This window comes from Salvelinus alpinus, chromosome 24, assembly GCF_045679555.1.
Source record: "Salvelinus alpinus chromosome 24, SLU_Salpinus.1, whole genome shotgun sequence".
NCBI classification, from domain to species: Eukaryota; Metazoa; Chordata; class Actinopteri; order Salmoniformes; family Salmonidae; genus Salvelinus; species Salvelinus alpinus.
The window spans coordinates 1249532-1393710 of record NC_092109.1 but is presented as its reverse complement, the minus strand read 5'-3'; the positions used below and the strand labels follow the sequence as shown (position 1 = coordinate 1393710).

The 144179-nt window shown below is 44.3% G+C and overlaps 3 protein-coding genes and 1 non-coding gene across 9 annotated transcripts; 2 read left to right on the top strand and 2 right to left on the bottom strand.

The window, feature by feature from the left end:
• The first annotated feature begins 5717 nt into the window (after window positions 1-5717).
• On the top strand, window positions 5718-11925 carry LOC139551988 (coiled-coil-helix-coiled-coil-helix domain-containing protein 10, mitochondrial-like). The gene is made up of 4 exons (XM_071363322.1): window positions 5718-6320; window positions 7592-7811; window positions 10115-10259; window positions 11429-11925. Exons 1-4 carry the CDS (start codon window positions 6271-6273, stop codon window positions 11446-11448), a joined length of 435 nt encoding a protein of 144 aa, XP_071219423.1. The 5' UTR covers window positions 5718-6270; the 3' UTR covers window positions 11449-11925.
• A 19308-nt stretch (window positions 11926-31233) lies between these two features.
• On the top strand, window positions 31234-35132 carry LOC139551708 (protein SET-like). The gene is made up of 8 exons (XM_071362980.1): window positions 31234-31582; window positions 32514-32571; window positions 32667-32809; window positions 33004-33107; window positions 33195-33308; window positions 33456-33626; window positions 34034-34159; window positions 34340-35132. Exons 1-8 carry the CDS (start codon window positions 31513-31515, stop codon window positions 34358-34360), a joined length of 807 nt encoding a protein of 268 aa, XP_071219081.1. The 5' UTR covers window positions 31234-31512; the 3' UTR covers window positions 34361-35132.
• Window positions 35133-40962: 5830 nt separating this feature from the next.
• LOC139551707 (spectrin alpha chain, non-erythrocytic 1-like) lies at window positions 40963-111988 on the bottom strand. 6 transcript variants are annotated; one of them, XM_071362978.1, is made up of 49 exons: window positions 111886-111988; window positions 83246-83485; window positions 82788-82913; window positions 81968-82108; window positions 81356-81636; window positions 80914-81213; window positions 80551-80686; window positions 80318-80419; window positions 80060-80197; window positions 79837-79947; window positions 79669-79746; window positions 79359-79514; window positions 78905-79109; window positions 77587-77768; window positions 76164-76530; window positions 69879-70189; window positions 69476-69610; window positions 69052-69200; window positions 68540-68596; window positions 68139-68337; window positions 59366-59470; window positions 59143-59175; window positions 58994-59029; window positions 58055-58102; window positions 57027-57118; window positions 56624-56768; window positions 56070-56351; window positions 55704-55901; window positions 54892-55142; window positions 54476-54638; window positions 53606-53620; window positions 50348-50479; window positions 49949-50086; window positions 49388-49492; window positions 48792-49000; window positions 48406-48648; window positions 47944-48175; window positions 47608-47767; window positions 47378-47454; window positions 47035-47244; window positions 46660-46956; window positions 46321-46433; window positions 45606-45623; window positions 43490-43544; window positions 43201-43397; window positions 42996-43049; window positions 42665-42811; window positions 41590-41737; window positions 40963-41343 (listed from the first exon to the last, which is right to left on the bottom strand). In XM_071362978.1, exons 2-49 carry the CDS (start codon window positions 83480-83482, stop codon window positions 41218-41220), a joined length of 7440 nt encoding a protein of 2479 aa, XP_071219079.1. In that variant the 5' UTR covers window positions 83483-83485; window positions 111886-111988; the 3' UTR covers window positions 40963-41217. The 6 variants fall into 6 exon arrangements, with proteins under 6 accessions (XP_071219079.1, XP_071219075.1, XP_071219076.1 ...); XM_071362974.1 differs by lacking the exon at window positions 111886-111988 and adding an exon at window positions 98404-98628; XM_071362975.1 differs by lacking the exons at window positions 53606-53620; window positions 111886-111988 and adding an exon at window positions 98404-98629.
• Window positions 77121-77244, bottom strand: LOC139552923 (small nucleolar RNA SNORA84). The gene has a single exon (XR_011670581.1). It is a non-coding gene; the product is annotated as a small nucleolar RNA SNORA84 (small nucleolar RNA).
• Window positions 111989-144179: the final 32191 nt, after the last annotated feature.

Sequence of the window (144179 nt, the reverse complement as noted above, 5' to 3'; positions counted from 1 at the left end):
AAAATATAACCCGGCGCAAACCAGCCAGAACAGTGCCAACCTGACAATATGTCACGTTCCTGACCTGTTTTCTTTTGTCTTGTATTTATTTAGTTGGTCAGGGCGTGAGTTGGGTGGGTTTGTCTATGTGTGATTTTCTATGTTGGGATGTTTGTGTTCGGCTGGGTATGATTCTCAATCAGAGGCAGCTGTCAATCGTTGTCCCTGATTGAGAATCATACTTAGGCAGCCTGGGTTTCACGTGTGTTTTGTGGGTGTTTGTTCCTGTGTCAGTGTTTGTGCCACACAGGACTGTTTCGGTTTTGTCATGTTTGTTGGTTGTTTTGTATTTTGAAGTGTTTTGTTGACTTTCATTAAATAATTAACACTAACCACTCTGCGTTTTGGTCCTCTCCTTCTGTCAGCGAGGACAGCTGTTACAGAAACACCCACCACCAAAGGATCAAGCGGAGTGGTAAAGGGCAGCGACAGCAGCAACAGAGGACACAGGACTCGTGGACTTGAGAGAAGATCCTGGACGGCAAAGGACCCTGGGTTCAGCCAGGAGAATATCGCCGTCCCAAGGCGGAGTTGGAGGCAACCGGAGAGAGGAACCGGCGGTATGAAGGTACGCGGCTAGCACGGAAGCCCGAGAGTCAGACCCAAAAATTTCTTGGGGGGGGGCACACGCGGAGTGTGGCAAAGCCGGGTAGGAGACCTGAGCCAACTCCCCGTGCTTACCGTGGAGTGAGAGGGCGTCGTACTTGTCAGACACAGTGTTATGCGGTAAAGCGCACGGTGTCTCCAGTACGCGTGCTTAGTCCAGTGCGGGCTATTCCACCTTGCCGCACTGGCCGGGCTAGGTTGGGCATCGAGCCGGGTGTCATGAAGCCGGCCCAACGCATCTGGCCTCCAGTGCATCTCCTCGGGCCGGCGTACATGGCACCAGCCTTACAAATGGTGTCCCCGGTTTGCCAGCATAGCCCAGTGCGGGCTATTCCACCTCGCCGCACTGGCAGGGCTACGGGGGCCATTCAACCAGGTAAGGTTGGGTGGGCTCGGTGCTCAAGAGCACGTGTCCTCCTTCGACCAGCCAGGGCCGCCGTCCAGCCAGGACCAGCCAGGGCCGCCGTCCAGCCAGGATCCGCCAGGGCCGCCGGCCAGCCAGGATCCGCCAGGGCCGCCGGCCAGCCAGGATCCGCCAGGGCCGCCGGCCAGCCAGGATCCGCCAGGGCCGCCGGCCAGCCAGGATCCGCCAGGGCCGCCGGCCAGCCAGGATCCGCCAGGGCCGCCGGCCAGCCAGGATCCGCCGGCCGCCGGCCAGCCAGGATCCGCCAGCCAGGATCCGCCAGAGCCAGCCAGCCAGGATCCGTCCCTCAGTCCGGTGCTGCCCCTCAGTCCGGTGCTGCCCCTCAGTCCGGTGCTGCCCCTCAGTCCGGTGCTGCCCCTCAGTCCGGTGTCCCTGATTGAGAATCATACTTAGGCAGCCTGGGTTTCACGTGTGTTTTGTGGGTGTTTGTTCCTGTGTCAGTGTTTGTGCCACACAGGACTGTTTCGGTTTTGTCACGTTTGTTGGTTGTTTTGTATTTTGAAGTGTTTTGTTGACTTTCATTAAATAATTAACACTAACCACTCTGCGTTACACAATAAACAATTACACACACAGACATGGGGGGAACAGAGGGTTAATTACATGACAAGTAATGAGGGCAATGTAAACCAGTTGTGTGGGGAAACAAGACAAAACAAATGGAAAACGAAAGGTGGATCGGCGATGGCTAGAAGACCGGTGACGTCGACCGCCGACCGAACAAGGAGAGGAACCGACTTCGGCGGAAGTCGTGACATTACTCTACATGTAATTTTGAGTCAAATATAACCTATTTTTAAAACCTCTTATGAAGTTGATATTTTAGCATAATGTGGGAATTTGATATTTTGACTGATATTATGACTGTCTGTTTGTTTCATATCTGCAAAGTAGTTAAAACGCGGTCAGTTCCAATTTGAATGTGCAGTTGAAGTCAGAAGTTTACATACACTTAGGTTGGAGTCATTAAAACTTGTTTTTCAACCACTCCACAAAATTCTTGTTAACAAACTATAGTTTTGGCAAGTCGGTTTTGGCAAGTCGGTTAGGACATCTACTTTGTGCATGACTCAAGTAATTTTTCCAACAATTGTTTACAGACAGATTATTTCACTTATACCTCACTGTATCACAATTCCAGTGGTTCAGAAGTTTACATACACTAAGTTGACTGTGCCTTTAAACAGCTTGGACAATTCCAGAAAATTATGTCATGGCATTAGAAGTCTCTGATAGGCTAATTGACATCATTTGAGTCAATTGGAGGTGTACCTGTGGAACTCTGGTTCATCCTTGGGAGCAATTTCCAAACGCCTGAAGGTACCATGTTCATCTGTACAAACTATAGTACACAAGTATAAACACCATGGGCAAGGATGGGCAAGCAATGGAACAGGGATTTTTCAAAATAAAAGGCACTTCCGGGTTGGATTTCCTCAGGTTTTCGCCTGCAAAATCAGTTCTGTTATACTCACAGACAATATTTTGACTGTTTTGGAAACTTTAGAGTGTTTTCTATCCTAATCTGTCAATTATATGCATATTCTAGCATCTGGGCCTGAGAAATAGTCCGTTTACCTTGGGAACGTTATTTTTCCAAACATAAAAATAGTGCCCCCTAGCTGAAAGAGGTTAAAAAAGGTATAATCTTTGTAAATTATATCATAAATAGGACTGGTGTAGTTGTCACACATGCAGCTAACAAAAATATATGGAAATATCTGCTCTCCCAAAGTTACAATCAACTAATTGCAGTATTACCGCAAAAATGGAAGAGGCAAGTGGAGGTGGGGGAAAGTAAGGAACTTGTCTGGCGGGCCCTGCATTAAAGACCAAAATTGGTTAAAGAAAATTGTGATAAATAAAAAAGTATACCAGTTTAATTTAAGGACCAAAACATTGACAGCCGTGCCATTTGGGGAGTTTCTCCCATTCTTCTCTGCAGATCCTCTCAAGCTCTGTCAGGTTGGATGGGGTGCGTCGCTGCACAGCTATTTTCAGGTCTCTCCAGAGGTGTTTGATAGGTTTCAAGTCCGGGCTCTGGCTGGGCCCCTCAAGGACATTCAGAGATTTGTTCTGAAACCACTCATGCGTTGTCTTGGCTGTGTGCTTAGGGTCGTTGTACTGTTGGAAGGTGAACCTTCGCCCCCAGTCTGAGGTCCGGAGCGCTCTGGAGCAGGTTTTCATCAAGGATCTCTCTGTTTTGTCATACCCATGGTATGCGGTCTCATATACCACGGCTGTCAGACAATCAGCATTCAGGGCTGGAACCACCCAGTTTCTATATGAATACACTACTGTTCAAAAGTTTGGGGTCACTTAGAAATGTCCTTGTTTTTGAAAGGAAAGCTAAAATTTTTGTCCATTAAAATAACATCAAATTGATCAGAAATACAGTGCAGATATTGTTAATGTTGTAAATGACTATTGTAGCTGGAATCGTCTGATTTTTAATGGAATATCTACATAGGGGTACAGAGGCCCGTTATCAGCAACCATCACTCCTGTGTTCCAATGGCACATTGTGTTAGCTAATCAAGTTTATCATTTTAAAAGGCTAATTGATCATTAGAAACCCCTTTTGCAATTATGTTAGCACAGCTGAAAATTGTTGTTCTGATTAAACACAACACTTTTTAAACTATAAGAAATACTACAGTATTTCATTTGCATATACCTCCCCTCCCCCATATCACCATTTGTGCCACCATTAAGTGAGAAACCTACAGGTAACAGCCAAAATATAGGAAAGACCGATATAACTGGCAGCTTCAATAACTTCTTAGGGCTCCTTTTTTCTCAATTTCCACCTGAATGACGTTCCCAAAGTAAACTGCCTGTTGCTCATGCCAGGATATGCATATAATTGGTACCATTGGAAAGAAAACACTTTGAAGTTTGTAGAAATGTTAAAATAATGTAGGAGACTATAACACAATAGATATGGTAGGAGAAAATAAAAATAAAAACCAACCAGAATTTTGTTTTTGAGGCCGTGCTCTTACAATGGAAAGTATAGGTGCATTCGGAAGTCTAGCTCCCAGGATGCAATTCCTATGGCTTCCGCAGGGTGTCAGCAGTCTATGTTCAAGGTCAGGCTTGTAACTTCCAAAACAAATAAGAAATATGAGTTTTAGTACAAGGACACAGTCTTGGAAATTCGTGTTTGGGCGTGTGATGAAGACAAGACGCACCTGCTAAAATCGGTTTCCTATTGAACATATGTCTTTCTGTAAGAAATATTATAGTTTAATTACATTTTAGGGTATCTGAGGAGTAAATAGAAATGTATTTTGACATGTTGAAACAAAGTTTAGCGGTAGATTTTGGGATTCCTTTCTCTGCATGTTGAACGAGTGGATTACTCAAATCGATGGTGCCAACTAAATTGACTTTTTGGGATATAAAGAAGGATTTTATCTAACAAAACGACACTACATGTTATAGCTGGGACCCTTTGGATGACAAATCAGAGGAAGATTTTCAAAAAGTAAGTGAATATTTAATCGCTATTTGTGAATTTATGAAACCTGTGCCGGTGGAAAAATATTGTGATGTGGGGCGCCGTCCTCAAACAATCGCATGGCATGGTTTCGCTGTAATGGCAACTGTAAATCGGACAGTGCAGTTAGATTAACAAGAATTTAAGCTTTCAACCGATATAAGACACTTGTATGTACCTAAATGTTTAATATCCATAATTTGTATGATTATTTCATTAAATAGTACCCGCAAAACACCAGTCTCAACGTCAACAGGAAAGAGGCAACACCGAGATGCTGGCCTTCTAGGCAGAGTTCCTCTGTCCAGTGTTCTTTTGCCCATCTTAATCTTTAATTTTTGGGGGGCCAGTCTGAAATATGGAACTTTGCAACTCTGCCTAGAAGGCTAGCATCCCAGAGTCGCCTCTTCACTGTTGACGTTGAGACTGGTGTTTTGCGGCAACTATTTAATGAAGCTGCCAGTTATGGTGGTCTTTCCTTTATTTTGGCAGTTACCTGTAGGTTTCTCACTTAATGGTGGCACAAATTTTGATATGGGGGAGGGGAGGTATATGCAAATGAAATACTGTAGTATTTATTATAGTTAAAAAAGTGTTGTGTTTTTGCGGACATTACTGTAGTATTTACTTCAGTGTTTTTTTTTGATAATAAGGTACTATTTACTCTGGTATTCTACATTAAACTACACAATTATATAGTAAGTACTACACATGATCGAGGGATACTATACATTATACATTATACAAAATGTTACAATATAATTCTATGGGTTTCTATAAACAAGACAAGTTCTCCAGTACTTTTGTAAACGTTTTAGTCAGTAGTTCTGAATGTAAAAAACATATTTAGTAGTCGCAAAGTTGGGGAACATGTCAGGACATATTAAAGTTGTGCAGTTGAAGTATTCTTGCCACCACGTGCTGATTGTTGACTCGACTGCCTCTGCATGATGATGATATTCCTTTCAATTAAGGTTTTACAGAACTCACAGATTTGTTTAATTGTTTAGTTAATTAGTTGTCTATATAAAAATAAATGATAATTAACAACTGATGGGAGTTATTATATAACAGAAAAACTTTGAAATGTAATCTTCATTCTAATCATAGTTCGATAAATTGCTGAGGGTTGACTTATTTTCTGACGGACTTTCACCGCCATCAAGTGGCCAAAGGCAATACATCAGCGAGTGACCGACAGATATTGGTAGAACATTGTCATATTTTTCTACAATTTATCTGTTGAAATGTTACATGTAGCAAGATACTTTGTTTGTTACGGAATACAATTTTGACCATTGGCAGTCCAACAGATATTTGGGGACACTGGAACGTCACTGAAAGATTGTCATGCTTGCCATCGTATTAGTCAGAGAAATGTCTAGTAAAACATTTTCATAATCTGTTTACCGTTTATCTGTTTACCGTTCTGATGTCAGTTTTAGAATGAACAAACTACATATTTTGTTTGTTATGTGATAAAAAAAAAACGTACTGAACTTCAGTAAATAGGTAATCGCCTCTACGCATGAGTGAGAATTTACAGGTATGTTTGCGCATGCGCAATCCACACAAGGTCATTGGCACGTGTGCGTGCTGTCATACGATCTATTTGCGTTACAAGAGGCTTCAGAAGAGGATAAGACTATCCTGGCTGAAACAGTTTGAAGTTGTAAAGAACATATTATCTGCATAAAAAATGGCTAGAGGAAGTCGCAGTGCCAGTCGTTCTTCGGCACCACCAACTAGGTAATGTGTTTTGAACGATTATGCAACTAGGTCAGATGCCGGTTTATTAAAATGTTAACAGCCTCGTTTGCATAGCAGTTAACTGGTTATAGTGCTAATATGCATAATTGTAATTGAATGACACACAGCTGTTTTAGAAACACAGCCCTAAAACTACTGCCATATGACTGACACTTTTCCTAATAGTTGTCTGCATCACAAAGGTTCTTAGATAAATTTGTGGGTCATTTTTCAGTTCTTGACCCCAAGGGCAGTGGGTAGAAGGTCAGCATTTGCTAGAAAAGTTTGCATAAACCAAAGAACAAATTATGCCATCAATTTTAAATAATTGCTGTTTCTTATTGTCAGTCTTACTGTTTTCCTGCACATATTCTTTCTTGGTGATAATAATCTATGTGGAGGTATAAGATTTAGAGATCAGCTGTTTACTAACCAATGGAGGCCAAGTCTTTGAATGCATGCATCCTCTGAAGATGGAGAGGGACAACTCATGGCTTGATCAGAGGAAGGTGGTGGTCAGGGAGATGGTTGATGAAGAGTCTGGTGATGATCATGTAGATCAGTGGTTCCCAGGTTTTAAAATTACTCTTGAAAGTTGTCATAGTAGAATGCACAAGGTGCAATTTTTAAATTGGGTAGTGCGTCATCAGTTATTTTTGCCATGTTAGTCATTGCATATCTTAGAGCTATTTATAACTTGTCTGAAATTTCCAGATCAACTAGCCCATGTCAGCTAAACATTTTAGAAATTTTTTTTTGCCCATAAATATTGTTGTAATTTGTCACTCATATCATATGACACACATTAGACATTGCAAAATGTATAGAATTGCAAGAAAATTTGCTTTGAAACTGCAACCTTTTCTTAGCACCCTATGACAAAATGTGTAGAATTGCAGGAAATAAGCTTTAAACCTGCAATACATTTCTCCACCAACAAAAGGGGTGTGAACAGTTTGTGTCATGAACAGTGCTTTTCCCATAGAAATAGACATGGTATGCGCGCGCAGGGGGGGGCGCAGGATGTTCCCCAATGCTGAAGGGGGGCCCCGGGTGAAAAAGTTTGGGAACCCCTGATGTAGATAATGTAATGTATCAGGTAATGCAAGGCTGTCTGATTCAACAAAATAACAATTGTAATCCGTGCAAGTGATGTCAGAGCAAAATTATGTTACATCAGTCTGACCCCCCCCCCCCCTCCCCCTTGGGTATGTTGATGTTCCATTTTAGAGGCCATGTTCTCTTCATTGTGTGCTCTTTTATATTTCCAGCTCATCCCCGGCCCATCATGCCCCGGCCGCTCCACCCCCGTCAGCCCTCGCCGCTCCTGCCGCGCCCCAAGGGCCCGGCCTCATGGCCCAGATGGCCACCACCGCAGCAGGGGTTGCAGTGGGCTCGGCCATGGGCCACGTCATGGGCAGTGCCCTCACAGGCGCCTTCAGTGGTGGCAGCAGCGCTGAATCAGCCACACCCGCCGCCAGCACATACCAGGTGAGCAGGGCAGGGGGCCCAGTGAGAGCCTGTGAATGGAAATAGGCCATTTTCCAATACTTCTAAATGGCTTCCTCTTCTTCAGGAACATTGACAGGTGATAGGGATTGATAGATTTTCACCATAGGTTATTCCATTCACCAGAACAGTGGATAAGGAGGTGATTTATGTTGGGCCGTTGTACTGGCAAAGCCTACCTGAACTCCTACCTAAATTCGATTCACCTGACAATGAGTGTCTTGTCTGAAAAGAACAACAGCCAAAGAAAGATAGGTTGTTCTGACAGTACTAAATTGGTGTGGATTGTTGGACAGCAGAGGATGTCTCTGACTTTGGCAGCACTGGAGAGATAAGCTACTGCCCTAAGGGGTTTGACTTCTCAGCTTTCAAATTTACATTTTAGGAAACAGAATTGGACCTAACGACATTGTTTGACACTCAGTATTGTGCCATTGAAAAACAGGGAACTCTCTCTGTTATGTGCCCAAAACACAGAGGCAGGTATTTGGGGTATTTACAGATGTGACGTCGCAGTTTGATATATCACAGTTTGATTTCTTGATAGCTTTTCTGAAAATGGAACTAGACCTGTCCTAGAAAGCCCAAACTCCTCCCTTCAGCTAAGTGAGGTCATGCAAGCGACCCATTCACTCACTAAGAAGTGTCACATTATACTCCTTGATGTCAGACATTGACTCTACACGATGACTGAGGCAATTTAATCTAGCGCTGACAGTATTACAACAGCTAGAAAGAGTTTTGGATGAAGCAAACTATTAAAGGATTGTCTGGCCCATGGGATGTCTGAAAAGTGGCATTACTCCATCAAGATTAGTTCTGGCATTTATACAATTATTGTTGATGAATTTGATCACTTAGTATTATATCATGTAAGCCTGCCATTGAGGTTTTGAAAGCAGAACATCATGTAGCCTAGCCACAGCAATGGAATGCCCTAGATGCAGTAAACAAGGAACATAAAAGATAGCTTGTTCTATGAAATCTCTTGAAATCTTTTGAACTAATTCAAAAGGTGCATTATGCAGAAATGTATCGATAATTTAAATTTGCCTTGAATTTCCATGAAAGTATGCAGCACGGTACTTGGAATGGCCAAACCAGACATTCGTCAGTAAACAAGCAACATTATGCAACTTTGAAATCTTCTATCAAGTAATTGCACTCCTTTACTACCTTATGTGTGATGCCAGGATATCAACCTCTCCCTCAACGTGATCAAGACAAAGGAGATGATTGTGGACTACAGAAAAAGGAGGGCTGAGAACGCCCCCATTCTCATCAACGGGGTTGTAGTGGAGCAGGTTGAGAGCTTCAAGTTCCTTGGTGTCCACATCACCAACAAACTATCATGGTCCAAACACAACAAGACAGTCGAAGAGGGCACGACAATGCCTATTCCTCCTCAGGAGACTGAAAAGATTTGGCATGGGTCCTCAGATCCTCAAAAAATTCTACAGCTGCACCATCGAGAGCATCCTGACTGGTTGCATCACCGCCTGGTATGGCAACTGCTCGGCCTCCGTGACACAAGGCACTACAGAGGGTAGTGCGTACGACCCAGTACATCACTGGGGCCAAGCTTCCGGCCATCCAGGACCTCTATACCAGGCGGTGTCAGAGAAAGGCCCAAAAAGGACTCCAGCCACCCTAGTCATAGACTGTTCTCTCTGCTACCGCACGGCAAGCGGTACCGGAGCTCCAAGTCTAGGTCCAAAAGATTTCTAAACAGCTTCTAACCCCAAGCCATAAGACTCCTGAACAGTTAATGAAATGGCTACCTGGACTATTTGCATTGTCCCCACCCCCATTTTTACGCTGCTGCTACTCTCCGTTTATTAGCCATGCATAGTCACTTTACTTCTACCTAGATGTACATATTACCTCAATTACCTCGACTAACTGGTGCCCCCGCACATTGACTCTGTACCGGTACCCCCTGTATATAGCCTCGCTATTATTATTTTATTGTTATTTTTCTTCATTTTTATTTCTTTATATATTTTTTTTTACTTCAGTTTATTTTAGTAAATACTTTAACGCTTTTTTTCTTAACTGCATTGTTGGTTAAGGGCTTGTAAGTGAACACTTCATTGTAAGGTCTACACCTGTTGTGTTTGGCGCATATGACATAAAATTTGATTTGTTATGTCAAAGATATAAAGGACAGGTGGGAATGTTTCATAATGTATCTGAGCTAGCATGGAGATAATGACTGTCACACTGAAGTCAAATCAGATGTCTACAGTATATTTGACAAGTGTGTGTGTCTGTGCCATTTACAGGAGGCCGCCGCTCGACCTGTCTCCTCCCAGCCTCGCCCATGCATGTTTGAGGTGCGACAGTTCCTGAACTGCGCCACCACTGAGGCAGACCTCAGCTTGTGCGAGGGCTTCAATGAGGCGCTCAAACAGTGCAAAGGCTCACACGGTAAGGTACTCATTAATGATTGGTAGTTATGAACACCCAATTGTATCAGTGTGTTAAGTTAGTGATGTAGAATAAAATAGACCATAGCTGTGTTCGAATACTCGTACTATTTGTGACGTGAATTGAGTATATAGTATGCTTATTGGTCATAGTATGGATATAGTTAGTATGCCAAAAGTTCCCGGATGTCGTACTAAATTCGCCAAAATATGATGTATACACGCAGAGGACACAATTTCTGTACTTTAGGGCCCAAAATGCTTTCGTAAATTCGCTCTGGCTATCTACTCCGATTTAAGAGCACTCTCGTCTGAGTGTACCAGAGCGCAGAATAATGAATTTACGAGCGCTCAACACCCATTGAATATGGCCGGTATCAGTAAATGTCGTCAAAAAAGCATAATTAAATTGTTGCCAGCAGCTCTGGATAACATAAACAGCCTAACCAGCTCTGCTAGGTTAAGTAAAATGGTCAGAGTGGTCTCATTTGTGTCTGGAAGTAGCTAGCAAGCTAGCCAACGTTAGCTTGGGTGCTTGACTGCCGTTGTAAGGTCAGAACGCTCAAATCAAACGCTCTGAATTTACGAGCACACTCTGGCACTCCAGATTGCATTTAAGAACACACCAGATGTCTTAAAATGTCTAACCAGTCATTTGTTATGCTAGCAAGAGGTTGCATAGCAACAGAATCAACTTCCGGAAGACAGGCAAAGAGCTAGTGCGCTCAACTGAAAGCATACTGTTCCTTTACAGTATACTAAAATGAACTAATAGTATGTAGTGTATATACTCATTAAGTATACAGTATGTTAGTATGGGTATTCAAACAGAGCTCATGAATGTGTACAAAATTTCTGCTCAAGGGAGTGATCTAGAGTTCTGTGGTATACCCAGAAGATATTTACATTTTTGTTTTATTTTTATTATGCTATTGGGAATGCCATTTGGATATGTATCAGATCTAGAAGATCAGGCTAGGCTTGGCTATGCATATTTCAACACACCACACAATACATGGATGTGCATGCTTTGTTCAGTTTAATGCTTTGTTTTCTCGTTTGTGTATATTCTTTAGTATTTATCCTTTTCCGAGCCCTGACTGTTTTTAGAATATGATTTACAGATAGTTATTTTATGAATCAATTGACCTTGTCTTGTTTATCCTGCAGGTGTTACATCACTGGTTTGATCAAGGATGTTAGGAGTCAAAACAAGACACCGTTTTCAGATAAACACATCGTAGAGTAGACAGATGTGCCACTCGGTCATGAAATAAACTCTATTCAACTCTCCACTGTAACAAGAAAGAAATTATGTATGTTCACTGTTAATGTCACGAAATGTATGATTTTTTATTTTTTTTGGTAATGTATATGAGATTGTGAAATTAAGAGCTGCTATTTACTTTCTGCTGGATTCCTCTGTTCAGCATTTTTATTGTCTGTCACGTTTAACAACCTAAAGGATGGTTAAATAGTTTGCTTGTCCATCCTCAAAATGACCCTTGGAATGAAGTGCTTCAGACGAGAGAAATTAAACATGTAGGTATCCAAGTGAGAATCTTGATAGAAGAGAAATGCGTAATGAATCTTGTGTGCTCTGCTTTACTCTTTCGTATACGAAAAATATATTCACTATATTGTCAATTAAACTCTTAATGATCTGACCCTTTTTTTTTTTCATTTCTGCCTAAAATGGACCTGAAGCAAGGATATGCATATTCTTGATACCATTTGAATGGAAACACTTTGAAGTTTGTGGAAATGTAAAATGAATGTAGGAGAATATAACACATTAGATCTGGTAGAAGATAATATAAACAAATGTGGTTTTTTTTTCATCTTTGAAATGCAAGAGAAAGGCCATAATACAATATTGCAGTTTAGGTGACATTTGGATTTTGACCACTAGATGGCAGCAGTGTGTGTATAAAGTTTCAGATTTATCCAGTGGAGCATTACAATACTGCACAGTGTTTTGTATGAAGTCTGTCAAAATGTGCCGAATTGGTCAATTGATACATTTTCAAGGACATAACTATAGAAAACATACAAAAATGATATGGTAAAACATTTCAGTTTACACACTCCCAGGAATGTCATACATGATGGAACATTAGCTTATACACTAACTTTCGCACTTATAGATGGCCGGGCGGGTTGGGTGTGGAGCCAGAGACCGCAGGGGTTCAAACTGTAGAACTACATTTGAAAATAAAAATAGATTTTATCAAACAAGACTATGCTACATTTTATCTCTGTAGTCATTTACAACAATGTCTACACTGTATTTCTGATCAATTTTTGAACAGTAGTGTGATTTTTTTAAATGACAATTCATAGGACCAACATTGTCCACAACAATGTTTTTATATTTTTTTATCATATGCCATGGGATGCTATCTAATATGATAATGGCCAATCCTCAAATAGTTTTAGTTCTTGAGACACCCCTACCGGAGGTATCTCTAAGGTCATCCATATATGAAATGGATGGTTGTATAAAACCAAGTGGTTAAGTTAATAGATATTGTGACCCCCCCCTTAACTCAAACAGTATATATCATCTATGAATATTTGTGTTTAACAGACAACTTACCGAGTCAAATGTTCTCTCATTCAGTGCAGTATGGTCATGTCTGATAGAAATACATACAGTAACATGTTTCTTGATGATGTGGCTCTTGCAATTTGCTATATGGAAAACAGAATGCCTGGCTGGAGGGAGGATGTCCACATACTCATGTAACCCAAAATTGCACTGTCTGATATTACTAAAATGTGGAATACATGTAGTCAGTTGTCTGCTTTACATACACAAACAAACAGCATTAGGATATCTTGATGCATCTTGGAAATATAGACCTGTAAACACACAGATACAATAGGCAGAAATATCTTCACTTTTTGGTAGCTGTTACATAACATTGATCTCATTCAGTGCTGTATGGTCCTGCCTGACAAAAATGCATACAGTTACAAGTTTTTTTTTTATGTTGTGGGCATTGTAATCGGCTCTAAGGCAACTGGGCTCAGACACTGAAAACTGTAATTTTTTCCAGTCAAAGGTTTCTCTGTGGATTTTATATGTTCAGCCTCTACCGTTGCAATTACTTTACCCCCCCTCCTCCCTAGATTTGACTCCAAATCCAATATGGCTGCCACAGTACAATTAAATGGTGGTTTAATAAACTGTATTATGTACACACTTTAAGTGAAATACATTTTTCAGATGTGTGTACTGCACTTACGACCTGTACTCAAGGCTATTTTTGTGTACTTCAACTATGTGAGGAATCCAATGTGCTCACCATATACACTAGAACAGTTTTGTCTGGATATATAAAAAGGCAGCAGACTAATTGGATTGGCAACACCAAGAATTCCAATTCACCCTCTCTCTAGCTCTACAACTTGCCCCCACTGTGGTATAACTTTAAAGATTGGGCTCTTCAGTCACCTCCTTATCAAAGTAAGCTTTGATTCATTGCTAGTCCAATACATCTGCCTGAATCCAATAACCTTCTGCTGGATCACTGTATTTGTGATGCATATTGGGATGTTCCGGTGCACTCTTATCCTATTTGAGTTGAGCTGGCACATTGCTTCTTCCAGACAATCATGTCCACCATCCTGGCTGTCTGCTCCGAAGTTGCCTTATACACTAGATACACAAAAGTATGTGGACACCCCTTCAAATTAGTGGATTCGGCTATTTCAGCCACACCCGTTGCTGACAGGTGTATAACATACACAAGCCTAAGATCACCATGCACAAGCGTCAGCTGGGGTTGTGTAAAGCTCGTCCGTCATTTGACTCTGGAGCCGTGGAAACGCTTTCTCTGGTGAGATGAATCACGCTTCACCATCTGGCAGTCTAACGAACAAAGCTGGGTTTGGCGGATGCCAGGAGAACGGTATCTACCCCAATGTATAGTGCCAACTGTAAAGTTTGGTGGAGGAAGAATAATGTTCTGAGGCTGAACTTGACTGGCCTGCACAGAGCCCTGACCTCAACCCCATCGAACACCTTTGGGATTAATTGGAACGCCGACTGCAAGCCAGGCCTAATTGCCCAACATTTAGAGTGAGTGCCCGACCTCACTAATGCTTTTGTTGCTGAATGGAAGCAAGTCCCGACAGCAATGTTCCAATATCTAGTGGAAAGCCTTCCCAGAAGAGTGGAAGCTGTTATAGCAGCAAAGGGGGGACCAATTCCATATTAATGCCCATGATTTTGAAATGTGATGTTCGACAAGCAGGTGTCCACATACTTTTCGTCATGTAGTGTATGTTGACTTGGTAACATTATGGTGTATGGGGAGGATGCAACCACACATGACAAGCTGGAGTGACTCATGCATTGGTCTGGGAAATTGTGCTAATACATCCCTATAAGGACATATGCCATTTTGGCAAACAAAAGGCACCTTAGGATGGTAAAACTTGCTGTATGTGATCGTTTATGGTGGCTGGGGATTGACTGTTAGATAGTGGTCTCTGTGCACCATGCTTGATCAGCTCTAACTCCTCTGCAACCCTTTTACTGTCCATCAAAGCCCAAGGATGTGTGTGTCCCTCTATGTCCCTCACAACCAATGCTTCTTAGTCATAGTCTATGACCTAGCTACACTAACTAACCTGAAGTCACCCTCACAGGTTCTGTCACTCTCTACAACTCCTGCATGCGTGCCCCAGTCCATTATCAATGCCAACCACCCAGAGTTAATATTGGCCAAATGATCATCCTACCCGACTTCGAAAGGAATATAAAGAAATATGTAGGACGTGACCTGCAGGACTTTTTGCCACATTCAACGTACAAAACATAGCAACAGTCATCAAAATTGTTCAAAGGTTTTAAAAACAATCATAATGAATGCAACAGTTGAACAATGGATGAAGATGCTCTAAACTTTTAGAATTTTTATAATCCATCAGATACTGACTTATAGCACCTAAAAACATTTTACTGGCATGTACAAAATAAGTTCAAGGATTTTGGTGGGAATTCAGGTATTACATACATTTTTTTCCTAGAATACACTCATATATAAATGTTCTTATTTGATCAGGTATTTTTTAAATGTTTTGTTCAAATAAAGAAAATTATATATGACCTATTTGCATAAATAGGCTGGCTGTATTTGTATACACAGTTGAAGTCGGAAGTTTACATACACTTAGGTTGGAGGCATTAAAACTCGTTTTTCAACCACTCCACAAATTTCTTGTTAACAAACTATAATTTTGGCAAGTCAGTTAAGAAATTTACTTTAGAAGCTTCTGATAGGCTAATTTACAAAATTTGAGTCAATTGGAGGTGTACCTGTGGATGTATTTCAAGGCTTACCTTCAAACTCAGTTCCTCTTTGCTTGACATCAGAAAAAAAATTGTAGACCTCCACAACTCTGGTTCATCCTTGGGAGCAATTTCCAAACGCCTGAAGGTACCACGTTCATCTGAACAAACAATAGTACGCAAGTATAAACACCATGGGACCATGTAGCCGTCATACCGCTCAGGAAGGAGATGCGTTCTGTCTCCTAGAGATGAACGTACTTTGGTGCGAAAGTGCAAATCAATCCCAGAACAACAGCAAAGGACCTTGTGAAGATGCTGGAGGAAACAGGTACAAAAGTATCTATATCCACAGTAAAACAAGTCCTATATCGACATAACCTGAAAGGCCGCTCAGCAAGGAAGAAGCCACTGCTCCAAAACTGGCAGTTATATTTCCTGTTAAGGCACGGGCTGATATTAAGGTTTTACTGCTAACCTACAAAGCATTACATGGGCTTTCTCCTACCTATCTTTCCGATATGGGCTGTGCAAAGTGGGTGTGAGTATATCCTGCCTGTTTGGCCCTGTCCGGGGGTATCGTCGGATGGGGCCACAGTGTCTCCCGACCCCTCCTGTCTCAGCCTCCAGTATTTATGCTGCAGTAGTTTATGTGTCGGGGTGCTAGGGTCAGTCTGTTATATCTGGAGTATTTCTCCTGTCTTATCCGGTGTCCTGTGTGAATTTAAGTATGCTCTCTCTAATTCTCTCTCTTTCTCTCTTTTTCTCTCTTTCTTTCTCTCCTCTCTTTCTTTCTTTCTTTCTCTCCTCTCTTTCTTTCTTTCTTTCTCTCTCTCGGAGGACCTGAGCCCTAGGACCATGCCTCAGGACTACCTGGCCTGATGACTCCTTGCTGTCCCCAGTCCACCTGGCTGTGCTGCTGCTCCAGTTTCAACTGTTCTGCTTACGGCTATGGAACCCTGACCTGTTCACTGAACGTGCTACCTGTCCCAGACCTGCTGTTTTCAACTCTCTAGAGACAACAGGAGCGGTAGAGATTCTCTGAATGATCGGCTATGAAAATCCAACTGACATTTACTCTTGAGGTGCTGACCTGTTGCATCCTCGACAACCACTGTGATTATTATTATTTGCTGACCCTGCTGGTCATCTATGAACATTTGAACATCTTGGCCATGTTCTGTTATAATCTCCACCCGGCACAGCCAGATGAGGACTGGCCACCCCTCATAGCCTGGTTCCTCTCTAGGTTTCTTCCTAGGTTTTGGCCTTTCTAGGGAGTTTTTCCTAGCCACCGTGCTTCTACACCTGCATTGCTTGCTGTTTGGGGTTTTAGGCTGGGTTTCTGTACAGCACTTTGTGTCATCAGCTGATGTAAGAAGGGTTTTATAAATGAAATTTGATTGATAGTCACGTGATTTACATAAAATATGACCAGTCCCTGCTCACTTATTGACGTATGCCTAATTAGTGCGGTCAGATGCCGCCCGCCAACTCTAAGTCGAAGTCACGGTGATGCCAGGCGGGTAGCTAGCTAGCTAACTGTGTAGCCAGATTCGTTCTTAAGTTGTTCTTAAGTTGTGTAGTCAATAGCTGCAATAATGAGTGAAGGGAAGGATACAAAAAAACAGAAAATGTATAATTTCCACAAGAAATGGGAGGATTATTTTTTCGTGTCAAACTCAAAATGTGTGTGCCTCATCTGCCATAATAGCATCGCAATCCCAAAGTAACATAGAACAACATTTTAAAACCACACACAAAACCCAGGAAAGAGATTTTCCAGCAAAGACTGTATTACAAAGAAGAAAGGTACAATAACCAAAAAAATTACTGGCAGCGCAGAAGTCAATTTTCACAATGCCTGTGACCAAAGGGAATGCGGCAACCATTGCACCTTATTGTGAGTCACATTCTTGCTAAGCATTAAAAGTTGTTCAAAGATGGGGAGATGATCAAGGAAGCATTTATTGAGGCTGAACACTCGCTGTTTAAGAATAAGACCGAAATTATGGCTGCCATCAATGACATTCAGTTGTCCAGAAATACGGTGGTAAGAAGATGTGAGGGAATAGCAGAGAACCTCGAGGATCAACTGAACAATGATATTGACAACTGCAAGTGTTATTCCCTCCAGTTTGTCGAGTCCACAGATATGGTAGATGTGGCACAGTTATGCATTTTCATCAGAATGGTATTTGACAACATGAGTACAATGGAGGAACTACTTGCCATTTTGCCACTGTAAGGACATACAAGGGGCAAAGATATTTTTCAAGCTTTTATGGAGTTTGCTAACAAATTCCAATTATCCTTTTGTAAGTTTGTCTCCGTTACTACCGATGGAACACCTGCTATGGTAGGCCTCATTAGTGGGTTCGTTGCATTGTGCAAACATGATGATTCTTTCCCAGACTTTCTTAGTCATCCCTGCGTAATTTATCAGCAATCTTTGTGCGGAAAGATGTTAAACATGAAAGAGGTGATGGATGTTGCGATGAAGATTGTGTGATCTATTCGAGCAAAAAGCCTACAGTGGAGGCTATTTCATGCTTAGAAGAGACTGAAGCGGAGAAGGTTGGGCACACCTGCTTTAATGGTTCAAACAGCAGACCAATAATCAGCCTGTTATTGGTGCTTAGTAAACTTTTGGAAAAAATTGTGTTAGAACCAAATACAATGTTATTTTACAGAAAACAAATCAACAACAGACTTTCAGCATGCTTATAAGGAAGGGCACTCAACATGCTCGGCACTGACACAAACGACTGATGATTGACTGATGACTCGACTCCTCTGATGTCAAAAACTACAGACCGGTATCCCTTCTTTCTTTTCTTTGCAAAACACTGAGCATGCTGTCTCTGACCAACTCTCTCGCTATCACTCTCAGAGCAACAAGTCAGGCTTCAAGACATGTCACTCAACCAAGACGGCTCGTCTCTGTGTCACGGAGGCTCTCCGCACTGCCAAAGCTAAATCTCATCCTCCTAGATCTATCTGCTGCCTTCGACCTTGTGAACCATCAGAGACCCCCCCCCACTACCCTCTCAGGGTTGGGAGTCTCAGTCTGTGCACACTCTTGGTATTGCATCCTACTTGGCAGGCCATTCCTACCAGGTGACGTGGAGAGGATCTGTGTCTGCACCACGTACTCTCACTAGTGGTGTCCCCCAGGGCTCGGTTCTAGGCCCTCTACTCTTCTCTCTATACACCAAGTGACTTGGCTCCGTCATATCCTCGCATGGTCTCTCCTATCATTGCTATGCGGATGACACTCAACTACTTTTCTCCTTCCCTGTTCTGGCACCCAGGTGGCGACACGTATCTCTGCATCCCTGGCAGATATCTCAGCTTGGATGTAGGCTCAACACCTCAAGCTCAACCTCGACAAGACAGAGCTACTTTTCCTCCCGGGGAAGGCCTGCCCGCTCCAAGACCTCTCCATCACGGTTGACAACGCCACGGTGTGTCCCTACCAGAGTGCAAAAAACCTTGGCGTGACCATAGAAAACACCCTGTCGTTCTCTGCAAACATCAAAGCAGTGACTCACTCCTGCAGGTTAACTCTCTACAACATCCGTAGAGTATGACCCTACCTCACACAGGAAACAACGTAGGTCCTAATCCAGGCACTTGTCATCTCCCTTCTGGACTACTGCAACTCACTGTTGGCTGGGCTCCCAGCTTGTGTCATCAAACCCCTGCAATTTATCCAGAATGCTGCAGCTCGCCTGGTGTTCAACCTTCACAAGTTCTTCCATGTCACCACGCTGTTCCGCACACTCCACTGGCTTCTTGTCGAAGCTCGCACCCACTACAAGACCATGGTACTTGCTTACGGAGCAGCAAGAGGAACTGCCCCTCCCTACCTTCAGACTATACTCAAACCCTACACCCCAACCAGAGCACTCTGTTCTGCCACCTCTGGTCTCTTGGCCCTCCCACCCCTACGGGAGGGCAGCTCCCAAGCTCTTCTCTGTTCTGGCACCCCAATGGTGGAACCAACATCCCCCTGAAGCTAGGACAGCAGAGTCCCTGCCCATCCTCCGAAAACATCTAAAACCCAAAGAGTATCTTACATAATCCCATTTTTCTGGTAGCTACATCATTGATGAAAAATGTACTTACTATGACTGTGATATGTGGTTGTCCCACCTAGCTATATTAAGATGAATGCATTAACTATAAGTCGCTCTGGATAAGAGCGTCTGCTAAACGACTAAAATGTAAATAGATTAATAAGAAGATTGTGGGAGCTGTTTTGTTAGACTTTAATACAGCCTTTGATATCATTGATCATAACATATTGCTGAAAAAACGTAGGTTTTATGGATTAACTTCCTCTGTCTTATCATGGATTGGCAGTTACCAAAGTCAAAGGAGGGATTGACTGCATCACTATTTGTCTTTGTGCGAGGTGTTGAAGGTACCAAACTGACACTCATCGGTATCACACAGTCCCCAGGTCCAGAAAAGAGGCTGGGAAACACACAGTATTAAATAGAGCCATGACTTAATGGAACTCTCTGCCACCCTAGGTAACTCAAGCTAGTAATAAAACCAGATAAAATAACACCTTACAACCCAGTGGAGACAGTGAAGAGAAGCACAGATATTTTTGTGCATTTTGCAATGTAGTATGTATGTGATACGTGGTTGGGATACAACTTTGATATGTGGTTGTCTCATCTGGCTATCTTAAGATGAATGCACTAGGCGTGGGTTGCTCTGGATGGCTAAATTGTAATGTAAATGTGCTATGTATTTGTATTTTTATTGACCCTTTATTTAACGAGGCAAGTCAGTTAAGAACAAATTCTTATTTACAATGACGGCCAAGCCCTAACCCGGACAACGCTGGGGCAATTGTGCGCCACCATATGGGACTCCCAATCACGGCCGGTTGTGATACAGCCTGGAATCAAACCAGCGTCTGTAGTGATGCCTCTAGCACTGAGATGCAGTGCCTTAGACCGCTGCGCCACTCGGGAGCCCGAGTGTATGTATGTGTATTTATGTATATTATGTGTTTTATTTATTGTATTGTTTCCTGTTTGGACCCCAGGAGGAGTACCCGCTGCCTCTGCAGCTGCTGATTCGGGATCGTAATAAAATATGAAATACGTCACGATGAGCGTGGGTTTCAAAGTGCAAGGACTGTCTGGTGCGCATCCACGTGGTGGGTTTATACACGGAACAAAAATATGAACGCAACATGTAAAGTTTGGTCCCATGTTTCATGAGCTGAAATAAAAGATCCCAGAAATGTTCCATACTCACAAAAAGCTTATTTCTCTCAAATGTTGTGCTCAAATTTGTTTACATCCCTGTTAGTGAGCATTTCTCCTTTGCCAAGATCATCCATCCACCTGAAAAGTGTGGCATATCAAGAAGCTGATTAAACAGCATGATCATTACACATGTGCACCTTGTGCTGGGAACAATAAAAGGCCACTCTAAAATGTGCAGTTTTGTCAGACAACCCAACGCCACAGATGTCTCCAGTTTTGAGGGAGCATGCAATTGGCATGCCTTTTTTAAGGTATCTGTGACCAACAAATGCATATCTATATTCCCAGTCATGTGAAATGGATAGATTAGGGCCTAATTTATTTATTTCAATTGACTGATTTCCTTATGAACTGTAACTCAGTAAAATCTTTGAAATTGTTGCAAGTTGCGTTTATATTTTTGATCACTATAGTTAGTTTACAACTGCACATTCATATTAGTACAGCATTTTTCTTTATTTGAACTAACAATAGATAGCTACCAAGCGGCTGGACCAGTTTTCCCCAGTGACTGATGTGTAACGTAAAGTTTTGCTTACTAGCCAGCCACTAGCATCAATGCCTCTGTCAGGCCAATACTACTAAGTTTACTTTAATGAAATATATGAAAATGATCATGACTAGTATTAATCTCATTTCCATGTCATTGGTTAGTCAGCATGCAAAATACCTGTATACTGTCTATCACTGAGATCAATTATTTGCATTTAAATTAACAAAATCAGATTAACTAGCGAGTCCAGCCTACCCTTTCTCACTCCTTTTCAGTGACTGTACTACAAAACAATGCAGACCAATACAACAATGATCATGCCTAAATACATTGATATGGTATGATATGTGAGTTGTACAGTAGTAGACCTAGCTACAAGCTGTATGTGTGTGAACATCTCTCTCTCCCTATACTTCACAATATGTACGTTTTAGCTACTTTACAACTACATAGCATGTTAGCTAACCCTTCCCCTAACCAGAACCAGAACCCGAACTTTAACCCTAAACATTAGCCTAACTAACATTAGCCACCTAGCTAACGTTAGCATTAGCCTCCTAGCAACCTAGCTACTGTAACGTTAGCCACACATTGGAATTCGTAACATACCATACGTTTTGAAAATTCGTAACATATTGTATGTTTTGCAAATTCATAACATATTGTACGAATTGCATTCCGTAACATATACAAATAATAATTTGTAACATATCATATGAAATTGTCCTTCATGGGCAAATTTTGTCATCAAACTTTGTCATCTAAGTCTGGCATTCTCTGTATTTATGGTGCTTTCAAGACAACAACAAAAAAAGGTTGAATCACGATGACGTCAGTGACCTTCAGGTCAGAGCTCTAGAAAGAATCCCGAGTTCCCGACTTGCAATTCCGAGTTGGATGACCGTTCAAAACGTATTTTCCCAGTCGGAGCTCGTTTTTTCGTGAGTTCCCAGTTTTCTTGAACTCACTGAAATCAGATTTCCCAGTTCTGAGTTTCCAGTTGTTTTGAGCGTGGCAGAAGTCATACTGGATTGACAGCATGGCCAATGTTGAATGTTTATCCTTTAAAGCTTGGAAAAGAGACCCTTAAACCCAGACTTGGAACCACACACCCAGTCCACTGAATAACAGGCTAGTGATTGCTTTGCAATGCTTGCAGTTAGCCACTGAATCCTTCCAAACCACTCACTGTTGAATTTGCGATTTCCAACTTGTTGTGTAATGTTTATGTCCAATGGCCGATGAGCACCGATACGTTTCATCTATAATTTCTCTTCATTATTTCTCTTCATATGACCAGGAATTAAATTATTTGCCAGTAGATTGTCGACTTGATTCATGATGATGACTGCTACATAATTTTAGCTGTGGCCAATGACCTTGAGTCTTCTTGGATGGGCACTTCTAACATAACTCTACCCTTATATTTGGCGGTGACTTAGTGTCCCCATGAGTGACAGAACACTGAGCCAATCATGGCGCAACTAAAGAACATTACCAATCCTTATGCTCCGTATATTCCACTGGCTGCCCCACCACTGCAGAAAGCACTAAGCTAGGCTGAAACACATTATGAGGTTAATATAACCTAGCTTATGAAAAAAAGTTTACAACGTAGGTGCACCGGCCGAGAGAAATTTGAGTAATCATGGTGACAGACATTGAAACATTCAATACCTTCTTGCACACTCTTACCTGCATCTAGCTGATCGAGGCTGTGATCATTAGTCCCAACAGTTGCAAACAAGAGTTTATATTGGACAAATTCAGTTATGTTTATCCCCATTTCATTCCGTTTGCTTCCGTTTAAGAAAAGTTTTTCAACAGAATCGGCAGAATGAATACACCCCTGATCACACGAAAACACAGTTCACTCTCATAACAGTCACATACTAACAGCACGATCCCTTTGATCGTTGTATAATTACTTATCGTATCTACGCGCTCTCCTCCTCTCACCTTTTCCCTTAGCTTGTGGACTTCCAGGTGTCTGTGATCAGCTGTCTGTGACCAGGCAAAAAAAACTTTCCAACCCAAACTATCATATCATAACCACTAACGGCTACACACAGCCTACATCGTTGTCACCATGTTAATGTCATGGTCAACATACTACTAGAACTAACGCGTTAGTAAACCCGCTACAATCATGCAGTATAGTGTACAGTCAACAGCAAGTAGTTTAGCAGTTACACCGGCGGGCACCGGTGGCAATAAATTAATAAAACCAAAAGCTTACCTTTACTAGGAAGAGTTCCCGTGTTGGATAGCCATAGCCAGCTAGCTAACATAGAATCCCTCTCTGTTGAGCTGGGTGTTTGAGTAGGCTAAACTACCTGTCTGCATTCGCTAGCTAAGAATGTGAAAATGAAAAAAATACAACTTAATATAGCTAACTCTCTCTCTCTCGCTTGCTTCTCCTTCATTCTTTAAGAAATGTATTTGTTCAAAACTGTTCAACTATTGTCTTTCTCTCTTTGAGTCAGCTACTCACCACATTTGATGCACTGCAGTGCTAGCTAGCTGTAGCTTATGCTTTCAGTACAATATTCATTCTCTGATTCTTTGATTGGGTGGACAACATGTCAGTTCATGCTGCAAGAGCTCTGATACGTTTGAGGACGTCGTCCGGAAGTTGTCATAATTACTGTGTAAATCTATGGAAGGGGGTGAGAACCGCGAGCCTCCTAGGTTTTGTATTGAAGTCAAGGTACCCAGAGGAGGACGGAAACTAGCTGTCCTCCGGCTAAACCATGGTGCTACCTTACAAAGTGCTGTTGAGAATACTGTAGACCTTCATTGCAAAACACACCCATTGTCATTACTTTGCATGAATTGATATCTCCGAATTTTTAAACAATGTCAAATTTGAATACAAAATCATTGGTTTAGCTTCTATCTATTCTGTGGCTGCATGAAATAGCAAACATAACGTGAATTCAGCGAAGACATTACTTCATCTTTGTGGCTCCCTGATGAAACGGTAACATCCATGACTGTAGTTAGGCCACAGATAAACAATGAACTAGTTAATGGGTTAGTTATAAAAATCTTGAGCAAGTGCTTGGCTCCTTCTCGACGCTGCGTGCGCACATATACACTCTGAAATCTACACCCATCGTGAAGTATGGCACCGCCCGTGACAAGAGTGTGTCCCTTGTCACTAGCCTAGCCGAGCAAGGAGTTTTTGTATGGAGGTCAATGAGTGTCGAATTTGATCAACAAAAAAATGTATGGCTTATCTGCTATGTGAGGTTTATTTGGTCAAATAGAAGTTTTGTAATGCTTAATTAAGTTGTTAGGAGTGCACTGATATAAGTAGGACATGTGACATCCTGGCAACTTTGAGAAAAATAGTTTATATCGGGGTCGCCTCAAGATGGCTATGCATATTCATGGCATGAGGCTAGTAGCATAGCATCTCTATCTATTGAATACAGGCGGTTGACGTCAACAACCCTCATCAAATATTCAAAAAATGATTACAATAATGAGATGTATCCACCAATCCAAAGAAAAGATAGGTGGGAGCTAGACAGCCCGCCGTGCCGCTTTGTGGACAACATATCCCATTGTTAGGGCGTAGAGACATGCATCCTGTCAGTATATCCATAATATTTGGCCTAGAGGATAAAAGGAATTTACTAAGTGGGAACCTGAGGTGTGAACTGTGGGAACCAACAAATCACAGCTTGTGAGATATTAACGTCATGGCAGCAATGTTACTGTCCCGGCAGAAACATCAAGACTTACGGTTTTCAGATTATTATTATTATTATTATTTCTTTAATTTTACCCCCTTTTCTCCCCAATTTTCGTGGTATCCAATCGCTAGTAATTACTATCTTGTCTCATCGCTACAACTCCCGTACGGGCTCGGGAGAGACGAAGGTCGAAAGCCATGCGTCCTCCGAAGCACAACCCAACCAAGCCGCACTGCTTCTTAACACAGCGCGCCTCCAACCCGGAAGCCAGCCGCACCAATGTGTCGGAGGAAACACCGTGCACCCTCCCCCCTTGGTTAGCGCGCACTGCGCCCGGCCCGCCACAGGAGTCGCTGGAGCGCGATGAGACAAGGATATCCCTACCGGCCAAACCCGGACGACGCTAAGCCAATTGTGCGTCGCCCAACGGACCTCCCGGTCGCGGCCGGCTGCGACAGAGCCTGGGTGCGAACCCAGAGACTCTGGTGGCACAGCTAGCGCTGCGATGCAGTGCCCTAGACCACTGCGCCACCCGGGAGGCCCTGGTTTTCAGATTTTACCATCAAAATAAAATAAAGTAAAACACTATGTGTATGATAAGAAATCAATCATTTTTGCAGCTTTGTCCATAATGCATAATGTTAAAATAATGTTACAAAAAATCTAAACCGTAGTGCCGGAAGACGTGGGTAAAAAGGGCCTCCGCAGTCTGCAGGGCCGTAGGGAGACCGGGCAACGGGAGGAGACGGCAGGATTTCGAAAACCGATCCACAACAACCAGGATCGTGGTGTTCCCCTGAGACGGGGGAAGGTCGGTGAGGAAGTCAACCAACAGATGTGACCTAGGCCGTTGTGGAACGGGGAGGGGCAGTAACTTCCTTCTAGGCAGGTGTCTAGGAGCCTTACTCTGAGCGCACACCAAACAGGAGGAGACATAAAACCTCACGTCCTTAGCTAAAGTGGGCCACCAGTACCTCCCCCTAAGGCCCCGCACCGTCCTCTCAACTCCCGGATGACCCGAGGAGGCTAGCGTGTGAGCCCACCGGATCAATCTCTCACGAACACCAAGCGTCACATACTTCCGGCCCGCTGGACACTGTGGTGGCGTGGGTTCTAACCGTGACGCCCGCTCGATGTCCGCGTCCACCTCCTATACCACCCGTGCCACCAGACATGAGGCCGGAAGTATGGGAGTAGGATCGATGGACTGCTCCTCGGTATCATAGAGATGGGACAGTGCGTCGGCCTTAGTGTTACGGGAACCTGGTCAAAAAGAGATGGTAAAACGAAATCTGGTGAAAAACATGGCCCAACTTGCCTGGCGAGGATTCAGTCTCCTCGCTGCCCGGATATACTCCAGATTACGGTGGTCAGTCCAGATGAGAAAAGGGTGTTTATCCCCCTCAAGCCAATGTCTCCACACCTTCAGAGCTTTTACCACAGCCAGCAACTCCCGGTCCCCCACGTCATAGTTTCGCTCCGACGGACTGAGCTTCCTCGGGAAAAAAAGCACAGGGGCGAAGCTTCGGTGGCGTGCCCGAGCGCTGTGATAGCAAGGCTCCAACCCCAGCCTCGAATGTGTCCACCTCCACCATGAATGCCAAAGAGGGGTCCGGATGAGCCAATACAGGAGCATCGGTAAACAGCGCCTTCAGACGACTACACGCTCTGCTCGCCTCCGCTGACCACCGCAAACGCACCGGCCCCCCCTTCAGCAGTGAAGTAATGGGAGCAGCCACCTGGCCAAAACCCCGGATAAACCTCCGGTAGTAATTGGCAAACCCTAAGAACCGCTGCACCTCCTTTACCGTGGTCGGAGTCGGCCAATTACGCACGGCTGCAACGCGGTCACACTCCATCACCACCCCAGATGTGGAAAGGCGATACACCAGGAAAGAGACGGCTTGTTTGGAGAACACACATTTCTCAGCCTTGACGTACAGGTCATGCTCCAACAGTTGCCCAAGTACCCTGCGCACCAGAGACACATGCATCGATATAAACCACCACACCCTGCCCGTGCAGGTCCCTAAGAATCTCGTCTACAAAGGATTGAAAGACGGCTGGAGCATTCTTCAACCCATACGGCATGACGAGGTACACATAATGGCCAGATGTGGTACTAAACGCGGTCTTCCACTCATCTCTCTCCCGGATATGCAGCAAGTTATACGCGCTCCTGAGATCCAGTTTTGTGAAAAAGCGTGCTCCGTGAAATTATTCCACCGCCGTAGCGATGAGAAGTAGCAGGTAACTAAACCCCACTGTGATGGAATTTAGACCTCTATAATCAATGCAAGGACGCAGACCTCCCTCCTTATTCTTCACAAAAAAGAAACTCGAGGAGACGGGTTGCGTGGAGGGCCGAATGTATCCCTGTCCCAGAGATTCAGTGACATATGTCTCCATAGCCACCGTCTCCTCCTGTGACAGCGGGTACACGTGACTCCTGGGAAGTGCTGCGTTTACCTGGAGGTTTATCGCACAATCCCCTCGTCGATGAGGTGGTAATTGGGTCGCCTTCTTTTTACAGGAAGCGACAGTCAAATCGGCATATTCTGAGGGAATGCGCACAGTGGAAACCTGTTCTGGACTCTCCACCGTCGTTGCACCGATGGAAACTCCTATACACCTACCTAAACACTCCTCTGACCACCCCTTTAGAGGCCCCTGTTTCCATGAAATCTTGGGGTTGTGAATAGCCAAACAGGGAATCCCCAGCACCACTGGAAACGCAGGAGAATCAATGAGGAAGAGACTAATCCGCTCCTTATGACCGCCCTGCGGTACCATGTCCAGTGGAACCGTGGCCTCCCTGACCAGCCCTAACCCTAATGGTCGACTATCTAGGGAGTGCACGGGGAAGGGTTGGCCTATCTGCACCAACGGAATCCCTAACCTATGCACTAAACCGTGGTCCATAAAACTCCCAGCTGCACCTGAATCGACTAGCGCCTTATGCTGGGAAGAGGGGGAAAACTCAGGAAAAGAGATTAGTACAAACATATGACTAACAGGGAGCTCTGGGTGAGTCTGGTGCTGACTCACCTGGGGTGTCGGAGCAGTGCTATGCCAGCCCTCTCGACTCCCAGATGAGCTCCTCCAGCACCGGTCGGCAGTGTGCCCTCTCCGACCACAACTGGTGCAGGAGGAGGGTCCTCCACCGGTCGCCATAGATGCAGCACCCCCTAACTCCATGGATGTTGGAGCGGGAGTGCTGGAGGGTGGAACAAACAGAACCCTCTCTGCACGCCCGCGAGCAGCTAGCAGGTTGTCCAGCCGGATTGACATGTCAATCAGTTCGTCTAGTGTGAGGGTGGTGTCCCGACAAGCTAGCTCCCTGCGGACGTCCTCCCGGGGGCTACACCGGTAGTGGTCCATCAGGGCCCTGTCGTTCCACCCCGCTCCAGCGGCCAGGGTCCGAAACTCCAGCGAGAAGTCCTGCGCGCTCCTCGTCTCCTGCCTAAGGTGGAACAGCCGTTCACCCGCCGCTCGACCCTCCGGTGGGTGGTCGAACACAGCCCGGAAACGGCGGGTGAACTCAGGGTAATGGTCCCTCGCTGAATCTGGACCCTCCCAGACCGCGTTTGCCCACTGCAGGGCTCTGCCCGTCAGGCAGGAGACGAGGACGCTCACACTCTCCTCTCCCGAGGGAGTTGGGCGAACAGTAGCCAAGTAAAGCTCTAGCTGGAGCAAGAACCCCTTGCACCCAGCAGCCGTTCCATCGTACCCCCTCGGGAGCGTGAGCCGAAGAGCGCTGGGTCCGGACGACACCGGAGAAGTAGGTAGCGCAGGCTGAAGAGGAGCTAGAGACGAAGTAGGGAGGCCGCTCCTCTCCATTCTCTCCATCATCTGATCCATCGCCGTCCCAATCCGGTGTAGGATGGCTGTGTGATGGAGGACACGCTCTTTCATGGAGGGGAGGGGGGGTGCGGCTGCTCCTGCTGACTCCATGTTCTGGTGCGGGCTTCTGGAGTGGTGGGTGTAGAGTCAGGCGCAGAGAGCAATACTTCCAAATGAATGCCTTTATTGCGCTTGGTCTCGCCAACAATCAGGCAATGACCATGAATCCCGTATGTCTCCAAAAACCAGGAAAAGAACATAAAACAAATACGCAGGCGAAAAACAACTTCACCACTGACAGTAAGGATAAGCCCGCACAAAAGCAGGCAGGCACTAGAAGTTTAAATAGACTGTAAATGAACCAAAATAAGCAACAGGTGAACACAATCAAGACAAAACCAACAGAAAAGAAAAAGGGATCGGTGGCAGCTAGTAGACCGGTGACGACAACCGCCGAGCGCCGCCCGAACGGGGAGAGGAGCCACCTTCGGTGGAAGTCGTGATAGTTATAGTGTTATAGTGTTATACCAAAGAATACTTGAGGCTGTAATAGCTAACAAAGGTGATTCAACAAAGTACTGAGTAAAGGGTCTAAATAGTTATGTAAATGTGATATTTGCATTTTTTTAATATTTGTAAATTTGCAAAAATTTATAAAAACCTGTTTTTGCTTTGTCATTATGGGTATTGTGTGTAGATTGGTGAGAGGGGGAAACTATTTCATCCACTTTAGAATAATGATGTAACGTAACAAAATGTGGAAAAATTGAAGGGGTCTGAATACTTTCCAAATGCACTGTATCTCAACATGACTTTGTCAGATAAAGACAAAGTCACTTCAAACCTCAAAAGGACAGACAGTGTCTGCTCAGTTTTACCACGCTCGCCACTGGGTCTGGGTATCACCAAACAGTGGGCGTCTTAGGGAATCTTCAATTTCATTTGCGTCACCTCAACGCCACCCTATTAATCACTCCTTTCGAAGGCGCCCTGCTCCGTAGAGCAAAGCACGTCACAGGACTTGTCGTGACGAGCAACCCCCTCCCTCTAGGCAGAAGTAACACAGAAAATCCTCACAAGTCCACTTCAAGCTACCTTCACCTATTTAACAGTACCCGCATTTTTACCATTATTTAGCTAGGCAAGTCAGTTAAGAACAAATTCTTATTTACAATGACGGCCAAGGAACAGTGGATTAACTGCCTTGTTCAGGGGCAGAATGACAGATGTTTACCTTGTCAGCTCAGGGATTCAATCTAGCAACCTTTCGGTTACTGGCCCAACGCTCTAACCACTAGGCTACCTGCCGCCCCAGCCAGAGACTACATGTGGGTCAGCTAAAAGGCAGGGATCCACTTTCTCCAAAAATGTCACTCCCACTGGTCCAGAATCATCCTTTGCATGACCATCGGGGTGAGGCTCGGACTCTTCACCGCCAATCTCAGGTAATTCATCATCACTCTCGTCGGGTTCAATTTCTTAGCCATCAGAGACAGGAAAGGACAGTTTATACTTGGCGCCATTTTTCCTCAGCACACATATTTCCTCTGCACTCGGCTCTTCTTCTTCCACGCCAGCCATAACCACATATATCCGTTCACCACGCTCTTGCCACGCATTCTTCCGCTATATTGGTTGCAGAACACGCACTGATGGCCTTTCTCCAATACCCAACTTCTGTTCCGTAGCCCAATCTACTAGTCTGGCTATCTCTGGCCTCAACATGCTTGTAAAAAGTGGGATACTCTTTATCTGAGAGCAGTGTCCTCATCTTGATATATCAAAGTTTGTTGATGTTTTTTGAAGAAACCCGCCATCTGAGATTTCTAAACAACACTTCCACTCTGGCCAGGTCCACAAGTTGAATTACAGCAGTGCAGACACCAAGTTGGACACCCAGCAACAAAGTAATGTAGCGACCCGCACAGACAGCTGTGTGTTATGTGTTAGGCTATTAGTTGGTTGTGTTGTACTTACCAGTACCCAGTGTTCACGGGGTCCGACATGCCAATCAACCTGCTATTGGAAGTTAAGATCAGATTTAGCCATTGTTCTTCCTCTTACGTCTGAGTTTCACAATAGAAGATCACGGCTGGTTTGTGGGGTATCATTCATTTATTTGGCGTGGGCAACGGCCAAACAGTAGCCTGTGTAAAGTTGGGTTAATAAACCGTCAATTCGTAAACTCAAGCCTCTGTCTGGACAATTGTTCATTTGTGATCTAGCCCGGTAATTACAGTAATAAACCCAGTTTATTAGTAGTCTAACCTTAACCTCACTTCTAACCTTATACCTAACCCTACATTTTTGTTTTCATAAATGTTTATTATCTAGACAATTTTGGCTGTTGTAACTAGTGGAAACCGGTAAACACTTCCTCGAGTGGAAATTATGCGATTACCCGTTCTGTCTGGGGCGGAGTTTTTTCCCCCTACTTTCGGAAGGCGCGTTCTGGCAAGGGTGTGTGTGCATGAGCAAAGCCTCTCTTGTTCACGACACGCGCGTTATTCGCACTCTCCACCATTGAAGGTGGAACGTAACTTTTCTCTTTCCCGAGGAGACATCTGAACAACTGGGAATATATATTCTGTCTCAAACATCTAAGGTGTTCGAAAATCATGTCAGCCTCGGCGGCGAAAGTCGGTAGAAAGGAGAACTCGAATCATGATGGAGCGGACGAGACCTCCGGTAAGAAATGGCGGCCTCCTGTAATGTTACAACGCCATTTTCAGTTGTTTTTATCTGGCAATAGCCATGGCGTATTCATTTGTTTTAGCTATCACTCGTTTAGTTAGCCTGAAACGAAATGCTTCTTGATTAAGGTTTTAGCCAAATAATTTTGATTGCTCGCACAGGACTAGTGAGAATGGATCTGCGACCTAACGTTAGCTTACTGACTAGCCCGCTATGCTAACGTTACAACGTTGGAGGCCATGTTGTGCTTTGCACAAGCTCATTGTGCCACGCATGTTTGGGAGGGATTCGCGCGTTTACTTACAAATTAAAGTAACTAACTTGTTAAGGTTAACTACATTGTACATGTTACATTGTTGTACACGTTTTTTTTGTTATCTAACGTGAGTTGTTTACGAACTAGCCAGTTAGTAAACTAACAAATGCGCTAACTAGATAACGTTTGTTTTCGTGAGGCCCAACATTCATTGTTGCTCCGCCATTGCGGTTTGCACACAGGAATGGAAATAAATCAAGAAATTGCAGTATTAGGACGGGCACGGAATTAAAGATAACAGCTAAATATTGCGTTATTAAAATACTAGTATCATCCGCTAGAATGTAACAGGCTGTCGGCGAGGGGCGAAAACAGTCCCAAGCGTGCGGCCCCCCTTCATTCAAACCACGCGGCCTTGAGAAACTGCAGGAAGCTGCATCAGTGCTTTGGCTACCTTAGCTAGCGAGCTAACTTCTTGATAGCTCAAGATACTACGAAATATGTTGGTATGCTTAGCTACTTATCTCATGGGTACCTCATGCTGAAGTTTTTATGTACCAGACAGATTGCGTGTTTACACTGTTTATTTACAGCCAGCAATATTTTCTACACATCCAATTTAGTCATTGTCTTTGAACAAAATTAAGACGGAATTTCATCTCTCTTCAGAAAAAGAGCAACAGGAAGCTATTGAACACATTGACGAAGTACAGAATGAAATTGACAGGTGAGTTCATTATCCTCACACATTTTCAAGACTGCCCTTGTACCCTATGACTATAATCTTAAGTATATTTTTTTGCATGATTTTCTCCCCTTTAGATTGAACGAACAGGCCAGTGAGGAGATTTTAAAAGTAGAGCAGAAGTACAATAAATTACGCCAGCCATTCTTCCAGAAGCGGTCAGAACTCATAGCAAAAATCCCCAACTTCTGGGTCACAACATTTGTTAACCATCCACAAGGTAAATGCAGATATTATACTCTTTTACTACTTCATGTTCTTGACGAATGAAGACTTATTGTACATGGTGGGATTCTGCACACGCATTTTTGTTGCCCACCAACCATCATTATCGCAGTCTGATGGTTAAGCTGTTGGTATACAAACTTCTGCTGTCCACTGACAAACGTTCTATGGTTGTATTCGTGTTGTCAGTTTCAGCCCTTCTTGGTGAGGAGGATGAGGAGGCACTTCATTACCTTACCAGGGTGGAGGTGACTGAGTTTGAGGACATCAAGTCGGGTTACAGAATAGATTTTGTGAGTATTTTAAGCTTCGTAGGAATTGTGCATGTTATATAAACAGAACAGTGCATTAGTTAACCAGGTTCTTGGTTTATTTCTCAGTACTTCGATGAGAACCCGTACTTTGAGAACAAAATTCTCTCCAAAGAGTTTCACTTGAATGAAAGTGGGGACCCATCTTCAAAGTCAACTGAAATCAAATGGAAGGCTGGAAAGGTATGTTTACACATCTGCAACCTAAAAAGTAAATGGTCTATAAAACAAAATGTACATTTCAATTGCTGTATGTCATGCTGCAGGAAATCAAAGCAAAATGTATGGTGTTGCTGCTTGTGATTATTTTGTGTTTTCCTTTGATCTCAGGACTTGACGAAGCGTGCCAGCCAAACGCCAAACAAAGCGGGTAAGAAGAGGCAACACGAAGAACCAGAGAGCTTCTTTACCTGGTTCACAGATCACTCCGACGCAGGGGCAGACGAACTAGGAGAGGTCGTCAAGGATGACATCTGGCCCAACCCGTTACAGTATTACCTGGTATGATTCCATGCTATTGTCTATAGTTCTTTGTTGACTCCCATGGTGTCAACCTAATCTTGCTCTGGTAGGCCAGGTAAAGTATTCACTGTGTTTCTTAGTTATCCAAAATATATTTGCATTAGGGCCATGGAATTAGACCAAAGGGTGATCTGTAATAGGTGATTTTTTTTATATATTTTTTAAAATAAATAAATGGTGTTGAGGGTCATTTCAGAAATGTAGTGTATAGAATGACCATAGATATTAAAATAGGGTTCAAATGAACATGACTGACAACCATATCCAGCCACCTAGACATCTCAACTGGATGCCTCAATTCCAAACTGAAGATCAGCTCATGCCTACATCGTTGTTAGTTTGTGCTGTGTTTGGAACTCATTAATATCATCTCTCAACTCTACCAGGTCCCTGACATGGATGACGAGGAAGGGGAAGGCGACGACGATGATGATGACGAAGAGGGCTTGGAAGACATCGATGAGGAAGGAGATGAGGATGAAGGCGAGGAAGATGATGAAGAGGATGGAGAGGTATGGTAGATTTCAGTCACCCCCTTAAAAAAAAAATCCCACAATTGTAAAACTGTCCCTGCCTTTTTTATAAATGTTTATGTAGTGGAAGACTGCCACTTGTAATGTAAGGTGTGTCTGCCACTTGTCTGGAATGTTAGTCTTTATAGGCATGCGAGTAAATGTGTGTCTCTTCTACAGGATGATGGCGAGGATGATTAAGGTTGAAAGGAACATTCCAACCTACACCATTCCCTGTTCTTTCCTTTCAATCATCCTTCAACCCTTGGGAGCAAGAATATTTGTTTTCATTTTATTTTTGTATTTTGTGCTCTCCTGTTCTACAAGTGTCCGCCTGTCCATACCATGTCTATAGATGCGTTAATTTCCAGGCCATGCCCACATCAGAAAGCTAGTGGCAATCTCTGTCATAACTACTACACGTGTCTCCGAAGACAAATAAAATAAAAGTACTGGCATTCTGCACGTCGTCATATAGACAAATAATTTCTAATAGCAATTTATATATGTATGATATATAAATAAGGTTTCTGTTAAAGTTGTGAGTTGAATAAAGAGGAGTCATGGTGCAATGATAATAGCATCTCTAGACACTTTAAAAAAATATATATATACATTTTCTTTAACGCAGCGTTTGGGGGGCCTCCTGGAGTTGACAGCTTTTTTTCTTCGTCATGTGTTGTACTAATGGAAAGCATCAGCTTCTTCCTGTCAACTGTTGTAAATGTTTTGGGGTCGATATCTTGGTATGACACAGTTATTGTAGACAGTTAAATGGGGTTTGGTGGGTCGAATGGGCATTTGACACATTTGGGTTTGTTGATTGACTTTTCATTGTAATGTTTTACAGACACCCATGAGGTTTGAAAAATTAAATTTTTAATAAAAACAAAACAAAATTTCCTCTTGTAATTTTGAGCTTGGCTAATTAACAGGTTATTTATAGAGAAAATAAAGACCATGTATAATCTCATATGGAATCTACACTGGTGTTCTTCTCCGCCTTTTCTACTGGAAAACTGTTCATGTTAACATTTAAGTGTACCAATTGCTTTGTAACTATAAATAAATGTAATACATTCATGCGTAGGGTAGTGTCTGAGCGTATCGACAATTTGTGTTGTGTAGGAGTAAAATATCAACTTTACGCTCATCGGGAAAGAATTGGGTGGTAGGTAGCCTAGTGGCTAAGAACGTTGGACCTGTGGCTTAAAGTTGACCCTACCGTTTGGGCCCTTGAGCCAGGTCCTTAAATGGGAAGTTCACTATTACAACTTGATGTTGGATGGTTCCTCACCCAGTTTTCTTTTAAAACGCCATTACAAACTTCATCTAACATTAGCTACCACTAGCAACAAAAAAATATGTGGGTGATGTGGGGCATGTGAGCATGTATAAAATGTTTTAAATCAACTTCAGATTTGGTTTGTTAAAGGTCATCTGGCCATTTTAACCAAAAATTATTAACATGCCCCCATCACATCCACTGATTTTTTTGTGTTGCTAGCGGCTGCAGAAGTTAGCAATGGCTGTTTAAAGAACTGTACTATGGATTACAGTTTTTCATGGCTCAGACTATTTTCAGGGTGAGGAACCATCTAACATCAAGTTGTAACATGGTGAACTTTAACCCCACAACATATTCTCCATACAGGGGCAGCTTGTCTCAACTAATGTGTTGTATTATGTGACTGACTGTCCAGAACCTTCTACTGATAATCATATATTTTCAAGATCATGCAATGCAATTTCAAGCATTATTTTATAGTTATGAGACAGCCAGTTTGTCCACTTTAAAGGGTACCTTTAATACTGGGTTTGAATGGGGGATCATTCATTTTCAATAGGATCTTTGTCTACAAAAAAATATTTACTGGGGGAGTCCAGAATAGAGGGTTAAACTTATTTTATTTATTTTTTGCTTTGAGGGGGTGTGTTTTCTGGGGGGACACGGGGGTATTGTGTTTTTTCCCTGGTTTACGTTTGCTCTTCTGCTCGTATTTTCCCTATAAACAATGGCTTGACTTTTTATATTACCCTAATAAAGTTTAGAAAAGTTTGTGAGGGTATGGTGTGGCTATTATTAAGCTTTAGCTAATGCAGCCTATGATATGAAGGCATTGTGCCCCGGTGCTCCAACTGACTCCGACAGTTGAGCTTGAGGTGAGGAAGACTGTTTCTAGCCTATCAGAGTTACTCCTATAATCTAACAATATTATGCTTATCTTTATACAAAATATTCGGATAGAAAATTAATGAATTTACCCTCCTTCTGTACGTCTATATCTGTATAGTAGACGCAGTAGCCATCTGACAAAGAAATGCATGTTGGAGTCATAGCATGCCACCGGCATATATCTATCTCTGGGGTTAGGCCTAAGCTTCTCCCTTTATATAGGATATATGTACTGAATTAAAATATAAACACAACATGCAACAATTATGCTGAGTTACAGTTCATAAACTCAGCAAAAAAAAAAGAAACCTCTCAGTCAACCGTTTATTTACACTTAACGTGTAAATATTTGTATGAACATAAGATTCAACAACAGACAAACTGAACAAGTTCCACAGACGTGACTAACAGAAATTGAATAATGTGTCCCTGAACAATGTGTCAAAATCAAAAGTAACAGTCAGTATCTGGTGTGGCCACCAGCTGCATTAAGTACTGCAGTGCATCTCCTCCTCATGGACTGCACCAGATTTGTCAGTTCTTGCTGTGAGATGTTACTCCACTCTTCCACCAAGGCACCTGCCAGTTCCCAGACATTTCTGTCCGATCCAACAGGTCCCAGACGTGCTCAATGGGATTGAGATCCAGGCTCTGCTGGCCATGGCAGAACACTGACATTCCTGTCTTGCAGGAAATCACACACAGAACAAGCAGTATGGCTGGTAAGGTAAGCTAAGGTAACTGAGCTAAACGACTACCGCCCCGTAGCACTCACTTCCGTCATCATGAAGTGCTTTGAGAGACTAGTCAAGGACCATATCACCTCCACCCTACCGGACACCCTAGACCCACTCCAATTTGCTTACCGACCCAATAGGTCCACAGACGACGCAATCGCAACCACACTGCACACTGCCCTAACCCATCTGGACAAGAGGAATACCCATGTGAGAATGCTGTTCATCGATTACAGCTCAGCATTTAACACCATAGTACCCTCCAAACTCGTCATCAAGCTCGAGACCCTGGGTCTCGACCCCGCCCTGTGCAACTGGGTCCTGGACTTCCTGACGGGCCGCCCCCAGGTGGTGAGGGTAGGTAACAACATCTCCACCCCGCTGATCCTCAACACTGGGGCCCCACAAGGGTGCGTTCTGAGCCCTCTCCTGTACTCCCTGTTCACCCACGACTGCGTGGCCATGCACGCCTCCAACTCAATCATCAAGTTTGCGGATGACACTACAGTGGTAGGCTTGATCACCAACAACGACGAGACGGCCTACAGGGAGGAGGTGAGGGCCCTCGGAGTGTGGTGTCAGGAAAATAACCTCATACTCAACGTCAACAAAACAAAGGAGATGATTGTGGACTTCAGGAAACAGCAGAGGGAGCACCCCCCTATCCACATCGACGGGTCAGTAGTGGAGAAGGTGGAAAGTTTTAAGTTCCTCGGTGTACACATCACGGACAAACTGAACTGGTCCACCCACACAGACAGCGTTGTGAAGAAGGCGCAGCAGCGCCTCTTCAACCTCAGGAGGCTGAAGAAATTCGGCTTGTCACCAAAAGCACTCACAAACTTCTACAGATGCACAATCGAGAGCATCCTGTCGGGCTGTATCACCGCCTGGTACGGCAACTGCTCCGCCCACAACCGTAAGGCTCTCCAGAGGGTAGTGAGGTCTGCAGAACGCATCACCAGGGGCAAACTACCTGCCCTCCAGGACACCTACACCACCCGATGTCACAGGAAGGCCATAAAGATCATCAAGGACAACAACCACCCAAGCCACTGCCTGTTCACCCCGCTATCATCCAGAAGGCGAGGTCAGTACAGGTGCATCAAAGCAGGGACCGAGAGACTGAAAAACAGCTTCTATCTCAAGGCCATCAGACTGTTAAACAGCCACCACTAACATTTAGCGGCCGCTGCCAACATACTGACTCAACTCCAGCCACTTTAAAAATGGGAATTGATGGAAATTATGTAAAAATGTACCACTAGCCACTTTAAGCAATGCCACTTAATACAATGTTTACATACCCTACATTACCCATCTCATATGTATATATACTGTACTCTATATCATCTACTGCATCTTGCCATCTTTATGCAATACATGTACCACTAGCCACTTTAAACTATGCCACTTTATGTTTACATACCCTACAGTACTCATCTCATATGTATATACCGTACTCTATACCATCTACTGCATCTGCCATGCCGTTCTGTACCACCACTCATCCATATATCTTTATGTACATATTCTTTATCCCTTTACACTTGTGTGTGTGTGTAAGGTAGTAGTGTGGAATTGTTAGGTTAGATTACTGTTGGTTATTACTGCATTGTCGGAACTAGAAGCACAAGCATTTCGCTACACTCGCATTAACATCTGCTAACCATGTGTATGTGACTAATAAAATTTGATTTGATTTGATTTGATTTGGTAGCATTGTCATGCTGGAGGGTCATGTCAGGATGAGCCTGCAGGAAGGGTACCACATGAGGGAGGAGGATGTCTTCCCTGTAACGCACAGCGCTGAGATTGCCTGCAATGACAACAAGCTAAGTCCGATGATGCTGTGACACACCGCCACAGACCATGACGGACCCTCCACCTCCAAATCGATCCCGTTTCAGAGTACATGCCTCGGTGTAACGCTCTTTCCTTTGACGATAAACATGATTCCGACCATCACCCCTGGTGAGACAAAACTGTGACTCGTCAGTGAAGAGCACTTTTTGCCAGTCCTGTCTGGTCCAGCGACTGTGTTTGTGCCCATAGGTGACTTTGTTACCGGTGATGTCTGGTGAGGACCTGCCTTACAACAGGCCTACAAGCCCTCGGTCCAGCCTTCCCAGCCTATTGCGGACAGTCTGAGCACTGATGGAGGGATTGTGCGTTCCTGGTGTAACTCGGGCAGTTGTTGGTTAAAGTGAACGTATTGTGGTATCCCAGGAGGTCTACCCCGGGGGATGGTAATAGAGGGGAGGTACGTGAGGCGACGTTGGCTCCCTCTGCTGGGAATACGGGAGCTGGGCACCCCGACACGGACAGCTCTAAGTGGAGGTAATTAGAGGAAAGTGCCCGTGGAGGCCAAATAAAAGGAGCACGGTGGCACACCGCGGGAGAGACCGACACCAAGCCACAGCAGAGGAGAAAGACCGAGCTAAACCTAAGTGATTTTATTTGTTATGTTTATTTTCTGTCTCAGTAAAGTTGTTTTTGCGCACTTAACTCGCTGATGTCCTGCACAAGCTAAATTACTCTGAATTCATTCGATTAGGAGGCAAATGGCATCTTAAAAGCAGCATTGTGCTGCTCTATTTGTTTTATCAAATGCATTTGATTCAATTGACCATGAATGGTTGCTAGTTAGACTCAGTAACATTGGTCTCTGTGAAGGGTCAGTAAATTGGCTTAGGAGATCTCTTTCTGACAGAACACAATGTGTATATGCTGACAATCGTAAATCTAGCTTTCTTGAGATTAATAGAGGTGTGCCCCAGGGTTCCATTTTAGCTCCTGTGTTCTCAATTTTTATTACGGATCTGGGAAATGGGATACAACCGTCAAAGTTGCATCTATGTACAGCTGGTAGTCATATATTCTCCTTCTCTGGTTCAGGCTGTTGAAGAGCTCCAGACTGCTTTTCAGTCACTGCAGGCCTCCCTTTATGGTCTCAAACTGGTCTTGAATGTAAAAAACAAAAATTCATGACCTTTACCAGAGCTCGCACTCAGCCAGAGAAGGTTAGCATTGTCACATCTGATGGCTTATCCATTGAAAAAGTGTCATCCTATAAATACCTAGGTGTACGGTTGGATGACAAGTTGTCCTTTAAAGTTCATATGGATAATCTTGTGAAGAAGCTTAAATTGAATTTGGGTTTTTATTTTCGTAATAAGGCTTGCTTCCCACTTATGACTAGGAAGCTTGTTCGGGCCACTTTTCTCTCTAATTGAATATGGTGACTTGTTGTATATGCAGGTGGGCTGTCTTACAGAGACTGGACTGTTTATCATGCATCCTTGCGCTTTATTACAAATGCCAAGTCACTCACCCACCATTGCACCTTGTACCAAGTGGTGGGTTGGACTTCACTTTATATGCACAGAAAGCTACATTTGTACACGTTCATCTACAAAACCCTTTTGGGTAAACTCCCTCGGTGGTCTGGTCTCCTTCACCACCAGCAGTTACCATACCCGGTCTGCTAGCTGGTTGCTTATATTCCCCAGGACATTTACAGTATTAGGCAAGACTGCGTTCTCGTCTTGTGCACCAGAGGCATGGAATAGTCTACAACTAGATATGTTAGTGCCACTGAATGAATACATTTTTTTGATGGAATAGTGTAAATGTTTTTTTTTAGGCTGGATCATGTTTGATTGTTTCTGCCTTCTTGGCCAGGTCTCCCTTGAAAAAGAGACTGGGTCTCAATGGGCTTTTCCTGGTTAAATGAGTTAAAATGCTTTTGAGATGGTGAAACATCAAAATGTGTATTTATTTATTACTTCATAGGTACTGAAGACTGGTTATTCAGATCTCCATTGGTTGTTACACTGAACTAAAACAAAAGTGAATTCATGTTGTAATAAAAAGGTACAGAGAAGACGTTTCCAGTTCTAACCAGTAGCGTTTATTAAGCACACAACAGTCCTTATTGTGATGTTACAGCAGACCGTCTATGGGTTATTAAATCCAGCGAAAGCACTAAAACATTCAAATGCAGACAGATTCACTAGGCAGCGAAGCACAAAGAGTGAGAGATATAACTATGGAGTATTCAAGTGTCAGAATCATGCCGTTTCAGACGTGTATTTGTGTGTGTGCGGCAAACGCATCCCGATTGGTTACTGGCAGGCAAGGGATCAGTTGACGAAAAGCGAGCGGGTGAATTCAACAAAGTCGAAGGCAGAGGGCATTTCCCGGCCCTTGCTGTCTAGGTAGGGCTTCATGTGCGAGATGCAGTAGTCTGCCTGTTCCTTGCTCAGGTTCTAAAAAAAGGGGAGCAACAAGAAGAGATTGTAAGTTAGGAGATGGGCAGGTATTTCTTCACTCAGAGGTTTTATGCACTTTTAAGTTATTTAAGAGCCATTTATAAATGCACAACTTTTATGGCTGCAGCTCATATTCATAATGAATATGCTGGTCCTATTCAATAGCCTCTTTTCCATAGCCACTGTGACTGAGAAACAGCCTGGAGTCAGAATGTGGTGTAAGGAAGGTTGACGTATAAGTACCTGGTAGAGCTCCTCCTTGGTGACGTAGGGCTTGGCATCGACGCTGAGGGCTCGGAAGGCGCTCTCAATCTCCTCGCTGGACTTTACGTTCTCTGTTTCGCGGCTGATCATGAAAGCCATGTACTCCTGCAAGGACACGTTGCCATCCCTGGAACACACACACACACAAAACCAGTTAGCCATAATAAAGCAGCAGAAGAAAGGAAGCCATAACCCAAAGAATCAAAGAAATATCAAAACCACAACCCAAAGAATCAAAGAAATATCAAAACCACTAACACACCCATTCTGAGTAATAATAAAGTAACATTCTTGGGAAGGTTGAACTTTTTTAGGATAGGGGGCAGCATTCTGAATTTTGTATGAAAAGCGTTCCCAAAGTAAACTGCCTGCTACTCAGGCCCAGAAGCTAGGATATGCATATAATTGGTAGATTTGGATAGAAAACACTCTAAAGTTTCTAAAACTGTTAGAATTATGTCTGAGTATAACAGAACTTATTTGACAGGCGAAACCCCGAGCACAAACCATCCAGGATTGTTTTGTTTGTTGAGGTGACAGTGTTTTCGATGTGGATCTAGATTTCTAAGGCACTTGCTTGCAGTTCCTATCGCTTCCACTGGATATCAACAGTCTTTAGAAATTGGTTGATGTTTTTCTTTTGAGTAATAAAGAAGTACGGCTGTTCAGAACGAGGGTCGAGTCTAGTGTACTGTTGTGATTGGGGAGCGCGACCTGAAAGCTCGCTCCACTTTGTTTTCGTCCGGTATTGAACACAGTTTATCCCGTCTTAAATTTGATTGATTATTTACGTAAAAAAATACCTAAAGTTGTATTAGGAAAGTTGTTTGAAATGTTTGGATCAAGATTACAGGTAACTTATTAGATGTTGCGCGAGTTGGAACCAGTGTTTTTCTGAATCAAACGCGCCAAATAAATGGACATTTTGGAGATATAACGACGGAATTTATCGAACAAAATAATAGTTTTTCAAATAGTATTCCAACAAGTGATTGGCTTGATGAAAACCCCCAAGTAAAGTTGACTGAATCTGAATAGAGCTCGGGTTCCTGACCTGTTGGGATCGACCGTGTCGAGGATGGACTCAAACTCGGGGTCTGGTTCTCCCTCTTCCACCATTGGCAGGTCGTAACCCAGCGAGCGCAGACACGACTTGAACTCCTGATGGTTTAAACGGCCAGACTTCTCTTTGTCAAAATGCCTGGGGAGCAAAGGGAAAGAGAAAATGGTTGAGGTTATTAAGTTCCTTCACCTAACTAAGCGCAAAGGGAGAGCTTCTTTGCATTTCAGCCTTGCAAGCTCCTTTTCCCCCCTACACTGTCTTGTTCCTTCACCTAAGCTACTTGGTATGACCAAAAGGTACAGTGAAAATGGCCGCCACTCACTTGAACATCATGCTGAACTCCTTCAGGGCATCCTCTGTCACTCCAGTGGTGTTCCTGCAGTGAAACAGATATGACCAGATTAGGAATGAAGGAACGCTTTGGCCAAAATAGGTTTACTGCTTGAACATCTATAAGGGCTATCAACATGGGAGTGTAGTGTGTAAGAATGTTTTTGTGTGTGTGTGTGCGTCTCCCTCTCTCTGACCTAGCCTGGATCTGCTGCTCCAGGTTGTGCTGCATCCTCATGCCTAGTTGGTCTAGCTGGTCCCACTGCTGGGCCAGGCCCACCGTGCTGTGTTCTGTGTACTTGTTGTCCAGGATCAGGGCTTCCTCCATGGCCGCTCCCAAGTCCTCTATCTTCTTCAGCTGGCTGCGCATGGCCCGGATCTCCTGGTGCTTACGCTACAGAGTGCGAGTGACACACAGGTGAGGCTATGCAATGAAATCGCCAAAATGATTGTCTACAGCATAAATGACAAGGGTTTCTTTCTTACCTTGGTTGCCTCAAGCTGTGATTCCAAGGTTCCGGACTCTTCTACCATACAGGACCTAGATATATATACACAAGTGTCAGGGGAGAGGAGAATTCTAGGCTGATGAAATATTGGGATAAACAACATGCCATAGCCATCAAGATCAGGTGATCCAGTCAGTCACACACGCAGTCTCAGACAAATGCACACGCACCAATTTGGTAGTAGGAACCAGTAGTGTAAAGTACTTAAGTAAAAATAAAGTACTACTTAAGTAGATTTATTTTGGGTATCTGTACTTTACTTTACTACATTCAAAAATAAAAATAATGTACTTTTTCCTCCATACATTTTCCCCTGACACCCAAAAGTACTTGTTACATTTTGACAGGAAAATGGTCCAATTCACAAGAGAACATCCCTGGTCATCCCTACTGCCTCTGATCTGGCGGACTCACTAAACACAAATGCTTGGTTTGTAAATTATGTCTGAGTGTTGGAGTGTGCCCCTGGCTATTCGTAAAAAAAAATACATTTGTGTCGTCTGGATTGCTTAATATAAGGAATTTGAAATGGTTTATACTTTTACTTTTGATACTTAAGTATATTTAGCAATTGAATTTACTTCTGATACTTAAGTATATTTAAAACTCAACACTTTTAGACTTTTACTCAAGTCGTATTTTACTGGGTGACTTTCACTTGAGTCATTTTCTATAAAAAATATATATCTTTACTTTTACTCAAGTATGACAATTGAGTACTTTTTCCACCACTGGTAGGAACCCTTGGGTTCTTAACCACAGATCCAACTTCATTCCTACTCTATGAATAAGATCAAATTCATACATTTGAATATACCAGTGGCGTTTCAAGAGATTCCAAACAAATCTTGTAATTTACTAATTGAAACAAATAACCGATGACTTTTGTAAAGAAGCAAAGTAAATGTTTTTATGAAACCATCTTCAAATTTCAGAGAACATAAGGCTGGAAACATTTGGTAAATTAAAAAAAGTAGGGAAACAGAAGTACAAAACAGTAGTAAAAAGAACAACCGTTTCCTTACACTCAAAATGTTCAAAGCCATCCATTTCCCTAGAAATGTCACTGGACTTACCTCAAATGGTGGGAAAATGACTCAAAAAGTACGAAGAAAAACTACAAGAAATCCCAAAATACACTGGCCTTTGCACAAAGCCAATCAATCCATGCCAAAGAAGCCAACTGATAGCTGTGGTAATCTATACCATGGAGGTTAGGGCTACAGTGCACAGGGCTGGAAACAACATTTTACTCTGAATCTGTTGCGAATGAAGTAACAAATTCAGCTCAGAAAGAAATTAATGTTTCAAGTAGTGTCCAAAAACACGTTTTGCAGTTTCCACCCCTGAATTTGGTGAAATAAAAAAAATCCCCAAAAGATGGTGAAAGTCACTCCTTTAAAAACAGTGCTCAATGTAGTCAGACTTGAAAAGAGTATGCAGACCAATGAGGTTGATCTTCGTTTCAGCGAGCTACATTGCAGTCAAGTTAGTAGAGATGAAACTGAGCACACCGAGCCCAAATGGTGGGTTTTAAAAGAGCATGAAGACACGCAATCCAGAGTGCATGATGGAAGTAATGATAGGAGAAAAAGGAGAAAGGAAAAGACCTTTCGGAAAGATCATCACTGACTTCATACTGAAAGACACGGACAACCCGTCGATAAGCTATGCTATTCAGAGAAGGAGGATATAAAAAGAGAGTAAATAATAATAGATAAGAAAAGGGAGCACCATACACAAGGAAATTATTCAAAGATGAAAACATTTTACAAAAAAGGACAAGGCATACACAAAATATAGATTCCCTAAAGTGAAAGTGGTCCAGTTTTACCTTCAATTTCTTCACGTGGTGACAGTTACCTGGTGGTTCTATGTAAACAACATGTATGATGCAACATTTTGCCACCGACTTGATACCAAACCTGCAGTGGCTCATCAACAAACCTGATTTGTGGAAAGCGCCATCACTCCAATCTACCCATCTTTCAGATCTTGATTTCATCATCTTCGCATTATATTGATTTGACCCCACACACACACACACACACACACACACACACACACACGAGACAATAAAATGTGATATTAACCCATCCAGAAGATATGTCCTGATAAGCGAAGTGATTCCCAAGCATCAGCGAGGTAGCAGCAAGAGAGGGAAAAAGTGGGAAAGGGGTGTGGGGGGGAGAGAAAGAGACAATGGTTAGAAACACTAGGCAGGGACACAATGGTCATTGCGTGATTGCCCTCTAACACACACAGAAATACAGTGTGAGCACAGGTACATCCTCAGTACGATCCGTTTTCAGTTTGAAACATTCACAGATCACTTGTGTGGTTGTGTAGAAGTTGTAACAGTGCTCCCCATCCACCCACAACCCAAAATACACAAATCATGCTTTGCCTGTGGCCTATTCAGTGAGGAAAAACATTCAGAGCATTGCAGACAGAAGTGTGTTGTGTACAATAGACAAAAAAAAATGTCTCTGGTGGAGTAGAGTATCACGTCAGTTTCATACAAATCTATCTGCAACTGTTCACTCGTCGCTCCGATGAATAGCACCATGTTCTCTATGGCCAGAGAACAACAGTGGCAGAGAAAGACAGGACATACATTTCTGAGCGCATGCACATTTAAAGTCCAGGTAGCTCCATTGATTTCTTATTGGGTAAGGTGATGCATGTACATTTATTTGGATTTTAAAATGGAATGATATTAACAGTCTCCCATCCTATTCCTAGAATATACCAATATATCAAATGGCGAGTGCACTGCCTTCCTAGCACAACAGATCCAGACCCTACCTGGTCTCCTGCAGCCACTGGTGGAATGCGTTGGCATGCTGCGCAAACTCCTGCCGCAGCTTGTCGTTCTCCTCCTGCCTCCTCTGCTCCTTCTGCAACTCTAGCTCTCGTTCCTATATAGATGGATGGATGGATGAATGGATGAAGTGCTTCCCAGACAAAATGCAGATTCCCCCCTGTATTAAAATAAAAGTTTCCCAAATGCTCTATGTGATCACCCGCCAAAGTGGCTACTGAAAATCTACCCACATTTGACAAGTGTTAATTTCCCACCCTGTTGGCGATACAGCACAAACAGATCTGGGACCAGGCTACCTCCCACCCCTCTTCCCTCATCACCTTGATGATCTTCTGCAGGTTTCTCCAGGTCTCCTCCAGGGCCTCCATGGTGAACCAGGTGTAGGGGTTGGACACCACCTGGTAACTCTTAATCTGCCGGTCCAGCTCGGCCAGCTGGTTGAAGTCGGCCTGCGCCGAGCTCAGCGACGAGCGGAAGGCCTCGTGGGCGTCGCGCAGAGCCCGGATCTCCTCCAGCGAGTTGCAGCGCACCGGGTCCGTCAGGTCCTCCTCTGCATTCTCAAACCAGCTATTGAAGGCCGATGCCTTCTTGGCAAAGGTCAGGAACAGGTCTTCCACCTGGGGGGGGGTTTGATGGACCATAATATGAACACCAATGTTAAAAATCTATGAATTGTAGTCATTAAGATATCCTACCTTCCTGAAGTGATCCTGGGCCTCCAGCAGCTTCTTCTTGCGAGCCTGTGAGTTGTCTAGCAGCTGGTTCCAGCGCTTCATGAGGGCGGCGTGGCGGGCCTCAATGGCCTTGGACTGGACGTGCTTGGCCGCCAGCAGCTGGTCCTTGAGGGCCGTGATGTTGGTTATGCCCTCCTGCTGGAAGGCCTGAAGACCAGCGTCAAACGTCTCCTGTAGACCCGAGGAGGGAAGAAGGAACATGAGGCACGGGAGAATGTGTCTAGGTGATGCGTGGTGAGCTTTCTGGCAGAAAATGGCGGCCGTGGCATCACTCATTTGGGAGATACACATTGCTACACCGTACCTGCTTAGTGAGCAACGTCTGCACAGAGGAGAGATCTCGTCCGTAGTCATCAGTCTTCAGGCTGTTCTCCTTCTCACCTGCACAAACAACCAGACCGTACAGATTGAATGATGCACTCAAACACACATCCTTTCATCTTTTGTGAAGACTTCGAGTTAGTTCACCCTCAAGAGACTGATGAGCTTAAAGACTCAACACAACAGTATTGTTGAGAACCCCCCCTCGCGTACCGATCCAGGACTCCACCACGTCGGCCTTCCAGTTGAACTGCAGGAAGGCAGAGTTCTCGTCCAGCTTGGCTTTCCTCATGGCAGCGGCCCTCTCCAGCTCAGACACCTTGCCCCGCAGGGACGTCATCTTGGCTGAGATGCTGTCCACGTGGTGGTTGTTCTAATTGAGGGACAGGGACACAGAAAACACAATATGCATTTAAAATCAGTCTGGGACAACAGCCAGTCTAGTGAAAGTGTAAATTGTTTAAAAAAAAGTGTCAACAAGTTCAGTTGGTACCTGGTCTCTTAGTCATAACATATAATTTGTACGGTCCGTGTTTGGCTGAGACGTACCTTGTTGATGAGCTCGTCTCCGTTGGAACACACATCATTCACTCTGTCCCTGTGCACGGTGAAGTCAGTCTCAAACGCCTCATGCTTCTTCAACAGGCCCTGCACGGCGGCCAGGGTATCCCCGTAGTCTTCGCTTCCCACCAGATTCAGCTTCTCGTTAATCCAGGCTTCCTCCTCTTCAACATTCGCAACAAACTGCTGGTATTCCAGCGACTCCTCCAGCCTCTGTCCCCTGATCACACATACAAAAAAAAAAACATTATCAATGAATGCCTAAGATAATGGTGTTTCACCTGTGTGTGGTGTGCATGTTCATTTGTGTTTGTATCAGATTGTGCTGGGACGATACCAGTATTGCGATAGTATCAGAATGTGTGTGTCAGAATGTGTGCGCGTTAGTCAGAATGTGTGTGTGTTAGTGTATGTGTATCAAAATGTACCTGTGTGTGTGTCCAGTCTCACCTTGCTGCAGCCAGGTCCTTCAGCTCCGTCCAGTGCTCCTCAAACTGGCCCAGCCTCTGCTCTATCTCCTCCTGGCCGATGGTGTTGTCATCAGACAGCTTCTTCCCAGTGTCCTGCACAGACTGGATGGCTGGCTCGTGGGCCCCCAGCTCAGCCTCCAGCCTCTTGTGTTTCTTCCTCAGATTCTGCACTCCTGTCAAATCACGTCCATAGTCTTCCGAACTCACTAGCAATTTCTTTTCTCTGAATGGGGATTAAAGAGACGAAGAGAGAAAGAAAAAAAGAGAGCGAGTGTGTTAGTAATTTACCTCAATGTCTCAACACCAACAACCCTCCAAGACATTGTCTTGCATCCATTCCTCCACAACTCCAGGGGGCGCTCTTACTTTATCCAAGACTCCTCATCGTCCAGGTCCCTGAAGAACTGGTGCAGGCGGTGAGACTCGTTGAGCTTGGCGCGGCGGCCGGCAGCCATGCTCTTGATCTTGGCGAAGCGTCCGTTGACGGCGTTGCGCTTGTCCTTGACCTGGGTGGGGTCGAAGGCTGTGCTGGCCGTTAGACTGTCGGCCTGGCCGTTCAGGTCCTTCAGGCGATCCTGTATACAGACGGAAAGACATTCAACGCAAAGCACAAGCCCGTACTGGTGGATATCGTTAGTGATTTGTACAAAAAACATTAAAAGACAGACGTTATGTAAGAATGATAAGTTCAATAGGCGACGCTTGACCAGAGGTTTCAATGTCGAACCAAACTGAGGCAGTGTCACCTTCAGCCAGTTATCATTTAACACGGAAGTGTATAGATAACGGATTTCACATATAGCATTTCTCACATTAAGTACATCAAGGACCCCAGCTGAGGCCAGACTATCATTCAGCCATTTTCAGACGAGGCCTTCCCCTGGTCCAACTGAAGAAGCTCAGTCCCATGATGGTGGTGGCTGTAGTTCAACAGTGAGATATGTGGACATAGGATACATTACCTCATGAGCAGAGATGTCGGCTTCCAGAAGCTGGTGTTTCTTCAGCAGGTTGTTGACTGAGGCCAGGTCTTTGCCATAGTCTTCAGACGCAAGAAGGGCCTCGACCTGCAGAGAAAAACAAGAGAGGAAACAAAAATAATTTAGTGAACGGTAGTTCATCGTCTTTGTTTTCAGAGAGCATTTTCCCCAAAATTATTTCTCAGCATCTTTTATTTTTTCAATAGCACAAGGTGAACAAGTTAACGTGTCAAATCCAACTATTTTAAGCCCATTTAAAATCCGTCTAACATTAACTAAATGGCTGGAAACAAACTCAGAGGTGGTCTTTTTGGGTGTCTGTTCAGCAAATCAAACCTCTCCTTTTCTAATCTTACTGACTATCTGTGCAGGTCTCAGATAAATCCTATTAAACATCAGGGTTTTCAGTACATGATTTCATGATAAACCAAATATCAGCATCTTTAACTTTTGAGAATTGTGTGGTGGATGGGAACCTTTCACAAAAGTGATCAAATTTTTAGATCTAGATTTTTTAATTATTTTATTCTCATTTGTTTTTACCTCAGATAGCCAGAAGTCAAAGTCCTTGATGCCAGTGTTGAAGTTCTGCTGCTTGTTGGCTTCCTTGAGCTTCTGGCTCTTCTCTGCTGACTTGTTCACCAGGAACTGCCACTGCTCATCCAGGGCACCGAGACGCGACTAAAGAACACATGCACAGGTTTGATACCCTGTTTTGAACTACTGACAAAAACAGTAGATGTTGAACTAGGCAATAATCAGTTCACGTTGCTTGAATGGCATAGAAAGATAATGTATTTAACATTTGTTTGCAATGTGATCACCGTGTTTTTCTCAAAGGCTTTTGTTCTTGAAGTGGCTTTGTATGTAAAGAACATTTTTATACTTACAATTATAATGTGTGTATAGGACAAGTAAGATGTTTAAAAACTGTGTGGGTACCTGAACTGCGTCCTCACTGCCGGCGCAGGCCCCTCTCTGGATGAGGGCGTTTCCTGTGTCAATGACCCCACGGATGCGGTCTGCGTTGGCGTGCAGCTCTGCCTCAAAGGCCTGGTGCTTCTGGTGCTTACTCTGTGAGCGCAGGCAGGGGAAGGAGGGAAGAGACGGGGGAGAACAAGGGAGTGAGAACCATGGTGTATAGAGAGCCAGTGGGTTGGTGCTGGATGGGTGACATCTTCCCTTGGATTGTGTGAAAACACAATCCGGTAGGCTACTTAGATACGTGTTTGGTAAGGGTTGATGTACAATTGAAAAGGCAATTTAGTCATTTAGCAGATGCTCTTCTATAGAATAAGTGCATTCAAATAAAGAGGCAAAGTATACAGTGAATTTGGAAAGTATTCAGACACCTTGACTTTTACCACTTTGTTACGTTACAGCCTTATTCTTCAATGGATTCAATTGTTTTTTCCCCCCGCTCATCAATCTACACACAACACCCCATAATGACAAAACAAAACATTTTTTATTTTATTTCAACATTTACATAAGTATTCAGACCCTTTATTCAGTACTTTGATGAAGCACCTTTGGCAGCAATTACAACCTTGAGTCTTCTTGGGTATGACACCACAAGCTTGGCACACCTGTATTTAGGGAGTTTCTCCCATTCTTCTCTGCAGATCCTCTCAAGTTCTGTCAGGTTGGATGGGGAGCGTTACTGCACAGCTATTTTCAGGTCTCTCCAGAGATGTTCGTTCGGGTTCAAGTCCGGGCTCTGGCTGGGCCACTCAAGGACATTGAGACTTGTCCCGGAGCCATTCGTGCGTTGTCTTGGATGTGTGCTTAGGGTTGTTGTCCTGTTGGAAGGTTAACTTTCGCCCCAGTCTGATGTCCTGAGCGCTCCATAGCAGGTTTTCATCAAGGATCTCTCTGTACTTTGTTCCGTTCACCTTTGCCTCGATCCTGACTAGTCTCACAGTCCTTGCGTCTGGCCACTCTACCATAAAGGCCTGATTGGTAGCGTGCTGCAGAAATGGTTGTCCTTCTGGAAGGTTCTCCCATCTCCACAGAGGAACTCTAGAGCTATGTCAGAGTGACCATCGGGTTCTTGGTCACCTCCCTGACCAAGGCCTTTCTCCCCGATCGCTCAGTTTGGCCGGCTCTAGGAAGAGTCTTGGTGGTTCCAAACTTCTTCAATTTAAGAATGATTAAGGCCACTGTGTTCTTGGGGACCTTCGATGCTGCAGTAATGCTTTGGTACCCTTCCCCAGATCTGTGCCTCGACACAATCCTGTCTCAGAGCTCTACGGACAATTACTTTGAATTGGTTTTTGCTCTGACAACTGTGGGACCTTACATAGACAGGTGTGTGCAATTCCAAATCATGTCCAATCAATTGAATTTACCACAGGTGGACTCAAATCAAGTTGCAGAAACATCAAGGATACATGCACCTGAGTTCAATTTTGAGTCTGTTAGCAGAGGGTCTGAATACAGGGCCTGGTTTATTTTATTTGTAATAAATTTGCAAACATTTCTAAAAACCTATTTCACTTCATCATTATGGGGTATTGTGTGTAGATTGCTGAGGATTATATATATATTTTTTTTAATTCATTTTATAATAAGGCTGTAAAGTAACAATGTGGAGAAAGTCAAGGGGTCTGAATACTTTCCGAAGGCACTGTATATATTAGAATGGCACTTTTTACAATACGCTTCATAAGTGTCAGTCCTTTTTCACACATGTTTATGTTTGTGACTGGAGAGTGAATATCTCCTATTTGGGGCTATTGATTATGCAGGGCTCGACATTAACGCTTGTCCGCTTGCCTGGGGCAAGTAAAATAAAATGTTGGACTAGCAGATTATAGATTTCAGTTTGAACAAGTATAAAAAAATACAGAAAAAATAAATTAAAAAAGTCACAATATCAAACAATTAGGCTACTCTGATCATAACTGGATACGATGTTTTGCTCATTGTCCTCCCAATCTCTGCAGATCGCATTGGAGTATAATTATTGTAGGCCTGCATTGACAGGCACGAGCAGTCTTTCAATCATGCATTCACGAGATATGTTTTTGAGATCAAAGCGAGCTTAGATGCGTTTGCACATTTGTTGATAATAATAGCTAGTGAGTTATTTGCCCAGTTATAGATCATTTTTGGTCAGCAATGAAAATCATGAAAAAGTAATGGTGTGTGCTAGTGGGCCGTTGCCACAGGAGAGAAAAAGCACGCTAGAGAGTAAATTGCTCAGCAGGTAAAACAGACTAACTAGATAGCCAGTTCAAAAAAAGTGTGGTTTTGGCTGGTTATCTCGTTAGTTAACTATTAGCATGCATTAATGTCATTGTCATGTATGATGTCCTAAAGTAACTTTCCACCAGCAAATGGCCAAAACGCAGTTGATACGTGTATGCAGTTGATGAAACCAATGCTACATTTTCCAGTTGTAAAAAGTCTCTCAAGGACTCAAAATTGGCTATGATTCTCCTCTATTCAATACTGGCCATGTAATTCTGACAAGGTAAAAAAAAAACACCACCAAATGAGGACAGACAATGTGTCGGACAAGACACACCAAGGTGACAAACAAAATGGAGATGGAACGGATCCACAACGGGGCCGCGACAAAATATGTTTTTGAAGATACCTACCAGATGAGAGGGTCTTTTAAAAACTAATTCCACACTTTGTTTTTACATAACTGGAGATTGAGAGAGGTAGAGAGCAGACAAACACTTATGCGAGGTGTCGGCGCTATCCTCGATGTCACTGTGTTTGCGGCTAAAGTGTGGTTTTTGGTTACAACCATGAATGCGGCGAGCTTACAAAAAGGCAAGGCACATCAATCTCTCTCTTTCTCATGTCTAAATACATTTGGCAAGATTTATAGGACAATTATTTTTTTATTTTTTTAAAGCAACAATATGTGGAGCAAGTTTGAAGATGACCTAACCGCAGACAAACAAAAAAAAATATAGAAGCCACAACCAGCAACAAAAAGAAGTGACATTTGCTAAAATGGAAACAACTGCAGTCATATACAAACATGTGCATTGATGGCACAAGATGGGGTAAAATGAAGACATGTATGAAACCCATACAACAACAAAAAAAAGCAGGCACTTGCGAGTGCAGATGAACACGTAAAATACGGGATGGCATTCTACACACGTGTCTACAACAGACAAGGCGACAGAAAACCTACTTTGGGTGTTAGTTTAGCAGACACACTACTCAACTTACCAGCAGCTTGGACAACTATAAACGAGACAAAAACAGAGGAGAGATTCAGTCCCATATAGACACACATGGGGGTTGGTTCAGTAGGTACAGGTAAGGGGGCATTGTAGTCATTAACAGGGAGCAACAATACATTTACACAGTATTAAACTGCAGTATTGAAACCACTGACAAGTTAGATGTAATTTAACTTATATTAACAAAACACTCACCCACCCTCCCCCAAAATCGGTTTACCATCTTTTGAAACCAAAATAAAATGCCTTATAGGCCAGGTTGTGGAGGAATTACAGTGGGGTTGCCAACATTTTTTATTTTTTATTACAGTACAGAATTATGGCAACATACAAATGTTTGAGAAAGATCTTTTTTTTTAGTTTTTTTTTTAGTAAATGTATTTATTGGTTTTAATTATGAATTCAAGGTTATTCGTTGATGTAAAAATTGACATTTATCAATTTTAAGGTTAAACCATTAGATATGGGGTGGGGTCACCAGAAATTCTGAAAAAAGGGTGTTTCAAGTCATTATTTGATCATGATCTTTTGATCAAGTCAAAGTATTTCATCTGACAAGATTTTTTTTTTTTAAGTAAAAAAGTTGCCCCTAACCACTGACAGAGGATCAGATATTTGTTATCCTACTAATGGTTATGGGTTAGGGTAAACTGACCCTAGATCAGTGGTTAGGGGGCTTAGGGGAAGCCCATAGAGATGGTTAGAGGGTGTACGTCCCATGCTGAATGCCCTTCATGGCGCTACCGATTGCTATCTGTCTTTTGTGGCAAGTGTGCCCACAATCCATATCTATGGTTCAGCCTTGAAACTCCAAGGATGGAGCCCGTCATTGTGATTATCTTAGCCAATCCTGTACCTGGATGTTGGTGGGGTCCTTGTAGGACTCGTCGGTGGCCGTCTGCAGCTTCTCGCTGATCCAGGCCTCAATCTCATCCACATCACGGCTGAACTGCTGCAGGGTCTGGGACTCGCCCAGCTTGGAACGCTTCTCAATCATCTGGGCCTTCAGACGGCGCCACCTACAGACCGGGAGGACAAACGCAGGCAGGCACAGTTACACTAGGGCAGGCAGTTACACTATGGCAATTCCATGGTAATGGAATTACGCCGAGACTTTAAAAAGTATGCCAAACAAAAACAATTGATTTCAAAGTTTAACAAACCATATATTTTAAAGTCTCAGTGGCCAATTCCATGGTAACGGAATAACGCTAACAGATACGCACATGCAAAGTTGCACAGATGGTCATCTAAAGAGAAAGCTAGAGTGACCTGTCCAGGACTTCGTTGCGACGTTTGAAGATCTCAGGCTTGGCGTAGTGGTCAGCGCCGACCAGCTGGTCAGCAAAGGACTGCAGGGCAGCGATCTTCTCCTCCTGCACATTGATGGCCTTGTCAAAGTCCTCGTGTTTCTTGATGAGGGCCTCCACGCTGTCCAGGGAGTCGCCCTTGTCGTCGCTGGCCAGGAAGGCCTCGCGCGCTGCCATCCAGTTCTCAGCCTGCTCACAGTCACGGTTGAACAGCTGAGGGAGGAGAGGAGAGATATTACTCACTAGGATAAGTTGTATACTGGCTAGGCTAGTAATTGACGTCGTCTCGAGGTTGTGTGTAGTATAATTATTACACTTTTATTCCATGGGTTGGCAGCACACAAACTAGATTAGGCCTAGTTCATCAAAGGCACACTGTCAAGTCTGGAGCAAAGGAACCTAAACTAACGTAGACACACCAACATGTCCTTAAGTTTAAATAACCAAAAGCCACTGAGACGAGGTGTTTGTTTTTGCAAGGCTTAAGGAATGATCTGCCACCCTTTCGTGCCCCAGAAGGTAAGCAACAGGGGGGTTTCTAAGACTGTATCATTTAAAAAATATATTTTTATTGAGGTTTTATGCTGTGTAATTTCATTTACTTAAATTAAGTTATAGTTCAATTACGGTCAAACATTGCCGATTTGCGAGCTTGGTGTGTGTGCTGTGTCCCTGTATGGAGCCAAGCACCATTTCATAGTTTGTTCTACAGTGTTAATGATTGAATGAATGTGTCTGTCTGTGTCTGTGTGCGCGCGCATGTTTGTCTCCAACCTGGAGCTCCAGGCACTGGTCGAGCATCATGCGTCTCTGGACCCAGGCCTTCTCCAGGTCGGCCCTCTCGTGGTCCAGGGCCTCCAGCTTCTGCTGGATCTCCGGACTGGCGTAGTGGCCGCGTGCCAACAGCTGCTGGCCAAACTGCTCAAAGGCCTGGAAGGTGCCCGCACGGGCGTCGATCTCAGTACGGTGCTCCTGGAAAGAGGGAGAGAGGATGGTAAGATTACAGGTGTATATTGGATGGACTAGATGTTTGTGTGTGTCCATATGTGGAATCGGGTTCACCTGGTGTGTCCACAAGATACAGGGGATGGACGGTACAAGTGCTTGTGTGTGCATCTATGTGTGCTCATATACCAGTACCTGGTGTCTCTCCAGCAGGGCCTCAGCCCCGGTCACATCTTTGGCCAGTTCCTCTGAGGAGACCAAGCTTCGGATGCCGTTAATCCAGGACATCAGGTCCCTGAAGTCGGAGAGGAAGCGCTGCAGGTCGTGGGAGTTGCCCAGCTTGTCCTTGCGCTGGTCGGCACGCGCCACTAGGCTGCTCCAGGCCGTGTTGAGCTCTGTGCACTTCTCCTGGATGTCGTCCACAGCCTCCGGGTGGGACTGGATCAGACGCTCCGCCGTCTCCCCCAGAGACTTCACCTGGAACAGGAAGGCAAAGATCCGCTAAGGGTTATTACATTCTTCAACCTTTTTTCAGTCCCTGTGTGTTTGGACGGCCCTGCTCTTACTGAGACGCAGTATCTTCTTGAAGAAGGACGATCGACACAGTAGATAAATGCATGCGCGTGTGTTTCTGCTCACCTCATCTTCAAGACTTTGATCAATACTGACCATCCGCTGATCTAAATGGCAACTGAAAGTGTGTGTGTGTGTGTGTGTGTGTGTGTGTGTGTGTGTGTGTTTCCGCTCACCTTGTCTCCCAAGGCGGCCAGGTCTCTCTCAAAGCCCTCATGTTTGCGCTGCAGAGCCTGAACGCTAGCCAGGTCGTGGCCGTAGTTGTCTGTGTTCAGGGCCTGGTTCTTCTCCTCGATCCACTCCTTGGTCTCATCCGCATCCCTGAAGAAAACAAGCAGCCATTTAGTTTTTCATTTCACACCAGCCATTTTGTTCAGTGTGTTAAAATATTAATGTCCACCAACTTTCTCTTTGAGGTGTTCTTGGTCTTCATCAGGAACCTACATAGGCTAATACATGTGTCACCTTAAACACAGATGTGTGTGTAAAGACTTTAATGCGCAAGTTTTCTCTGCATCTGTTTGAACGTAGTGTGTATGTGCACTTCAAATGCCTTCTGTGGATGTGTGTTGTGTGTACCTGTGGAACCTCTGCACCTCATGGGCACTCCCCAGCATGTTGCTTCTCTCCTCAGCCAGCTGCTGCAGGGACCTCCAGCGGTTGTTCAGCTCCTACAAACACACCACCGTTATCACCCAATCACAGAGCTAGACAGAGCTTCTCCGGGATACAATTAACTCCCATGAGGCCTTTGCCAAGGTTACTTGAACCCAGTGCTCCAATTTAGCAGATTTAAATTAAAAATGTTTTAATTAATTGATAAATGACTTATTTTCAGGATATTATTTGATATATAGACTCATGGTTGCATATCCTTCCAGGTTGGGATAAATTCCATTTCAACTCAATGAATCAAAACAAAATGACTTAAAATTCATCTAATAAATTAACTCTTCTCTGAATTGACTGAGTTACAATGGAGTCCAGTGGAATGGAGCCCAATCCTGGTAATCTTGAGCAATGAGGGTCTTAAACTGATATCAGTTGTGAATATAAATTGTGAATCAGTAAAGTGCTCATTGATTCAGGTTGTGCTCCATGTGTGTTTGACAGACAGACTGGTGTAAAAGGAGGCGGTTGGATAAAAGGGGTTGGTAACGAGGAACAAGAAAAGTCAGACTGGGAGATGGATGAATGTCAATGACGATACACAGGATGGAGAAACAATGGAGAAAGGAATGGCAAAACGCTAGGGTAACAAAATATGGTGTTGAGGCATATTTCAATGCCTTTTGTACCAGCCATCCTTCATTTCGAAAACAAATAATGGTTAAAGGAGAGCGGGATGAGACAAATGAAAACAGGAATGAGGGACAAGGCCATCCAATGACATCGGCAACATGATGAGAACAAAAATACAACGCAAGGACTGTAGACAGAGTCCAGACCGATGATGAACAAGACAATGGAACCAAAGGATGACCACGTTGATGAAAGGGTTAGTCTCCAGAACGTACACGATGCAGGTTTGAGACAAGCCAGGAGGACATAAATGCGAGGGAGGAGGAGGGCGGGATTTGGGGGGGGCTAGTCTTTAAAAAGCTTACCTTGATAGTATTAAAGTTAGCCGTCGTTTGAACAGCCACGCGTACATTCTACAATCAAAGGTGAAAAAAATAGCACAAAGGGAGGACAGGAAAAGGGAGGAGGAAGGTAGGGGGATTGGGACAAAAACACCACACCAGTCAAGAGAGGAACTATATTAGCACAGCAGGGGGTAAAGACAGACCATGTCTTTACACTGTTGCCCAAAAGACATCAACATGACGATAGAAGACCAGCAGGCCAAAAACCACCAAAAGGACCACCATCACCGTACATGCAGTGGAGACGGAAACTTAAGCGCTGACTAAGTTACTACAGCTCAAGGCAAAAGTTAATAATTGGGTTTATGTGTAGGCTGCGTCAACAAAGATGCATATAATACCGTCTTCTAGCTAAATCCATCTATGGGTGTGTCAACATGTGTCTGATATGTGTTTTCACCTGTTTTAGCAGTAATGAGAAAGGTCAAAATTACCTTTAACATTTTTGTTTACCCAATGAAACTAATACCTTATAAACAAGTAGCTAGAGTAAACAAGTAAACAGGTTCACTAGAGTAGCTAGTGAACAGTAGAGTACTTAGAATATATTGAATGGTGAGTGGTAAGTGCCAGGTCTTTCATTCATTTGTTTATCTCTTGTTTGTTAACAAGTATGTCTTACATTAACTGATGCAAGGTCCTATGAACAGGGCTGAACTAGTGGGCATGAATCCACGATTCAAATTCATTCAAATATTTTTGACAGTGTCAAAACCCCAATGCAGTTCAATCATGCTCAGGTTCAAATGACAACAAGTCCAGATTGACAAGCTACATGCTGTCCAATCTTATATGGAAAAAAAAAAAAGACATGGTCAGACTAAAAGGATATAGTTTGTGAGACAAAATGCTTTGTTTGGATATCCATGAGACTATGTTGATTGGTCAAGACTTTCTTACCTTCCATGGTGAAGCATTTTTGGAGTCGGTATCATCCTGTTGGAACAAAGAGGGGAATTTGGGTTACATACGTGACAGAAATAAACATTCTAGATACATTATACTGTTAACGAAATCAAAATGTATTGAAACTCAGGAGTCGTCTTTACCTTGCCAGGAACGGAACCCACTATTACTTGTTCCTGGAGAAAAAAAGAAAAGTTATGCTAAAAATGTTTTACACTGGTATCCCTGGAAAGTGAATACCTTTGCTATATTTCAAACAATGTAAAATAATTTCACACAAATACTGACGCAATAACAATTGCTTTATAGGCTTTCATCTTTGACCAATGAAATATGACATATCTCTGCATTAGCGGGCTACATTACCTGAGCTTGGACCATGTGTGCCTCCTCTGCCATTAGGCCCTCAGACTCCAGCTCAGATGCCACCTTGTTGATGTCCCTCAGACGAGACTCGTTGGCCTTCAGGTCCTGGTGGACACGCAAGGAGAAGAAAGACCGTCACTACACAACTCACACACATTTTATTCACCAAGGTACTGGTCGAGATGGGTATGGTATAAACTAAGAAGGACTGCAGTGCACGTCACATTCCCATGTGGTCTAGTATGCACACGTTATTAATGGCTCTGCAACCGGAATATGGAAGCTAATTGGAGTCAAATCAAATTTTATTTGTCACGTGCGCCAAATACAACAGGTGTACAGTGAAATGCTTACTGGCAAGCCCTTATCATTTATTTTTCCTAAAACTGCATTGTTGGTTAAGAAAGTATTTACTAAAATAAACAAAAGCAAATAATTAAAGAGCAACAATAAAATAATAATAGCGAGGCTCAATACAGGTGGTACCGGTACAGAGTCAATGTGCGGGGGCACAGGCTAGTCGAGGTAATTTCGGTAATATGTACACTACCGTTCAAAAGTTTGGGGTGACTTAAAAATGTCCTTGTTTTTGAAAGAAAAGCAACATTTTTGTCCATTAAAATAACATCAAATTGATCAGAAATACAGTGTAGACATTGTTAATGTTGTAGCTGGAAACAGCTAATCCAAGTTTATCATTTTAAAAAGGCTAATTGATCATAAGAAAACACTTTTGCAATTATGTTAGCACAGCTGAAAAACTGGCCTTCCTCAGCCTATTTGAGTATCTGGCGCATCAGCATTTGTGGGTTTGATTACAACTCGTCAGTCTATTCTTGTTCTGAGAAATGAAGGCTATTCCATGCGAGAAAATTCCAAGAAACTGAAGATCTTGTACAGCGCTATGTACTACTCCCTTCACAGAACAGCGCAAACTGGCTCTAACCAGAATAGAGTGGGAGGCCTCGGTAAACAACTGAGCAAGAGGACAAGTACATTAGTGTCTAGTTTGAGAAAGAGATGCCTCACAAATTCTCAACTGGCAGCTTCATTAAATAGTACCCGCAAAACACCAGTCTCAACATCATACAGTGAACAGGCTCAGGGAAGATTGACCCCAAACTTGTGAAAGGTAGTGTACATCTAGGTAAAGTGCTTTGCCGTCAGAGGTCGAGCAGTTGTCATACCAGGCAGTGATGCGACCAGTCAGGATGCTCTCGATGGTGCAGCTGTATAACTTTGAGGCTCTGAGGACCCATGCCAAATCTTTTCAGTCTCCTGAGGGGCAATAGGCATTGTCATGCCCTCTTCAAGATTGTCTTGGTATGTTTGGACCATGACAGTTTGTTGGTGATGTGGACACCAAGGAACTTGATGCTCTCCACCTGCTCCACTACAATCCCATTGCTGAGAATGGGGGTGTGCTCAGCCCTCCTTTTCCTGTAGTACACAATCATCTTTGTCTTGATCACATTGAGGGGGAGGTTGTTATACTGGCACCACAGTGCCAGATCTCTGACCTCCTCCCTATAGGCTGTCTCATCGTTGTTGGTGATCAGGCCTACCACTGTTGTGTCGTCAGAAACTTGGTGTTGGAGTCTTGCTTGGCCATGGGTGAACGGAGTACAGGAGGAGACTGAGCACGCACCCCCAAGGTGCCCCCGTGTTGAGAAACAGCGTGACAGATGTGTTGTTACCTACCCTTACCACCTGGGGGCGGCCCGTCAGGAAGTCCAGGATCCAGTTGCAGAGGGAGGTGTTTAGTCCCAGGGTCCTTAGCTTAGTGATGAGCTTTGAGGGAACTATGGTGTTGAACGCTGAGCTGTAGTCAACGAATAGCATTCTCATGTAGGTGTTCCTTTTGACAAGGTGGGAAAGGGAAGTTTGGAGTGCAATTGGGATAATGGTGTTGAAGTGAGCCATGACCAGCCTTTCAAAGCACTTCATGGCTACAGATGTGAGTGCTACGGGTCAGTAGTCATTTAGGCAGGTTATCTTGTTGTTCTTGGGCATGGAGACTATGGTGGTCTGCTTGAAACATGTTGGTATTACAGACTCGGTCAGGGACAGGTTGAAAATGTCAGTGAAGACACTTGATCAGCGCATGCTCGGAGTACACGTCCTGGTAATCCGTCTGGCCCTGCGGCCTTGTGAATGTTGACCTGTATAATATTAGACTTCGTGCACCAGCTGTTATTTACAAATAGACACAAACCGCCACCCCTTGTCTTTACCGGAGGCAGCTGTTCTATCTTGCCGATGCACGGAAAACTCAGCCAGCTGTATGTTATCCATGTCGTCGTTCAGCCACGACTCGGTGAAACATAAGATATTACAGTTTAATGTCCCATTGGTTGGGTAGTCTTGATCGGAGTGCATCCATTTTAATATCCAATGGTTGCACGTTGGCTAATAGGACTGATGGTAGAAACGGATTACCCACTCGCCATCGGATCCTTACAAAGCACCCCGACCAACATCCCCGATATCTCTCTTCTTCATGCCAATTATGGGGATTTGGGCCTTGTCCAGTGTCTGAAGTAAATTTTTCGCGTCTGACTCGTTAAAGAAAAAAATCTTCGTCCAGATCGAGGTGAGTAATCACAGTACTGATATCCATAAGCTCTTTTCGGTCATAAGAGACAGTGGCAGAAACAGTATGCACAACATAAGTTACAAATAATGTGAAAAAATACCAATAGCACAATTGGTTAGGAGCCCATAAAAAGTCAGCCATCTCCTCCGGCGGCATTCAGCTCCCATACATAACATTTTAGTTTTTATGATTGACCGGCACAAATACTCACAGATCAGCAGTCTAACGGTTGCTAGGAACTACCAGGCATGGATGGGATTCTTATGCGAAAATACCCTCAAACTGTCTAAAATATAGTACAGTGCATTCAGAAAGTATTCAGACACCTTGAATTTTTCCAAATTTGATACGTTACAGCCTTATTCTGTTGGGATGTTTTTCAGTGGCAGGGACTGGGAGACTAGTCAGGATTGATGCAAAGATGAACGGAGTAAAGTACAGAGAGATCCTTGATTAAAACCTGCTCCAGAGCGCTCAGGACATCAGACTGGGGGCGAAGGTTCACCTTCCAACAGGACAACAACCCTAAGCACACATCCAAGACAATGCAGGAATGGCTTCGGGACAAGTCTCTGAATGTCCTTGAGTGGCCCAGCCAGAGCCCGGACTTGAACCCGATTGAACATCTCTGAAGAGACCTGAAAATAGCTGTGCAGCGATGATCTCCATCCAACCTGAGCTTGAGATGATCTGAAGAGAAGAATGGGAGAAACTCCCCAAATACAGGTGTGCCAAGCTTGTAGCGTAATACCCAAGACTCAAGGCTGTAAAAGCTTCCAAAGGTGCTTCAAAGTACTTAGTAAATGGTCTGAATACTTATGTAAATGTCGTATCAGTTTTCAGAATTTGCAATACATTGGCAAAAAAAAAAGTTTTTGCTTTGTCATTATGGGGTATTATGTGTCGATTAATAAGGGGAAAAAACGATTGAAATACATTTAAGACTAAGGCTGTAACATAACAAAATATGGAAAAAGCCTAGGTGTCTAAATACTTTCCAAATGCACTGTATATCCTACAACCACTAACTTGTCTCTTACAAGTGGAGTGCACTTTAAACAGAGTTCAACTAACAGGCTTTTTTAATGCTTTTTGGTTCACTAGCCTAGGGCTAGGATTTGCCAGGGTCCCCACAATAGGATATTATCACAATACTTACAGTTGAAGTCGTAAGTTTACATACACCTTAGCCAAATACATTTAAACTCAGTTTCACAATACCTGACATTTAAGCAGAGTAAAAATTCCCTGTCTTAGGTCAGTTAGGATCACCACTTTATTTAAAGAGAATGTGAAATGTCAGAATAATAGTTGAGAATGATTTATTTCAGCTTTTATTTCTTTCATCACATTCCCAGTGGGTCAGAAGTTTACATACACTCAGAAGTTGGTAGCATTGCCTTTAAATTGTTTAACTTGGGTCAAACATTTTGGGTAGCCTTCCACAAGCTTCCCACAATAACCTGGGTGAATTTTAGCCCATTCCTCCTGACAGCTGGTGTAACTGAGTCAGGTTTTTAGGCCTCCTTGCTCGCACACGCTTATTCAGTTCTGCCCACAAATTTTCTATGGGATTGAGGTCAGGGTTTTATGATGGCCACTCCAATACCATGACTTTGTTGTCCTGAAGCCATTTTGCCACAACTTTGTAAGTATGCTTGGGGTCATTGTCCATTTGGAAGACCCATTTGCCACCAAGCTTTAACTTCCTGACTGATGTCTCGAGATGTTGCTTCAATATATCCACATACTTTTCCCTCCTCATGATGACATCTATTTTTTTAAGTGCACCAGTCCTTCCTGCAGCAAAGCAGGAGAGATGGTGAGATGGTGTTCTTCGGCTTGCAAGCCTCCCCCTTTTTCCTCCAAACATAACGATGGTCATTATGGCCAAACAGTTCTATTTTTGTTTCATCAGACCAGAGGACATTTCTCCAAAAAGTACAATCTTTGTCCCCATGTGCAGTTGCAAACCGTAGTCTGGCTTTTTATGGCGGTTTTGGAGCAGTGGCTTCTTCCTTGCTGAGCAGCCTTTCAGGTTATGTCGTAAATTTTATTATGTTTTTGTCTTTTGAGCTTCTAGTCATGAAATCTATGCAGCCTACTCAATACCTTTTTATAGCTAATGTTTAAAAGGCCTCCTGGGCCATATACAGCATTCCTCACTGAGTTCCCTGAATTCCTATCGGACCTTGTAGTCATAGCAGATAATATTCACATTTTTGGTGACTTTAATATTCACATGGAAAAGTCCACAGACCCACTCCAAAAGGCTTTCGGAGCCATCATCGACTCAGTGGGTTTTGACCAACATGTCTCCGGACATACTCACTACCACAGTCAGTCATACTCTGGACCTAGTTTTGTCCCATGGAATAAATGTTGTGGATCTTAATGTTTTTCCTCATAATCCTGAACTATTGGACCACCATTTTATTATGTTTGCAATCGCAACAAATAATCTGCTCAGACCCCAACCAAGGATCATCAAAAGTCGTGCTATAAATTCTCAGACAACCCAAAGTTTCCTTGATGTCCTTCCAGACTCCCTCTACCTACCCAAGGACATCAGAGGACAAAAATCAGTTAATCACCTAACTGAGGAACTCAATTTAATCTTGCGCAATACCCTAGGTGCAGTCACACCCCTAAAAACATTTGTCATAAGAAACTAGCTCCCTGGTATAGAGAAAATACCCAAGCTCTGAAGCAAGCTTCCCGAAAATTGGAACGGAAATGGCGCCACACCAAACTGGAAGTCTTCCGACTAGCTTGGAAAGACGGTACCGAGCAGTATCAAAGAACCCTCACTGCTGCTCAATCATCCTATTTTTCCAACTTAATTGAGGAAAATAAGAACAATCCAAAATTTATTTTTGATACTGTCGCAAAGTTAACTAAAAAGCAGCATTCCTCAAGAGAGGATGGCTTTCACTTCAGCAGTGATAAATTCATGAACTTCGAGGAAAAGACCATGATCATTTGAAAGCAAATTACGGACTCCTATTTAAATCTACGTATTCCTCCAAAGCTCAGTTGTCCTGAGTCTGCACAGCTCTGCCAGGACCTAGGATCAAGGGAGACACTTAAGTGTTTTAGTACTAAATCTCTTGACACAATGATGAAAATAATAATGGCCTCTAAACCTTCAAGCTGCATACTGGACCCTAATCCAACTAAACTACTGAAAGAGCTGCTTCCTGTGCTTGACCCTCCTATGTTGAACATAATAAAACTGCTCTCTATCCACCAAATGTGTACCAAACTCACTAAAAGTGGCAATAATAAAGCCTCTCTTGAATAAGCCAAACCTTGACCCAGAAAAAATAAAATAAAAACTATCAGCCTATATCGAATCTGTCATTCCTCTCAAAAAAAATGAAAAAGCTGCAGCAACTCACTGCCTTCCTGAAGACAAACAATGTATACGAAATGCTTCAGTCTGGTTTAAGACCCCATCATAGCACTGAGACTGCACTTGTGAAGGTGGTAAATGACCTTTTAATGGCGTCAGACCGAGGCTCTGCATCTGTCCTCGTGCTCCTACACGTTAGGGTGCTTTTGATACCATCGATCACCACATTCTTTTGCAGAGATTGGAAACCTAAATTGGTCTACACTGACAAGTTCTGGCCTGGTTTAGATCTTATCTGTCGGAAAGATATCAGTTTGTCTCTGTGGATGGTTTGTCCTCTGACAAATCAACTGTACATTTCGGTGTTCCTCAAGGTTCCGTTTTAGGACCACTATTGTTTTCACTATATATATATATATATATATATATATATTACCTCTTGGGGATGTAATTCGAAAACAATGTTAACTTTCACTGCTATGCGGATGACACACAGCTGTGCATTTCAATGAAACATGGTGAAGCACAAAATTGCCCTCGCTGGAATGGAAGCCTGTTTTTCAAACATAAGGAGGTGGATGGCTGCAAACGTTCTACTTTTAAACTCAGACAAAACAGAGATGCTTGTTGGGCTTGCTCCTACCCATCTTTCCGATGTGGTCCTGCCGTACATACCTACACGTACGCTACGGTCACAAGACGCAGGCCTCCTAATTGTCCCTAGAATTTCGAAGCAAAAAGTTGGAGGCAGATCTTTCTCCTATAGAGCTACATTTTTATGGAATGGTCTGCCTACCCATGTGAGAGACGCAGACTCGGTCTCAACTAAGTCTTTATTGAAGACTCACAGGTCCTATGATTGAGTGTAGTCTGGCCCAGGAGTGTGAAGGTGAACGGAAAGGCACTGGAGCAACGAACCGCCCTTGCTGTCTCTGCCTGGCCGGTTCCCCTCTCTCCACTGGGATTCTCTGCCTCTAACCCTATTACAGGGGCTGAGTCACTGGCTTAATGGTGCTCTTCCATGCCGTCCCTAGGAGGGGTGCGTCACTTGAGTGGGTTGAGTCACTGACGTGGTCTTCCTGTCTGGGTTGGCGCCCCCCCTTGAGTTGTGCCGTGGTGGAGATCTTTGTGGGCTATACTTGGCCTTGTCTTAGGATGGTAAGTTGGTGGTTGAAGATATCCCTCTAGTGATGTGGGGGCTGTGCTTTGGGAAAGTGGGTGGGGTTATATCCTGCCTGTTTGGCCCTGTCAAGGGGGTATCATCGGATGGGGCCACAGTGTCTCCTGACCCCTCCTGTCTCAGCCTCCAGTATTTATGCTGCAGTAGTTTATGTGTCGGGGTGCTAGGGTCAGTCTGTTATATCTGGAGTATTTCTCCTGTCTTATCCGGTGTCCTGTGTGAATTTAAGTATGCTCTCTCTAATTATCGCTCTCTCTCTCTGAGGACCTGAGCCCTAGGACCATGCCTCAGGACTACTTGGCATGATGACAGTCCACCTGGCCGTGCTGCTGCTCCAGTTTCAACTGTTCTGCTTACGGCTATGGAACCCTGACCTGTTCACCGGACATGCTACCTGTCCCAGACCTGCTGTTTTCAACTCTCTAGAGACAGCAGGAGCGGTAGAGATACTCTCAATGATCGGCTATGAAAAGCCAACTGACATTTACTCCTGAGGTGCTGACCTGTTGCACCCTCAACAACTACTGTGGTTATTATTATTTGACCATGCTGGTCATCTATGAACATTTGAATATCTTGGCCATGTTCTGTTATAATCTCCACAAAGCACAGCCAGAAGAGGACTGGCCACCCCTCATAGCCTGGTTCCTCTCTAGGTTTCTTTCTAGGTTCTGGCCTTTCTAGGGAGTTTTTCCTAGCCACCGTCCTTCTACACCTGCATTGCTTGCCGTTTGGGGTTTTAGGCTGGGTTTCTGTACAGCACTTTGAGATATCAGCTGATCGAAGGGCTATATAAATACATTTGATTTGATATAGGACTCGTTTTACTGTGGATATAGATACTTTTGTACCCGTTTCCTCCAGCATCTTCACGAGGGCATTTGCTGTTGTTCTGGGATTGATTGCACTTTTCACACCAAAGTACGTTCATCTCTAGGAGACAGAACGTGTCTCCTTCCTGGGCGGTATGGCGGCTGCATGGTCCCATGGTGTTGCATACTATTGTTTGTACAGATGAACGTGGTACCTTCAGGCGTTTGGAAATTGCGCCTAAGGATGAACCAGTCTTGTGGAGGTCTACAATTTTTTTTCTGAGGTCTTTGTTGATTTATTTTGATTTTCCCATGATGTCAAGCAAAGAGGCACTGAGTTTGAAGGTAGGCCTTGAAATACATCCACAGGTACACCTCCAATTGACTCAAATGATGTCAATTAGCCTGTCAGCTGTTTAAAGGCACAGTCAACTTAGTGTATGTACTTCTGACCCACTGGAATTGTGATACAGTGAATTATAAGTGACAATCTGTCTGTAAACAATTGTTGGAAAAATTAATTGTGTCATGCTCAAAGTAGATGTCCTAACCGACTTGCCAAAACTATAGTTTGTTAACAAGAAATTTGTGGAGTGGTTGAAAAACGAGTTTTAATGACTCTTCCAAACTTCAACTATAGGTCCCGATACGATATGTATTACCCATCTAGCAGAGAATCGATACTTGCAATAATATTTTTGACGATATATTCTGATACTCTACTGTATCGATTTTTCCCCTCATCACTACTAAAGCCTAAAAGGATGACGTACAGTAAGTCAGCTAGTGCCCTCTCCTACTCCCCGGCAGGCACGTTGTGTGCGGCGTACCTTCTGGAAGTCGTCAAACTTCTTCTGCAGCACCTCCACCTGCTCCAGGTCGGAGCCCACCTCCTCGTTGGTGAGGGCGCCCTCCTTCTCGTTGATCCACTGCTGCAGTTCGTTAGCCTCGCGGAACAGCATGAACTTCTTGCAGCTCTTTTCTAGCATGTCCTTGCGCTTCTCGCCCAGCTCCAGGAGAGTGCCGTACCTAAAATTACAAGATGGAGATTTTAGAATCCCCTTTGTGTTGAGAGAGAGAGAGCGAGCACTGGAACCAGTCACAAGGTCCACGACATTGAAATGGGTATTGATTGAGGGACTGGCAGGAATGGCAATGGCTGCGTTGCTCGTGGGAATGCGTGGTGGCTTCACAAACACGACACCTAGAGGGACACGCTGGTCCTACTCACAGTTCCTCCACCTGCTTCATGCGTACAGACACACTGCACGTCTCCTTTGCCCCCGGCCTACTCAGTCACAAACATGACATGCGCGGGCAGGCATTAGCAGTTAGGATGGGAAACAGAGAAACAGACAGAGAGACAAAGGCAAGGCCGTTAGTGACAGAAAAGTTGAAGTGCTACTGGCTCACTGGACTGTTATGATAAGGAAGAGACTAAAGGGAGACTAAGAAAAACAGACCGAAAATTTGAGGGAGGGGGAGAGAGAGAGAGAAACTGGGATATTGAAGAGGTTAATTGTTAATTAGCTAGGCTAAGATAGGAACGTACATTTGTTTTTAAAAAACAGTTAATCAAACCAGTCGGGTCAACAGGTTAAGTTCTAAGTTAGAGGTAAAAAGGTGGTAAAGAACTACAGATGTGTACTGAAGATGAGTACTGGGGCATGTAAGAGCAGAAGTCAGAAATTACAGTGGCAAAGGGTTAGGTAGAAAGTGGGTTAGGTAGAAGGAGGCCCTTACTGGTTCTCGATCTGGTCCTGGCGGAGGCCGATGCTGCCCTGCTCGTCCAGCAGGTTCTCCCTGGAGGAGGACTGGGTGGGGTCTAGCTTCTTGACGTAGGCTGCTGGCACAAAGCCCTGGCGGTCGTTCACCTCCACCTTCCACCAGTCCTTCAGCAGGCGAGAGAGGTCAGGAGAGAAGACACACAAGACAAACATGTTATTTTTGTCCCCCATAAGGGATGAACATGCATCCCATTCAGTTCATACTATCTTGCTTATACCTATCAAATTATTTCCGTTCTACATCAAGTGCCTGATCATGGGTATGGACTAGCAGCAGTTATTTGTGGACCTGGCCCTGCTTGGAGCAAGGCTTTTGTTCATCTCGCTAAGATGGTAACTTTCTTTTGTTATACAATTTGTTTGTACACACACACACACACCTTGTTGGTGCTGTTGAGCAGGGTGAGGATGTCTCCCTTCTTCATGGTGACCTCACGGGGGCTCTTCTCCTGGTAGTCATAGAGGGCCAGCACCAGCTCCTTGCCAGTCTCATCATCGGTGGGCGCAACTTGTTGCTGCAGGTGGAAAGGAAAAAAGTCTTAAAAGGTGCAATCTAGACAATAGCAACATGAAAATATCCGTTTGTGTCTATAATAGACCAGGAGTAGTAAAGAAATGACTGATTTGTTGGTACTCTGGTTCTCAGATGTTTGCAAAGACGGGAAAATAGTTGAATTGTTCATAGAATGTTAGCTAGCTAGTTTAGGCATTTATAAAAGTTGTAAAATGGTGCACATTCATTTCACGATAAGACTAAAGATGCAATGTGGGTTCGAGACTTACCCTGCAGGATTGGGCCTGCTCCTTCAAAGCCTGGATGCTGCTGCCATAAGCACTCAGGTCAGACATCAGGGCTTCGTGCTTCTTCAGCAGGGCCTCAGCCGAATCCTCATCCTTGCCGTAGTCGGGACTGCTCACGATGGGCTCTTTCTCCCTCATCCAGGACTCTGCCTCGTTGGCGTCGGCGAAGTACTGCTGTGCCTGCAGTGAGTCCTCCAGGTCCTGCCTGCGCTGCCCGGCCTTGCCTTTAAGGGTGTCCCAGCGGCCGTTCAGCTCCCCCAGCTTCACCTTAACCTCCTCCCCAGCAAAGTGGCCTGGTGAGGACCACAGGGAGAGGGGGGGGTTGTTTATTTGCAGCGCCTTAAGAACGTATTCACACCCCTAGACTTTTTCCACATTTTGTTGTGTCACAAAGTGGGATTAAAATGGATTGGTCAACAACTAACATTTGTAAAACATTTATGAAAAATAAAACATCTTTATTAGATAAGTATTCACAGCCCTGAGTCAATACCTTTGGCAGCGATTACAGCCGTGAGTCTTTCTGGGTCAATTTCTAAAAAGAGCTTTTCACACCTGGTGTGTACAACATTTGCCCATGAATCTTTTCAAAATTCTTCAAGCTCGGTTAAATTGGTTGTTGATCATTGTTAGACAACCCTTTTCAGGTCTTGCCATTGGTGGCAGCCCACCTGTTTTGAGCCCCACCTGTTCAGCAAACAAATAATAATAAATAAATAAAATCTTTGAGTCAATAAAGACGCATACAAACATGGTCTCTTTTTTGCTTTCTTGAGTAAGGCATCTCCAAAATGCAGGTGTTTCAGCCTAGCTCAGTGCTTTCTGTGGTGGTGGGGCAGCCAGTGGAAAATACGGAGTGTAGGGATTGGTCATGTTCTCCAGTTGTGCCACTCATGAGGACACTACATCACCACAAAATCTACTGGGAGAGCTTGAAAATTCAAGCCACTTGGGTGCTGCCTGCCATAGATTTACATTAGAAGTGCCCATCCAAGAACGCTTAAGGTCATTGGCCACAGATCAAATGGACGTCAAATCATGTTATATCTACCATAGCTTTGATTGGACTGATCATGTTAACGTCATACTTTCAAAATCTTAGCTAGCAAGCTAGACATGCAGTCATCATGAAACAAGTTGGCAATCTTCTGGCAAATTCTTTTGAATCCCTGTAATATTACATAAAACGTATCGTCGGTGCTCATCAGCCATTACATTACACAATAAGTTGGAAATAGCAAATTCAACAGTGAGTGGTTTGGAAGGAATCAGTGGCTAACTGGAAGCATTGCAAAGCAATCACTAGCCTGCTATTCAATGGAGTGGGTCTGTGGTCAAATTCTGGGTTTAAGGATATCTATTCCAAGCTTAAAAAGGATACACATTCACATGCAACACCATGGGCCAGAAAGGGTTGAATACATTGGCCGTGCTGTCAATCCAACATGACTTCTGCCGTGTTCAAAACAACTGGAAACTCAGAGCTCCGACTGGGGAAAAAAAAGTTTCATCCAACTCAGAATTCGGGAACTCGGGCCTCTTTCTAGAGCTCCGACCTGAAGATCACTGACGTCATGATTCAACCTTGTTTTTTTCCCTGAGTTCCCAGTTGTCTTGAAAGCACCATAAATCCACAGAATGTCAGACCATGATGACAAAATGTGAAGGACCACCACACCACCTTCCTGTTCAAGTGAGCACAGCACAACAAGGGGAGTCCAAAAATGTATTGTGTGGTGCAGCATAAATGATGTAATATACCAGGGAGATATGTATACTGTAGCTAAGAAAGAAATACTAAGCGTACGTTGTGCAGTAAGCTGTTAGTTCACTGCCCATGTGCCTCACTATTAGGGTTTTGTCCCTTTCCCCCTCAAAACTTAGACTTCTGTTCTGACTTGGTGGTGCACATGTAGCCTATAGCCTGTTTTAGAGAAATCATTGAATATTGTAAGAGCTTTCATTGTCTGGTTATATGGCCCCTTTTTTTATCCTACAGTTGAACGGGAGAATACTGTAAGAACAGCCAATGTTCTGAATTCTGTCGCTGTACATTTCAAAAGTGCTAAACAAATACAGTACCAGTCAAAAGTTTGGACACACCTACTCATTCAAGGGTTTTTCTTTATTTGTACTATTTCCTACATTGTAGAATAATAGTGAAGACATCAACACTCTGAAATAACACATATGGGATCATGTAGTAACCAAAAAAGTGTTAAATAAATCAAAATATATTTTAGGTTCTTCAAAGTAGCCACCCTTTGCCTTGATGACAGCGTTGCACACTCTAGGCATTCTCTCAACCAGCTTCACCTGGAATGCTTTTCCAACAGTCTTGAAGGAGTTACCACATATGCTGAGCACTTGTTGGCTACTTTTCCTTCACTCTGCGGTCCAACCCAAACCATCTCAATTGGGTTGAGTTCAGGTGATTGTGGATGCCATGCCATCTGATGCAGCACTCCATCACTCTCCTTGGTCAAATAGCCCTTACACAGCCTGGAGGTGTGTTAGGTCATTGTCATGTTGAAAAACAAATGATAGTGGGACTAAGCCCAAACCAGACGGGATGACGTATCGCTGAAGAATGCTGTGGTAGCCATGCTGGTTAAGTGTGCCTTGAATTCTAAATGAAACACTAACAGTGTCACCAGCAAAGCACCCCCACACCTCCTCCTCCATGCTTCACGGTGGGAACCACACAGGCGGAGATAATCCGTTCACCTTCTCTGCGTCTCACAAAGACACAGCGGTTGGAACCAAAAATCTCAAAATTTGTTCTTATCAGACCAAAAGGACAGATTTTCACTGGTCTAATGTCTACTGCTCGTGTTTCTTGGCCCAAGCAAGTCTCTTCTTGTTGTTGTCCTTTAGTAGTGGTTTCTTTGCAGCAATTCAACCATGAAGGCCTGATTCACACAGTCTCCTCTGAACAGTTGATGTTGAGATGTGTCTGTTACTTGAACTCTATGAAGCATTTATTTGGGCTGCAATTTCTGAGGCTGGCAACTCTAATGAACTTATCCTCTGCAGCAGAGGTAACTCTGGGTCTTCCTTTCCTGTGGCAGTCCTCATGAGAGCCAATTTCATCATAGCGTTTGATGCTTTTTGCGACTGGACTTGAAGAAACTTCTTGACGTTCTTGACATTTTCCAGATTGACTGACCTTCATGTCTTAAAGTATTGATGGACTGTTGTTTCTGCTTTTTTGAGCTTTTGTTGCCATAATATGGACTTAGTATTTTACCAAATAGGGCTATCTTCTGTATACCACCCCTACCTTGTCACAACACAACTGATTGGCTCAAACGCATTAAGGAAAGAAATATCACAAATGAACTTTTAACAAGGCACAACTGATAATTGAAAGGCATTCCAGTTGACTACCTCAGGAAGCTGATTGAGAGAATGCGAAGAGTGAGCAAAGCTGTTGTCCATGCAAAGGGTGGCCAATTTGAAGAATCTAAAATATATTTTGATTTGTTGAACACTTCTTTGGTTATTATTTCAGTTTAGATTTCTTCACTATTATATATATACACATATATACACATATATACAGTGGGGAGAACAAGTATTTGATACACTGCCGATTTTGCAGATTTTCCTACTTACAAAGCATGTAGAGGTCTGTAATTTTTATCATAGGTACACTTCAACTGTGAGAGACGGAATCTAAAACAAAAATCCCGAAAATCACATTGTATGATTTTTAAGTAATTAATTAGCATTTTATTGCATGACATAAGTATTTGATACATCAGAAAAGCAGAACTTAATATTTGGTACAGAATCCTTTGTTTGCAATTACAGAGATCATACGTTTCCTGTAGTTCTTGACCAGGTTTGCACACACTGCAGCAGGGATTTTGGCCCACTCCTCCATACAGACCTTCTCCAGATCCTTCAGGTTTCGGGGCTGTCGCTGGGCAATACGGACTTTCAGCTCCCTCCAAAGATTTTCTATTGGGTTCAGGTCTGGAGACTGGCTAGGCCACTCCAGGACCTTGAGATACTTCTTACGGAGCCACTCCTTAGTTGCCCTGGCTGTGTGTTTCGGGTCGTTGTCATGCTGGAAGACCCAGCCACGACCCATCATCAATGCTCTTACTGAGGGAAGGAGGTTGTTGGCTAAGATCTCGCAATACATGGCCCCATCCATCCTCCCCTTAATACGGTGCAGTCGTCCTGTCCCCTTTGCAGAAAAGCATCCCCAAAGAATGATGTTTCCACCTCCATGCTTCACGGTTGGGATGGTGTTCTTGGGGTTGTACTCATCCTTCTTCTTCCTCCAAACACGGCGAGTGGAGTTTAGACCAAAAAGCTCTATTTTTGAATCATCAGACCACATGACCTTCTCCCATTCCTCCTCTGGATCATCCAGATGGTCATTGGCAAACTTCAGACGGGCCTGGACATGCGCCTGCTTGAGCAGGGGGACCTTGTGTGCGCTGCAGGATTTTAATCCATGACGGCGTAGTGTGTTACTAATGGTTTTCTTTGAGACTGTGGTCCCAGCTCTCTTCAGGTCATTGACCAGGTCCTGCCGTGTAGTTCTGGGCTGATCCCTCACCTTCCTCATGATCATTGATGCCCCACGAGGTGAGATCTTGCATGGAGCCCCAGACCGAGGGTGATTGACCATCATCTTGAACTTCTTCTATTTTCTTCTATTTTCTAATAATTGCGCCAACAGTTGTTGCCTTCTCACCAAGCTGCTTGCCTATTGTCCTGTAGCCCATCCCAGCCTTGTGCAGGTCTACAATTTTATCCCTGATGTCCTTACACAGCTCTCTGGTCTTGGCCATTGTGGAGAGGTTGGAGTCTGTTTGATTGAGTGTGTGGACAGGTGTCTTTTATACAGGTAACGAGTTCAAACAGGTGCAGTTAATACAGGTAATGAGTGGAGAACAGGAGGGCTTCTTAAAGAAAAACTAACAGATCTGTGAGAGCCGGAATTCTTACTGGTTGGTAGGTGATCAAATACTTATGTCATGCAATAAAATGCAAATGAATTACTTAAAAATCATACAATGTGATTTTCTGGATCTTTGTTTTAGATTCCGTCTCTCACAGTTGAAGTGTACCTATGATAAAAATTACAGACCTCTACATGCTTTGTAAGTAGGAAAATCGGCAAAATCGGCAGTGTATCAAATACTTGTTCTCCCCACTGTATATAGTAAAAAGACAACAAAAAAAACTCTCAATCTCAATTGTCAGTAAAAACCACATTTGTTTAAGTCAGGCAGGCATAAACTATGTTTTTTTTAAAGGCAATAAATGAGGTTGAATGAACTGTTTCGCTGCCAGACAAGGCTCCGCTGATAGCCAGGTGTAGCGGTGGTAAGGATTCACTCCATGGTGCTGAAAAGAAAGCTCTGCTGTTGGGACTGCTGTTGGGACTTTGCTATTGGGACAGCTTTATGTAGGCCTTAACATTTTGTAGGCACCGTTTGTCACCGTTATAGTGCAATTAATGTATTGTTTAGTGGATTTGCTGGCATGCATCTAAAAAATGTTTTTTATATTTGCCCCATCAAGATTTACATGCTAAAATCGCCACTGCTTGCCATAGATTTTCAAGCAGATTTAAGTCAAAACTGTAACTCGGTCACTCAGGAACATTCACTGTCTTCTTGGTAAGCAACTCCAGTGTAGATTTACCCTTGTGTTTTAGGGTTTTGTCCTGCTAAAAGGCGAATTCCTCTCCCAGTGTCTCCATGAAAGCAGACTGAACCAGGTTCTCCTCCAGAATTTCGCCAGTGCTTTGTTCTGTTCAGTTTCTTTTTTATCCTGAAAAACTCCTCAGTCCTTAACAATTACAAGCATACCCATAACATTATACTGCCACCACTATGCTTAAAAATATGAACAGTGGTACTCAGTAATGTTTTGTATTGGATTTTCCCCAAACCTAACAAATGTTTGAATGTATTACTTTAGTGCCTTGTTGCAAACAGGATACATTTTTTTGGACAGGCTTCCTTTTTTCACTCTGTCAATTAGATTAGTATTGTGGAGTAACTACAATGTTCAACCATCCTGTTTTCTCCTATCACAGCCATTAAACTCTAACTGTTTTAAAGTCACCATTGGCATCATGGTGAAAGGGTTTGGACAATTCGTTTCAATTCAGTCAATTCAGGAAGTAAACTATAATAACTGAATTAAAATCGACCCAAACCTGCTAGATAGTGAAAAGGTGAACAGTTGAAAAGAGGTGACAGTAGGGCCTATGCACGTTTCTACGAAACAACTCACCTTCCTCCACCATAGCCTCTCCTTTCTGGGTGACGGCCTTGATGCGGGGCTCATGGCCGGCGATCTCCGCCTGCAGGGCCTGGTGCTTCTTCAGCAAGTTTTGGACGCCGATCAGGTCTTTTCCCCGGTTGGTGGAGGCGGCGATTGGCTCCTTCTCCCGGACCCAGGTCTCCTCGTCCTCCACGTCCCTGAAGAGCTGCTGCAACCGCAGGGAGTCTGACAGCTTCTGCTTGCGGGCGGCCATGGGGTCGCGGAGGGCATCGTAGCGCGCCACCAGCGCCTCCTGCTTGCGCTTGATGTTGTCGCCGTCAAAGTGACCGGCTTCCTGGAACTGACGCGCCTGAATGGTGATGCCATCGATGCGGTCCTGGAGAGAGAGGGAAAGTCAGTCAGCCAACTAACTACCTGGTGGCAGTTAAGGCTTCCGATCTGAAACAGTTCATGCATATAGCATGACGACATTGTGACGTTTTGGTCTTCGGCAAGGGTTTTCTCAGCTGTTCTCGCACACTACATTTTTTTCTTGAGGGATGCCGAAGTATGTAGCAGAAGTCTACATCCCTTCGTCGGTGATTGGTCAACAGTAGGGATACTTCAATGAAGCATGTTGACATTCAACGATAGACTAATCGTTCTCATGCAACTGTTTTCAATTGAGAAATACTATACCCATCATAGCTGTAAAATTGTGCGACAAAGATCTCCTCTCCAAAAACGTCAATGAATGAGACGCTGTGGCGTCTCAAGACGAAGAAACAGTACTATTGACGCTTTTCTCGTTTTTAAAGGGAAGGTCATTTTAAGGGAGTTTGCGAGCACACTATTTCAGTCTGCCTAGGTGTCAGCCGAACCAAATCATGCCGACGCCTTAAGTCAGTCAGCCAGTCTTACCTTGTGCGCAGCCAGACCGCATAAGTCAACACAACTATTTGAATGCCTGAATATTATAGACCATAATGATGTCACTGCAACCAGGCTATGGAGGCTACTTGGAGTGGCAGCTCCCATGCATAGAATCTGAGTTTATTTGTGCCTGACAATCAAAGACACACAGATCAGCTGTCGCTTGAAACCACCAGGCATGGATGGGATTCTTATGAGGAGATACACTGTCTAGCAGCTGGTCCCAGAGGTAAATGCAACAGTGTCTAAGTAGTTCACTTTTTGGGTCTGAAAACATCTGACCTGGAGGCTACTGGTGATGTTGTTCTCCAGTTACCTGGTAGCTGTCAGTCAGTTATCTTGTGGTGATATGGAAGTCACTGAGCGCGTTCGAGCAGATCAAAACTGTGGTGCATCATGGGTAAATTGTGACTTACTGACCTACAAATTATAATAAGTAGCTATATATGATGCAAGGCGACGTGTAGATCAGTCAGCAGTTGCCTGCACTGTCGACTGCAATGTCAAACAAGCCCTTTACCTGGTGGGCAGCCACGTCAGCCTCCAGCAGGGCATGCTTCTTCTGCAGGTTCTGGACGCTGGTCAGATCCTTGCCGTAGTCATCTGACGCCAGGTGGCCCTCGACCTCATACAGCCACAGCTCAATGTCCTCCACGTTTCTGTTGAACTGCTGCTGCTGGTTGGCCTCGCGCAGCTTGATGCCTGGGGGAGAGGAGAGCATGGTGAGGAGAGGTTTAGGAGTGGTTGAAATTAAGATAGAAATACCCTTCCTCCTTAAACGGATTCAAAGGTTTTGTTTCAAATCTTGGGGCACCAAAATGACCTTGTCTAGTAACTAACAGCTAGCCACATTACAAGATAACAAAAGCACCTTCACTTTGAAACGTTACTCTCCAATAGATGCGGTAGAAGTCAATGAAACTCGTCCAAAATAATGTAAATGCCATGGAAATGTGTGTGGGAAAGATCCCAAATCTCCTCATTGCCCCCCCAGAAAAATGAGCCTACATATAGGCTATTGTTAATATGTGTATTTCACAATATGAGGTAACAATCGGAGTATAATGCTTGTATGGATGTCAACCCCAATACATGTTCATGTCATCGTCACCAATCAACTGCATTAGTTAAAAGCGACTTACCACCACCGATTTCTCTAAGCTAGCTATGGGAAAGAGGGATACCTAGTCAGTTGCACAACTGAATGCATTCAACCAAAAATGGGTCTCCTGCATTTAACCCAACCGCTCTGAATCAGAGAGGTGCGGGGGGCTGCCTTAAATCGACATCCATGTCACCGGCACCCGGGGAGCAGTTGTTAATGGAGGTTAACTGCCTTGCTCAAGGGAAGAATGGCAGATTTTTCCACCTTGCCAGCTCGGGGATTCGAACCAGCAAACGTTCGGTTACTGGCCGAACACTCTTAAGAGCTTAGCTACCTATGCTACCAGCTATACGAACGAGTGTTAGCATTTAGCAGTCACTTCTTCTAAACCTGAAAAGTGACTACTTCTAAAATGTTATGCAGATAAACCAGCCAAATATATCCAAACCAGATTTTAGTAACCACATTGTGGGCGTGTTACAAGGCATCAATCACGACGGATTTGACAAATAACCACTTTGTTAGATCAGACTTGTTGAATGTGCACCAATCTGGCGTCCTTCATATATCCTCCACGATCTGCATTCCATTGACCTTTTTACCGCGTTTATTCACTAGCATTGCCGCCATTTTGTACTACCTCCACTTGAGGGAAACACAAAATGGCGATCGCTATAATAATAGCCACACACTTCATCCGAACTTCACCTCTCCTCCACTCTCGTCGTCTCACCTTTGAGTTCGGTGGCCTCCAGCAGCTTCTTCCACTGGGAGCTGACCTCGTCCATGCGTACAGACACCTCGTCGGCGGCGTAGTGCTTCCCGTCTAGGAGCTCCTGGCCAGACTTCTGCAGAGCATCGATGCGGCTCTGGTTGGCTGACAGCTCCGCCTCGAAAGCCTGGTGCTTCTGGACCTTGCCCTGCAGGTTGGACGGGTCCTGGGGACAACAGAGAGAGCAGAGAGATGGTGTAAGGAACGTGTTGCTATTTGGCCAGAGTACTGTGAATAAGAATCTGTGTGGTTCACGGTGGTACTGCATCCTAATGGGATCTCGTAGCAGTCTAGGAGAAAGCCATGTTGAGCATTGAAACCCCATTATAAAAGTAGCTAGCTAACTAGCTAAAGTATACCACTGTAAAGTAGCTAGCTAAAGTAGCTAGCTAAGAAACATTGGTTCCAACCGTACCTTGTAGGCTTCGTCGGTGGCCGTCTTCATCTTCTCATTGATCCAGCTCTTGAGTTCGTCCGAGTCACGGAAGAACTGCTGCAGGTGGAAGGAGTCCTCCAGAGCGGCGCGGCGTGACTGAGCACGCTCGTGCAGGGCGTTGCGGCGGCTCAGCAGCTACAGGGGGAAACACAGATGTGTATAAAATGTCATCCCTAACACCCAGAATATGATATAAACAGACAGAGTTCAAAGTGCTGCAAACATAGGACACATTACGGTCCTTATCGTATTCATGTGTATGTGCAGAATGTTTCCTGTCTGTACTTACAGCATCTCTACGAGTAGCAACATCCTCCTTGGCATAGTGGTTGTTCTGGATCAGTTTGGTGGCAAATTCATCCAGGGCCTAAAGAGAAAGAGGTCAGTGGTTAAGTTTAAGATTTGAGGAATGAAAGCGGATTCTAGATCTATGGTTATGGCTAGGACAGGTACTCACAGTGATCTTCTCCTCCTGGGCGCTGAGGGACTTCTCAAAGTCCTCGTGTTTCTTAAGCAAGGCCTCCACGCTGTCCAGAGAGTCACCAAGGTCCTCGTTCAGAAGGAAAGCCTGGACATACACAAAAAAGCATACTTACTTATTAGGATCACACACCCCACCATTTGAGAATAATTTTTGGGTGAGTATATTGTTTATTATTATTGTGTGTGGATGGATATACCTCTTGCTTGCTCATCCAGTTGTCGACCTGCTCTGTGTCCCTGTAGAAGAGCTGCAGGTCCATGCACTGCTCGTACTGCTGCCTGCGCACCTCCCACAGCTCCAGCAGAGACTCCTTCTCTTCAGTCAGGACACCCAGCTTCACATAAAAATAAACAAGGTAAAAGGAGGATCAATGAATCTGTGTGGAAATCCATGTTAAAAGTATGAAGCCAAAACCAAGGACAGAAACAACGGGAGACAGAAAGACCAGTCCTACCTTCTCCTTGACCTCCTCTAAGGCGTAGTGTCCGGTGTTGAGCAGGGCCTGACCGGCTTCGTCCGTGGCTTTGAAGCTGTCCTCATGGGCATCAATCTCACCCTAAGGATCACACACACACAGTAAACATCAGCAACACTGGAGGAAAAACGTGCATCACCGATTGAAGATCTAAGAAAATGTACTTTTCAACTGCTAAAATAAAGTTAATTAATTTCAGTGTGTTTCTGTACCTTGTGCTCCTGGTGGCGATCAAGGAGAGCCTCGGCTCCGGCCACGTCATTGGCCAGCTCGTCAGCGTTGATCAGGGCCTTCATCTCCGTCACCCAGCTGGTCAGGTCACGGAAGTCTGCAGTGTAGCGCTGCAGCCTGCAGGGGGCCAAACACACAGACAGTCAGAGAGGGTTCTACATACTTTCAACTAAACAGGGCCCAATGGCTGATATAGGAGTTGTTTGACCATGCTATTGTTGGGTGGTCGCTGTGTTGAGCACAGTGGTGTTACAATAACGGTATGGTAGTGACATAGTATCGTTACGGTGTTGACACAGTAAAGCTACAGTGTTCGCTGTTAGGGCAGCCAGAGTGGTACCAACCTGTAGGAGTCGTTGAGGTGGGCGTGGCGCTCAGCGGCCAGCGTGCGGATCTGCTCCCAGTTGGTGATGAGCTCGTCCCTCTTCAGGTGGATCTGGGAAGCGTTCTGGGGATGGGTCTGCTGCAGACGTTCAGCCTCTCCCCCCAGAGTGTTGACCTTGTCCTCCAGGGCAGCCAGGTCTCTCTCCAGACCCTCGTGCTTGCGCAGCAGGGCCTGAACGCTGGCCAGGTCCCGGCCAAAGTCATCGGACGCCATGAGCTGCTCCTTCTCCTTGATCCAGCTGATGGTCTCGTCCACATCCCTGGAGGCCACATAGCACATACACCCAGTCAGAAATCAACATTTCTTGATTCTCTCAGGTCTTTTGTGGCTTCTCTATCACAGACACCCACACTCCAAAACACTCACACCCAAACATACACAACAGTCCGTCCTGGACATACCTGTTGAAGCGCTGCACCTCGGCGGCTCCAAACAGCCTGCCCTGCCTCTGCTGCGCCAGGCCCTTGAGCCTCTGCCAGGCGGCGTTCACCTCCTCCTGCTTGCGGACGATGAGCTCCGCCTCAGGGTGAGACTCCTGGCTCAGCTTGCCCGCTAGCTGGTTCACTTCGTTCACACGCTCCTCGTGAGCCGCCAGGTCCGTCTGGAACTCCTCAAACTTCTTCTGGAGCACCTCCACATGCTCCAAGTCCTGGCCCAGCTCCTCCGAGGTGGCCATGGCCTCCTGTTAAACACGGCTTTGGATTAGGATAGGTTATCTAGTAGGATCCTGTACACATGGTTTAGGGAGGCTAATGTTTAGGATAGGTTGTCTTTAGGGTCCTATGGCAATGGTCTCCTGTTGGACATGATTTAGGGTAAGGCCATGTTGTCTATTAGGGTCCTGTAGACATGGTTTAGGCCATGGCCTCCAGTAGATGTGTGTGTGTGTGTGTGTGTGTGTGTGTGTGTGTGTGTGTGTGTGTGTGTGTGTGTGTGTGTGTGTGTGTGTGTGTGTGTGTGTGTGTGTGTGTGTGTGTGTGTGTGTGTGTGAGACTACAGGTTGAGACACTGACCTTGTCACAAATCCAGTCCAGGGCATCCTCACACTCGCGCAGGTACTGCACCAGCTTCTGGGCCTGCAGCAGACGAACACCTTTCTCCTTGGTCTTCTGCAGCAGCAGGTCCCAAAGACGGTGCAGCTCCTCCAGACGAGTCTGTTTGGGCAGAAAGGGAGACAATTTGCACCACGGAATGGAAGCTGATCCAAGACCAATAATCAGCCTCTCAGAGTAGGCCGTGCTGATCTAGGATCAGGTCCCCTCTGTCAATATAACCTTATTCATTATGGGAAATCAGGGCCTGTGTTCATAACGCATCTCACGGAAGGAGTGCTGACCTAGGATCAGGCCACCCTGTCAAAGTGATCTTGTTCAATATGATCCAAAAGTTCAAACTGATCCTAAATCAGCACTCCAATTTTTGAGACGCTTTATGAATATGGGCCAAGTACTTGCTGAGGTTGTAGTTTGAGACCAAGATAAGTGCTTATCAATGGAACAAAATGTTCCTTTTAGTCACACAAATCATGCACTTTTCATTAGGTATTCTTAAATATCGCATAACCACACAACAAACAGAACAGAACAATGGATCTGACAGAAGTGGAGGGGAACCTAAAAGTGAGAGAAACAGAAGAGCCAGGAGGTCGACAGCACTCAAGCACCTACTTTTATATACTCCGCCATATTGAAACTTGAGACTATGGGTCTCTGGAAAGTCCGGTAGGGCGTGAAGGACTGAACCAGACATGATTGGGTTAAAAAGGGTAGATTGTGTAGTTCCATCTTGGTTAAGCATATAGCTCAGCGGACTGTGTGTATGTGTGTGTCTTACGCGGATGGTTTCAGAGGCAAAGTGACCCTCGGAGATCATGAGGTTGCCAGTCTCGTCAAGCTTGATGATGGCCCCAGCGTTGGCCTGCACCTCCGCCTCGAAGGCCTGGTGTTTCTGGAGCTTGCCCTGTGGGGGAGGAGGCATGTTAGCGTGGCACAAAGACTAGTGGACAGGACAGACATACCTGGCCAAGGGTCACAGCAAAGAGGGTTTTATGACGTACTGATAATTCTGTGTGTGTGGTTTTATGGCCACGCTGTTTCGTTTTGAATGGCCACTGGCAAGCCTTAAAGCCAGTAAAATCACAACAAGTGGCTTGTGCATCATAAAGGTCAATCAAATCAGGATCTTTACTTCAGTATTCACTTTTTTTCTATGCCCTGCTTACAGCTCCACCCAAGTCCAAGTCATTCTTTATTTTATTAGCCTCAACTGGCTTCCTATCCATCAGCACTGACCTGGAGGTTGGTGGGGTCCTTGTAGTTCTCATCGGAGGCGATCTGCAGCTTCTCCTGGATCCACTTCTCCAGCTCATCGGCATCGCGGCGGAAGAACTGGAAACGGTAGGAGTCCTCCAGCTTCTGCCGGCGCACACCCGACAGCTCCTTGAAGCGCCGGTAGCGGTCCAACACCTGCTGCCGACGCTCCTGGATGTCATCGGCAGACTCCAGCACTTTCCCACCACTGGTATCCATTCTCTGATGACACAGAAATACAGGGGGAAATTAGGATTTAGAACTTTTTATAATATTACAGGAGTAGCCCATTGTTATCCATATAAAATAGAATTACTGATGGGCTTTGCCTGTTCTAGTAATTATATTTCCGTTGTAGGCTAATCATTAATACTACTTTCTATTTGCAACAATGTTTCAGCTGCAACTTTTGTTTTCTAGTTGTCAACATTAATAGTTCCTACAATTGGGATGAGTGGATGAGAATGTTAAGATGGCTGCCACCATTTGTCCATCCCTTTGAATAGAACAAAAATAAAATGGTCCAACTGAGCCTGCCATGGTTACGCTAGCATGATCACATTGAGTATTACTTATTTTATTTACCCCTTTTTCCACCCCAATTTCGTGGTATCCAATTGGTAGTTACAGTCTTGTCCCATCTCTGCAACTACTGAACGGACTCAGGAGAGGCGAAGGTCGAGAGCCGTGCGTCCTCAGAAACTCAACCCAGCCTGCTTCTTGACACAATGCCCGCTTAACCCGGAAGCCAGCTGCACCAATGTGTCAGAGGAAACACTGGCGACCGAAGTCAGCATGCACTGTGCCCGGCCCGCCACAGGAGTCGCTAGAGCGCGATGGAACAAGAACATCCCTGCCAGCCAAACCCTCCCCTAACCCGGACGACGCTGGGCCAATTGTGCGCCGCCCCATGGGTCTCCCGGTCGCGGCCGGCTGCAACAGAGCCTGGACCCGAACCAGGATCTCTAGTGGCACAGCTAGCACTGCGCCACTCAGGAGGCCCACATTGAGTATTTCTACTTGCCCAATTTCTCTCATCTTTAGGCTTTTAAAAACACAAGAGATCGTAAAAACACAATAGCTGTGGAGGAGTTCCAAAAGGAGTTCCAAATATCACACAGCGCAGTTCATTCTTTTCTCTTTCCCTGGGGGCATTTGAACACAGTGCAGCACTTTATGGATCGCTACTCACCACACAAGAACGGATCTAGAGGAAATGCCACGTAACTTTGTGGAAGAGAACCAGACAAGGGTAACTATGCTATGAATTGACAAAAACTCCCCAGTGAAGTAGCCAGCTCCTCTCCAGTCAAGCAGCTAAGATGGCAAGAATGTCATGGGGGGAGGGGAAATAGGCAGAATTTCACACAGATCTGAACAAACAGTAACCAGGCCCCCATGCACAATAGGACTGTGGCTGTCAGCCCACACAGTGGCCCTCACCCCCTCTCACACCCTGCCTATACACCCCAAACCCCACCCATCCAACCATACACCAGGGGAGAGTGGAGGCCTGTAGGGAGATGAGTAGGGTGAGGTCAACAGACAAGGTCAGTGTCACCCACCCTGTATTCTTGTCCCCCAGCCTGGATAGCAGAGGGGCTGTTAGAGGACCACACTCTGGGTGGCTGTTACTCAGTCGCTGCAAGGCAGGCACACCCCAAATGCTTCCTCTCACACATTAATGGGAATGTGGGGGGTGGGCTACACATGTGGTGCTATTTAAGGAGTGTGTGTAACACCACAAATTCCTGAATTACCATCCAACGATTTAGGCCTTTGAGGCTGATGTAACAGTGAACTGTATCAGCTACATTGCATTCAAAATGGCAAGTTGGACCATTTTCCATCACTGAATATTTTAAATAGACAACATTTTGTTTTAGCACGTGAGGCCTCAAACCATGAGAACGAGAAGCAAAAATATACAGTACCAGTCAAAAGTTTACACACTTTTCATTCAAGGTCTTCTTTTTTTTTTTAAACTATTATCTACATTGTAGAATAATAGCGAAGACATCAAAACTATGAAATAACACATGTAATCATGTAGTAAACAAAATAGTTATTTAAAGTAGCCACCCTTTGCTTTGCACACTCTTGGCATTCTCTCAACCAGCTTCATGACAGTCATCTGAAAGGCTTTTCCAACAATCTTGAAGAAGTTCCCACATATGCTGAGCATTTGCATCTGCTATTCCTTCACTCTGCGGTTCAACTCATTCAACCCATCTCAATTGGGTTGAGGTCAGGTGATTGTGGAGGCCAGGTCATCTGATGCAGCACTCCATCACTCTCCTTCTTGGTCAAATAGCCCTTACACAGCCTGGAGGTGTGTTGGGTCATTGTCTTGTTGAAAAATAAATGATAGTCCTACTAAGCCCAAACCAGATGGGATGACGTATCGCTGCAGAATGTGGTAGTAGCCATGCTGGTTAAGTGTGCCTTGAATTCTAAATAAATCACTGACAGTGTCACCAGCAAAGCACCCCCACAGCTCTTCCTCCATGCTTCAGTGGGAACCACACATGCGGAGACCATCCGTTCACCTACTCTGCGTCTCACAAAGACACGGCGGTTGGAACCTAAAATCTTACATTTGGACCAAAGGACAGATTTCCACCGGTCTAATGTCTAGTGCTCGTGTTTCTTGGCCCAAGGAAGTCTCTTCTTCTTGATGTCATTTAGTAGTGGCTTCTTTGCAGCAAAATCGACCATGAAGGCCTGATTGATGCAGTCTCCTCTGAACAGTTGACGTTGAGATGTGTCTGTTACTTGAACCCTGCGAAGCATTTATTTGGGCTGCAATTTCTGAGGCTGGCAACTCTAATAAAAACTTATCCTCAGCAGCAGAAGTAACTCTGGGTCTTCCTTTCCTGTGGCGGTCCTCATGAGAGCCAGTTTCATCATAGTGCTTGATGGTTTTTGTGCACTTCCGGATTGTCTGACCTTCACGTCTTAAAGTAATGATGGACTGTCGTTTCTGCTTTTTTGAGCTTTTTTTTTGCATAATATGGACTTGGTCTTTTACCAAATAGGACTATCTTCTGTATACCAACCCTACCTTGTCACAACACAACTGATTGGATCAAACGCATTAAGGAAAAAAATCCACAAATTAACTTTTAAGAAGGCACACCTGTTAATTGAAATGCATTTCAGGTGACTATGTCATGAAGCTGGTTGAGAGAATGCCAAGAGTGTGCAAAGCTGTCATCAAGGCAAAGAGTGGCTACTTTGAAGAATCTCAAATATACACTGCTCAAAAAAATAAAGGGAACACTTAAACAACACAATGTAACTCCAAGTCAATCACACTTCTGTGAAATCAAACTGTTCACTTAGGAAGCAACACTGATTGACAATAAATTTCACATGCTGTTGTGCAAATGGAATAGACAAAAGGTGGAAATTATAGGCAATTAGCAAGACACCCCCAATAAAGGAGTGATTCTGCAGGTGGTGACCACAGACCACTTCTCAGTTCCTATGCTTCCTGGCTGATGTTTTGGTCACTTTTGAATGCTGGCGGTGCTCTCACTCTAGTGGTAGCATGAGACGGAGTCTACAACCCACACAAGTGGCTCAGGTAGTGCAGCTCATCCAGGATGGCACATCAATGCGAGCTGTGGCAAGAAGGTTTGCTGTGTCTGTCAGCGTAGTGTCCAGAGCATGGAGGCGCTACCAGGAGACAGGCCAGTACATCAGGAGACGTGGAGGAGGCCGTAGGAGGGCAACAACCCAGCAGCAGGACCGCTACCTCCGCCTTTGTGCAAGGAGGAGCACTACCAGAGCCCTGCAAAATGACCTCCAGCAGGCCACAAATGTGCATGTGTCACCATATGGTCTCACAAGGGCTCTGAGGATCTCATCTCGGTACCTAATGGCAGTCAGGCTACCTCTGGCGAGCACATGGAGGGCTGTGCGGCCCCACAAAGAAATGCCACCCCACACCATGACTGACCCACCGCCAAACCGGTCATGCTGGAGGATGGTGCAGGCGGCAGAACGTTCTCCACGGCGTCTCCAGACTCTGTCACGTCTGTTACATGTGCTCATGTGCTCAGTGTGAACCTGCTCTCATCTGTGAAGAGCACAGGGCGCCAAAGGCGAATTTGCCAATATTGGTGTTCTCTGGCAAATGCCAAACGTCCTGCACGGTGTTGGGCTGTAAGCACAACCCCCACCTGTGGACGTCGGGCCCTCATACCACCCTCATGGAGTCTGTTTCTGACCGGTTGAGCAGACACATGCACATTTGTGGCCTGCTGGAGGTCATTTTGCAGGGCTCTGGCAGTGCTCCTCCTGCTCAAAGGCGGAGGTAGCGGTCCTGCTGCTGGGTTGTTGCCCTCCTACGGCCTCCTCCACGTCTCCTGATGTACTGGCCTGTCTCCTGGTAGCGCCTCCATGCTCTGGACACTACGCTGACAGACACAGCAAACCTTCTTGCCACAGCTCGCATTGATGTGCCATCCTGGATGAGCTGCACTACCTGAGCCACTTGTGTGGGTTGTAGACTCCGTCTCATGCTACCACTAGAGTGAGAGCACCGCCAGCATTCAAAAGTGACCAAAACATCAGCCAGGAAGCATAGGAACTGAGAAATGGTCTGTGGTCACCACCTGCAGAATCACTCCTTTATTGGGGGTGTCTTGCTAATTGCCTATAATTTCCACCTTTTGTCTATTCCATTTGCACAACAGCATGTGAAATTTATTGTCAATCAGTGTTGCTTCCTAAGTGGACAGTTTGATTTCACAGAATTGTGATTGACTTGGAGTTACATTGTGTTGTTTAAGTGTTCCCTTTATTTTTTTGAGCAGTGTATTTAGATTTTTGTTTTTTTTGTTTTTACTTCTTAGGGATAGGGGGCAGTATTTTCACGTCCGGATGAAAAGCGTGCCCAAAGTAAACTGCCTGTTACTCAGGCCCAGAAGCTAGGATATGCATATAATTATAGCAAGGTAGCATTGGATAGAAAACACTCTGAAGTTTCTAAAACTGTTACAATGTCTGTGAGTATAACAGAACTGATTTGGCAGGCAAAACCCAGAGGACAAACCATCCAGGGGGGGAAAAAATTGAGGTCATAGTATTTCCTAATGGTTTTCTATAAGAAGCCGTATTTAATAATGGTTTTCTATAAGAAGCCGTATTTAATAGGAACCTGGTTGCAGTTCCTATGGCTTCCACTAGATGTCAACAGTCGTTAGTAATTGGTTGATGTTTTTCTTTTGAGAAATGAAGAAGCGTGGCTGTTCTTTGTAAGTGTCACTCCATGTGGACTCTACTGTTTGGTGCGTGTGAACTGGAACGCGCTTCACGTTGTTTTTATCCGGTATAGGAAACAGTTTACCCCGTCTTAAATTGTATCGATTATTTTTGTTTTAGGATACCCGAGGTTGGATTAGGAACGTTGTTTGAAATGTTTGGACCAAGTTTACAAGTAACTTATTAGATACTTTGTAGTCATGTTGGGCGAGTTGGAACCAGTTTATTTTTGAATCAAACGTGCCAAATAAATTGACATTTTGGGGATATAAAGAAGGACATTATCGAACAAAAGGACCATTTGTGATGTTTCTGGGACATTTTGGAGTACCAACAGAAGATCTTCAAAGGTAAGGCATTTATTATATCGTTATTTCTGACTTTTGTGTCGCCACCTGCCTGGTTGAAAATGATTTTCATGTGTTTGTATGCGGGGCGCTGTTGTCAGATAATCGCATGGTCTGCTTTCGCCATAAAGCCTTTTTGAAATCTGACACTGCGGCTGGATTAACAAGAAGTTAAGCTTTATTTTGATGTATTACACTTATATTTTCGTGGATCTTGAATATTGATATTTCTGTAGTTTGAATTTGGCGCTCTGCAATTTCACTGGATGTTGTCAAATCGATCCCGCTAAAGGGATTGGCGCGCGAAGGGATCACTAACAGGTAACACTTTTTTTACGTCATCACTATTCTACAATGTAGAAACTTTTACTATTTAAGAAAAACCCTTGAATGAGTAGGTGTCTCTAAACTTTTGACTGGTACTGTAAATTCAAATTCATTCTATGTCGCCCCAGCCCTAAATCTGGAGTCTTTCTCAGGGCGGCGTTACCTACACTGTGGCTTATCAGGTCACTGTGACCTCTTATACACCCTGACCAGGCCATGGTGGAGGGAGGCCAGTCCAGCTGAACACCATAGCTAGAAAACTCACAGCCCCCTTCATCTCAGGTCAGGACTGTGTGAGCATGAATCTCTCACCCAGTTCCAATAGACCATCTCATACCGCTTTCATACACTGGCTTAAGACATTCTCAAAATAAATAGTCTTAACCATTTTACTTCCAGCTTGTTCTCAACTGCTTCCATAATTAAAGATACAGATATGGTGTCTCACAACAGACATGAATAAGACAACGAAAGTAATTAGGATTCACGTTTCACTGAATTCTGTTTATTGTCAACATATCACATTAAGGAGGGACAGAACATTGATCTGTCAGTGAACACCATGAGCAAAGGGGAACACACAGAGAGACAAAGACAAAATATCACTGACAGTCAATCAGTCAAATGGGGACGGGGGACGACTGCTAGACCAGATGAGAGGCCCACTGTTAGAGCACAGCCAGCACAGCTCCCATTCAGACCGAGAGAAAGAGGGATGAGAAATAGATGGAAGGTGAAAGAGTGAAATGGTCCATATCTGACAGTAGGATTAGTGGTGTCAGCAGTATGGTGGCTTTCCATTCAGCAGATCCAGGAAAAACTGCCTGGTCTGGTCCACAAAGGGGCTTCTGGGCTGGCTGGCTCTCCTCAACACACAACAGACCAGTTTGTTGCCTGATTCCATTTCTCCCAAAACAACCTCCATCCATCCATCACACCATTAAGCTAACCCACGGAGGAGACACCACCAGCGCTAACATAGGAAACTGGTGATTGTTCTGAATAGCTCTTGGGAGTGCATTGCCACCGAAACAAATACAGCTACATAGAGATAGAAATGGCAGAAATAACTGACTAGAGTCTGACTAAGCTGATTACTAGCCTCTCTACATTGGCCCATTTTCTGTAAAAACCAACCGACTAGTTAATATCCCCCCCACATCCCCTAACACCAGTCCCAATTCACTGATGGCTTAAATCATCCCAGAATTTAGCTAACCGCGACCCGTTCTGCTCTGATATCTGCCTGAGAGTATAAATGCACACACTTCTTGACTAGTCTGCTAACTGTGCTGAGGGACAGCTCTCTGGACCAATGAGAAAACAGCCTTTGGAACATGTGTCTTTGGGGCACCGGTCTCTTCTGGGAGAGACTGTGCTGCTCTTTGACACAATGCGCCAACGTTATTGTAGAAGGAGTGACGCAAAACAATATCTGTAAAATTCACTGCTTTGGTGTAAACTTGAAAACACACAACCTGCAAAGAGTTTGGCCTCTTGACGAGTGGCTTAAAAGTCAATTGAATCTGTGTGCAGTTCCAGGTGTCAAGTAAATGGTTACATTACAGACCAAAATACATTTGGTAGTATTTATCGATTTACATGAATTAACTTGTGGAGGGAGGAGGCCATTTCATAGTACAGGTTGTATCTTCGACCGCCAGAAGGCCCTCTAGCACAGTGCTTCTGCAATAGCAGATAGCACTCGACTCCGAATGGTGTGAATGGTAGATAACACCAACCACCTCCCTCTCTATGACACTTTCCCTCCTACACTCCCTCAACCACCTCCCACACACCACTACTAAACAGCAGAGCGGAAGACTTCCTAGAAGCTCACTGTTTATGTAACCCTTGCTCTCTCTCCAACAAGCACATTCCATTTTAGTGTTAAGAGGAGGAGACTATGAGAAACACCATGCACAAATTCCATCCGCATGGCGATAGGTTAGTCAAAGTCCAACCACCTGATTTCTAAACCGTGCAAGCAGCAATTTATTTTAAAAACGCTCCATGGTGGTTAAGACTTCAAACTAACAGTGTTTAGGACTGGCCTACTGTACACATAGAGAGGTTGTTTATTGAGGTGGTGGACCCACATCCTGTTGTGGTGAGGCCACTAAACACACAGTACTAGACCACATGATCGTCTTGCTAACTATAGGCCTAGATACCAGGAGAGATGTATGGGTTAAATACTGACACTGGTAGCTAGGCTAAATTGCCACTTCAGTACCAAGTTCATAAGACATCTTTTGAAAAACAAAGACATTATGTCAGTACTCAAGCACAGGCCGGCACACTTGAAGCGTTATGTAATCTTAGCTGTTTCAAGGTTCTCTAGAAGCCTCTTCGTTCCCTCAGTCCTCCCCTTCAGTAATTTAGCAGAGGTGTATTCAACTTCTGTGTTTTTCATTGCAAATCAAATTGTATTTGTCACATGCGCCGAATACAACAGGTGTAGGTAGACCTTAGAGTGAAATGCTTACAAGCCCAATGCAGTTAAGAAAATAGAGTTAAGAAAATATTTACTAAATTAAAACTTTTTTTAAAAGTTACAATGAAATAACAATAACGAGGCTATATACAGGGGGTACCGGTACCGAGTAAATATGCAGGGGTACAGATTAGTCGAGGTAATTTGTACATTTAGGTAGGGGTAAAGTGACTATGCATAGATATTAACAGTGAGAAGCAGCAGTGTAACAACAATACAAATACTTCAGATGGCAATTTGATTAATTGTTCAGCAGTCTTATGACTTGGGGTGGGTAGAAGCTGTTAAGGAGCCTTTTGGACCTAGACTTGGCGCTCCGGTACCGCTTGCCGAGCGGTAGCAGAGAGAAAAGTCTGACTTGGGTGACTGGAGTCTTTGACAATTTTTTGGGCCTTCCATTGACACCTCCTAGTATAGAGATCTTACTGGGAGGAAGCTTAGCCCCAGTGTTGTACTGGGCTGTACACACTACCCTACACAGCGCATTACGGTCGGATGCCAAACAGTTGCCATACCAAGCGGTGATGCAACCAGTCAGAATGCTCTCGATGGTGCAGCTGTAGCACTTTGAGGATCTTGGGACCCATGCCAAATCTTTTCCGTCTCCTCGTGCCCTCTAAACGACTGTCTTGGTGTGTTTGGACCATGATAGTTTGTTGGACACCAAGGAACTTGAAACTCTCGACCCGCTCCACTACAGCCCCGTCAATGTGAATGGGGGCGTGTCCGGCCCTCCTTTTCCTGTAGTTCACGATCAACTCCTTCGTTTTGCTCACGTTGAGGGAGAGGTTGTTGTCCAGGCACCACACTGCCAGGTCTCTGACCTCCTCCCTATAGGCCGTCTTATCGTTGACGGTGATCAGGCCTACCACCGTTGTGTCGTCAGCAAACTTGACGGTGTTGGAGTCGTGCTTGGTCACGCAGTCATGGGTGAACAGGGAGTACAGGAGGGGACTGAGCACGCACACCTGAGGGGCCCCCATGTTGAGGATCAGCGTGGTGGATGTGTTGTTGCCTACCCTTACCACCTGGGGGCAGCCCGTCAGGAAGTCCAGGATCCAGTGCAGAGGGAGGTGTTTAGTCCCAGGGTCCTTAGATTAGTGATGAGCTTTGTGGGCACTATGGTGTTGAATGCTGAGCTGTAGTCAATGAACAGCATTCTCACGTAGGAGTTCCTTTTATCCAGGTGGGAAAGGGCAGTGTGGAGTGCGATTGAAATTGAGTCATCTGTGGATCTGTTGGGGCAGTATGCGAATTGGAGTGGGTCTAGGGTTTCCGGCATTATGGTGTTGTGAGCCATGAACAGCCTTCAAAGCACTTTATGGCTACCGACCTGAGTGCTTCGGGGCAGTAGTCATTTAAGCAGGTTAGGCGTTCTTGGGAACAGGGACTATGGTGGTCTGCTTGAAACATGTAGGTATTACAGACTTGGTCAGGTAGAGGTTGAAAATGTCAGTGAAGACACTTGCCAGTTGGTCCGTGCATGCTCTGAGTACACGTCCTGGTAATCCGTCTGGCCCCGCTGCCTTGTGAATGTTGACCTGTTTAAAGGTCTTGCTCACATCGGCTACGAAGAGCATGATCACAGTCGTCCGGAACAGCTGGCGCTCTCATGCATGCTTTAGTGTTGCTTGCCTCGAAGCGAGCATAAAAAAAAAAGGTATTTACCCTGTCTGGTAGGCTCGTGTCACTGGGCAGCTCGCGGCTGGGTTTCCCTTTGTAGTCAGTAATAGTTTGCAAGTCCTGCCACATCCGACGAGCATCAGAGCCGGTGTAGTAGGATTCAATCTTAGTCCTGTATTGATGCTTTGCCTGTTTGGTGGTTCATTTGAGGGCATAGCGGGATTTCTTATAAGTGTCCGGATTAGTCCCCCACTCCTTGAGAGGCAGCTCTAGCCTTTAGCTCAGTGCAGATGTTGCCTGTAATCCATGGCTTCTAGTTGGGATGTGTACATATGGTCACCGTGGGGACAACATCGTCAATGTACTTCTTGATGAAGCCGGTGACTGAGGTGGTATACTCCTCAATGCAATTGGATGAATCCCGGAACATATTCCAGTCTGTGCAAGCAAAACAGTTCTGTAGCGTAGCATCAGCGTCATCTGACCACTTCCGTATTGAGGGAGTCACTGGTACGTCCTGCTTTAGTTTTTGCTTGTAAGCAGGAATCAGGAGGATAGAATTATGGTCAGATATGCCAAATGGAGGGCGAGGGAGAGCTTTGTATGCGTCTCTGTGTGTGGAATAAGTTTTAACAGTAATTGCTGTTCTGATATCCAGCAGCTATTTTCAGTCATAAGAGACGGTAGCAGAAACACAAAATAAGTTAAAGAATACGGAAAAATTATATAAAAATAGCACAATTGGTTAGGAGCCCGTGAAACGGCAGCCATTCACTCCGGGGCCTGAATGAAGGGAATCAGCATTATCCTAAACGAATAGCCTATTATTTTGCTATTCCTCATAACATTAACTCAAAAGCAAATATTTTCACATAGTTACTGTCTGCCATAGCTCTTCGTCACTGAAGTAACCACCACACACACTACCTTTTCAGACATAGCTAATGTTATGAAGGCATATTATATAAAAGATATGATCGGGCAGGCTTAAACAGCTTGCTGAAAAGGGGTTGGGGTGAGTACAAGATGGTGGAATGGGCTATATCTGGTCTAGAGTGATATGATCTTTCTCCTAGTAATGGAGGACAGCAGACAAGGAAGGAGCAAGTCTCCAAATGAGGTTTGGCTATTATCTCTGTATTATAGAGATGTCTGAGCCTCTCGAGTGGCGCAGCGGTCTAAGGCACTGCATTGAAGTGCTAGAGGCGTCACTACAGACCCGGGTTTGATCCCAGGCTCAGTCGCAGCCGGCCGTTGCCAGGAGACCCATGAGGCGGCGCACAATTGGCCCAGCATCGTCCGGGTCCGGGGAGGGTTTGGCCGGCCGGGATGTGCTTGTCCCATCGCGCTCTAGCAAATCCTTGTGGCGGGCCGGGCGCATGCACACTGACTTCGGTCGCTAGATGTACGGTGTTTCCTCCGAGACATTGGTGCGGCTGGCTTCCGGGTTAAGCGAGCAATGTGTCAAGAAGCAGTGTTTCGGATGATGCATGACTCTCGACCTTCTCCTCTCCCGAATCTGTACGAGAGTTGCAGCGATTAGACAAGTCTAACTACTAATTGGATATCACAAAATTGGGGAGAAAAAAATAAAAATTGAGTCTCATATTGCCACCACGGCGGCGATGCTTTGACAATACAGTATCTATTCCCACCCTCTCAACATTTTAAAATCAGGTCTTCCTCATAAAAGACATGCCACAGATTCCATTTGAGGAGGCCAGAGATATTTTTAGAGCCCTGTGTGGCTCCCATCGCTGCCCAAGTATGCAGCGAGAAATCGCTCTACGGAGAGAGAATGCAAAAAAGTGAGTGAATGAGAAAGAGGGGAGGCGAGGTGTATCGATTTGCTCCATTAGAATTACTGCCACACATAGTACCACGACCTAGATAATGAATTTGAGCGCTGCGAAGTCCTCGCTGGCTTCCTGGCATAAATGAATACATTTTGATTTGATGGAGAACAAATAAGGATTCTACCGAGAAAAAAAAGTTGTTTTCACAGTTTCACTTTGACATCCCTACCTTATATGTTCAAATTTCCACCTGAGGTCCAGGTTATGGAAAATCTTTTTTTTCTTAATTCTTGACAATGTAGGCCTGACTTGTCCAAATGATTAGGCTACAGAATGAGGAATGAAGTTAAGCTTGGGTGTAACCTTGAGAATAAACAGTCCAACACAAGAACCCTTGCCAAATGAACTCAGAAAAGCACCATTCGGTAGAGTAGTAGAGCACTCTATCCTAAAGGCCCAGTCTCATTCCCAAAGGGAATCCTGAGAGACAGTGGAAAACCGATGAAGTCACATAACAGCCCCTTCCTGGTTCCCATGGAAACATAGCTTCTCACTAACATATGCCAAACTGGGAGGATGCTGGCCGGAAGAATTTACAGGAAACGGTAGGGCGCTCCCACAGTACAGGCAGAGTTTCTAAACCCAGAGGTGCAACATCGCGAGACTTCCAGGAATGCTTGCAAAGCAGACTCGGCAGACTTGGGGTTTCGCAAGCCAATGGGAGAAGTGAAAAATGTGTCCTTAGGTAACTTTCTCAACATCTAAATACAAAACCTAAAAATTGGAGCCAATGTCTTAAGTAGCTGAAACTGTCATTACTACAACCTTCTGAAAGTGACCAACACGTTTTCATCAAAAACAACTTTATGTCAAAGGAGTGCCTTTGATTTGAAGGCTTTCAAATGCGCAGTTCAGCATGAACCGGTCGTTAGAACACGTTTCTGCGAATGAGCTAACATTGCCATGACATCACCTACAAGCGTGATCAGGGATTTCTATCGGAGAAGCAGATTCTGCCCATCTTCATACTGTATCATCTTTGGTACATAGGTCGTTCCATATGATTTCAATCACTTTGACTGCACCCCTCTTAAATTTGAACGAAACCTTCCATACATGTTTACCCATGTTAGAAGTGGTCAGAAGGGACTTTTTGGACCTGAATGCCAAAACAAGGTACTCAAAGTAAACCCATTTTGCATACCGCAGCCTAACACGAGACAGCCATGTCTTCATCACTGAAAAAGATCAACGGTTGAGTTTGTCATTTGAAAGCTTACAAAGGTTGTCAAACTGATTTATTGAAAAAAATATTTGCATTAAAAATATTTTTTGCTTAGACCCTATTTTACATCATCCGAGGTGTTTGTGTTGTGCCTGCCATTGGTGGAGACACCGCATACTTCAATACAGGGTGTCATGTTTTGGCTGATAAATATTGACATTTTAGTCATTCAGCAATGCTCTTATCCAGAGCGACTTACAATTAGTGCATTTATCTTAAGATAGCTAGGTGAGACAACGTCACAATCATATGTACATTTTATGTCGTTGGAGGCGCCGTGAGAGTTATTTAAGTTACTAATCAAATCGGTAAGGTTTCAGACGTTTTCGAAAGATGGGCAGGGACTCCGCTGTCCTGACTTTGACTTTAAGGGGAAAGTTTGTTCCACCACTGTACTAAAATGTGAATAAAGTTGAAATTTCAACTTTCAAATGGTACCACAAAAATGGTTGGAGGTCCACACAAACAATGTTGACTTGAGTGGGAATATCCACTGTTATAAATGGAACTGTCAATCTTCCACAGGAAATGTATTGAATCATAGAAATACAGATAGTAGAATAGACATACCCATTCAAGTTGACATTCGAGGGAGGGTGGACCGGCGGCCATTTTACTGGTAGTAATTGCATGTTGACGATTCAACTAAATGTAAATGTCAAAATGGTGTAACCAGCTACATTGCAGGGTTAAGTCCATTCTATGAATTATATTTCTATGATTTAAATGACACCCTGCATTTTTAGACATTAAAACTTAATGTCAATTTCTTCATTAACTTTTCAAGAAATTATAGAATAGTTTGACAACCATATTTGTAAGCTTTCAAATGATATCAAACTCAACCGTTTATTTTTCTCAGTGATGAACACATTGGAAGTCTCATGGAAGGGTGGGGTGCGCAAAATTGGTCAACTTTGAGCACCTCTATCTCCTGAATGCTTCATGAAATGTAACTCCGTGACCACTTTTACTATGGGCAAACATGTTTGAAAGGTGTTATTCAAATCAAAAGGGGTGCAGTCAGAAAGTGATTGAAATCATATAGAACGATACACATTCCAGCTGCGGGTGCAAAGAGGAAAAGCAGCGCAGCAGAAAGGAAAAGGATATGGGCCCAACAATGCTTCAGTTCCCTTCCCTCTTGAGTGAACCTTGACCTCTTACAGCTCCCTCGGAGTCCTGGCCGATCGACAGCATGCCCAAGGGGGGATTCGAGTTCATTCCCAAACCAACCATCCACTGTTAAAACTATCTACAAGACTGAGATTAGGCTACATGACAAAATATTGAGCTCTATTGTTCATCTTTTTTTCACAAATCACCACACAACAGTCATACAAGTCCCAAATCCTACTCTGGAACATTACCAAAACAATCATGTCTGGATTAGGCTAAATCAAAATGGCTGTCATCCAGTCAATGACGCATTGGAAAGCCTGTGTCAAAAGATTTGACATCTGTGGAGGTTTACCATGCCAAATGCAAACCTGATTCTCTTGCATGTATTATTTTTCATAAATAACGGTCAGTGACATTAATTTAATCCAGCTCAGTTCAAGTAACACAAACCCTCGGTTTCATGAACGCAACCGCACACAAATCCAGTCGCACAACGCATACAGTACACAGGCCTGAATTCAGTGATTCAATTACCATGGAGTCCAGTTAAAACCAAATCAAATTACCAAATTAACCCAGTCCTTCAAGACAAAAAAACATTTTCTTACACACAAACAACGCATGCAGTAAACGCATGCCGGAATTCAGTGACTAATTACCATGAAAATAAACTAAAACCAATCAACTAACCAGAGTTAGATTAACAGTCCACCATATCCAGATACTCAATTAGAAATTCTCAAAATGACAGGACATAGGCTAACCAGCAAACTGAAACCCAACGTTAGTTATAAGCAGCGAGTCAAGGTATTCTAGGCTCCTTATCCAGAGCCTTGTTCTGTCCAACTGTCTTTGCTATGTCCTATCAGTACCTGAGGAGAGGTGGTGGCCATCGTCTCCCTAGGCAGACGCTGTTGCCCTAGGTCTTGGATTTCCATGGTGGCCATGAAGCCAGCAGCAGTCACTGCGGTCTAGGCTCCAGATACAAATCTCAACTGATAAAGGAAGAATGAGAAACTGACCGCCTCTTATTCTCTCTCGCTCTCTCTCTCACTCTTCCGCTCTCTGCAGAGCAGACAGACGCATTGCCCCTGCAGTGGCTCGGCCGTGTCGGGAGCAAGCCAAGATAACGCCCAGCCCTTGCGTCTTTCCCTCTCCCTCCCGCCCTCGCTCCTCATGGCCTCCTTTCTCTCAAACAGTCCCCCTGACTACTCTCAGCATTCTAGAAACTTCGATGAACACCCCAGCACACCCTTCTGATAGGAAAACAAACAGCAATGCGCACACCACGCACACACACATAGTAGTGACACACGTTAACTTCAGTTTTGTTTTAATAAACTGGGACATGATGACAGATGTCTGTGCTAAAGTACACAACAGTGAGCATACACCACAGTTTCATGTCAGATCAATGGGTTACTTTCAAATCATTCAAAAATAGATCATTCAATTAACATAACTTGACATTATGATAAAAGACAATTGTGATGCATTAGAAGAATATGAATTCAGTCACATGACAAAGTGTCCGTTATTTGCTTTGTGTCGAGTGTGCATGCCCAAAGTGTAAGGTGAGTTAGGACAGTCAGCCAGCAGCCTGACAGGACAGAGGCCAGGGTAACAGCATTGTCATGACAACCAGAAAAGGGAGACTCCTCAGTGTGTCGACCTTTAATTAACATCTCCAGGCCTCCATGCATACAAGCCACTGATGCGCACCTTTGGAACATCTACATTTAACAGTCTAATAAATCAATTTAATATACATCACAAGACATCCATTATTTATTTATGTCAGGTCTAAAGAAACATGATATGAAGAAAATGTATTTCCGAATAACAGAATGTGTTGGCCTACCGTATGTTATCTGGCTATGTTCCATGCCATAGGCTGTAGGCTTGTTCATTTAGCAGACAAGATATGCTTATAAGTCCTGTGCCATTATTTTATATACATTTCATAGTTAGAAGAATAGAACTAAACTTTGCTGAATGAAATAGAAAGGATATTTTTACCTTATGAAGTGGCTATGCTGAGCATAATATGTATCATTTGAAACGGGTCCCATTTACTATATTTAAGAGTTATTTGGCAACTTTAGTTGTGAATGATACAAACCTTAGAATGTCTTAGAAATCAAAACATATAATGGGCTAAATGATGCGACTATATGCTATTGATGAGTTGAAAAAGTCGTAATAAAAGCTCGCCTCAGGCTGCACAGCTGTTCTCTCATCAGGTGATCATATTTTCACGCATCAGACTATTGTTCTTCCTCTGTCAATCATGGTTACCTGCAAGGAAACACGTGCCGTCATCATTGCTTTGCACAAAAAGGGCTTCACAGGCAAGGATATTGCTGCCAGTAAGATTTCACCTAAATCAACCATTTATCGGATCATCAAGAACTTCAAGGAGAGCGGTTCAATTGTTGTGAAGGCGGCTTCAGGGCGCCCAAGAAAGTCCAGCAAGCGCCAGGACCGTCTCCTAAAGTTGATTCAGCTGCAGGATCGGGGCACCACCAGTACAGAGCTTGCTCAGGAATAGCAGCAGGTAGGTGTGAGTGCATCTGCACGCACAGTGAGGTGAAGACTTTTGGAGGATGGCCTGGTGTCAAGAAGGGCAGCAAAGAAGCCACTTCTCTCCATGAAAAACATCAGGAACAGACTGATATTCTGCAAAAGGTACAGGAATTGGACTGCTGAGGACTGGGGTAAAGTCATTTTCTCTGATGAATCCCCTTTCCGATCGTTTGGGGCATCCGGAAAAAAGCTTGTCCGGAGAAGACAAGGTGAGCGCTACCATCAGTCCTGTGTCATGCCAACAGTAAAGCATCCTGAGACCATTCATGTGTGGGGTTGCTTCTCAGCCAAGGGAGTGGGCTCACTCACAATTTTGCCTAAGAACACAGCCATGAATAAAGAATGGTACCAACACATCCCCCGAGAGCAACTTCTCCCAACCATCCAGGAACAGTTTGGTGATGAACAATGCCTTTTCCAGCATGATGGAGCCCCTTGCCATAAGGTGAAAGTGATAACTAAGTGGCTCTGGGAACAAAACATCGATATTTTGGGTCCATGGCCAGGAAACTCCCCGGACCTTAATCCCATTGAGAACTTGTGGTCAATCCTCAAGAGGCGGGTGGACAAACAAAAACACACAAATTATGACAAACTCCAAGCATTGATTATGCAAGAATGGGCTGCCATCAGTCAGGATGTGGCCCAGAAGTTAATTGACAGCATGCCAGGGCAGATTGCAGAGGTCTTGAAAAAGAAGGGTCAAACCTGCAAATATTGACTCTTTGCATCAACGTCATGTAATTGTCAATAAAAGCCTTTGACACTTATGAAATGCTTGTAATTATACTTCAGTATTCCATAGTAACATCTGACAAAAATATCTAAAGACACTGAAGCAGCAAACTTTGTGGAAATTAATATTTGTGTCATTCTTAAGCCTATGCATAAGCTCTAATATGTGTATGGTGTTTTGAACTAATCACCACCTTAGAAATCGCTCTCCGTTGTGTTAGGCTTTGAAACATCCACAATGACCATGTTTTACACTCAGTTTCAACCTGCTGTTGAACTTCTTTCTTCAAATTGATCATCACATTGAGGTGAGTTTTAAAAGCAGGATACTGTTTCGATGATAAGTGTTTCATGTAATTATCTATTTCATTTGCATTGATGTTAGAGTGGTTAGAGGGACAATAGAGTCCTGAGTACCAGGCCATTAGGGCCTGATGGTCATTAGCAAGTTGGGTACTACCAAAGCATGTCCAGAGTGCATAAAAAGAGATTACCATGACTCAACGGTCACGTGGAGTTTAACTGCGGTCATGACTCATGACTGCCGGTGTGGTGGTAATACAGTCACTGCAACAGCCCTACTCCTTCCCTCTGGTGACACCAGTGATGACCTCAACCTTGTTTTTGATCCCATCAAGAATGCAAAACATAAACACACACACCAGCAATAATGTAAAACACAGACATGCCAGGAGGAACGTCAGTGTTTAAAAGTCTTATGGTTGGAGCAGTTTGATGTCGAGCCACACCCAAACTGTCAACCATCAGTAGAAACACAATGTGCAACAGCTATGAAGGGAAGTGGGTGGTGGTGGGTCGATGGGCTTAGAAAATACCAATTTCTGTGCATTAAAGCCCAACCGATTTATCGGTTGACCGATATTAAAAATATATATAGTTAAAAAAATAAATAAATAATTAAATACTAAAAATAAATTGAAAAAAAATAGTACATTTAAAAAATAATTCGCCAGATATTAGCCTTTTAAGAATGTATTTGCGGCCTCCCGGGTGGCGCAGTGGTCTAGAGCACTGCATCGCAGTGCTATGCTGCGCCACCAGAGTCTGGGTTCGCGCCCAGGCTCTGTCGCAGCCGGCCGCGACCGGGAGGTCCGTGGGGCGACGCACAATTGGCTTAGCGTCGTCCGGGTTAGGGAGGGTTTGGCCGGTAGGGATATCCTTGTCTCATCGCGCTCCAGCGACTCCTGTGGCGGGCCGGGCGCAGTGCGCGCTAACTGAGGGGGGCGGGTGCACGGTGTTTCCTCCGACACATTGGTGCGGCTGGCTTCCGGGTTGGAGGCGCGCTGTGTTAAGAAGCAGTGCGGCTTGGTTGGGTTGTGCTTCGGAGGACGCATGACTTTCGACCTTCGTCTCTCCCGAGCCCGTACGGGAATTGTAGCGATGAGACAAGATAGTAATTACTAGCGATTGGATACCACGAAAAAATTGGGGAGAAAAGGGGATAAAATTTAAAATAAAAATAAAAATAAAAAAAAGAATGTATTTGCATCATCATTTAATCCACCGAAAAGGACCAATATAAGATGCGGGGAAAACGCTCTGAAAAAAATGTGTTCAATGAATTTGACATTTTTTGGGGCATTTCATTATTTGTCTGAAGAGGGCGCTCTTTACATGGCTATTAGCCTATTTTGCCTTGGCGCTATAGCAAGACTGGACACGATCACCCAATGCAACTACACCAGTCGGAGAGGAAAGAACTACTATGAACTAAACTGTTACTGCTTCTACGGGGAGTGTTGAGTAGATAAAAGCTTGCCAGCTCAAACAATGGATGCTATGCCCAAATGTAAAGCAAGTGCCATTCAACTCTGTGGTTACGTTAACGTTACAGCCCATTAGTGAAGCCCGCAAATCTGGTGTGTTAAATTTGCTCTTTGCAAAGTCTATTCCTCAACCTCTGTCATTCAAATGTTTTCAGAGACATAAAAAAAAATAGCAGGTTAAAAAGTAGCGCTTTGTAGCTACGTTTTTATTCATTTATTTAACCTTAATTTAACTATGCAAGTCAGTTAAGAACAAATTCTTATTTTACAATGACAGCCTACCCCGGCCAAACCCTAACGACACTGGGCCAATTGTGCGCCGCCCTATGGGACTCCCAATCACGGCCAGTTGTGATACAGCCCGGGATCAAACCAGGGTCTGTAGTGATGCCTCTAGCACTGAGATGCAGTGCCTTAGACTGCTGCACCACTCGGGAGCCCAATAATTTTGATGTATGGCTTGTCACTAGTCAGTGACTGGTCCAAATTCACATTTTGCCACCCTCATTTCCATCATGAGTGCTAGCTAGCTAACCTTAACCTAACCCAAACCTTAACCCTCACCATTTAAAATGTAAACGGGGTAGGGACGTCCCAAGGATTCCGGATAGTAAGAACCATTCACTTTCAAGTGACAACTATCAGAATTCAGTGGCTACAGTCCTACAATTGATGAAAATATAGCTAAATACCAATACATTTTTTTAATGTTTTATTCCAGCTACAATAATAACAAATAATCAGCAAATATTGGTTATTGGTGAATATTTCCACTCCAAAATCGGATCCAAAAATCCCATATCGGTCAGACTAAGGATGGTGGATGAACTACCTTGACATATGCACAAGGTGCTAATGAAATGAGTTCATTTTGGCTCCTTCCTGACCCCTTCCAATAGCTATCTGTCCAGTGACTACATCATTGAAGAGATAGGGACAGACAGAAGCATTGGGATTGCTCCACCAGAAGCATTGAAGCATTGAGCTTCCTTCCGCCATGTTGCTCTTCTACAATCCTTTCAGATCTGTGCATAGGGTCTGTAGTGATGGCTCTAGCACTGAGATGCAGTGCCTTAGACCGCTGCGCCACTCGGGAGCCCAAATGCAACAATGCACATGCAACAATGTTGATTTTCACTTTGCTTCTTAATATAAATCCACTAGCGTTCTATAACTACACTATTAGTTTGTGTTTCTTACATCTGCAAACAGCTAGTTGGTATTTTATTAGCAAGTTGGGCCTAAATCTTGTTAGCCGCTAATGCGGCCTCGTTTTCTACCCTCTCACAATAACTCCTCCCTGACATTTTTAATTTGTTGTCATGTCAAACACTGTATTCAAAGTGCCCACTATCATATTCTAACTAAAAAATTTGAATAATCATTCTATTTCCATGATTCCAACAATTCACCCAAGTGTTTTTCTCTAAATCGCAAGTCAAATCGCAATTGCAACATTTGGTTAAAAATAAGGCCTAGATTGTTTGCCCATTGAAGTTGAATAGAACAGTATACAACAGAATGGATAAAGCAAATTTAGAACATTTCTTATTCAAAAACCCAAAATACCGTCAAATAACCTTTTTGCATACCGTGATACTTAACTGAAAAACACATGTAATTTTGGAGAGAAAAAACATCTGATTTTATAAGGCTCCCCTTAGAGTTGTTTATTAACCATTATTTTACCAGGTATATTGGCAGAAACCTTGTGTAAAAGAGAAAGTAGTGCACGAAGGACCTGGGGAAGAGTTGCAGGAGAAGAGAAGAATGTGCCTATTTGAAAGCTAGGGGAAAAATGAGTAGCTCACGACATGTTTTTTTAAAAATTTTAATAGCTCTCATGCTAGAAAAGGTTGGAGAACCCTGCCCTAGCAACTCCAGACTCCACAGACACAGCGTGCTTCAGAGCCTGTACTGTTCTTCCTTCAGCAGAATGTGCCAAAACTTTGTTCATTTGCACGTGTCTGATTCACATTCGCTTGTAAATGTCTAAACTCATCAAAAATAAAATTCGGAAGCTTCTATCTATATATGTATAATTTTATGAGCTGAATTGCCTGTCTTTGCAATTTCTTTATTAATACTGTATATGCCAGGTTGATTGTCTGAAAATCTGGATACTGCCCAACTCTAGTCTCCAACTGTTTGAACAACATGCCAGCCTGTCTACATGTTGAAATCAAGTGGACTAGCTTATTTCTCAGAATGAGAACGAGTTGCCAATTCCTTATATAAATTGTGGTTTATGGTTATTGCACATTTATAAAGCAAAGAGTTGCAACATTAAGCTCACCAGTCAACCTGTGTATTGAACATTCATATTGCAATGTACAGCCTAACCTATGGATTCTGTGTACACATTATAAGACACTAATATTTGTGTAAACTATTCACAGTTGTGTTCTGTGAGTGTCACGGAGTAGGCTGATACCCCATTTCATGTGTGCACAATCCATAGGTTAGGCTATACAGTAAGGGATGTGACAAATTGACAATTTTGCTTAACGTTTAAACTGCATTTTTTATATTTTTTATTGGTTTTCCCGTTAAAATAAAAATTACAGCAGATTAAAAACTGTTGCATGCATTCGTGAATTGCAGTTTATTTATTGTTCAGGCTAATTGTTCAAAGCTCCCTTTTATGAAATTTGACAACTAAAATGCTTGATTGCGTTTCAAAGCATGAATGTCTCGTATGCTGTGTGATGGCATGAACGAATATAGGCCTAAGTAAGTTACGGTATTAAGACTAAACAGGATGTGTTCTTAGGCCTACAGCTCGATGGTGGTTATACAAGGATACTATACAAAGCCTCCTAATGATAACGACATCACTTATTATAACGATAATCATAATAATAACAAGAAGGAGATCAAGACAAAGGAGGGAATAGGAGCGAGAGCTGCGTGCATATTAGGCTGTGAGAGACAAACAGGTGCTGTTAGATTACAATATTATTTGACTGCCTTGCCTGTTTGGAACAGTGTAAACAACATTAAATAAATGATAAGTAATACCTGTCTGTTCTAACGAAAAACAATTGTAAAGCCTTTATTATAGCATAGCAAAGATTAAAAACAGCCAAATCTGTGAAATTGCTTTATCTGACGTTTTGCCGTTGCATGAGGCTTGGTGCTCACGGAATCAGTAGGCTACAAATAAACCAAATAGGCACATTTGGGCAGACTTGATACAACATTTTGAATAGAAACGCAATGGTTCATTGGATCAGTCTAAAACTTTGCACATACACTGCTGCCATCTAATGGTCAAAATCTAAATTGCGCCTAAACTGTACAATACATTGTGGCCTTTCTCTTGCATTTCAAAGATAATACAAAGAAGAAACATGCATTTTTTTGTTCCATCTTTCAGCAGATCTAATGTGTTACATTCTCCTACATTAATTTCACATTTCCATTTCCTTTCAAATGGTATCAAGAATATGCATATCCTTCCTGAGCTACAGGCAGTTAGATTTGGGCATGTCATTTTAGGCGAAAATTGAAAAAAAGGGTCCGATCCTTAAGAGGTTTTAAACAAACACTCAAACAGGCAACAGAAGCAAGATCTGTTTTGTTTCTGTAGACATATGGATGATTTATAAAGCCAGGCACATGTAACAGTTAGGCTACTGATTATAGATCTAATTAAGTTGGGGTTTGACAATTTAGCTAAGCTCTATTCGCATGGGACTAGAATTACTAGAGAACGTTGGTTATGTAATTATTACCCCAGAATGTCCGTTATTCCAGAGGACGATTCAGACGGGATTATTAAAAATAAAATAAAAAATTATTCCAATAAATGAACAGTTATGACGGAAGCCTGGATGTTTTTTTTTAGGCGTGGAGATATTTCAACAAGTCCAGGCGATAACAGGGCTACACTGATAACTCGAGCTTGGTTTAGAGGTCGACAATCGGCATGGCCGATTATTTAGGGCCGATTTAAAGTTTTCATAATCGTTAAATCGCCTTTTTGGACGCCGATTATGGCCGATTACATTGCAATCCACGAGGAAACTGCGTGGCAGGCTGACCACCTGTTATGCGAGTACAGCGTCAAAAGGACCTTGTGGCTGCAAGGAGCCAAGATAAATTGCTAGCTAGCATTAAACTTATCTTATAAAAAACAATCTTCACAATCACTAGTTATTAACCTAGTAATATTTTTTTTTTTTACCTTTAATATCATCACCCATGTGTAGTTAACTAGCTTTTCCTGTGTTCCATATAATCAACGCGGTGCCTATTAATTTATCATCGAATCACATCCTACTTCAACTTTGCCAAACGGATGATGATTTAACAAAAGCGCATTGCCGAAAAAAGCACAATCTTTGCACAAATGTACCTAACCATAAAACATTAATGCCTTTATTAAAATCAATACACAGAAGTATATATTTTTTCAACCTGCATATTTAGTTAAAAGAAATTCATGTTAGCAGGCAATATTAACTAGGGTAATTGTGTCACTTCTCTTGCGTTCAGTGCAAGCAGAGTCAGGGAATATGCTACAGTTTGGGCAGCCTGGCTCGTTGTGAACTGTGAACTAATTTGCCAGAATTTTACAAAATTATGACATAACATTGAAGGTTGTGCAATGTAACAGCAATATTTAGACTTAGGGTTGCCACCCGTTCTATAAAATACGGAACGTTTCCGTATTTCCCGGAAATAAATGTTTTGTTTTCGAAATTATAGTTTCCAGATTTGACCATATTAATGACCAAAGGCTCGTATTTCTGTGTTTATTATATTATAATTAAGTATTTGATATTTGATAGAGCCCCCCGCCCTCCTTTCGGAAAAGCTGACCACGACTCCATTTTGTTGCTTCCAGCCTACAACCAGAAACTAAAACAGCAAGCTCCCGCGCTCAGGTCTGTTCAACGCTGGTCCGACCAATCTGATTCCACGCTTCAAGACTGCTTCGATCACGTGGATTGGGATATGTTCCGCATTGCGTCCAACAACAACATTGACGAATATGCTGATTCGGTGAGCGAGTTCATTAGAAAGTGCATTGACGATGTCGTACCCACAGCAACGATTAAAACATTCCCAAACCAGAAACCGTGGATTGATGGCAGCATTCGCGTGAAACTGAAAGCGCGAACCACTGCTTTTAACCAGGGCAAGGTGACCGGAAACATGACCGAATACAAACAGTGTAGCTATTCCCTCCGCAAGGCAATCAAACAAGCTAAGTACCAGTATAGAGACAAAGTAGAGTCGCAATTCAACAGCTCAGACACAAGAGGTATGTGGCAGGGTCTACAGTCAATCACGGATTACAAAAAGAAAACCAGCCCCGTCGCAGACCAGGATGTCTTGCTCCCAGACAGACTAAATAACTTTTTTGCTCGCTTTGAGGACAATACAGTGCCACTGACACGGCCCGCTCCCAAAACCTGCGGGCTCTCCTTCACTGCAGCCGAGGTGAGTAAAACATTTAAACGTGTTAACCCTCGCAAGGCTGCAGGCCCAGACGGCATTCCCAGCCGCGTCCTCAGAGCATGCGCAGACCAGCTGGCTGGTGTGTTTACGGACATATTCAATCAATCCTTATCCCAGTCTGCTGTTCCCACATGCTTCAAGAGGGCCACCATTGTTCCTGTTCCCAAGAACTTCCGTCATCATGAAGTGCTTTGAGAGACTAGTCAAGGACCATATCACCTCCACCCTACCTGACACCCTAGACCCACTCCAATTTGCTTACCGACCCAATAGGTCCACAGACGACGCAATCGCAACCACACTGCACACTGCCCTAACCCATCTGGACAAGAGGAATACCTATGTGAGAATGCTGTTCATCGACTACAGCTCAGCATTTAACACCATAGTACCCTCCAAACTCGTCATCAAGCTCGAGACCCTGGGTCTCGACCCCGCCCTGTGCAACTGGGTCCTGGACTTCCTGACGCGCCGCCCCCAGGTGGTGAGGGTAGGTAACAACATCTCCACCCCGCTGATCCTCAACACTGGGGCCCCACAAGGGTGCGTTCTGAGCCCTCTCCTGTACTCCCTGTTCACCCACGACTGCGTGGCCATGCACGCCTCCAACTCAATCATCAAGTTTGCGGACGACACTACAGTGGTAGGCTTGATTACCAACAACGACGAGACGGCCTACAGGGAGGAGTTGAGGGCCCTCGGAGTGTGGTGTCAGGAAAATAACCTCACACTCAACGTCAACAAAACAATGGAGATGATTGTGGACTTCAGGAAACAGCAGAGGGAGCACCCCCCTATCCACATCGACGGGACAGTAGTGGAGAAGGTGGAAAGTTAAGTTCCTCGGTGTACACATCACGGACAAACTGAATTGGTCCACCCACACAGACAGCGTTGTGAAGAAGGCGCAGCAGCGCCTCTTCAACCTCAGGAGGCTGAAGAAATTCGGCTTGTCACCAAAAGCACTCACAAACTTCTACAGATGCACAATCGAGAGCATCCTGTCGGGCTGTATCACCACCTGGTACGGCAACTGCTCCGCCCTACAACCGTAAGGCTCTCCAGAGGGTAGTGAGGTCTGCACAACGCATCACCGGGGGCAAACTAACTGCCCTCCAGGACACCTACACCACCCGATGTCACAGGAAGGCCATAAAGATCATCAAGGACAACAACCACCCGAGCCACTGCCTGTTCACCCCGCTATCATCCAGAAGGCGAGGTCAGTACAGGTGCATCAAAGCAGGGACCGAGAGACTGAAAAACAGCTTCTATCTCAAGGCCATCAGACTGTTAAACAGCCACCACTAACATTTAGTGGCCGCTGCCAACATACTGACTCAACTCCAGCCACTTTAATAATGGGAATTGATGGAAATTATGTAAAAATGTATCACTAGCCACTTTAAACAATGCCACTTAATATAATGTTTACATACCCTACATTACTCATCTCATATGTATATGTATATACTGTACTGTATATCATCCACTGCATCTTGCTATCTTTATGTAATACATGTATCACTAGCCACTTTAAACTATGCCACTTTATGTTTACATACCCTGCATTACTCATCTCATATGTATAGACTGTACACTATACCATCTACTGCATCTTGCCTATGCCATTCTGTACCATCACTCATTCATATATCTTTATGTACATATTCTTTATCCCTTTACACTTGTGTGTATAAAGTAGTAGTTGTGGAATTGTTAGGTTAGATTACTTGTTGGTTATTACTGCATTGTCGGAACTAGAAGCACAAGCATTTCGCTACACTCGCATTAACATCTGCTAACCATGTGTATGTGACAAATAAAATTTGATTTGATTTGATTTTGAGCAGTCTGACTGAGCGGTGGTAGGCAGCAGCAGGCTCGTAAGCATTCATTCAAACAGCACTTTACTGCGTTTGCCAGCAGCTCTTAGCAATACTTGATGCACAGCTCTGTTTATGACTTCAAGCCCATCAACTCCCGAGATTAGGCTGGAAATACTAAAGTGCCTATAAGAACATCCTATAGTCAAAGGTATATGAAATACAAATGGTATAGAGAGAAATAGTCCTATAATTCCTATAATAACTACAACCTAAAACGTCTTATATTGAAGAAGACATCCGCCGCATTGTTCTCAATCCCAATATGCTGGTTAATTTTGCTATTATGTACATTGCAATATAGGGAAAGGAGCCAATTCTACGGCGCACCGAAGATTGTTTCAGAACCATGGACAGCAACCATATCCAACGCGGGAGAAAGAGCATTTGTTATAAAATAATATTTGATTTATTACTGTTGCACAATTATTTTCCCATAATATAACCATATACAATTTCAGTATCACATGTCTTAGAGTGATGGACTGTGCCATCCCCGTGGCCTACGCAATGGATTAGTCCACTGAGACTGTCACGAAACAGACCGGTGTCTTGTACACCATGACAAATAAATAAATACGGCTGCTCAACTAAAGAAATATCGGCCGACCAACAGCCTATCAACCAAACAATCGACCAGTTGACTAAATGGAGTCAGCCCTATACATTATCTAGTCCAATTGTGGCACGTTTCACAATTTTTTCCATTAGCATCAGTTTCAATGGGGACCGTTATTTTGAAGGCGAACCACCATTCCACTATTGTTGCTAATGCTGTTCACAACACACTGGTAATTTGTTCAATGGCATTCCACCAAATATATTTAAGCAATAAGGCCCTAAGGGCTGTTCTTATGCACGAAGCAACTCGGAATGCCTGGACACAGCCCTTAGCTGTGGTATATCGACCATATATCACAAACCCCGAGGTGCCTTATTGCTATTATAAACTGGTTACCAACGTAATTAGAGCCGTAAAAATAAATGGTTTGGCATACCCACCGTATATGGTCTGATATTGGCATACCCATGGTATATGGTCTGATATACCACGGCTGTCAGCCAATCAGCATTCAGGGCTCAACCTTCCCAGTTTATAATGGTGGTTCGAGCTCTGAATGCTGATTGGCTGACAGTTGTGGTATATCACGGGTATGACAAAACATGTATTTTTACTGCTATAATTAAGTTGGTATCCAGTTTATAATATCAATACGGGACCTGGGAGGGGTAAATGGCCAATATACTCACCGTTGCCTCGTGCTTAAGAAAAGCCCTTAGCCAATAAACCACGGCTATATACCACAACCCCTCCGGGGTCCTATTGATTCAATAACTAACCCTTCTTAGCAGTTCCGTCTGTGATTCCACTATCATATTGCCGTGATGCCGGGCGGGTCCTTCGGCTATGGCCGACAACATATGGCTGCCTTCGACAGAATATACTACCATGTATTAAAATGGGCCATTGATTTATAAAAATGTAATAGCTGCACATTTTGCTGTTGAATGGGTGGTTGTGTGACCTCGCGCTGTCAAAGTCAGCGCAAGGAAGCTTGTTGACTTAGCCAGAGATGGTTTATGGCTCAGCTAATGTAGCTAGTTAACTAGCCTCCTCCAATAATAAGGTTTTGGCTCAATAAGATATGCAAGCTTGTTTTCAAACGGGGAGGAGATGACGGTGCCCTGACAGTTATGTTGTCGATGCAAGTAGCTACGATGCAAGTAGCTTGCTAGTTAGCAGGGGGATGGTGAGGCTAGCTGTGAGTGACGAAATGCTAGATAGTAGAGCCTACACAAGTTACTTTAAAAGCAGAAAGTGCAAGTTAGTGAAGCCGTTTTTATTCAAACCCACCATGTGCAAAATAACAGTTCTAAATAGCACGCTTACCTCTACTGTGATGTGAGCTTGGGTAGCTTTCTAGAACTGGATCGAAAACGGGGCCAACCTCCCGGAATGAAATAGCTGTCGCGCTTTTTCAACCATCGTCTCGTCAGCAACACTAAGACAGATCACGGAATTTCGAAAATGTTAAAAATAAAAGTTTCCCACGTAATAGTAGAAGTATCAATATCTGTATTTATTCATGATATGGAAAATTGTGTAAACATTAACAATGATTCATATTTGTTCATATTTAATTGACATTTACATTAAATGTGGGTTTTAAAACATGTTCCAAGGTAAAATATGTGCCCCCAATACAATACACTCTATATGAAAACACTGGATATACCAAACATTATGAACACCTTCATAATATTGTGTTGCTCTATGCTTCCTACAGCTGTGTCAAGTTGGTTGGATGTCCTTGGGGTGATGGACCATTGAAATCTAATTTGATTTGATTCACCACGGACGAGCAGAATCCTTTTTCTTCTTTCACGACTCTGACGAGCCCGTTGTGGAGGACATACGGATCCCTCGGGAAAAGGGGAGCCGTATAGAAAATTTCAAATATAATTCGTAAAAATCCAAATAACTTCACAGATCTTCATTGTATAGGGTTTAAACACTGTTTCCAATGCATGTTCAATGAACCATAAACAATTAATGAACATGAACCTATGGAAGGCTCGTTAGGCACTAACAGCTTACAGACGGTAGGCAATTAAGGTCACAGTTATGAAAACTTAGGACACTAAAGAGGCCTTTCTACTGACTTTGAAAAATACCAAAAGAAAGATGCACAGGGTCCCTGCTCATCTGCCTGAACGTGCCTTCGGTATGCTGCAAGGAGGCATGAGGACTGCAGATGTGGCCAGGGCAATAAAAGGCTATGTCCGTACTGTGAGACGCCTAAGACAGCGCTACAGGGAGACAGGACGGACAGCTGATCGTCCTCGCAGTGGCAGACCACGTGTAACAACACGTGGTCTGACCAGGAGGGTCCGTGGAGGGTCCGTCATGGACAGGATCGGTACATCCGAACATCACACCTGCGGGACAGGTACAGGATGGCAACAACAACCGCCCGAGTTACACCAGGAATGCACAATCCCTACATCAGTGCTCAGACTGTCCACAATAGGCTGAGAGAGGCTGGACTGAGTGCTTGTAGGCCTGTTGTAAGGCAGGTCCTCACCAGACATCACTGGCAACAACGTCACCTATGGGCACAAACCCACCATCGCTGGACCAGACAGGACTGGCAAAAAGTGCTCTTCACTGACGAGTTACGGTTTTGTCTCACCAGGGACGATGGTCGGATTCACATTTTTCGTAGAAGGAATGAGCGTTACACTGAGGCCTGTACTCTGGAGCGGGATCGATTTGGAGGTGGAGGGTCCGTCATGGTCTGGGACGGTGTGTCACAGCATCATCAGACTGAGCTTCTTGTCATTGCAGGCAATCTCAACGCTGTGCGTTACAGGGGAGACATCCTCCTCCCTCATGTGGTACCCTTCCTGCAGGCTCATCCTGACATGACCCTCCAGCATGACAATGCCACCAGCCATACTGCTTGTTCTGTGTGTGATTTCCTGCGAGACAGGAATGTCAGTGTTCTGCCATGGCCAGCGAAGAGCCCGGATCTCAATCCCATTGAGCACTGGGCTCTGGGACCTGTTGGATCGTAGGGTGAGGGCTAGGGCCATTCCCCCCAGAATAGTCCGGAAACTTGCAGGTGCCTTGGTGGAAGAGTGGGGTAACATCTCACAGCAAGAACTGGCAAATCTGGTGCAGTCCATGAGGAGGAGATGCACTGCATTACTTAATGGAGCTGGTGGCCACACCAGATACTGACTGTTACTTTTGATTTTGACCCCCTTTGTTCAGGGACACATTATTCCATTTCTGTTAGTCACATGTCTGTGGAACTTGTTCAGTTTATGTCTCAGTTGTTGAATCTTATGTTCATCCAAATATTTACACATGTTAAGTTTGCTAAAAATAAAGGCAGTTGACAGTGAGAGCTGAGTTTACTACCTCAACTAACCGGTACCCCCGCACATTGACTCTGTACCAGCACGCCCCTGTATATATATATATTTTTTTTTTTCTGCTCCTCTTTAATTACTTGTTACTTTTATCTCTTATTCTTATCTGTAATTTTGAAACTGCACTGTCGATTAGGGGCTCGTAAGTAAGAATTTCACTAAGGTCTACACCTGTTGTATTCGGCGCATGTGACTAATAACATTTTATTTTATTTTATTTTGACATGCACTGAATACAACAAATGTAGACTTTACCGTGTACTGGGCCGCATGCACTACCCTCTGTAGCACTTTGCGGTCGGATGCTAAGCAGTTGCCATACCTTGCCATATTCTTGATACACACAGGAAACTGTTGAGTGTGAAAAACCCAGCAGCATTGGAGTTCTTGACACAAACCGGTGCCATACCCTGTTCAAAGGCTCTTAAATCTTTTGTCTTGCCCTTTCACCTTCTGAATGGCACACAAACTATGTCTCAATTGTCTCCTCCCCTTCATCTATACTGATTGAAGTGGATGTAACAAGTGACATCAATAAGGGATCATAGCTTTCACCTAGATTCACCTGGTTAGTCTGTATTTAAAGTTTTTTATGTCACATGCACATGTACAGTGAAATGCCTTTCTTGCAAACTCAAAGCCCAACAATGCAATAATCTATAACAATGTATTACTAGGAAAAAAAATGAGAAATAAGAATAAGAAATATGAAATACACAATAAAGTATTTACAGTAAGTAAGCATACTATATACAGCAAATATTGAAAAGGTCCGTTCCAATACCATATCTACATGTGCAAGGATACTGGAGTGATGAAGGTAGATATGTATAGGGGTAAGGTGACTAGGCAACAGGATATAAGATAAACAGAGTAGCAGCAGCTTGCATGTGCGTGGGTGTGTGGGTGTGTAGAGTCAGTGTAAATGTATGTGCATATTGTATGTGAGTGAGCAGTTTATGGAGTGAGTGTGTGTTGGAGTGACAGTGTGTGTGTGAGTGTGCATAGAGACAGTGCAAATACTGAAATAAAAGGTCAATAAAGATACAAGGTCAACTCAGTCCGTGTAGCAATGTCATGGAAAGAGCAGGTGTTCTTAATGTTTTGTATACTCAGTGTACATATTGGTTTACAGAGAGAAAACTATTTCAGGTGTCGAAGTAAAAGTTGGGGTTGGGATTACTCACTACGGTCTGTAGAATCTATATATGGTGTTATTTCATTATAGCCTATATAGTAATGATTTAACAACAATATATTGGAATAAAATAGAATCAATTAGGGAAGGGAGTTGGTCACAGAGGTCTGGTGTTGGTGGAGGGACTTGTGAAGGGTGGACCTAGTGCTATGGTGGGAGTTGTCTGTGGTGATAGAGTTAACTGTGGTGTTGACCTACTAATAAATGCATAGAACACAATAATTTGACACAACCGCTGATAAATGAAAAATAATGCTGCTGAACAACCAAATCTGAAGCATAAATTGGATGGGAGTGGCGGGAATAATGGGGATAATCATGCTATTTTAATGACAATACATTCCGTTATGCAGCATAATTAACATTTTTATTTCCAATTTTGGGAGGAAGTTGACAGAACTTTGCAATGGCCAATTGGAAAACCCATTGTCACTAAACGTAGTGTCCAAAATCTTATGAATATGAGGGACAAGAATAGAGATAACATTCAAAGTCTTGTTAATCAGCTTGAGGAACAGGTTGAGTTGACCAGCCCCCAACCCATATGCAATGGGATGGGAGATGAGGATGACAGCACAAACTTAAATCAGTGCAACACAGTCAATAAACAAATGTAAACAAATTCACCAATCAAAGACAGAGTGGGTAGGGGAAATGCAGTGAAACGTAAATGGTGAGGAATGGGTCACACAGCCCAAGAAACCCGAAACACTCTTTCCTTTCTGTAAATGACCAAATAACATTGAACAAGCAATGCTAGCATGTGATATCTGTGCAAAATGGTATCACTTTCATTGTGTTGGCCTATCTCCAGATAGTCAAACGGATGTAGAATATGCTACGTTTCTATGCAACGCAGAATTATGTCGAGTTCAAGTACAGCCATTGCAAAACTGATTTAGTCTTAAAAGGGGACTTTGACACATTGATACAGTACATTCTACTGCTAGTGACAACATGGTTAAATGAAACAAAATGGTACAAACAGAGAATGTAAATGAGGCTCAGGTACAAAACCTATTGCCTGTGGAGTGTTTAAATGAGGGAATGTCAACTGCTCAGAGAAAACTTTCAGACTGCCAACTTAATTTGATAAACGTACAAACCTTTGAGTATAAAGAACCTGTTTCTGATATTCATCCTGATGTAGCCAAAAGTTCATATGATGGAGTGTCGATGGTGCAGCCCAATCAAATCTCAGACACCCAAGATATTGGGAATTAATACTACCACTTAGAGACAGAAAGTTTTGTGTAGAGGTTTATCAGATGAGGAATTCGTAATCTCTATGAAAACTGAATCAGATGAACAGCATGTAACTGGAGAGGTTGACATCAAAATTCGCAAGGATACACTGAAGTGTGTTTAGTCAGATGAGGCAATTAGGGTGTTTACGTTGTCTCATGACGAATGGGAGAGGGTCCATTCAGAAAGAAGTGGTAGATATTTAAAAAACGTTCTCATGGGTCGGCCTATTTGCACCTCCGAGAAGAGGGGTCCAGAAAAGTTGGATCCACAGCCTCTGCCTTTTAGAAAACAGGTAGCAGTTGTGGTGTTTATGTGTGCTTGTTCTCTGATGCAGTCTTTTTATTTTTAGTTTACCGTTATTTAACCAGGTAGGCTAGTTGAGAACAAGTTCTCATTTACAACTGCGACCTGGCCAAGATAAAGCAAAGCAGTGCGACACAAACAACAACACAGAGTTACACATGGAATAAACAAACATACAGTCAATAATACAATATAAGAAAAAAGTAAATATACAATGTGTGCAAATGAGGTAGGATAAGGGAGGTAACGGCCATAGTGGTGAAATAATTACAAATATAGCAATTAAACACTGGAGTGATAGATGTGCAGAAGATGAGTGTGCAAGTAGAGATACTGGGGTGCAATAACAGTATGGGGATGAGGTAGTTGGATGGGCTATTTACAGATTATCTATGTACAGGTGCAGTGATCTGTGAGCTGCTCTGACAGCTGGTGCTTAAAGCTAGTGAGGGAGATATGAGTCTCCAGCTTTAGTGATTTTTGCAGTTCGTTCCAGTCATTGGCAGCAGAGAACTGGAAGGAAAGGCGGCCGAAGGAGGAATTGGCTTTGGGGGTGACCAGTGAAATAGACCTGCTGGAGCGCGTGCTACGGGTGGGTGCTGCTATGGTGACCAGTGCGCTGAGATAAATCAAATTAAATAAAATGTATTTATATAGCCCTTCTTACATCAGCTGATATCTCAAAGTGCTGTACAGAAACCCAGCCTAAAACCCCAAACAGCAAGCAATGCAGATGTAGAAGCACGGTGGCTAGCAAAAACTCCCTAGAAAGGCCAAAACCTAGGAAGAAACCTAGAGAGGAAACAGGCTATGAGGGGTGGCCATAAAGCGGGGCTTTACCTAGCAAAGACTTACAGATGACCTGGTGGGTTTGGCGTCGAATATGAAGCGAGGGCCAACCAACGAGAGCATACAGGTCCCAGTGGTGGGTAGTATATGGGGTTTTGGTGACAAAACGGGTGGCACTGTGATAGACTGCATCCAATTTGCTGAGTAGAGTGTTGGAGGCTATTTTGTAAATGACATCGCCAAAGTCAAGGATCGGCAGGATAGTCAGTTTTACGAGGGTATGTTTGGCAGCATGAGTGAAGGATGCTTTGTTGCGAAATAGGAAGCCGATTCTAGATTTAATTTCGGATTGGAGATGCTTAATGTGAGTCTGGAATGAGAGTTTACAGTCTAACCAGACACCTAGGTATTTGTAGTTGTCCACATATTCTAAGTCAGAACCGTCCAGAGTAGTGATGCTGGACGGGCGGGCAGTTGCGGGCAGCGATCGGTTGAAGAGCATGCATTTAGTTTACTTGCATTTAAGAGCAGTTGGACGCCACGGAAGGAGAGTTGTATGGCATTGAAGCTCGCCTGGAGGTTAGTTAACACAGTGTCCAAAGAAAGGCCAGAAGTATACAGAATGGTGTCGTCTGCGTAGAGGTGGATCAGAGAATCACCAGCAGCAAGAGCGACATCATTGATGTATACAGAGAAAAGAGTTGGCTCGAGAATTGAACCCTGTGGCTCCCCCATAGAGACTGCCAGAGGTCCGGACAACAGGCAAACTGATTTGACATACTGAACTCTGAGAAGTAGTTAGTGAACCAGGCGAGGCAGTCATTTGAGAAAGCAAGGCTGTTGAGTCTGCCAATAAGAATGTGGTCATTGACAGAGTCGAAAGCCTTGGCCAGGTCGATGAATACAGCTGCACAGTATTGTCTCTTGTCGATGGTGGTTATGATATTGTTTAGGACCTTGAGCGTGGCTGAGGTGCACCCATGACCACCTCGGAAACCAGATTGCATAGCGGAGAAGGTACGGTGGGATTCGAAATGGTCAGTGATCTGTTTGTTAACTTGACTTTCAAAGACCTTAGAAAGGCAGGGTAGGATAGATATAGGTCTGTAGCAGTTTGGGTCTAGAGTGTCTCCCCCTTTGAAGAGGGGGATGACCGCGGCAGCTTTCCAATCTTTGGGGATCTCAGACGATATGAAAGAGAGGATGAACAGGCTAGTAATAGGGGTTGCAACAATTTCGGCAGATCATTTTAGAAAGAGAGGGTCCAGATTGTCTAGCCCGGCTGATTTGTAGGGGTCCAGATTTTGCAGTTCTTTCAGAACATCAGCTATCTGGATATGGGTGAAGGAGAAATGGGGGAAGCTTGGGCAAGTTGCTGTGGGGGGTGCAGGGCTGTTGACCGGGGTAGGTGTAGCCAGGTGGAAAACATGGTCAGCCGTAGAAAATTGCTTATTGAAATTCTCAATTATCGCGGATTTATCGGTGGTGACAGTGTTTCCTAGCCTCAGTGCAGTGGGCAGCTGGGAGGAGGTGCTCTTATTCTCCATGGACTTTACAGTGTCCCAGAACTTTTTGAAGCTTGTGCTACAGGATGCAAATTTCTGTTTGAAAAAGCTAGCCATTGCTTTCCTAACTGCCTGTGTATATTGGTTCCTAACCTCCCTAAAAAGTTGTATATCACGGGGGCTATTCGATGCTAATGCAGTACAGGATGTTTTTGTGCTGGTCATTGCTTTCCTAACTGCCTGTGTATATTGGTTCTAACTGCCTGTGTATATTGGTTCCTAACCTCCATAAAAAGTTGCATATCACGGGGGCTATTCGATGCTAATGCAGTACAGGATGTTTTTGTGCTGGTCAAGGGCAGTCAGGTCTGGAGTGAACAAAGGGCTATATCTGTTACTGGATTACATTTTTTGAATGGGGCATGCTTATTTAAGATTGTGAGGAAAGCACTTTTAAAGAATAACCAGGCATCCTCTACTGACGGAATGAGGCCAATATCCTTCCTGTCGATTAGAAAGGCCTGCTCGCTGAAGTGTTTTAGGGAGCGTTTGACAGTGATGAGGGGTGGTCATTTGACCGCAGACCCATTACGGACGCAGGCAATGAGGCAGTGATCGCTGAGATCCTGGTTGAAGACAGCAGAGGTGTATTTGGAGGGCAGGTTGGTCCAATTTGTAAGTCGCTCTGGATAAGAGCGTCTGCTAAATGACTTAAATGTAAATGTAAATATCTATGAGGGTGCCAGTGTTTACGGATTTGGGGTTGTACCTGGTAGGTTCATTGATAATTTGTGTGAGATTGAGGGCATCTAGCTTAGATTGTAGGACAGCCGGGGTGTTAAGCATGTCCCAGTTTAGGTCACTTAACAGCACAAGCTCTGAAAATAGACGGGGGGCAATCAATTCACATATGCTGTCCAGGGCACAGCTGGGGGCAGAAGGTGGTCTATAGCAAGCGGTAACTTGTGAGAGACTTGTTTCTGGAAAGGTGGATTTTTAAAAGTAGAAGCTCAAATTGTTTGGGCACAGACCTGGATAGTAAGACAGAACTCTGCAGGCTATCTCTGCAGTAGATTGCAACTCCGCCCCCTTTGGTAGTTCTATCTTGTCCGAAAATGTTATAGTTAGGGATGGAAATTTCTGGGTTTTTGGTGGTCTTCCTAAGCCAGGATTCAGACACGGCTAGGACATCCGGATTGGCAGAGTGTGCTAAGGCAGTGAATAAAACAAACTTAGGGAGGAGGCTTCTAATGTTAACGTGCATTAAACCAAGACTTTTACGGTTACAGAAGTCAACAAATGAGAGTGCCTGGGGAGTGGGAGTGGAGCTAGGCACTACAGGGCATGGATTAACCTCTACATCACCAGAGGAACAGAGGAGGAGTAGGATAAGGGTACGGTTAAAGGCTATAAGAACTGGTCGTCTAGTACGTTCGGAACAGAGAGTAAAAGGAGCAGGTTTCTGGGCACGGTAGAATAGATTCAAGGCATAATGTACAGACAAAGGTATGGTAGGATGGGAATACAGTTGAAGTAAACCTATGCATTGAGTGACGATGAAAGAGATATTGTCTCTAGAAACATAATTTTAACCAGGTGAGGTCACTGCATGTGTGGGAGGTGGAACTAAAGGGTTATCTAAGGCGTATTGAGCAGGGCTAGATGCGCTACAGTGAAATAAGGCAATAATTACTAACCAAAACAGCAATGGACAAGGCATATTGACATTAGGGAGAGGCATGCGTAGCCGAGTGATCATAGGGGTCCAGTGAGTGGCTCAGGCGGGCCGGAGACACGGTGATTCAGGCAGCTAGCGGGCCGGGGATAGAAAGCTAGCAGAAAGGCCTTAGAGGGACGTCGCGACGGAAGAAGTCAGTAGTAGCCCCCTCGTGCTGTAACGTCGGCAGACCAGTCGTTGTGGATCAGCTGGGCTCCGTGTGGTGAAAGGGTCCAGGCCAATTGAAAAAATAGATATAGTGTTCAAAGAATTTGTCCGATGGGCCTCTTAAGCTAATGCTCTAGACAGCTAGCGGGCCGCGGCTAGCAGGCTAGCAGATGGGCATTCAGGGGACGTTGCAACGGAGGAGCCAGTTGAAAAAAACCCTCGGTCGAATTACGTCGGTAGTTCAGTCATGATGGGTCGGTGGGGGGTCCAGGCCAATTGGCAAAATGGGTATTGTAGCCCAAGGAGTGGCTGATGGACCTCTTCGGGTAGCCGGGAGATGGGCCTCGCAAAGGCTAGCTCCAGGCTAATTGGTTCTTGTGTAGCAGTGTGATGTTGTTCCCCTAGATTACGCACCAAATTGCACACAAGGACCAATTCAAATAGGCCAGGTCAAGAGGGGATGTTAATAATCTGATAATAATAATAATAATTCAGTGTATTTTTTTTATTTAATTACAGCTGCATAGCTAATGTTTTTATTTGGTGTACAAACACTTTTTCATACCAATATTGTACATACAAGTGATTGTAAAAGTTTTGTATATTTTGGATTGGCCCATCGCGGGTTATCTGTATTCCCATACCACTTTATCGTTCTCTTTTGCCTGACCCTCGGCTAGCAAGGTATGTTGTCCTTGGCTCCGAAACTGTTTAATATAAAACCGTCATAAGGTTATACAATGTACTGTTTTGCAACCATACGTTTGTTATAGTGTGGACAGTGTAGGAATTTATGTTAACAAGTTTCACAGAGCTCACTGACTGGGGTATCTGTTGTAACTTCTGAGTACTTGTGACAGTGGTTGAGTGAGTGTCCATGTGCTCGCGCAGGTGCCGGAGAGCTGTGACTGCACCAAGGGTAACGTGTGTGTTGTCTCTTCGTGTGCAGGTATGTCTTTTATTTTGTCAGAATTATGTTCTGTATAGTTTTACTTGTATATGCTGTTGTGCAGCGAGTGTGTGCACGCAGCACCTGTTGATTCCTTTTGGCGCTCTTTTGCCTGACATTCGGCTAGCAAGGTGCCGGAGAGCTGTGACTGCACCAAGGGTAACGTGTGTGTTGTCTCTTCGTGTGCAGGGCAAATAAAAAGAGTTCAACTAGCAGACCATCAGTTGTGGCAGCGTCCTAATTGAAAACACACAACGCAGAACGAACCACGCTACAAACTGGTGCCGCGACCTGCCGACTGGTTAGCTCAAGCTGACCACCGGAGCTGTGCATGTGGAGGAGATGCGCGACCCGCGCATGCGCACTTGTTGATGGTTTGCTATAAGTGAATGTATACTGTAAATAGTGAAGGTGAATGTAGCATATTCACTAGATAATTGTATTGGCGTTTATTTGCATGTTTTGAGGGAATTTGTTTATTGCATTTTTTTTGTATTTGTATGCAGTAAATTACATTGTAGTTTAGTTCTCTATTGAGCCATGGAAGACTCTCAAGTCCATAAGATGAGTTATGCTGGGGATTTTGGTGTGGTTAGTGTGGGTAGAGGGAGGGGTGTCCATGCATTTACACCATTGGTACAGTCAGCTCCTGGGAGTAGAGTGGCTGCTAGTCCTGAGTTTACAAGCACTGGGAGGGGTAGGCTGTTTACTCCACCTGATCAGGGTCTCCCACCTCTGTCTCTTGATGTACCATTGTCCCCAGTCCTCAGTAATAATGGGACACCGAGTCAGCTTAGTGACCTTATTAAGCAGATTGGTTCAGAGATAGGAGAATCTATCAGAGCGAGTTTACTGCAGCCTGGGGCTTCAAGTCTTTCTCCTGCCCATTCCCCTGACCAATCCCAGCAGTTTCCCTTGCCTGAACAATGTGGGTCAACTTTTATTGATGCGTCCAAGCTGAATCTGGTTGTGAAGTCAGAGGTTAGTGCTCCACCTTTCTTCAGGGGTGATGGCTCAGATAAGTACTCTGTCCTGGAGTGGGAGGAGCTAATGGGAGTCTACCTAGAGAAGAGGGGTTACACTGGGTCTGAGAATGTTGGGGAGGTGATGTCTAGGCTCATGGGGAGGGCACGGGATGTGACCAAAGTCTGGATGCGTAACAACCCTGTTGTCACAGATGTTAAGGCAGTGTTCAGTGTTCTCAAGCAACACTTTGGGGATACTGTCTACTCAGGTATGCCATTAGCTGATTTCTATTCAATGAGACCATATGCTAATGAGGGTCCACTAGATTTCTGGATTAGGCTTAACAAAGCTGCAGAGGCAGCTGAACAGTACCTTGTAAGTGAGGGTAGAACCTTGCCCAATCAGTGCTCAGAGTTGGCAGTCATGTTTGTACGCAACTGTCCTGATAAAGAGTTGGCCCAAGTGTTCAAATGCAAACCCCTTCGTGACTGGACAGCCAGTGAGGTACAGGATCGTTTGGATGAACTGTTAAGGGAGCGTAAAGCATGTAGAACACAACTTTCACAGCAGGTGGCTGCTGTCTTCGACTCCCCCCAGGAGGAAGTGGATCCTGAGAGCAGACCTAATGTGTCATCTTTTTCTCGATGTGGCCGTGAACCAGAACAGGCCCAATCTGTATCTGAGGGTGGGACATTAGAGAAAGTTTTGAGTATGCTAGAGAAGGCTCTTGTCAGCAATACTCAGTCTGTGAACAGAGGGCCCCGTAAACAGTTCCCCAAACGTGAGCGTGAGTGCGCTATCTGTGGAAGCACTAATCACTGGACCAAAGCTCACTGTCAGATGCACCAGCTGTGTTTCAAGTGCTTCTCTCCTGGCCACATGAGCTTTGACTGTAGTGAGACTGGGAAGCGAAAGAGCCCTGTATGTGGACAGACTGGCAGGTCTCAGGAAAACTAGAAAGTCTCCATTCTGAGGAGGGCAATGTGAGGCAGTCTAATTTTTCCTCCACTGATGATGATATCCAATCTGTTTATTCTTATTTTTGTGAGTCAGTACCCAAGAACAACACAGTAATTTTTCAGAACACAATGAGAATTTCTCCGAATGACAGCTTGTTTTACACCACCGTGCTAGTACAGGATAAAGTTGAGCTGAAGGGGATATTAGATAGTGGGTCCATGGCTACTACTCTGCGCGCAGATATTGTACCTCGGTTGAGGGAGGCAGGAGTGGTAGAGGGGAACTTTCTAGCTCCTTCAGACATCATACTGGTGGGTTGTGGTGGGACGCAAACTAGCCCAGTGGGCATGTGTGACTTGAAACTACAGCTTTATGGCTTCAGTTATGTAGTCCCAGTGCTGATTGTAGATGGGCAGGTTGATGAACTCATTGTTGGCACTAACGTGTTGAAGTCTCTGATTAGACAGTTCAAATCAAATGACAGCTACTGGCGGGTGGTGGGTACGCCAGGTCCCTCTGGTCAGTGTGAGGACAGCCAGTTCCTGCGTCTCCTATCAAATCTGGAGAGATGGAGAGGAGACTCCATCCCAGATAAAGTGGGCACCATTAAGTTGAAGAGGGCAGTAACGCTCCAACCCATGAGTGAGCATCTGGTGTGGGGCCGCTTAACCCCAAAGACAAAACTCTCTGTGGGCAGTACTGTTGTTGTCGAGCCCAGCACGTCTCGTTGTGTGAATCGACACATACTAGTAGGGAGAGTAGTTACGCCTCTGTGGGGGGATGGATGGCTCCCTGTGAAGATTGTGAATCCAACAACTTCGCCAGTTACCCTGAGACGAAATGCTAAAGTGGCAGATGTGTACCCTTGTATTGCATTGGAGGATTTTGATGATGTCAAGCAGCAAGCTGCTTACCAGAACGTGGCAAAAGTACAATGTGACAGCTCACATGGCAGTCTTACAGCTAAGAGTTCAGTTGGTGGCAGTGTAGTTAATGACAACAGTACACTGAGCAATCTTGGACTTCAAGGCCTGTCTGTTGAGGAGTGTCCAGTTTCACAGTTCTGGAAAGACAAACTTGTCGGTTTAATTGAGAAGTATGACACGGTGTTCTCTAGACATAGCCTGGATTGTGGAGAGGCAAAAGAGTTCTGCCATCGCATACGGCTGACTGATGACCGCCCATTTCTGTTACGGCTGTCGTCTTCCTCCTCGGACGAGGAGAGGAGAGAAGGATCGGTGGACCAATACGCAGCGAGGTAATTAGACATAAATGATATTTATTGAAACACGAAGACGAAATACGAAAACACTTGGAAATTACAAAATAACAAACACGACGTAGACAGACCTGAACATGGAACTTACATAACTACACGCAGAACTCACGAACAGGAACAGACTACATCAAACGAACGAACAGCCAAGACAGTCCCGTGTGGTGCACATACACAGACACGAAAGACACAGGAGACAATCACCCACAAACAAACATTGAGAACAACCTACCTTAATATGACTCTCAATCAGAGGAAATGCCAAACACCTGCCTCTAATTGAGAGCCATACCAGGCAACCCTTTAACCCAACATAGAAACACAACACATAGAAATGCCCACCCCGCTCACGCCCTGACCAAATAAACACATACAAAACAAGAGAAAACAGGTCAGGAACGTGACATAACCCCCCCCTTAAGGTGCGAACGCCGGGCGCACCAGCACAAAGTCTAGGGGAGGGTCTGGGTGGGCATCTGACCACGGTGGTGGCTCAGGCTCCGGACGCTGTCCCCACACCACCATAGTCACTCCCCGCTTCTGTATCCCCCTCCCAATGACCACCCTCCAACTAAACCCACCTAAATGAAGGGCCAGCACCGGGATAAGGGCCAGCACCGGGATAAGGGGCGGCAGGTCCTGGCTGAGGGACTCTGGCAGGTCCTGGCTGAGGGACTCTGGCAGGTCCTGGCTGAGGGACTCTGGCAGGTCCTGGCTGAGGGACTCTGGCAGGTCCTGGCTGAGGGACTCTGGCAGGTCCTGGCTGGACGGCTCTGGCAGGTCCTGGCTGGACGGCTCTGGCAGGTCCTGGCTGGACGGCTCTGGCAGGTCCTGGCTGGACGGCTCTGGCAGGTCCTGGCTGGACGGCTCTGGCTGGTCCTGGCTGGACGGCTCTGGCTGGTCCTGGCTGGACGGCTCTGGCTGGTCCTGGCTGGACGGCTCTGGCTGGTCCTGGCTGGACGACGGCTCAGTCCAGACGAGCAGTTCATGCGGCGTTGGGCAGACTGGCAGTTCAGGCGCCGCTGGGCAGACGGGCAGTTCAGGCGCTGCTGGGCAGACGGGCAGTTCAGGCGCCGCTGGGCAGACGGGCACACCTGTAGGGAGGAGACGGAGAGACAGCCTGGTGCGTGGTATAGGCACTGGCTGCGCTGGAGAGGAGGAAAGCTCTGACAGCGCTGGACAGGTGGGAGCAGCTGGAGAGAGAACCCGGAGAGACAGCCTGGTGCGGGGGGCTGCCACCGGTGGACTGGTACTTGGAGGTGGCACCGGGTATACCGGACCGTGAAGGAGGACGTGCTCTTGAGCACCAAGCCTCCCCAACCTTACCAGGTTGAATGGTCCCCGTAGCCCTGCCAGTGCGGCGAGGTGGAATAACCCGCACTGGGCTATGCAGGCGAACCGGGGACACCACCTGTAAGGCTGGTGCCATGTACGCCGGCCCGAGGAGACGTACTGGAGGCCAGATACGTTGGGCCGGCTTCATGACATCCGGCTCGATGCCCAACCTAGCCCTCCCAGTGCGGCAAGGTGGAATAGCCCGCACTGGGCTAAGCACGCGTACTGGGGACACCGTGCGCTTTACCGCATAACACGGTGTCTGACCAGTACGACGCCCTCTCACTCCACGGTAAGCACGGGGAGTTGGCTCAGGTATCCTACCCGGCTTTGCCACACTCCTCGTGTGCCCCCCCCCAAGAAATGTTTGGGTCTGACTCTCGGGCTCCCAACCGCGTCGCCGCGCTGCCTCCTCATACCAGCGCCTCTCTGCCTTCGCTGCCTCCAGCTCCGCCTTGGGACGGCGATATTCCCCTGGCTGAGCCCAGGGTCCTTTGCCGTCCAGGATCTCCTCCCATGTCCATGAGTCCTGGTTGCTCTGTTGAGCTCTCCCCCGCCGCTTGGTCCTAGTTAGGTGGGTGATTCTGTTACGGCTGTCGTCTTCCTCCTCCTCCTCGGACGAGGAGAGGAGAGAAGGATCGGTGGACCAATACGCAGCGAGGTAATTAGACATAAATGATATTTATTGAAACACGAAGACGAAATACGAAAACACTTGGAAATTACAAAATAACAAACACGACGTAGACAGACCTGAACATGGAACTTACATAACTACACGCAGAACTCACGAACAGGAACAGACTACATCAAACGAACGAACAGCCAAGACAGTCCCGTGTGGTGCACATACACAGACACGAAAGACACAGGAGACAATCACCCACAAACAAACATTGAGAACAACCTACCTTAATATGACTCTCAATCAGAGGAAATGCCAAACACCTGCCTCTAATTGAGAGCCATACCAGGCAACCCTTTAACCCAACATAGAAACACAACACATAGAAATGCCCACCCCGCTCACGCCCTGACCAAATAAACACATACAAAACAAGAGAAAACAGGTCAGGAACGTGACAATTTCGATTACCTTATCGTAGGCTTTCTCCAGCTGATTACCAAAAACTCAGGGAAACACTGGATGATATGGAGGAAAAGGAAATCGTCAGAAAATCCAGCAGCGAGTATGCCTCACCATTGGTGTTGGTATGGAAAAAGAATGGGGACTTGCGTCTATGTACTGACTTTAGGTGGTTAAACGCCCGCACAGTGAAGGATGCTCATCCACTGCCTCATCAGGCTGATGTACTGGCGGCGCTGGGAGGTAATGCCTTCTTCAGCACAATGGACTTGACATCAGGGTACTACAATGTGCCACTGCATGAAGAGGATAAGAAATACACTGCCTTTTCCTCTCCTTTAGGTCTGCACGAGTACAATCGTTTGCCTCAGGGCCTTTGCAACAGCCCAGCTACTTTTATGAGAATGATGCTGACCATCTTTGGGGACCAAAACTTTCTAAGTCTCCTTTGCTATTTGGATAATCTGATGGTTTTTGCTAAGACGGAGGAAGAGAGTCTGCAGAGACTTGAGATGGTTTTCCAGCGGTTGCAGGAGCACAATCTTAAACTGTCTCCGTCTAAGTGCAAGTTTTTGAGGAGGTCTGTTAAGTTTTTGGGCCACATCATTTCTCAGGAGGGCGTAGCCACTGATCCTGCTAAGGTTCAAACCATTTTGAATGTGACTGAGAGTGAGATGATGGAAGCTGATGGTGTCACTCCGTCTCCTAGCAAAATCCGTTCTTTCCTTGGTATGGTAGTATACTATCAACACTACATTGAGAATTGTTCCATGGTTGCTAGGCCATTGTTTCAGCTGACTACAGGTCAGAAGAAGCCTAGGAGAGGCAAGGGCAGAAAGAGGCCTGGTCCCTCTCGCAGGCTCACTGCTGCAGACTGGACTGCCGAATGTCAACTCGCTTTTGAAGCTTTGAAAGCAGCACTAGTTGACCAGGCACTGCTGGCTCATCCAGATTTTTCTCAGCCATTTTTGCTTTCTGTTGATGCATCTACTAGTGGTTTGGGAGCTGTACTATCCCAAGTGCAAGATGGGAAGGCCATAGCCAGGCCAATAGCTTTTGCTAGTAAATCTCTTAATCATGCACAATCAAAGTATCCTGCTCACCGGCTGGAATTTCTAGCCATGAAATGGGCCATTCATGATAAGTTCAGCCATTGGCTGCGAGGGCATAAGTTTACGGTGTGGACCGACAACAATCCACTCAAATATATTCTTACAAAGCCGAGACTTGATGCATGTGAGCAGAGATGGGTTGCAAAGCTGGCACCTTTTGATTTTGATATCCAGTACATACCAGGGCCCAAGAATGTCGTTGCTGATGCTTTGAGCAGAGAGCCATTTGTCTGCTCCAAAGTTCTGCACCGACTGACAAGAATTCCATATGATGTCCTGCTGGAGGAAGCCAGAGGTCTTCGACTGGATGATGTACAAGACATGTTCCGTCTCTCCTGTGAGCAGCCCGAGGCTGGCTGTGGAACGTTTATGGCTCCTGGGAGTGAGTTGAGTAGAGCTGGAGACGATGTCAGTGGGTTGGTTTCCTGTGAAGAGGTGTCTGCTGTCCTCCAGGCCCATCGCCGATGTGATGATGGTGCCACAGTGAGGACCGTTTCACATGTGCAGCACCTTGAGAAGTTGATGTCCATGGGTCAGAGCCCTTTACCTGTCCTTACACACAAGGAGCTGTATGATAACCAGTCACTGGATCCTATCATCAGCAGAGTCATGTTCTTTGTAGATAGAGGCCGGCGCCCATCTAGGAGAGAGCGAGTCTTTGAAGCTAAAGAAACCGTTTATACTCTAAGACAGTGGGGGAAACTCACCACGCGGTTAGGGATTCTGTATCGTGTCTCAAAACACCCAGTGAGTAAGAAGAAAATATTCCAGTATGTTGTACCTGTGTCTTTGAGAGGCCTTGTGTTGAAGGGAGTTCATGATGATGCTGGTCATCAGGGTCAGCAGCGCACATTGTGGCTCACGAGACAGCGGTTTTACTGGGAATCTATGGAGAAGGATGTCAAGGAATACGTGGCCCACTGTAAGAGATGTGTGTTGAGTAAAGCACCTGAGCCTGAAGCAAGAGCTCCACTTGTCTCCATTGTGACAACGGCACCTTTAGAACTTGTGTGTATTGATTTCTGGACTGCCGAAGATTCAAACAACAAGTCTATTGATGTGTTAGTAGTGACTGATCACTTTACTAAGCTGGCCTGTGCGTATCCATGTCCAAACCAGTCTGCTAAGACTGTTGCTCGTGTTCTCTGGAATAATTTCTTCTGCATTTATGGGTTCGCTGATTGCATCCATTCTGACAGGGGTGCTAACTTTGAGAGTTTACTTATTGCAGAATTACTTCAGTTATCTGGTGTTGAAAAGTCCCACACCACACCTTATCATCCCATGGGTAACGGTCAAGCAGAACGTCTGAATCGCACACTGGGTGGGATGATTAGAGCTCTGCCAGCTAGGTCTAAGGCTAAATGGCCTCAGATGTTGAACACATTGACATTCTCCTATAACTGCACTGTTCATGAGACTACTGGGTTTCCACCCTTCTTCTTGATGTTCGGACGCACCCCTAGGTTGCCGGTAGATGTTATGTTTGAAAGTGTGCTGTTGGATGGGGACACAGTAGATGTGGATAAGTATGTCCAGTCTCTGGGTGAGGATCTGAGAGAGGCCATGACATTGGCCCAGCAGCATGCCAGTAAGCAACAAAAGAGACAAGCCGAGGTCTACAACAGACGGTCTAAGGGTCACTCGGTGCAGAAGGGAGATAGAGTTCTACTTGCTAACAAGGGGGAGAGGGGCAAGAAGAAACTGGCTGATCGCTGGGAGAGTGTGGTGTACATAGTGGTTGCAAAGAACAGCTCACTGAACACATATCGTATCCAACACCCTACCACTGGACGCATCAAAACTGTGCATAGGAACCTGATTATGCCAGTCAACTTTCTGCCTTTACCTTCGTGGGAGGAACCTGAGGGTCACGGATCTCTATCGAGTGGTGACGTGATCTCTGAGATGTCTGCAAAGTCCAGCCAAATGGATGGGAGTGACGCCAGGACTGTCCACTGGGTAGCAGGCCTTCCTGAGTCTTCTGGGAGGATACTCCAAGAGGATGGTGAAGTCCCGGCTGATGGAAGTGAGGTGGAACAACCGTATGAAGTCCCCTTAAGTGAGGTGTGCTCAGCAGAAGTGGACCAGAGAGATATCCCCGAAGCCTACAAGAGTTCTGATTGCGAAACTCCATTCAGTGTGGATGATGTTACCTTGGTTGAAGATGCTTCGTCAGTGTGGTCTGTGACAATCTACCGGGATTCTGATCAGTCGTCTGACACTACTAGTGTTGAGTCGGTAACTGAAAGTGTGCTGGCTCCGGAGATGCGGATCTGTAGTACTCCCCATCCTGAGGTTAGACCTCTGAGCAGGGTTAGTGCTGTCTGTGACATTCCTGCTAGGTTTGTGGGTGAGGGTGTTCGGACTAGACTAGGTAGACTTATTAAGCCAGTGGATAGGCTAATCCAAACTATGTCTACACAGGAAATGAAACAGTTCTTGGTTTCTCAGTGACGGTAGGATATTGCCTACCTTTTCTTTTGTAGGAATCTAGGAATCTAAGCATGTCTTAGAATGATTTGTGGGTTTGTCTAATATATTTGACAATTCATGTAACTTTGTGTGTAGTCCATCGGCATAAAATGTATATGGCATTTTTCGTATACGGTTGAATAAGGGATTAGCTACCCCTTATTTTTCCTAATCCTTCGCGGGATAGCTTTTCAGCTGATCGACCATTTGTGGGTCTAGAATTAAGGGACTACACTGGGTTACTCTGTCGCCCTGTGGGTGTGAATTTTTTTTCTTTCTTTGCTTTGTTACCTTTGAGGTAATGTGTTTTGGTTTGGGCCTATAATCTAGTGTAAAACAGTGGGGGTGAATGTAGCAGTGTGATGTTGTTCCCCTAGATTACGCACCAAATTGCACACAAGGACCAATTCAAATAGGCCAGGTCAAGAGGGGATGTTAATAATCTGATAATAATAATAATAATTCAGTGTATTTTTTTTATTTAATTACAGCTGCATAGCTAATGTTTTTATTTGGTGTACAAACACTTTTTCATACCAATATTGTACATACAAGTGATTGTAAAAGTTTTGTATATTTTGGATTGGCCCATCGCGGGTTATCTGTATTCCCATACCACTTTATCGTTCTCTTTTGCCTGACCCTCGGCTAGCAAGGTATGTTGTCCTTGGCTCCGAAACTGTTTAATATAAAACCGTCATAAGGTTATACAATGTACTGTTTTGCAACCATACGTTTGTTATAGTGTGGACAGTGTAGGAATTTATGTTAACAAGTTTCACAGAGCTCACTGACTGGGGTATCTGTTGTAACTTCTGAGTACTTGTGACAGTGGTTGAGTGAGTGTCCATGTGCTCGCGCAGGTGCCGGAGAGCTGTGACTGCACCAAGGGTAACGTGTGTGTTGTCTCTTCGTGTGCAGGTATGTCTTTTATTTTGTCAGAATTATGTTCTGTATAGTTTTACTTGTATATGCTGTTGTGCAGCGAGTGTGTGCACGCAGCACCTGTTAATTCCTTTTGGCGCTCTTTTGCCTGACCCTCGGCTAGCAAGGTGCCGGAGAGCTGTGACTGCACCAAGGGTAACGTGTGTGTTGTCTCTTCGTGTGCAGGGCAAATAAAAAGAGTTCAACTAGCAGACCATCAGTTGTGGCAGCGTCCTAATTGAAAACACACAACGCAGAACGAACCACGCTACACTTGCTTCGGCACAGAGACATTAGCCAGGAGTGGCCACTCGGATAGCAGCTAGCTAGCTGCAATGATCCAGGTGAAAAGGTTGAGGTTGCGGTAGGAATCCGGAGATATGGAGAAAAATCTGCCGATTTGCTCTGGTTTGAGTCGCGCTGTGCAAACTGGCGAGAGTTGTCCGGGCTAAAGATGACCACTAGCAGTGGCTAGCTGACTACTAGCTTGTTAGCTGGCTAGCTTCTGTTGGGGGTTCCGGTTCAAAGTAAATAAAATAGCAGATCCATACCACATTGGGTGAGACGAATTGCAGGAGAGTATGTTGAAGTTGGGGTTAAGAAAAATATATGCGAAGAAAAAAGATATATACACGGGACACGACTGTCACGGACGTCGTTGAAGGAAGAACTGGACCAAAGCGCAGCGTGGTATGGATGACTTTTTATTTCAAAATGTCACCAACAAAACAACAAACGAAAAACAACCGACCGTGAAGCTTAAGGGCTATAGCGCCACAAACAAAGACAACTACCCACAACGAAAGGAGGGAAAAAGGGCTACCTAAGTATGGTTCCCAATCAGAGACAACGATAGACAGCTGTCCCTGATTGAGAACCATACCCGGCCAAAACATAGAAACACAAAATCATAGAAAACAAAACATAGAATGCCCACCCCAAATCACACCCTGACCAAACCAAATAGAGACTTAAAAAGGCTCTCTAAGGTCAGGGCGTGACAACGACAAGATGAGGACAAAAAGCATCTGACTGCTACGCTATCTTGGATCTAATGTGAGGGCAATGTGAATACGCTTTTTCACAATGGCATGCAAGACTATGTTTTACATGAGTTATCAAAGAGGAAATTACTTAGTTGAAAGAAGTTAAGGTTTTAAGCTTGAATGATACAGCAGATTGATGAAATTAGGCTATATGCTTAATAATTAAATTATATTTAAATATACAGCGCCAGTCAAAGGTTTGGACACACCTACTCATTCAAGGATTCTTCTTTATTTTTACTATTTTCTACATTGTAGAATAATAGTGAAGACATCAAAACTATGAAATAACACATGGAATCATGTAGTAACCAAAAAAGTGTTAAACAAATCAAAATATATTTCAGAATTTAGATTCTTCAAAGTAGCCACACTTTGCCTTGATGACCACTTTGCACACTCTTGGCATTCTCTCAACCAGCTGATACTCAACCATGCTGAGCACTTGTTGGCTGCTTTTCCTTCACTCTGCGGTCCAACTCATCCCAAACCATCTAAATTGGGTTGACGTCAGGTGATTGTGGAGGACAGGTCATCTGATGCAACACTCCATCACTCTCCTTGGTCAAATAGCCCGTACACAGCCTGGAGGTGTGTTTGGGTCATTGTCCTGTTGAAAAACAAATGATAGTCCCACTAAGTGCAAACCAAATGGGATGGCGTATCACTGCAGAATGCTGTGGCGGCCATGCTGGTTAAGTGTGCCTTGAATTCTAAATAACTCACCAACAGTGTCACCAGCAAAGCACCCCCACACCATCACACCTACTCCTGCTTCACGGTGGGAACAACACATGCGGAGATCATCCGTTCACCTACTCTGTGTCTCACAAAGACACAGCGGTTGGAACCAAAAATCTAAAATTTGGACTCATCAGACCAAAGTACAGATTTCCACCGGTCTAATGTCCATTAATCGTGTTTCTTGACCCAAGCCAGTCTCTTCTTCTTATTGGTGTCCTTTAGTAGTGGTTTCTTTCTTTGCAGCAATTTGACCAGGCCTGATTCACGCAGTCTCGTCTTAACAGTTGATGTTGAGATGTGTCTGTTACTTGAACTCTGTAACATTTATTTGGGCTGCAATTTCTGAGGCTGGTAACTGTAATGAACTTATCCTCTGCAGCAGAGGTAACTCTGCGTCTTACTTTCCTTTTGTGGTCCTCATGAGAGCCAATTTCATCATAGTGCTTGATGGTTTTTGGGACTCACTTGAAGACACTTTTAAAGTTCTTGAAATTTTCCGGATTGACTGACTTTCATGTCTTAAAGCAGTGGTCGCCAACCAGTCGATCACGATCGTCAAGGCATTCCTAGTCGATCACTAAATATTTCTGTAGAAAAGCCAACGAACGATAAAGGTTTACGCTCCTTTTTTAAAATCGCGTTGAGCTGTTGCCGGTAGGTGCACTTGATTCAAAAGTCCTGCGCACCAGGTAAGCAAAGTGTTCCCATGAAACAAACTCCGCCTACCCTGCAGACAAGGCAAATCTGTGACTAAATTGAGAGCACCTACTGCGCTGCCCAATCGGATAGCTCAAATCACCGTGGCTACAGCGCTTCCATGACCCTGGCCACAGCCAAGTTTAATAGGCTACGTAAGATTGAATGACTTTTAAAACCATGACCACAGAGAGACTGTCAACGAATACAGCAAATAGATGCTGTTATTATGAGTGAGTTCATGTTTATATTCAGCACTGTCACTGTTTGTATTCAACACTATTACAAAACGTGCTTCTTCGTAAAGTTACTTCTGCTCGGGCTGATGCTGCGATGAATGAGTAGCCAAGTATTGATAGCCCTGCGTTTTATTATTATTAGCAGCTCGTCGTGTCGATTTTAATATGAAGGAATATTTAACTTTATCTGGTCATAGGAACAACATGAATTTGTGCATGAGGCAGATGCTCTAGTTTCGCCGTCAGGTGGAAGACGGTGTCCCCTCTCTGGTCAGTCTCACCCGAGAAAAGGAAGGAGAGAGCAGGGACCGTGAGAGGCGGTTGGGAAAAATTGTTTTGAACGGTCATCCAACTCGGAATTCCAAGTCGGAAACTGGCATCTTCTAGAGCTCCGACTTTTCGACCTGAAGATCACTGACGTCGTGAATTAAATGCTAATTATTTCAATTCATTCTCCACAGTGTCGCAAAGTACTAAACCAACTGATCTATTTTGTTATCAAAGCTCGAGTTTTGAAATATGATATGGTCTGATTAACAATATTGGCAGGCCAATCATATAGCCAATATGCTGTGATAATGTACTGGCCAAACCTCATTCCTACAAAACTGTTTGTGTGAGGGTAATTCATGTAAAAAGTAGTAGATCTCAGCTTGCTTTTTGACTGATCTTAACTCAGAAAAGGTTGGTGACCACTGTCTTAAAGTAATGATGGATTGTCGTTTCTTTTTGTTTATTTGAGCTGTTCTTGCCATAATATGGACTTGGTCTTTTACCAAATAGGGCTATCTTCTGTATACAACCCCCACCTTGTCACAACACAACTGATTAGCTCAAATGCATTAAGAAGGAAAGAAATTCCATAAATACATTTTTAACGAGGCACACCTGTTAATTGAAATGTATTCCAAGTGACTACCTCATGAAGCTGGTTGAGAGAATGCCAAGAGTGTGCAAAGCTGTCATTAAGGCAAAGGGTGTCTACTTTGAAGAATCTTAAATGATTCCATGTGTTATTTCATAGTTTTGATGTCTTCACTATTATTCTACAATGTAGAAAATAGTAAAAAATAAAGAAAAACCCTTGAATGAGTAGGTGTGTCCAAACTTTTGACTGGTACTGTAAATGTGTTATTCATTTAATGTAGTGGTGGGCACCAATATTGATCATTTGATATGATATCGATACCGTTTGATATTGATACGAGCAAGGTATATTGTGGTTTTGGTTTATTCTTCCCGTTAACCTACACTATTCTGTAAAAAAGCTTACATTACTGTTACATTGAATTCTGATTTGCCACTAATAAACACTGACAACAAAAATATTGTGTTGTTATTTTTATGCTGATTATTAATAATTATAATAATTATCTTCAATTAGACAATTATTATAGCGGGCATTATTAACTTCAACAAACATTTCTCAATGGCTGGCCATGCCTTCCTCCTGGCGACTCCAACCTTGGCCAACAGCCCCGCCCCCCCGCTGCTACTCGCCCAAGCCTCCCCAGCTTCTCCTTTACCCATATCCAGATAGCAGATGTTCTGAAAGAGCTGGAAAACCTGGACCCATACAAATCAGCTGGGCTTGACAATCTGGACCCCCTATTTCTGAAACTGTCCGCCGCCATTGTCGCACCCCCTATTACCAGCCTGTTCAACCTCTCCTTCGTATCATCTGAGATCCCCAAGGATTGGAAAGCTGCCGCGGTCATCCCCCTCTTCAAAGGGGGAGACACCCTGGACCCAAACTGTTACAGACCTATATCCATCCTGCCCTGCCTATCTAAGGTCTTCGAAAGCCAAGTCAACAAACAGATCACTGACCATCTCGAATCCCACCGTACCTTCTCCGCTGTGCAATCCGGTTTCCGAGCCGGTCACGGGTGCACCTCAGCCACGCTCAAGGTACTAAACGATATCATAACCGCCATCGATAAAAGACATTACTGTGCAGCCGTCTTCATCGACCTGGCCAAGGCTTTCGACTCTGTCAATCACCATATTCTTATCGGCAGACTCAGTAGCCTCGGTTTTTCTAATGACTGCCTTGCCTGGTTCACCAACTACTTTGCAGACAGAGTTCAGTGTGTCAAATCGGAGGGCATGTTGTCCGGTCCTCTGGCAGTCTCTATGGGGGTACCACAGGGTTCAATTCTCGGGCCGACTCTTTTCTCTGTATACATCAATGATGTTGCTCTTGCTGCGGGCGATTCCCTGATCCACCTCTACGCAGACGACACCATTCTATATACTTCCGGCCCTTCCTTGGAAACTGTGCTATCTAACCTCCAAACGAGCTTCAATGCCATACAACACTCCTTCCGTGGCCTCCAACTGCTCTTAAACGCTAGTAAAACCAAATGCATGCTTTTCAACCGTTCGCTGCCTGCACCCGCACGCCCGACTAGCATCACCACCCTGGACGGTTCTGACCTAGAATATGTGGACATCTATAAGTACCTAGGTGTCTGGCTAGACTGCAAACTCTCCTTCCAGACTCATATCAAACATCTCCAATCCAAAATCAAATCAAGAATCGGCTTTCTATTCCGCAACAAAGCCTCCTTCACTCACGCCGCCAAACTTACCCTAGTAAAACTGACTATCCTACTGATCCTCGACTTCGGCGATGTCATCTACAAAATAGCTTCCAATACTCTACTCAGCAAACTGGATGCAGTTTATCACAGTGCCATTCGTTTTGTTACTAAAGCACCTTATACGACCCACCACTGCGACCTGTATGCCCTAGTCGGCTGGCCCTCGCTACATGTTCGTCGTCAGACCCACTGGCTCCAGGTCATCTACAAGGCTATGCTAGGTAAAGTGCCGCCTTATCTCAGTTCACTGGTCACGATGGCTACACCCACCCGCAGCACGCGCTCCAGCAGGTGTATCTCACTGATCATCCCTAAAGCCAAAACCTCATTTGGACGCCTTTCCTTCCAGTTCTCTGCTGCCTGCGACTGGAACGAATTGCAAAAATCTCTGAAGTTGGAGACTTTTATCTCCCTCAACAACTTTAAAAATCTGCTATCCGAGCAGCTAACCGATCGCTGCAGCTGTACATAGTCCATCTGTAAACTACCCACCCAATTTACCTACCTCACCCCCCATACTGCTTTTATTTATTTACTTTTCTGCTCTTTTGCACACCAGTATCTCTCCTTGCACATGATCATCTGATGATTTATCACTCCAGTGTTAATCTGCTAAATTGTAATTATTCGATTTATTGCCTACCTCATGCCGTTTGCACACATTGTATATAGATTCTCTTTTTTTTCTCTACCATGTTATTGACTTGTTGATTGTTTACTCCATGTGTAACTCTGTGTTGTCTGTTCACACTGCTATGCTTTATCTTGGCCAGGTCGCAGTTGCAAATGAGAACTTGTTCTCAACTAGCCTACCTGGTTAAATAAAGGTGAAAAAAAATATTAAAAAATTATTATAATAATTAAAGATTAACCCCGAAAAGATATTTGAGGAACCATTAAAGGGGGTTCTTTGAAGAACTTATAGAGGTTCCCCAACACACTCTAAAAATCAAAGGTTCCTGGAGTATCCATTAGGGGTTCTTCAAATTGAAACTGCAGGGGAACCCCTATAAATTCTTTGAAGAACCCCTTTTAATGCATCCTCGAATAACCTTTTATAGAAACTTTTGGACTAATCCCTTTCTCTTTTTCCCCTTTAAAAAAAATCTTAAACAACTTTGTCGCCTACAGCAGACAATTACAGGTAGGTCTACATGTTCTTGCTGGATTAGGCTGTGTAGGTAGGGCTGTATTTTTTTGTGCAGATACTGAAAGCTAAAGGCAAATGCAGTGAACATTCCTTGTGGAAGAACACAATGAAGGCCAGATTTATATGTCAATCATTTGTGTTGAAATTAGATGCAGAACTTTTTTTATGCTTTTCACGTAGGAACTGCATGAACAGGCTAGAATGCCTATCCTGAGAAGAACTGTTTGTGAATCTCAGAACAATGCTATGCCAGGCCCATAGGCGGAAATCCCAGGGGAGACGGGGGACACACGACCTCCCCATCTTAGGGAAAAATATGATTTGTCCGCCCCAATATATCACTGGAAACATAACTATGTAATTTCAATAATATTAATAATACGCAATGAAAGCACTTGTGCTGATTATAGACACTTAATAGCGCGTTTTTAAGTTTCAAAAGATTGCGACCCCCTCCGCCCTTTGCCTCACAATGGTTTGATCCACTGCCAGTTCTTTAGCTGGCAAGGTAATAGAGGGTTCGTTTCTACTGTCCGAAAGGGACATGTACGTAACTGAGGTGAGGTTAATCCAGTCAAGCCATAGCAGGTCCATAGCAATGTTATTTATTTTTATGTTGGCAGGGTTCACACACTAGCTGAATTTGCAGAGCTAGCGCGCAAACTAAAGCAAACATTAACTATCAAGCTAGCTAGTACCTATTCCATTTATGTGGCGTCGTCAAAGATGGAATCTTTGCTATCGTCAGTTTATTCCAAGATCAGCATGCAGCTGTAGTGCTTCCCTGTGATAAGGTTAGCGATAAACTGAAGTCCAAACTGAACAGAACAGAACTACACTCTCTTCTACCATTGTCTTAAATATATATAATGGTCTCGTTGCAAAAGATAAATTGTCGCTAGTGAACTTTTTTTATTTTATTTTATTTCACCTTTATTTAACCAGGTAGCAAAGATTATAGCAAACAAACGGAATTGGTGCTCGCTAGCTTTACAAATTCAGCTATTGTTGGAAGCCAGCCAATATGAAACAAACTATTAAAATTACAAAAGGTTGCAGCATGTGTTGTGTAAATGTGTGTGTGTGCAGCTAGGCCAGCCAGCCAGCCAGGTAGAAAAATGGCAGAAAAAAGTAAGAAGACGGACATCAGAGTATTTGTCAGTACACCAAAACGCATAGTAAGAACTCTAGTAGCCTAATATCTCAAAGACTAGTTGATAAAATGTTCATAAGAAAGAAGTGAAATGCTAATGGAAATGTTTCACAATGATGTCATTAGGCAGAGCAGGCAACAGATGGCACACAGACAGCAGAGCTGGGGACAGATATGCAGGGACAGATTGGCAGAGACAGGGAGTCTCAGGTAAGTTTGTTGAGTCTTTGTTTGGCAACATTATGAAAGGTTCTCAATTTTTTTGACTTGTAAAATAGGGACATAATTGGAAAATGCCATGGATACCCCCACTCTCAACTTAAACTGGTGACTAAACTAAGATTTGTTTACGGCAATGGTATTGCTGTTGTGATTAATTGTGTAGTTTTGGGTACCGGTAGTTAGGAGTACGGCAAACACATTATTTATTTTCTAGGAGACAGACTGTGAGTCAGTTAGGGTGGTGAAAGGGAAAGAGCCAGGGAGAGAGACTTCAGAGGACAGTGTCACAGCCACGGCAGGACCAAGTGTCACCCTTGTTGCCAGCAGCACCAGTATAGGGGACAGTGGCACAGCATTGTCCAGTTACCACAGTGATGGCACAAAACCATATCAGCCACACCCACAATTTATAGAACCGCAAACTCTTGCCAACAGAGTGTTGACGTTTCAAGAGAGATGGTTTCGCGATTTCCCCTGGCTACATTATAATCCATCAATAAAAGGACTGTTGTGTTTTCACTGTAGCCAAGGGTTTTCAAGCCAGCCATCTTTTGGCCAAAGAGCAGATGCTGCCTTCATTAGTGCAGGATTTAGGAACTGGAGAAAAGCCATTGAAATATTCACAGCACATCAAAACTGCCAAACCCACCGCCACTTTGTAATTGTAACAGCACACCAGCTAAATCCAATCAGTGTCCAGTTATCCAGCGCGTGGGGTAAACAGCAGGATGACGCAAGGCATTGCTTGATGAAAATTGTTAGTTCGGTGCGGCATGTAGTAAGACAGGGACAAGCCTTTAGAGGCCACACGGATGACAGTGGGAATTTATACCAGATTTTGAAACTTAGGGCAGAAGAGGATGATCCCATTTTACTGAAGTGGTTAACAGAGCGTACCACAATGTACACAGGCCCCAAAGCACAGAATGAAATTCTGAACATCATGGCCAATAGTCATTCGAGGCATTGCAGCTGAGATTAGGTCTCTTCCGATTGTACAATTTTCATTAATTGTTGATGGTACTCAAGATGTCTCTGGTGCTGAACAGGAGAATGTCTGTCTACGTTATGTTGACCATGACCATGTCCCTCACAAGGAGTTTATTGGGCTATACAGGGTGTCGGAGACAACAGGCGAGGGCATTGCGAAAGTGCCAACTGATGTGTTGTTGAGGAAACCCGCAAACATATGCTCGGTTCTTTTGTTCAGTAGTGTGTATAGCAGTGGTTCTCAACCTTTTTGGGGTACTGGAACCCCTGCATATTTTGAGGCAAGGCAGGCAAGGTTTTGAGCGGTCCTCAGGGACCTCCACCCCCTCTATATTATATGTAAACTTACTGGAAACCTTGTGGTACTGACTACATTCATTACACTTTTTTATTTCACGGACCTCTTGCAATTAGTCCATGGACCCCTGTTTGAGAACCCCTGGTGTAATTGATATTTGTTCTTTTGTTTAGTAGTTTTCAGTACACTTACAAATTATTTATTTCATGTTATTTTATTTAAAATTGCATACTTTGTGCGACATACTTGTCCATAGCTGCTGTTTGAAGAGTTGAGACACTGACTGAAGGATATTTTGTTTGATTTGGGTTTTTCATTGAAGTAGTTATTTTGCTTTTAGAACTGTACTTATTTTAAGCTTTTTGTTCTTGCAAAGATATTGTAGTAGACTCAGGCCAGGTGCACATATTTAATGACTATATAAATGTATCAGAAAAAGTCAAATTAAAAGGTCAATTCAATACGGAGACCAACTTTGTGATGGTTCTCAATGGAGATTCTTTTAGATATGATCACACCATGTTCATTGTATTTATGAAAACTACACCCATACAGTGTACAGTACCATTGTCACCTACTGACCTTTCTTGATATTGCTGGTTGTAAGTACGAATACCTGCATACATACTGGACTGGTAAGGAGCACTGCTATAACTATTATTAGTAGTAGAATTATAATGATTTAAACATTTGAACAAGTTGGGAAAACCCTTCAGTTAACTACTGTACCTATCAATTATCCAGTTGTAGGAATTATGGTTCCTCAATATACATTTAACATATAACAACGTATGCTATGTGTTACAGCACTACTTTTGGTGTCCCCCTCAGGAATTGCTCTTGAGAAAATTTAATGTAATTGTCCCCTCCAAGGTTGATATTAGATTTTCGCCCCTGGTCAGGCCATGGTGACACTGCTCTTGTTGGCCAACCTATTGCCCCCATCAGCATTCGCCTATGAGATGCCGGCAAAAATGGAAAAACAGCTTTCTTAGGCAGTTGGCGACGATAACACAGCAACGTGACAAGTACAAGAACAAAGCGAGAAAAGACAAAGCTACGGCATTGGCCGTGCAGCATTGAGAGTGATATTGCCTCTGTAGAAGGCAGGGCATTTATACTACTTTCGCTTGGCGGAGCAACGCAGAGCTGTTGTTAAGGAAGTTGTCAAGGAAGTGAGTTTGTGTTTATACATGACCTCCCGCCCCCACCTACGGACAACCAATCATGTCAATGCGGAGCCCTCCGCATTGTGACATAATTTGAGAGGCGCTCGGCGATACTGTTCAGGGCTTGATTTGGCCTCTGCATGCCCCCGTAGGCTCCGCAATTGCATCACATTTTCAGATCAAGAATAAATGATCCTTAATAAGAGACATCGGAGTTACCGTAATCTCGGCAATCCAGAAGAACCAAATGCTGTGTGACCTCAGGCCAGCTACTTGATTTGGGTCTGAAACTGGAGGATGTGATGTTGGGACTAGTGTGTGGCAAGAAAAGGGTAGTTATTTTATGCCAGGTGATTTGTAGTTGACTGCTATGCAGTCGATGTTGAACAGGTCCACAGTCTTATGACAAGCGTCTGTCACACTGAAAATATTCATTCAATTCCATGCATAACAAATACCATGCAAAGTACTCTTCTATACCATAGTAGTCAGATTTCTTTGGACAATATTTCATAAATGATCAATTTCTTTGCCTTTTATCAATATTAAAGTGGATGATGATACATTTACATTTTTACATTTACATTTAAGTCATTTAGCAGACGCTCTTATCCAGAGCGACTTACAAATTGGTGCATTCACCTTATGATAACCAGTGGAACAACCACTTTACAATAGTGCATCTAACTCTTTTAAGGGGGAGGGGGGGGGTTAGGAGGATTACTTTATCCTATCCTAGGTATTCCTTAAAGAGGTGGGGTTTCAGGTGTCTCCGGAAGGTGGTGATTGACTCCGCTGACCTGGCGTCGTGAGGGAGTTTGTTCCACCATTGGGGTGCCAGAGCAGCGAACAGTTTTGACTGGGCTGAGCGGGAACTGTACTTCCTCAGAGGTAGGGAGGCGAGCAGGCCAGAGGTGGATGAACGCAGTGCCCTTGTTTGGGTGTAGGGCCTGATCAGAGCCTGAAGGTACGGAGGTGCCGTTCCCCTCACAGCTCCGTAGGCAAGCACCATGGTCTTGTAGCGGATGCGAGCTTCAACTGGAAGCCAGTGGAGAGAGCGGAGGAGCGGGGTGACGTGAGAGAACTTGGGAAGGTTGAACACCAGACGGGCTGCGGCGTTCTGGATGAGTTGTAGGGGTTTAATGGCACAGGCAGGGAGCCCAGCCAACAGCGAGTTGCAGTAATCCAGACGGGAGATGACAAGTGCCTGGATTAGGACCTGCGCCGCTTCCTGTGTGAGGCAGGGTCGTACTCTGCGAATGTTGTAGAGCATGAACCTACAGGAACGGGTCACCGCCTTGATGTGAGTTGAGAACGACAGGGTGTTGTCCAGGATCACGCCAAGGTTTTTAGCGCTCTGGGAGGAGGACACAATGGAGTTGTCAACCGTGATGGCGAGATCATGGAACGGGCAGTCCTTCCCCGGGAGGAAGAGCAGCTCCGTCTTGCCGAGGTTCAGCTTGAGGTGGTGATCCGTCATCCACACTGATATGTCTGCCAGACATGCAGAGATGCGATTCGCCACCTGGTTATCAGAGGGGGGAAAGGAGAAGATTAATTGTGTGTCGTCTGCATAGCAATGATAGGAGAGGCCATGTGAGGATATGACAGAGCCAAGTGACTTGGTGTATAGCGAGAATAGGAGAGGGCCTAGAACAGAGCCCTGGGGGACACCAGTGGTGAGGGCACGTGGTGCGGAGACAGATTCTCGCCACGCCACCTGGTAGGAGCGACCTGTCAGGTAGGACGCAATCCAAGCGTGGGCCGCGCCGGAGATGCCCAGCTCGGAGAGGGTGGAGAGGAGGATCTGATGGTTCACAGTATCAAAGGCAGCCGATAGGTCTAGAAGGATGAGAGCAGAGGAGAGAGAGTTAGCTTTAGCAGTGCGGAGCGCCTCCGTGACACAGAGAAGAGCAGTCTC

What these genes read in the sequence shown, in the direction of transcription:
- LOC139551988 (XM_071363322.1), top strand. Translation starts at nt 6,271, where the DNA reads ATGGCTAGAGGAAGTCGCAGTGCCAGTCGTTCTTCGGCACCACCAACT. An exon ending in TCTTCGGCACCACCAACTAG is followed by an intron (nt 6,321 to 7,591) that starts GTAATGTGTTTT and finishes TTATATTTCCAG; the next exon opens with CTCATCCCCGGCCCATCATG. An exon ending in CCGCCGCCAGCACATACCAG is followed by an intron (nt 7,812 to 10,114) that starts GTGAGCAGGGCA and finishes TGCCATTTACAG; the next exon opens with GAGGCCGCCGCTCGACCTGT.
- LOC139551707 (XM_071362974.1), bottom strand. Translation starts at nt 98,478, where the DNA reads ATGGCCACCATGGAAATCCAAGACCTAGGGCAACAGCGTCTGCCTAGG. An exon ending in CCACCGACGAAGCCTACAAG is followed by an intron (nt 79,110 to 79,358) that starts GTACGGTTGGAA and finishes TGTTGTCCCCAG; the next exon opens with GACCCGTCCAACCTGCAGGG. An exon ending in GAGTTCAGCATGATGTTCAA is followed by an intron (nt 42,812 to 42,995) that starts GTGAGTGGCGGC and finishes TTTGCTCCCCAG; the next exon opens with GCATTTTGACAAAGAGAAGT.
- LOC139551708 (XM_071362980.1), top strand. Translation starts at nt 31,513, where the DNA reads ATGTCAGCCTCGGCGGCGAAAGTCGGTAGAAAGGAGAACTCGAATCAT. An exon ending in CGGGTTACAGAATAGATTTT is followed by an intron (nt 33,108 to 33,194) that starts GTGAGTATTTTA and finishes TTTATTTCTCAG; the next exon opens with TACTTCGATGAGAACCCGTA. An exon ending in ACCCGTTACAGTATTACCTG is followed by an intron (nt 33,627 to 34,033) that starts GTATGATTCCAT and finishes CAACTCTACCAG; the next exon opens with GTCCCTGACATGGATGACGA.